At 43.5% G+C, this 135,939-nt stretch overlaps 1 protein-coding gene across 1 annotated transcript; it reads right to left on the minus strand.

Moving 5' to 3' along the window:
* Positions 1 to 41,222: 41,222 nt before the first annotated feature.
* On the minus strand, positions 41,223 to 121,004 carry ldlrad3 (low density lipoprotein receptor class A domain containing 3). The gene is made up of 6 exons (XM_030424798.1): positions 120,614 to 121,004; positions 92,450 to 92,596; positions 80,686 to 80,811; positions 78,464 to 78,595; positions 44,070 to 44,472; positions 41,223 to 43,693 (listed from the first exon to the last, which is right to left on the minus strand). Exons 1-6 carry the CDS (start codon positions 120,666 to 120,668, stop codon positions 43,489 to 43,491), a joined length of 1,068 nt encoding a protein of 355 aa, XP_030280658.1. The 5' UTR covers positions 120,669 to 121,004; the 3' UTR covers positions 41,223 to 43,488.
* Between the last annotated feature and the right edge of the window lie 14,935 nt (positions 121,005 to 135,939).

Genomic DNA, 135,939 nt, shown 5'->3' on the forward strand with positions numbered 1-135,939 from the left:
TTTGTTTAACATTTCGTACTCATGATCTAATTTTTTGTTTGGTTGCTCTTCAGATCTGTAAATTAATGCCTCAGCTGAGCGCACAGGCTGCATGTGGTGGAGAATTCATTAAGCCTACTTGTCCCCCCCCCCCCCGCGAGCGTGTGTGAGCGCACATCACAGAACGACGGCATCCCCGGCAAGAAAGTGCGAGTGTGTGTGTGTGTGTGTGTGTGTGTGTGTACATGTGATGCTACGGTGAAAGGCACCATCTGTTCCATGTGACAGTAATGAAGTGAGGGGCATTGTGGTACAAAGCCTCAGACCCATTCATCACAGCTGTAGGCGGGCCAAGCATATTCCCCCTGTCTTATAGGGATACCTCTACACACACACACACACACACATAAATACACACAGAAACCCCACATATAACGGGGTGAGTGGTGAGTAGGTAGGTGTGTGTACAAACACTTGTAGAGCAGGAATGTGAATCCTACGCGATAACGCTACGAAGCGCTGATGAAATTTCCGTGAAATCCGTGGTGTCATTTTTTGCATGTTATCTGGCATATCTGATGAGCCTCAATTACCTGACATACTGTAGCATTCACTGTACTATCAGTCGGGGTGGTGGGGTCGTAAATCAGCGGATCAAGACAAACTGTTGAAACACGAGATGAGAAATTCCCCACCGGAAAACAAAGAAAGGCCCGTTTTACAAATGAGGGATTTACCGTATACATGTCGTTACACGTGTTTTGTTTGATTTCACGTCCTTTTCTTTTTTTGTCGAGAGCCTTCGTCTGACTCCTCAGGTCACAGTCTTGAATTTACAGCTGGACTTCAAAAGCTCAGTGACTCAACAAGGAGAATGACTCATGTCTGACATTATGAGGTATCCATCACACTACATTTCAAAACCGGACAGATCGATTATCGCTCCCCTAGAAGTGGCCAGTCCTAATGTAGCTGTGCAAGCATACAGACGTGTGACAGCTCAGCACATATAGGTCAATACTTCAGACTTATTTGGCTTTGAAAATGAGCCAAAAACATCATCGAATAAGTGTTTAATGAATAATAAATAATCAGTAAAGCCTAATTAGCCTCTCAGGACCACGCGTGCATGTGAAGTTTGAACTTTTTCACACTTTAATTTGTCACGGAAGGAAAATCCCAGGTGTTAATCATAAAATGACTGATGGCTGAGTTCCATTTAGCTGCTTCTGCTCAAGGGTCCTGTCATGGCATACTGGGACACTATTGTTAATGTTATTACTGACAGGTGAACGCGTCTGCTGACATGTCATTGATCCTCCTGGTAGCAAAGTAGTGTAATCCTTATCATCCTTATCTGATTGTGAACTTCAGCTCGGCTCAGCAAGAATGTAAATGGAGACACCTGTGTGGGCGGGCGGGCGAACGACCCAGTGACATTATAACTTATAAATGATTTGCTGCTCCACCTTGAGGAAAATGAGACTGGAAGTTGCATCTCACAGCAGCGTAACTAGTAGAACTATCTGTGCTTTTTAAACGGTGATCAGTGGCTGCGACTCAGACTTGTTGGCGTTCCAGATTTGGACTCTGCGGGGGGTAAATCTGTCGCCGTGGCTTCTGAATACATCTAAAAAAACACCCATCGTTTTTCCAATTAATGGAGTTTTCTGCGGACCACCTACTGTAACGTCCGCTCAGCACAATATCTCTTTTAATTGGGTTGTGGCTTAAAAATAGAAGGAATGGTGTGGCAGAAATGTTAATACGAGCAATTTGAGGCTGATATGTTACCCCAGTTTTTAAACTGATGATTTGCTGTACTTTGAAATAGTTTTGTAGTTATAGTTTCACTCTTTCCTTACAGAACTGTTATCTCTTACACATTGAAGGCAGAATAAACATGTCAAATGTTTAAGTGAGGTGTGCAGTGCCACACCTTGAATGTCTTTGGGTAGAGATTGTTTAAACATGACCAAAGGTGTCTTCATTTGAGAAACCCGGGAGGCTTGGAGACGTGTCATGAATAGAAATATAATACTTATATCTCATTCCTGTATCTAATAAACATGGCTGTGCCTCTATCAGGCTGCTGGGGTATCAACTTTATTGCTTTACTGTCTATTTAACTCTAAATAGGACCATCATTTACAAAATAAACATCATGCTGTAGTGAAGAAGGCTTGAAACCAGAGATTGAAAGCATCAACTCTTTTAAAAAACTTTCCACAAAGGTGACAAATCAAGTGAGAAGTAGCGTCATTTTCTCATAAGCTTACATACAATTGGACTTCTGTTTGAAACCGGTGGAGTCGCCCCCTGCTGGCTACTGGAGTGCAGTGCCATCAATTATACAGTCAATGATTTGGGCAATTCTGCCTCTTTGTAGATCTTTAAATCTCAGCAGCATCGACCACTGATCAATAACAATTACTGAAAGCCAGACTGCAAGTCACATCTTTGTAGCAGGTGTGAAGAGGCAGAGGGGACACTGATGGTTTATTTTGGACACGTGGAAAATGATAAATACTGGAAAAATGTGTTTCTGTTTTTCTGTCAGGCCTTAAAGAAAAGTCTGTGAGTCTAATCCTTTACTTGCTGTTGTACGTGTCATGAGTGTGTTAACAACAGCAAACATATATGAAACTGAGGCTGTTTTACTAAGTATGGTGGTGGAAAAATATCAAACTCTTTGTATCTGGAAGTCAGACTATACTCCAACATATGAAATATGTATTAAAGATTTGGTGAACATGCTGCATCAAGAGCGTTTATTGTATTCAGAAATGCTTAAAATAAAGTTTAAAACAAGAAACACCTTGCTGTTCATATTTATTGTTCAAAGAAGAGCTTAAAAAAAAAGCTCCAGCTGAATAACTGGACTTTCTATCGTGCTATCAGCAGACATTATGCCTTCAACACTTTCTCCCCCCTCAGCTCCATTCAGAAAACTATCCTGCCTCCGGTTTCTATGCAGGGTCTTTCTATCAGCCCCGCACCAGATCCTGATCTATTAGATAAACCGAGGCAGACCTCATCTCTGTGCAAATGATTAGAATCATTGTTCAAACATTGACATCAGCTGGAAACGCTTTATGCCCGGCTCTGTGTAACCAGACAGGGCTTTCCTGATGCCACCAACACTAATATTGACTCCCACAAGCTAATCCCTCAACGTCTTGCCACGTCTCAAAAACCACAAATGCTGACATCAAACAGCCCATTTATCATCTTTTTCAGGGACTCGCTGGAGGTGTCTCCTCTGCGTAACTTCCCCTCCCTCCTCCTTCCGCTGCCCGCTGATTGTTCCTTCAGTTCAATGCCAGGACGCACTTTCAGTTTTGTTGTTTGGTTTTAGACACCCTCACCACCACAACCACCACAACCACCACCACCACCACCCCTCCATGCTCGGCATCTCCCTAACGGGCATACAATGAGCTTCATTCTCTCCACTTGTTGCCCTCTCCCTGCATGAGTTGCTTGTGTGTCCTCCATCTTTACACTATATCAACACACGCTTTGTACATAACTGCCCTCGCTGACCCCAGACTGAGGCTGCTCCCTTCATCTGCCTCCCACGCACGCACGCTCATTAGCATTTTTTAAAATGACCACACATGATTGTGCGTGTGTTTTTTTTTGGAAAAGTACACTGGGTGTTTGTTTGCTTGTGTGTGTGTGTGTGTGTGTGTCTGGAATTGTGATGTTTCCTGTGCGGACTCTTTCACTCCAAACTCGGCGTGAAGTGTCGGTCAACTTGTTCTGCACAGGTTAACCCCGCCCATCCCTTTGAATCTCCTCCTGTCATCTGCCAAAGCATCCTTCCCCGCCGTCTTCCTTCACTTCACCGTGCACGATAAAAAAGCAGAACATCTTCTTCATTTTGATTATGACACAGTTTAGGAGAACACTGCGCAGCTTTAATGACTTTTACATACCAAAAAAAAAAGATATAAACTCCCTTTTTTCATGCTTGCAACGCTTTGTTGTCACTTGCAGTTTTACAAATTGCCCCTCACATCTTTTAATGGTTCTCCTCTCTTTGCTCTGTTGTGAGCGAGTTTAATTCTCCCCTCTCTCTTCATCGCCCTCCTTCACTCCCCGACCCGCCCTCTCTCCTCCCCGCCTCCTCCTCCTCCTTATTTACTGGGTCGCTGGTGTGCCTCATGCTCTGTATAGGGCCCCACTTTGCATTTCCCTGCCTATCAGAGCGCTTGTGTGTGTGTGTGTGTGTCTGTGTGTGTGTGTGTGTGTGTGTGTGTGTGTGTATGTATAGGAGTCCCCCCCCCTTCTCCCGCGAGCTGAAAGCGTAGAGACAGCGTCCCTCTCCTTCAGCCCCGAGGATAAGTCTACTATCATGCTAATGCCCATGTCCTGAGACTAATAGGTCCTTTTACACTGGAGGTTTTCATTCCCCTTGCCTCACTAAAGGGTTTAGTGCCAAGGCCCTTTCTCTCCTTCCTAAACTTTTAAACAGGATAAATATTTCTGTGATTCCTCCGCCTGGACGATGGGTTCGGAGACCGCTCTTTGTATAATTGGCTCCAATGGCCTTGTTACGCTTTCTGTAAATACACCAGGCGAGATGCAGGAATGCACAATTAAAAAAAAAAAGGGGCTGATCAAGGAAAGAAAAAAAAAAAGATACAGGATCGGGCCGTGCATTAGTATGTGCATCATGCATGTGTATGTGTTTGTGTATGTGTGTGTGTGTGTGTGTGTGTGTGTGAGGATTTGTATGCATATTGTGGCTGTGAGTCTGTTTATGTTGGAATGAAAGCTGCTATTATGATCATCACTGCCACCAATGTGCATACATTTTTAAAATGTCATTATTTTGAGGCAGTGTTTCTTAAAGTGAAACTCTCAGCAAAATGCAACCAAGGCTTTTTTTGTGAATGTACTCGAGTCAAACCTTCGTGTTAAACCATAATTACGATGAAAGAGGCACTTTTAAGATTTACCGTATTTTTGTTTTCGGGTCAAACTCACTTTCAATGGGAGTGCTACGGGCACTTTTACGATAGCATCCAAATCTCTATTTTTAAAACAGTAAGAAGTCTCGACACAACATGAAACTTTGCTCGTAGCATCACCAGGGTCTCTACACATGAACACGAGCATTGAGAACATTGTTTGTGTACACAGAGTTTACTAAAAAGAACGTTTTTGAACAACTCACGTTAGCAGTAGCTTGTTCTGCCAGTGGAGAAGTGTCGATCTCAGAATATGACGTTACCTGGAGGACAGTTAAGGTGGAACTACTGTCTTCCAGCAACACAAACAATGTTCTCAATGCTCGTGTTCATGTGTAGAGACCCTGGTGATGCTACCAGCAAAGTTTCATGTTGTGTTGAGACTTCTTACTGTTTTAAAAATAGAGATTTTGATGCTATCTTAAAAGTGCCCGTAGCACTCCATTGAAAATTTGCTTGCCCCAAAATGAAACAACTGTAAATCTTAAAAGTGCCTCTTTCGTCATAATTATGCTTTTACATGAAGGTTTGACTCATATACATTCACAAACAAAGCCTAGGTTGCCTTTTAGCGAGAGTTTCACCTTAAAGTTTTAACACCATCTATACCTCAGAAAATATTATGCTCTCCAAGTAGCCGCGAGCACTCGTACATCGTACAAAGCCTGGAAGAGGGAGGAAACAGCGAGACTGGCTGTGTTCCACCTACCAGCACCTTTAAAAGCTCATTAATTTGCCGTATGTTTTCGTTAAAAGATGACTGAGCCTCAACCTCTTCACTCTGCACAGACTCTCAGGTGGATCTTTTTGGCAAAACACCTGCTGTTTGATCAAGAGTTATTCAACCTCTCTGAACTTTATCTAAGATTCCAGCCACAGATACAACGTTTCTAATAATGTCACATATGTCAGAAATATAAAGTAATGCACTCCACATCTAGACTTTGCAATTTGACGTTCACCACTCATCCAGTCAAAACCTACCCGAGGGGATTCAGCGACATCACCTTGATAAAATATATATCAAACATCCTCGTGCTGTCTGAATTTACGACCCCTCCCTCCTCCTCCTCCTCCTCCTCCTCGTCCTCCTCCCTGTGAGAGAATTGATTGCCTTTCGGAGAAGCCGAGTGGCATTCCAGAGAAGAAGGATGAGCGTTGGAGCATGCTGAGCGTTTACTGTGTTTTGGGTTTCGCTTATCTCACTGTACAGTCAACAAACAGACGAGGCGTTGGCAGCGGACAATCAAAGTGCAGGCCAACCGCTCCATCCCTGCGTGTGTGAGGCTTCCAAAACACACACACACACACACACACACACACACACACACACACACACTGGAGCTGTAAAGGCGGACCCTGCCGGTATTTATTTTTACACCAAGCACGAAGAAGAAGGAGAAGTCAGACGCCGGTGTGTTGTTGCCAACGATGCCGATCCCAGCCTGGTGACTGAATGAGATTTCGGCAACGACTTCCCGCTTCCAGTTTAATGTTCTGTAGCGTCCTGACTGAGGAGAACAGGGGAACGCTTCTCTTCTTACTTCCTATAATTCATCGAAACCACTGCGGCGTCGGCTTCTCAAAACTCAGTTGCAGTTGGCGCTCGATCAAAAGTATTCACAGTCATCAGCGTGAGTTATGAGTTTTATATGTCACAACTAGATATGGAAAAGGATTGAACCCCAAGGAATGTATTATGATAGTTGTGAGGCATGATTTATGAACTTGGCCCTTGGAAAATAGGTTCACTTGCAGTCGTATAATGTATTAGAAGCTAAGCTGGGACTGAGAGCCATGAAACGCTGGCAGTTTATATTTATAAAAACACGCTGTGCCGGGTTTAGTCTCGCAGCAGTCGCTCAACACGGACAATCGCCGCGCATTCGCGTAGACACGAGCACATACGAGAAGTCAGTTGGCGGTTAAGGGCATTCTGTTGCAGTAATTTGGCTCAGGATGTGACAGGCAGGTCTGCTCACGTCTCGGCACACAAGGTAGAGAATGAAAGTAGCCCGGAGCAAGGACGGATTTGACTTTCTGAGCGTGTGTGTGTGTGTGTCAGTGTCAGCAGAAAGTTGAGGGGAGAACATGAGGCATGAACTCTTATTTTTTACTGTCATAGAAGAAACTTCCAGCACTTCAAAACTTCAGTCTGGTCACATTTGATCTGTGGAGTTAAAAAACAAGGGGTTCTGTCCCGGTGTCCCGATACTGACGTGCCTCTGCGTGACTAACGCGAGCGATGGCTCACAGGAGTCCTCGCGCCGCGCTCCCTCGCACTGTCAGATTCTGTATGTTTACAAGTCCGCCGTACCTTTCTTTTGTGCGGATCTTGTCTGTCCTTGTGGATGAAGACACCTCCCAGGTGTCCTCATCCTTCCATTCTCTGATGGAAGAATGCATGCCCCGCGCTCCTGAAAGACGTGGGGGCGAGCCGATGCATTCTGACAGCTCCGTCAAGCACGAGAAATGGCTGCTGGCTGTCCCTGACGCTGCTGGGTACCCCCACCCTGTTCACTGTGCACTCGAGAAAAAAGTGCGAGATGTACATGCATGTATTCCTGCACGTCAGTGTGTATTTATGTGTTTTGCAAGATTCTTAAAACATCTTTAATGATCGCGTGAAAACAAGACAGTAGGAAAGGTGAGTAACAGACAGTTTCATAGGAAAAGAAAGCAAAAATCATTATTTATTTCGTACTGATACTGACATTAAGCATGCACATATACACATGATTGTACATAAATACACTACAATATGAATATACCGTATATTATGATGTGTTTGCCTTTGTATGTGCCCTTTAATCTGAGGTTCATGAGAAGATGCCAAGTCTGATAAGGAGGTAAGGACCTGCTCTCTCTCCGTCTACCTGTCAAGCATGAGACAAAGTGATGCGCGCACACAACACACACACACACACACACACACACACACACAATTATAGCAACAAGACACTTAGCCTGCAGGTTTCTCTGCTCGTGTGTGTGTGTGTGTGCGAACAGGATACAGAGCAGGATCAGAAAAGAGAAAAACCAGAAGATTTTTTTTTTCCTCACCGTTGACTTTTCCAGTCTTGGTGGAAAAACTGTGTTTTATGAGCAGGTTTTCTTAGTATTTTTAATATTAAATTGGCGACATTGACATTCAAGTCATATCCTCTGAGAAGCAGCACTTGTCCAAAGGTTTCACAGCACAAATTTGCATTACGGAAACACAAAAATTGTAAGATCTGTATTAAAATATCCGAGATATTAACTAAGTAACGGAGAGGAAAACCAGAAGTTCTCTCCTGCGCCAAATTTATATTCATGATTGCTGTCCTGCGAAATGCCAAGTGCCTGGTGTAAGTTCCCCCTGAATTAATGACTGTCGGTGGAGGACGAAGCCAGTGGGAAAGGTGAGATGAGAGAGGAGAAAACTAGAAGGCAGTTACAGGAGATATTAAGTGACCCTTCGGGCAGTTGCTCCTCTATTTTCCCACCAAACATTTCGCAAGGCGAGGTATGCATCAGTGCGGAAATATGACAGATAACAGTATCGCCTTCTTTACATCTCTGACCTTTCAGCTTTCTCTGGGCTGGCTGGCTCAGGGCCACGGATGAACTCTAACTGAAAAATGCAAAACTGATGGTAGACACAACTTCACTTTAACAAACAGTGGATGGTGGATGATCCATCTACAGTGGGTGATTAAAGCCTAATATTGCTTCAATTTCTTAAATAAGCTCAGATTTATACAGTTTTATCATTTCCCTTCTTTTTATAGAGGAAGAAAATGATAAATCTGCAAAACTGTCCGTCTTAAAATGTAGAAAAAACAACTCCTTTGTCTTTTAATGGCAAGACAAATGATAAGTCTATATTCAAAAATATTCAAAAACAATATTTTTGAATATATTTGCATGGTGAGGAACCAAAACAGTGAAGTAAACCTGCGTATAATATAAAGTGATGACAAAAGAATTAATTCTGGCCCAAATCTGATTGTTGAGACGTCTTCTGACTGCAGTTGAAAGTCATTAAAGTGAGTGTGATTGTTAGCGCTGCGTTAGCACTAATCCCTGGTTTACTCAGCGGTGGTGAAGGCAGCCTCTGTGAGCCGTGACATGCTGTGATTGACAGCTCACCTGCAGGGGAGAGGGGCCAGGTATGCACACGGCTCTCCCCTCCATCCCCACATGTGTGAACACCTGATCGCTAGTGACAGGCAGCCGCACAGCCCAAACTTTGTTTCCTGTGCTGTGTCTGTGTGTGTGTGTGTGTAAATGAAGAACAATGACAACAACTACAGCTGCAAAAAATGTGTCTTTTTTAGTTTTTAATATCTCAAACTTTACGTAGGGACACGCCGGACGAGTGAACAAAGAAGCGTCTTCATTGTAGTTTAGCTAATGATTTTTTTTTTTTGTCACGGCGAGAATAGCTGCCGGCCTGCTAATCCAGACACTCAGTTACAAGCCATTAACTCCTATATGCCAATCTCAGAGACAGCGGGAACAAGTCCACACACACACAAACACACACACACACACACACTGTAGAGAGGGCACGTTAACAAAATTATACTCGTGTGTGTATAATTTACTGTTTGCCGCCCCGTGTCGACAGGGTGTTTGTGTTGACAGATGGATATCTCTCAGCCTGTTTATATTAAACACATGTACACACACACACACACACACACACGCATACACACACACACACACACACACACATTGCTGCCACTGTTAACTGCTTTGAGTGTGCGGTTACAGGTCCTGAAGGAACGGGAGACAGACATGAAGATGAGAGACGGGAAAGGAGGAAGGATGATGACAGGTATACAGACAGTTCAAGCCTTCGTTTTGTGTGTGTGTGTGAATGAGACGGCCATGATGAGATGAAAATGGGAGCGGAATATCCGACATGATCCAGCAGGACCATAACGCCTGGTGGAAGCTGAGAACACCAGCTCGTAGCTTTTGTGTTCAATACACGTGTCAAAGTCCAGTTTTGCATCCAAGATGTAACATTTAAACTTTGCCATCTTTCCTAAACCACACCAAGTGGTTTTGTTGTCTGAATCTAAGCAAATCCAGAGTCTGGACAGAGAGCTGAGAGATTCACAGGTGATCAGGAGCTGTTGGGTTCACCTGTGATGTTCTCCCTCAGCTGACAGTCGCTGCAGTCAGTGAGCTGGGGGTTTTTATCAGAGGGTTGCAGTTCATCTGCTCAGTGTGTCGTTTGCCTTCAGGGAGTCAACACCATCAGTTGGCTTTCTGTGTTTTCTGTTTGAGATTTTTCTTTTGGCCACTTTCCAGACATTTAGTTCCCCCCTAATCCAGTGACTTCCACTTCTCCTTTGGTTTTTGAGTCCAAATCCTTTTGTTTGTCCATCATTTTTGATAGAATCAGAATCCCTTTTTAGATAGAAAAGGTGGCACATTTGCTCCAAGGTAAAGGCGTCAATGTGCCGCCTTGTCTTTCTAAAACGGAGGCGTAATATTCCTCCTTTTCCAAAAGCCGCCACCGGGGTAGGCGTAAACATGTGACGTGACGGGAAGCTCGAAGTTGGGCTGTGAACAGTGACAACGAATTTGTCTTCAAAATAAGAGCTTTACATTGCACCCCATTGGAGTTCAGAACTGGGTTCTTAGCGGGGGGCTTTTAATTTGAAAATAGCGACCAAGCGGACAACAAAGACAGCTACAGAGACCGAGGAGACGCTAGCATCTCCTGGATCTCAGCGGCTGTCCAGTTGCTCATCTTGTGACGTCCACGGATGAAGTGATGGACTGAGTGCTGTGATCAGCTGTTTCTATTCATGCTGCCCACAGATGTTAATTGGAAAGATTGGTGTCACATGCACGCCAAATTAGACTTGACATATGCACCACTACACAAGTTGTGGTGTTTTCATGCAAATTTAAGACATTTGACGAGTTTCACCCATACAAGCCAATCATGATTGATCATCCAACTTAAAAAGCCGCTTTTGCTCTGTGTGTATTTTTGTGTCTCTGTTCTGTCCCAATACGTCCATTAACATGTGTTATCTTGGTATTGTTATCTTGCATGCATGTACATATAGTACACCTCTCCGTGCAGGAGAAGTAAACAGACAGGCAATTAGATATGTGGCTGATTTTTGCTGATAAATAACATTCATTCATGGAGTCAGATATCTGAATTGTGGGTTAAGATATCTCAGGTATAACAGTTGAGCGCTTGTGTGAGGGAACTGCGTCGAGGGAGCATACAAAATAACTCAATTATGCTGTAAAGGTGACATCGTGAAGTGTGTGAGAGGCGGCGGTAATGTGTAATTATACAAGAAGATCGCAGAGCTGTGAGAAATGAATGCAAAGTAAAGTCTGTTTGGAGAGAGGCGTCTTCCGGAGCTCCTCCCTGAGGGGAGAAACTGCAGCACAGCTCTTTATTTTAGAGTGTTTTTAAAACCCCAGAGAAGGAGGAAGGTTTGGATAGTTTTGTTTTTTTTGCCTGCCTTGCAACTCTGCAAGGTTGGGTTTCTTTGGAAACAAGTTTTAAAAAAAAAGTTTTCATGCATTAATCTTTGAGATGTTGCCTGGTAAAAACGTACCTTTCTAACCCGAACTGCAATATCACAGAATGATGACAAGACACTGAAACTAAAGAAATATTGTGTGGTGACTCCTGCAAAACCTCATCTGGGACGTACGTAAGATTCATTAAAAGTCTCATTATGATGGAGGGAATTATGGATCATTTTGAAATGCTTAAAAGTACTCATTCTGGCTTCTGGTATATTCATGCACCTTCAAGTCTTATTTATGTCTGTGTCATACGCTTTGTGCTATAATTACTTAGGTGTTAGTGTGACCCTCAGTGAAATGTACTTGTGAATGACTTCCTCAGCCCTCAGGTGTGTCCTACTTTAATACCGTACGCACCTTTCTCTCTCAGCTCAGAGCGTTTGCAGCCTCAGACCTGAACATGTTTGTAATCACTGTGAGAATGTGATCCCAAGATGTGCTCAAGTATTTTCTAAAAATGTCCAAACAAACGCATAAAGTGTACTTAATGCTGCAAATCATTCATATCCGTAAACCACCTCAGATATCTATTCGGCATATATGGCAACATATCGATCAATAAGAATAAGAGGACTTGATCGACGAGTTTAACAGATTATGATGCTACTAATGTAGCAGCAGAGCTAGCAGGTTGGTTGCTAATCATCCAGCTCCGCTATGAGCTAAAATTGAGGTATCATGCATCAATTTTTTTGCAAAAAAAGGAATTAGAATAATGTATCTCGTATGCCAAATTTACGAGAAGCCCCATGTAATTAAGAATTTGTCATAGTCAGTGTTTCAGTAAGTTTTATAAAGTTTATTTCACCTCAACTCTCAAAATTGAGCAGTTTTTAAAGCAAGTCTGGGGAATTCCTCTCCCTCTTCATCTCCCTGCTGTTGTTGGCTGTATGTTGGTGTACACAACTTCTCATTGTTCTTAATAACTACCTGTTTTCAGTTTTCCTGTCCATTCAAATTAAAACAGAAAACATGACTGTGCCATCCACTGTGATGTCATCATGACTGATCTCTCAGCTCCGGCTCCAACTGACTTCCAGCGTTCCTGGTGTCATGTTCTCTGTTTACAGATATTTCACGGGATTCCCCCTCCGCTCTGTCAGGTGTGTTAACCTCCCCCGCCGCTTCTTATCTCCGCTTTCCGTTGCGTCTCTGAGGCCGCCGTCATCTGACCTCAGATAAATCCCTTTTTTTTTTTTTAACTGCAGCATTAATAAGTCACACACCGCAATGGCTGACCTCTGCCCGCACTGTTGTTTACATCTCACTTTTTGTGAACCATTTTTGCAATCCAGTCTGGTTTCCCCCCGCCTGCGTGAGTGGAGACTTTTACACCCGGCCAACTTCAGTTGGTCTGAGGCAGATAAAGAAAAACAGCCACTCCTTAGTAACACAAACTTCACTTCTCAGGTAGGCAAATGAGTTGGCAGGGAGACGAACGCACACACACCTTTTCATTCCCGTAGATGATACTCGGCTGCTCTTTATGGGTGATTGCCCCGAGCCACTTTGATCCGGTCGCTAAGGAGGACGCGTAAGAAGCGAACTGTGACAGACAATCATGCACATAGAAGGGGATGTGTTTAACGCTCTTGAACCCGGGCGTGCCCCTCGGAAGAACATAATTACGCCAGCGCAGGTTATGTAACGGTGATTCATCTTGTTCAGAGGCTCTGTCGTACACAAACTCCTCTCATGCGGCGGTATGCCATTAAGATGACATATCGGGGCGCGGTGTCAACATGAGGCACATTAACACGTCCATTTTCTCTCTCTCCATCTCTCTCACGGGCTCTCTCTCTCGCTCTCCGTGGTCGATGGAGGTGATGTGAAAGTAGACAGATGGGGTTGGCAGCCAGACAACAGGCTGTTGTCCTCTGTGTCTGTTTCTGGGCTCGATGCATCCCGTGTGCCCCCTCTCCTCCACCTCCGTATATAAGCAACTCTCTCTCTCTTTCTGTCCATTCACACCCTGTCCTCACAAACTGATGCTCTACTTTTTATGACTTTTTACCCTGATTTCCATCATCAACACATTTCACCCTCTTTCACCCCGCTCCCCCCCCCCCCCGCCATCTCTATTCTTTTTACCCAGTGCCATTATGGCCCCCACGCTAACAGAGGCCTTCATTAAATGTCAATTATACACCGGAGACCACACAGTGGAAGAACAGGACACAATGATTTCCTGACCCCTAAAGGTCAACATGCTTATGGGCATTGTTGGACCAACAGTCTGTCAGCTCTGAGGTCTTAGCAGAATCTAGCTGCCGTTTGCATTTCTCTCACCAAGAACCGAACAAGACCAAAGTGTCATGTTACATTAATATAAAGTGTTATACGCAATGAACATGTGCAACAGCAGAATAAGGAGAAAGGGGCTGGGTTTGGAAGTGCTCGCGCTAAGAAACAACCCCCACCCCATCACAATGTCAACCATATGTGCACGAGCATGGGAATATTTTGATCACACATCTGTGCACTCCGTGTACTCCCTAGCGTGTTGCCGAGCGTGGGTCTCATACCGCGGCGAGGACCCGGCCAGATGGTGAGTTTTTTGGTAGGGGGAGGGCGCCACATGTTGTGCGTCTCCATTCAGACAAGCTGTGTGTGTCTGAGTGTGTGTGTGTGTGTGTGTGTACATGCCCCCAGCTCTAAATAAACCTGTGGCAGCACCCAGGGTGGAGCCTATAGCGCGGAGAGAGTGGTAGGCAGGAGGCTGACACGGAGGATAAACTGAGATTTTCACCAGGGAACACATACCAACAGTCTGTTTGTTGTTTTGGTTGCATACCGTGGGCTGTCACATATTTCCTACCAAGCTCCATAATCTTTTTTTTAAATATTTTTGTACCATTTAAAAACGCAACCCTGCTTTACTTTGCAACCAAATCGGCAGAATAAATGCCGTCACTGTAGGTTTAAGTGTTAAAAACGTGACTTTTCTTTACGGTTCAACTTTTACACTTCAAAAACAAATTGCTGAGGGTTTGGAAACGACAATGTTTTGGCTTCAGAATTCTGCTTTTATGGCCACAAACCACGCTGGACTTCCACACAAATGCCTCAGTCTTCTGACCCTGTGTGAACCAGACTCCGCTCGCTTGTTATGCGTCCATACAAGTCTTTATATGTGTGTGTGTGCGAGACAGAGGCATGAGGAAATACTGGTGTATATCCACAGAAAACAGACTGTGAGACAATAAATGTGGGGAAGCGATGGTAAGACAGAGAGCCATCTGGCAATTTTTAGCTGGCCGCTATGAAAGGAAAGGGGGGCAAAGAAGGATTTGGTGCACAGCCCCAAATGGGTGCAGGATATTTCTGAAGGAGTATAAAGCGCAGCAAAAAACAGAAATTCACTTAATTTCTGCCAGAGCAGCCTCTATCACAGGAAAAGGTGTACCATTGGGAGGTTTGTGGAGAAACTTCCTGGGGCACATGCAAACCCACCGGCACAGCAGTTTTTATCTTTCCCCCTTCTTTCCAGGGAAGTACTCCCAGATTACTAATGCATCTCCCTGTCAGCAAGGGCCGAAAATAGGTGAGCGCTGACCCATTTAATCAGACTTTGCACTGACCCCTAACTAAGGTGAGAGCAAACGTTTGGTCAGGAGCTACGGGAACGGCGCGGATCATGCGTGCCCTGCGGTTCTTTCATCTGAAAATTAAAAAGCGAGGTGCACATCACAGGTAACGTCAGAATAAGGGGGGGGCTGGCTGACTTTGAGATAATCTAATGTTTCAACACAGAGGTCATGGTATCCCCTTTGCAACACTTTCCCACCCTCACTGTTCGTTTAAAGGTAGGTTCCCCCACCCGGCTCTTGATCACAGATTGTTTGTCCGGCTAACTGGTTTAGTTCTGAGTGAAAGGTGGACAGAAGTGACAGAGGGTTAGATTCTCGTGGGAGACTGATGGTTAAGTTCAGCTGACTCGTTGACCCACGTCCACCCTCTCCATCTTTCTCTCTGTCCTTCGTCGTGCCCCTCTGTGGCCCCCCGTTCGCCACCTCTGGCCCCTCCGGCCCCTGACGTCCACCCCCAGTGTGCTCCTGTCCACCCACCGTGTCCCCCTCAAAGAGCCTCGGGGGTCAAAGCGGCAGCAGTGAAGGTGAAAACGCATCTCGTCCCCAGTCCGTTTGTTCAAGGCTGCCATTATGCTGGGTGTGATCAAGCTACCAAGTTCAGCTCCAAGATAAACCGCCCCCCCCCCCCCCGCTCCTCGCCCAGCATCCCCAGGGAGCTGCACCCCCAGGCGGGAGCGTCTTCTCGCTTTCATTGCACCCCATCTCTGGCAGAGGACCTGCTCCCTGTTTATTCCCTTTTCAATACCCCCTCTTTTGTATCCTCCTCCTTTTTTGGTCTATCCCGCCTGTCGCTTCACTCTTTCTCATAACCCTTACCCATCTTTAAGTTCTTCGTCCTCCACTTTCCCTCCTCTTTCTCCCTACGCGCCTCTTCTTTTTCCATCTTTTCCCCCTCTTTTTTTTTTATCTTTAATCTCCCCTCTCTCTATCTCCTCTCTGATCTTCTTCCCTCCTATCTCTCTTTCAGTGTGGCCTAGACACCCCGTAGTCTGGAAACTGGCCCATCCCGGCCCTGCCCCCGGGGCCCTCCGCACGGCCCCGTGGGTAATGGGCATTGTGTATTCCCACTGATCCCTGACGGGGCCATATTGTGCCTCGGCGGGATGTCAGGAGCACAAAGCCAACCGGCCTGCCACATTGTCTCACATCCCAAATGAAGAAGTTCCTCCTCTGGCTCCCAACACAGCCTTGAAATGTCAGCAGAGAGGGAGGAGGTGTGTGTGGTGGTGGAGTGTGAGGGTGTTTTTTAAGAGAATGGATGTGTGTGTGTGTGTGTGTGTGTGTGTGTATAGGGGGGTTATTGTTGGAGATGAGGGTTGTGTGTTACTCATTAATGCACCAACACTCACACTCATTTGGATCTAAATCCCACAGGCAACTCCAAGAGGCACACACACTCTTGGGTGCTCAGTCTTAAAGGGCTTACATACATGGGAATGAGCACACACACACACACACACACACACACGGTTGATTTATGAATTGGAGCTGTTCTGCGCTATAAATTTCTTGTTTCCTCCGACTATCACGACATGAATTTTCCGAGCCGGAGCAGGTTAAGACAATGCAGCACTATCCTCAAGGTTTTTTTTTTTTCTCTGAACTTGAACACAAGTCACAAGTTCACTGGCAATCTATCCGCTCACTCATGCTGTCACCCTCGGACACGACGGCTATCAAAGGTTTGATTCAGATGCGGCTGATGTGCGGCTAGATAAACAGAGATAAGGAGCTTCGCGGGCAGGTCTTCACCTTCGCGGCTATCACGGAGCAGGAGTGATTGGGAAGAGACGTGCCGTTCAGGCCGCTCCGTCCGCCCGCGTCTGTCTAATACGAGTCAATATTAACCGTCTGGCGATAAACTGCTACTTCAACAGCGCTCCGGCTTCTAATTTCCTGTGTTTTTTTTTTTTTTTTTTTGTATATACGTTTGTCAGTTTGACCTTGAAGTGATTCATGTCTTTACTTCTATCACTCATTGTGGTACAAGAATTTTGTCTATACACAGACTTGATGGAACGTGATGTTCCTTTTGATGCCTAAAGGCCTGGTGATTAAAAGTAGCATTAGCTTGTCTCTTTAACCACATGAAGACAATCTACATGACTCTCAAGCTACAGAGTAGTTTTTGTGCCAAAACATGAGGGAAAAGGGAAAAGGATATCCCCACGTACAGCATGTAGATAGTTTTAAGTAGTATAATAAAAATATAGGACAACCGCTAACTACTGCTAAGTGTAGCTTCTGTTACAGATGGTTGACATACATCTTGGATTGGTATAATGCGACGGGGTGGGCCGGGGCTAGCTGGTTAGCATTCAAACTTAAAGTGATAGTTCAGGTCTTTTAATGAGGGCTTGTATGACATATATAGCCGTTTTATTGCACGCTATATTTTGAACATTTTTGGCGCTTCAGTTTGGAGTTAGACGGCCCTTTTTCTTCTGGCAATACATTCCCTAAATCATACAACATCCGTATTCCTATGCACAAGTGCAGCTGTGCTTGCCATGCACTGTATTAGGCTGCAGATGCTTAGGTTTGACTTTGAGCAAGTCTGATGGCAAGTTAAGGCTCCAAACAGATACAGATTTTTGTAGCTGCTTCCTTGTCGTTGCTATGCGCTGCTGGTCACCTGCTGCAGGTAAGACACAGATTAGGGATAAGTAGCTCATACAACCCCACAGCAAAAGACCTGAACTATCACTAAGTATTTATCTAGCAAGACAGTGCAAAGATGTCTTTGACATAACTGTTATTTCTTCTCCTCTATAGTGCATTGATCGTTTTGACTTATATTTGAATGATGCAAGCTTAAATAGTCAAACCGTGTAAGAGTTATAAACTGCAGTGTTACGTTCATCCTCGACCTTGGGGACAGAAGTTGTACAGTACTTCTTGCTTTCTTTTCCAGAGCTTTCAGTCAAAATTATGTTCAGTATACAAGAGATGGACCTCCAATAGCACACGTCCAGTTTATCAAGAAACGGGGCTGCAGATACCTGGTGCCAAGCACGTAGATTCAACGCTGCTTTCTACAGTAAGTGATGGAGAGAACGGAATCATTATTCCAGGACACTGAACATCATGAACACATGCTGTGTCTCAATTCAGGGTCTGCATCCTTCAGAGGATTTTCAAGGCCAATTAAGTCACAATGTTGCACAAATGCTCCTCCTTTTCGCTCTCTTTGGAGGATGCACCGCTACTATCCTTCGTGGCCTCACATATCCCAAGATTCTTTGCACGCCTGAAAAAAAGAAAGAGAGAGAAAATGGCGACATTACATGGCGTAGATCGTCACTTTCGCGGGCCTGGGCAGCAGAAATCGTGGCGTAAGGGTAAAACATCTGGTGACGCAACCAGGAAATGCTCCAAAGACTAGACCGTCCCATTTAACAACAGCTGACGTGGTTAACAAGGTCTCTCTGAACGACTCGCCTTCGAAGACTGCAAAGGCCGAGTCCTTCGAAGGATACAGACTCTGAACTGAGACACAGCAAGAGTCTGTAGTGTCCTTGCAGCATTTGCAATCTCCATTTTGTTGGGCATGGAAAGCTGGATATTGATTAGCATCCTTAAACAAACGTCATTGAGAATGTTTTTTTTTTTTTATATATATATATAAAGGTGTTACAGGTGGGTAAAGTTAGAGGTGTGTGTGTGTGTATATATAATGAGACAGAATTCTGTATGTTATATAGATTAAAACAGCGCTCAAATCTCCTTTTCTTGCTTCCTGTCTCAGACATTAAGGCCCCCCGCCATCTAAATCACATCCATTATTAGAGGGGCAGAATGTGAATGGAGCTTTATTTGGTTTACCTCTCTAAGTTTAAAAAAAAACAGCAAAGCAGCCTCTTAATCAAATTATCCCTGCCTGTTGACATTGCACTTCGCTCTGCACAGGAATGTTGATCTCACTCAAACATACTTTCACATACTTGCCTCCATCACACTCCAACGGCTAAATTAGTCTCTTAACAAGGATGGCATTTGTGTAACACTCGCATTTATCAGTGTGTACATACGTTTCTTGGTGTGTGTGTGTTGACTGAAGCCTTACAGAAATCCCCCTAGTAGTGGTTGAATGGAGTGAAATTACATGTGTTGTTGTTTGTGTTGCTCTTCCCCAACAAGCTGCTTCCTACGCAGTGTTTCAGGAAGCTTAATGAAGTGGTGTTGTGTGTATTTGCCTGCCAGCTGGAGCAGCCGGGTCAGCAGGACGTCGGAGGGTAGAGCCTGCAGGTTGAGCAAACTGCCCCCCTGTGAATCCAGTGTGTGAGCTGTTGACACTGAGCGCAGTTAGATTGGCCGCGGCCACAATGCGGACATGGCCCGGGCTCAGGGGGCTTGGCTTGGGGTCGATCCCCGCTCTGCCCAGTCGTTCAGGCGCCCTGGAGAGAGAGCCTGTCAGCGCGTCTGAGCTGAAGAGCGCTAATCCTTGTAGCGCCGGCCACGCCAAGGGAACGCTCTCAGACGTCCACGTTGTGAAGTGATGGCAAGCTTTCAGATGTGTGTTCCCTTTTTCTTTTTTTCTTACTTAAATCTTGTATATTTAATGTTACTTCTATATTCTTTCATTTTAAAACATTTCTCTTCTTATTCTTAGAATTAGCGCTCATTGGTTTAAAAGGACAGCCTTTCCTTTACTGTAATATTTGTTCCACATGGTCTTGAACCATTGACTTTTCTATAGCAAGAATGATCCCACCTAACTTTAAACTAAACTAAATACCCGCAAACTCAAAACTTGATCAAATGGATCATTTCCACTAGACATTTAATTCAGAAAAGGCACAAACTGGTGCATAAAATTCACCAGAAAGCATCAACTCATCAAGAGTCAGAAACTCGGACAAGATCTAAAAAGCTCGACATAAAGTTACGATGATAGAAGTCCTATGTACGAACCTTCTGCACCTGTCTCATCTGTTAAATCAGCTCCTGTACTTGCTCGTGAAGTTCACAAACTTGCTGTACAAACTTGCGATGCACTGGGACGCATTTGGATCGTAAGCCAGGACTACCGATTTGTAAATATCGACTTTCGTCTGCAACTGAAGACAAGTCCACGCGCGAGTTTCCACATCACACCTGTGTTTGCTGAATATTGCATCAGGATTGGCTTCCAACTTTCTGTGATTCCAACCCTCAAGCCTCTCAGATTTTTGTTTAATGAGCGTTCGTCAATGAATGTGAAAACTGCCTTATTTCAATTATTCATCACAGCAAAGCTAAAATATAAATGAATCCAATTTTGGAGCGGAGGACTTTGAATTTGAAAATATAACCTGTAGCTCGAGAAATGTTTTTATTAAAGACATTTTGTTTTTTCTTGCTTAACCGTTAGCTTGTTGGCTTTGAGGCGAAACAACGTCCTTTGCAGGAGCCCGGATGCAAACCCTGGCCCACTTTAATAATGTGTGTTGCAAAGTCCAAACTCGGAAAATCATATGCAAGTCATTAGTTATGTGTAGTCTGGTTAGTGTGATATAAATAAGTGGTGTACGTTTCTTGTTAAACATTATTCTGTGATACTTTCTGACCATTTTGTGCCCGTGCTCTTCTCTTGCAGTCCGGACCCATCCACCTCACATTCACACCATCTCTCTGTTTTTACATTTCAGCTATCCCTCCACTCCCTCTCTCCTCCGTCTCCTCCTTTCTCTGACTTATCTATCCATTCTGCAGTAATGAGCGTGCTGTAGCTGCAGGCCTGTCCGTGCTCCGTGTTAATCCTCCCTTTCAGCTCGAGGGCCATTTAGAGCACAAGCACCCAGAGCCGGTTCCAGAATTTAATTAAACATTCTTGGTGTCGCCGCGTTACCTTGCACTCGCTCTCTTTCTCTTTTCAGACATGCACACGCACGCATACGCACACGTTTTTGAAAAAAAAAAGTTGTTTTTTTATGGGATCCCCTTCTCGACAATGTCTATGTATTTGTGAGGGCGTCGGATCACTCCCGTTTTTACCCCCGCTGCCTGAATTGTAGGACTTGTACACATCACGTTTACCTCCGACCTGTCTGCACGCTTGATGAGCTCGATCATCCATCACACTCATTTCACCTGTTTTTGTTTCAACGTAGAAAACATCAACAGACAAATGAAATGACTGCGGAATCGTCGGCAGTCAGTGGTGCAGATCAGGTCATCAGAATTCAGTGTGATTCATGACCTCAGCTGCTCAAATGTTTATTTTAACCGTTCTCTGAGTGACACCTCACAGGTGCAATTGGAGCAGATCCTTTCCTGACTCAGTCCAGACAAGATGAAATATTGCAAAAGGGCCGTGTTATTCGTCTACTTAGCGATTGGAGGGAGGGCTCGTTACAGTTTATTTGACTGTGAGGAATTTGCTCCGAGCGTCCTCTGCGATCGCACACGGCAAGATAAAGTCTGGAGAGCGTAAATCAAATGTTTCGACGTAACTCAACCCTGATGGCTGCATGTGTCGGGCACTAGAGAAACACAGATGCACGCGCACACTTCTGTGCACGTACGTGTCGTCGTGATGTTAAAACACAGGCCATTTTCCCCCAGTGATGGAAACTGCTCTCCGACGAGCGGCAACTTGGCTTCTGTGTACGTGTTGTTTTGTGTGGCGGCTTGGCTCGGACTCCTCTGCCTTTCTGCAAGTCCTGGTGCAAGTCTGGCAGGTTGTCTTGGCTTAATGGCCAAAACTCTCTGAGCTCTAAACCTAATCAGTAGGTAGCAGAAGGCTTTTTCCTTTTCTGTCCACACATACATGTATAAGGAAGTGTGTGTGTGTGTACTGAAACTCTTGGACAGGTGTCAAACGTGCCCGGGTCAGTTACGGCCAGTCAGGAGGGGGGGGGAAGATAAATCATTTCTCTCCAATCAGATGTTGAGGAGTGGCGGCGAATACCCGGCGTTAGTTCCCCTTCACTGTGAGTGAGTGTGTGTTATCTTCCCTGGACTAACAGAGGCCCTCATTCATACTCAGGTCTTTATAACTGGCCAAAGAAAGACTAATTTGGGTGGAGGTTTTTTTTTGGTGGAGGGGGCAGTATGGGGGAGCTGTATTGTTTGCCTAATCCGCAGTGACTGGGAAGTTGTACGCTGTGCAAATAGCGCATATTTGAGCAGCTCTGCTCCGAAGTAAAGCCCCTTCTGCCCCAAACGTTGAGATAAGCATTAGGCTTGGTTTTTTTTTTTTTTTTTTATTCAGAGAGCGATGTCTTAACGGTCAATTTTTTTTTTTTTGGCTCTCTCTCTCTCTCCCTCATGCCGTTTTTTGTTTTCCATCAGAGCTGCACAACACAGAAAATCACATGGTTCTACTGGCATCGGCAGAGATAATTGTGCAATTCTTATCTAACAGCAATTAAGCTTATCGTTGCCTCTATCTGCAGGGAGATAGGGTTTTTTTTTTCTTTTCTTGGATAGCAAACAGTCGAGATACTGTAAAACGATGGAAGGCAGTTGGTGGAGGAATTTGCAGAAAAAAGCCTTCATTGTTTTTGTTACAAACATCTTTTTTTTTTCTCTCCTTGTGTCTTTCTTTCTTCGCTTTGCTTCCCTACTACCTGACACTCTGAGATGAAAGTTTGGAAAAGCACTCCTGATTAATTTAGTGACCCCCAAAATGTCCTGTGTGGTTAGACAGACTCTTGCTGTGTCTCAGTTCAGGGTCTACATCCTTCGAAGGACTCGGCCTTTGCGGTCTTCGAAGGCGAGTCCTTCGAAGAGACCTTGTTAACCGCGTCAGCTGTTGTTAAATGTGACGGTCTAGCCTTTGGAGCATTTCCTGGTTGCGTCACCAGATGTTTTACCCTTACGTCACGATTTCTGCCGCCCAGGCCCGCGAAAGTGACGATCTACGCCACGGGATGTCGCCATTTTCTCTCTTTTGTTGGGGGCGTGCAAAGAATCTTGGGATATGTGAGGCCACGAAGGAAAAACGGAAAAGAAGGCCGCATTTGTGGGCTGCATTTTGAGGAGCCTTCAGATTGGGACAGCCTTCGCGCGGCGTTGTGACGTAATTGGCCGTCCTCCGGCCTGCAGGCGAAGCTGCTCCGATGCGTCAGTGTAAATGTAAATGTTCTGCCACACTGCCTCCTCCACAGCTTCTAACTTTCCCTTCACATGTCCCGAGGCTGACTTCTTCTACTATCTTGGCCCACTATTTGACTTCCAGATCAGTCGATCTATTACATTACCATAGGACTGGTTTTCAAACACTGCAGACGTTCTGGCCTCGGAGCGCCAGAAGTCAAACAGAGTGCACTGAGAGGTTTTGATAAGGAGTGTGGGACCAACAGCTAAATCCACTGTTTCTTCTATAGCGTTTTTTTTTTTTAAAGGCTCAATAAATTCAGACAGCTGCAGCAAGTTAGTGCCTTTTGTGTTACCTTTTGAATTATTACGATGGATCTCTGCATCAGAACTTAAAGAAGGCCGTGTGTAGTCCGGGCCTTTTATTTGTTTTTCCCCTAATCTGCCGTCATCTGCATAGAACTGCATAAAAAACAAAACTACCGCTCACAATGGCAGCGGAGATCAACACCAACAAGGCTAACTTGTCCAACAAAGTGCTGCTTTATTTCAAGCCACCCTTTAAAACACACAAGCTATAATCTATAGTGGGGAGGGGGAGTGTTTGGATTTGAGGTCTGAATCTCTCAAAGCAGTGCTCCCCTTTCTTCCCCTTTTTTGCTGTATTGAGGAATTCCCTTATCTTACCCCACCAGTGGCGTAGCACAGAAAAGAGCAGGCCGCTCCATTGTCAGCCCCTTAGAGTTCCAGTCTTGTTTGATAGTGTTTTCTGCGGGTCACTTGACACCCCCACCCCCCCCACCACCACCACCCTCCTTCTCTTCTCCTACACCCCTTCATGCCCCCTCATTGTTTGCCCCTTCTATTATTCTCCTAACCAGATTCAGGGTGTGGATGAAGGAGGGGGTGGTGGTGGTGGTGGTGGTGGATATTGAGAGGTGGATGAAGGGAGGATAGGGAAGTTTGTCATCGGTTTGAAACAGTGAAAGGAATCAGTCTGCTAGCAGCCAGCCAGGGTGAACCGAAAAGCCACGGAACCATATGGAGCCTCCAGACAATCAAATTACTCCTCTCTCCTCTCTTCTCCACCCCCCCCTCCGCCTTTCTTCCTTTCAGTTTTCTTAAAGAAATTATCGCAGACCTTTTGCATTCGCCACCCCAAGGCAAGGAGGGTAAAAGTGCAAGTTGTGAGCAAATTCCAGCGCTCTCTAATAAGTTAATGAAATAACGAGATCATCCCTCGTCCATCACGCTCTAAAGAATTCAGGGGGGAAATGCCTCGCTCTGAAGGTGACGGGGTCAAATATGCCAGGCCTCTAAAGAAAACGTGTCCTCTTTTCAGAAAAATCTGTGTGCGGCACAAAATAATAAGCCTGTACGTGTTACACAACATACAGGTAAAATTACAAATGAGTGTGGACTCAGTGGTGCTCGCTAGAATAAAATGATGGCATTTCACATTCTGCAAACCGTGCATTCACAAATCTTTATTCTACATATATCAACAATCCCAGGTTGTTGTAAAGAGGTACACAAAAGTCATACTTGAGTAAAAGTAAAAATATCAAGTTAAAAAGTTGCCCATAGGACTAGTTCATGACTAAAAGCCTGTAAATATGTGATAATAAAAATATGTAATTAGTCATTTTCTGGCTGTAAATGTACACAAGTATCAAAAGTACTAGTAAAAGTGCAATTACATATGTTTAAATACTATAATTTACTGGTACCTCAGTACTTGAGCAACTGTACTTAGTTACATTTCATCACTGAAATTCCCACAATATGTGTCACATTACCGCAGGTGTAGGCTGAGCAGACTGTCATGTTGAGAGGTCGAAGGGTTTTTGGTTTCGGTGCAGCGACGTAAGACTGCTGCCAAGCCAGCGACCACTGTTTGAGCTAAGTGCCAAACCGCAGGACATTTCAACAAGATGTTTGTTCAGGAAAGTTTGTGGCAAGTCGGGACGGTTTTCCAGCTGTTGGGACAGTTTTCCAAACCTTACCGAAGTGGTTTCTGTGCCTAAACCCACCGTCCCGACATGAAACTGAACCCAAACAAATGCAAAGATGCAAAATAAAGAAACATTTGTTCTGCTGATTGTGTTGAACCAACGCACTTCTCAATTTAAAGTTCAACACTGTATGATTGGCTCAGTCGGCTGCTGACAGAATTTTAGCTCATGCACCTGTTACAAAATGATTTCACCATCTCCTCTTGGAGTTGCTTCCATTTGCCATGGCAACAAGCAACAAGCCCCCCCCACTCCCAGCCATTTAAATGGCAAGGTGAGTGGGGAATAGCCGGGGGGTGTTCCATGGAGGCGAGGGACGTGCACGTGTTTCGGGGTAGAACTCACGCCAGAGTCAATGCCTGGGTGGCCAATTAGCAAAAAGGGAAATAAAAGACCCTGTGCCATCAACCAATGACGGCTGGGGGAGCGCAGGACGGAGACGTTTTTTGTCTGTCTGTTTTTCCTCCCTCCCTCTGTTCCCTCTTTTACTCTCTAACTCTGTCTGTCAACTTGGTGTCCACGGCAAAACTCAGTCGGAATAACAAATGAGGATTACTAGACTGGAAGCAGTGGGATTTCTAGGGTTGTGTGTGTCCGTGTGCATTTATGTATGTATGTGTGGTCGTGTGTGTGTGTGTGTGTGTGTGTCTCACTTGTTTGTGGAACAAAAATGTCCTAGTGTGTCCCTAGACAGACGTTTGGCTGTGTCCCATTGGCCATAGAGGATTACAAACCCTCTCTTTGCCTCTTCACACTGGCCCACAGTGCTCCACTCCCCCCTGGCTAATGACCCAGTGAGACACATTCACTTCTTCAAACAGACCTCAGATCAGGGCTCATCCTTGATATTTTCCTCTGCGTGTAACATTCGAACACTAGTTGCCGATTACGATGAAATCAGGGGGTTTAAAAAAATCACACTCTTTTCATTTTTTTGTGCCATTTCCTCCATATTGCTTTTATTTTGACAAGGCTAACACTGACGCTGAAGTCCACCGATCTCTGTAAGCAACCGGCCGCTGTAATTCTTCACGAGATCGACAAGTTGGTGGTTCAAGCACAGCTCGCCCCGTTCCTCCCAGGCCTCCTCACTAATGATCCGCGAGTAGATGGAGTGCAAGAGAGACCTGTGGGAGCCTGTCTTCCCCTCTCCTCTGCTTCACCCTCTTCCTTCGCTCTCGGCCCCTGCAGATATTCCACCGGGCTGATCCTCACTGATGCCATGCCAAGCCCTGAGCGTGTAACTCTCCTCCCAGCGATACGGCTCGTTTTTTTTTTTTTCCTTTTTTAACACATTGGGGTTTATAGAAGATGGAACGCTGCCAAATGTGGGAGAAGATAAGTGCTGCAGAAATTAGTTCTGATCAACGAGGGTTCATTTTTATTGTGGAATGTGAGCACGCGGACAGAAGGAAACCTGGGAGAGGCTTCCTGCAACTCGCATGGCTGATATGACTGTGTGGCTGTGTGCTTAGAATGAGCTCCTGTGGGTGTTGCATTGTGGCACAAGGGAAGCAAAACGCTCGGAAAGTGCATCGAAATGTGCTGCTTGCTTTTGCTTATATGTTCTGTCTGTGTGTGTGTGTGTGTGTGTGTGTGTGTGTGTGTGTGTGTGTGTGCGCTCCAGCACAAGCAGCCAGTTTTAATGACTCCAGGCCTCACTGTTGAAATTGAGAATAACTAATGAGTGTGTGCCGGTGGGGTGTGCGTGCGTTTCTCTGTGCAAGCATGCATTTTTCTTTTTTTTTTTGTGTGTGTGTGTGTGTATGTGTGTGTCTGCGCGTACGGGTGCGTGTTGAGGAGCGCGGGCCTGGAGTGGGGTGCCGCTGCTGCATTTGGGTCTTTGTGGCTCTCTGTGAAGCAGGGTCGACCTTGTGGGGCTCTCCTCTGGGGCCCAGACAATGCCAGTGCAGGATTATCCACCCCGGGACAAAGTGTGTGATTACCATGAGAAAACAGCCAGCTCCAGCCCCGCAGCCAAGGACTGCCAGGCCTGCTGGAGAGGTGGGCCGCCACTCATTAGCTGCAGGGAGATGCTGAATGCAGGCGCACACTCACCGCCTTACCCGCACACACAAGGGAACACAATGACACACACGCACATAGTGACACGCATGCTCATACTGATACTCATGTGCATGCAGCCGCAAAATGCAATTTGTAGCTCATGCTCAGACACACAAACACACAGCGAGGTTACCAAAATCTGCAGTTATTAGCTTTGAATATTGACTCAAATCTAAACCTCTTTTTGTTTATTTGTATGATAAATACAAAAGATTTGAGCCAGTCTGGACTGAAAAAACTATTTTTAGACTTTTCACTAAACAGAACCACAGAAAACCTTCCACTGTTCCCTCCTAGTCAGTGTTGATGAAAGCTGGCTGATGAAGTCATACTTGAGTAAAAAACAAACATTTCGTGCTAAAATATTACTTAGGCACGTGTCTTAAAGGAGCCCTATGTCATTTTAGAAAATAAATTCAAACTCAGAGTTTCAATATCAATATATAGGATATTAAGGAGGTAATGATACAAACTAGACGTATTTATTTTTTTCCATAACTGAATAAATAAGCTGTTATCAGAGGAAAAATAAGGTCCCCAGAACACTGTTTGAAGCTAGAAAGGTGGCAGGGTCCGCCACATATAAACAAAGTAAAACATCATGACACTGTTTTGTCCTTTAAAGGTTAGTTTGTTTTATTTAGTTTGTTTTTGCATTAAAACGTCAGTCATTGGGAATCTTCTGATTAAGATTTCTTCCCCAAAACTACATAGTGCGTCTTTAAAGTCTGCTTTTACATACATTTAAGTATTAAAAGTATTTTAAAAGTTAGGAAATTGATGAACTCAGAATTACGAAGTAAAGTAGACTGTTGAATTGAAGTTGTAAGAGCTAGAAAGTTAACAATTTATGATTGTTAGTCTCCTTAGTTGGTCATTTTGAGGCAATTGTGTTTTTTTTCTTCGATTTTTTTAGTAAAGTCACTTTGTCAGATTTTACAGAAAATGGAAATGAGTATTTGAGTAAATGTACTTAGTTACATTCCATCACTGCTCCTAGTAATGTAATTAAAAACTGTGTCACCATATGAACAAAATGATATTTGGTCCTTTGTGTACAAAATCATACTAACCAAAATTTGGTGCTTTTGTGTACAAAATCATACTAACCAAAATGAATTTATGTCAGTCAATGATTAAATATTGTTTCATAAAATTCTGTGTAATTAAGAGATTTAGCATTTCTTGCGATAGTGGAAACATTCTAAATAAGATTGTGATTCCAGCCGTAATATGCTGCAACATATGTTAAAGTATGTATTTGCATAATGAGCATTATCACCCTGAAACAATTAGTGTGTGTGTGTGTGTGTGTGTGTGTGTGTGCGTGTGCTCCACAATGCACAGACAGATTGGTGTCCCGTCCTGCTGCGGCGACCCCGAAACAGAGCCGCAGGTCTATTGAAGAGTTTGCGTCTTAAGCCCCTGATCAGAGGATTTCCCACCTCTTCACTGAAGAGTCCCTCTGTCTACCCTGGATTAAAGGGATGAGCTGATACTCTTCCATCTCCTCATACGTCCCTCTGTCTCCTCTGAGGAGGATGAGAAGGAGAGACGTCTTTTGTTGGACGGGAGGCGGCCCACTCGAGCCGGGCTGGAGAGGGTAGGGTACGCGACGGAGGAAGGTTTTGTGGTGGTGGGGGGAGGAGGAAGAGAGGAGACATGATTATTGATGAAGAAGATGCCTTTTTTTTTTTTTTTTTTTTTTGAAAGACGCCTACCAGGAGGTATCTCAGTCCACAGGCACTAGAAAGACGCGTGGACACACACGCCGGAGAGATTATGAACGTATTGTTTCAGATGGGTGCCGGCTCGCGGTCACAGGAGAGGTCAAGAGTTCGGTCCTCTTGTCACTTTGACCCCTCACAGTTACAGCTTTTTTTGTGTGTGTGAAGCAGCTCTTTTATATTTCTTTTGTCTTTTACAACTCCGTGCTATTTTATGACCTCTTTGTTTCCTCGTTGTCGGGAGGGGTGGAAGGGCCGGACTGAGCTGGTGGGGAAATGCGTTGCCACAGACATATGTGTTCCTGCAAATCACCTCTCTCGCTTTGTTTTGCGAGCGAGTCCAACCTTTCTCCTCCACTTTTAATTTATTCTTTTTTTTTTTCCCCTTCACCTCCACACTTCTCTCCCGTGTTCAATCCATCTCTTCTGCCTCTCCAGGGTGGGAGACAGGTCACAGCTGTAGGGGGACGGCGAGCCTGTCACGTGTTGCTTTGTCTCGGCCTCCACCGAAACATACCGCCACAAGTTACCCCGGCAACCGCCTTTCCTTTTTAACCACCCTACTGTAGTTTGGAGGAAATGGCAGCAGCACACCTCCTCCGGCCAGTATTCTCCAGTGACTCCCCCAAAAGGTCACTTTGACTTTTAATTTCTCTCCTCTGGGTATGATTCATGGCGTGCTCTCTTTATATGGGCCGGTTGATGCTTATATTTGACTTCTCGTGGAGCTAAAATAAATTCTGATCTGATTGGACACTCGGCTATTTATCTACCTGGAGAAGGCTGCCAAAGCGCTATTCGCTGAAGCAGGAGTTAGTGAATGTCACGAGAGAGAAATGAATCCTGGCGCGTGGCTCTATAAATATTTGACTCTCCTTCCTCGAAGGCTCACGGTGAGGAGAGGCTCTGCCTATTCCTGCTCCCCTCACCAGAGGGAACAGGGGTGGCAAGTCGCCTGATTAATTGACTTAAAGAGAACATCGATCATGTTTTTTGGGAGACCTAGAAAAAGTTTGGGCCTCTCCTCTGTATCCTACAGAAACATCTTATTCAGCAGGAAATCTGAGCCTGCTATCAGTGAAACATTACGCTGCTAAAGCCTGCCCCGCTTCTTCACACATTCCTCTGCAGCCTCGTCTTTGAACTGAGCCATGTATGGCTGTAGAAACCCATTCTCTCTAATCACCCAATATCCCCGTGTCTTCTATTTCTAGCAACCAGTTAAAGAGAAATTGGGTCTCCTTATTGGTTTCTGGCTGTGAGTCATGCAAACCTTGTACACTACCCATGTCTGTTACAGAGTTTGGGCCAAAATTGTTTTGTTGGTTAGCATTTCAGCCAAGTCGCCAAAATACAGGTTGAGGCTTCTGCAAATCAGATATGATAGAATTTGTACGTGTCACACACATCAAATCAAAATTCCTACAATAGGCGACATTTTTGCGTTAAATGGCGAGACAGCTGTCAAGCCAGAGACCACTGTTCAGGGTGGCGTTTTCACATTTGTAAGCGTTGAACAAAAGGATTTTCTTTGCAAGATAGGATAGCTAAACCCTTTCTCAGATTAAGGATTATCGACCCAGACAAAATGAACCTCCTAGAGCTTCCGTCCTAAGAACTTACATTTAACATCACTCATTCATTCAAGCTTCTCCCTTTTTTTTAGTTGGACTAAACGTAATCGCTGAAAGCAGACTCTTAGACGAGCTTTCCCAGATAACTTAACAAGGATCTACTGCCAGCGAGAATCATGTTTCCACTCATCTCTTAAAAGTTAAGGTAGATAAGAGAGTACGACTTGGGTTTAAAAAAATAAATTAAGAAAAATGGGGCGACTGTGGCTCAGGAGGTTGAGTGGGCCGTCCAATAACTGGAAGGTCGCTGGTTCGATTTTCCCGGTTCCTCCGGCTGCTTGTCGAAGTGTCCTTGAGCAAGATACTGATTCCAGGATTGCTCCTGATGAGCGCTGAGTGCTGGAAAGTCCTTTTCCCAAAATGTTGTTTTCAGATTTCATGTTTCGGCTCTTTCACAGACATTTGGGGAATCTGTGTACATATTGCTCTTCTTCGCAATCCCAAGAGGATAGCTTTCACTCGAGTGTGAGTGTGTGTGAGTGAGCGTGTGTGTGATGAGATCATCTGTGAGTATCACAGATGGCCTGGGGTCCCTTTTGCTGACATGACTCTCATTTATAACCATCAGGGGTGGATGCTGCAGCCTCGCCTCTCTCTCTCTCCCTCTGTGTGTGACTATATGTGTGTGTATGTGTCTCACAAACTATGGCCTGGTGCACTCTACCTAGCAACGCTCGGCACTGAATGGCATCACACTGCTCCGCGGTCCAACTCTATAGTCAGCGGAATCAATGGACGGCTGATGTTTGAGGATCTGGCTGCCGTCCACAAGGGGGGGACTGTTTGTCTTTGCTGATCTATCGCCACAATCGGCGCAGCATTATGTCATCTCGCCTCCATTCAGATCATCCGGACTGAGCTGGAAAAATTCAGACGTTTCACGATTAATAATAAAAACGTGCATAATAAACAGATTGTACTCGAGAATTTTCCTGTTTGTTTTTTTTTTCTTTCTTTTTGACATTAAATGAGACCAGATTATACATTCTTCTGGGAGCTCCTCCTCCTCTATTCAACAGTTACTATGAATTTCTGAATTCCCCAAGTAAGGGAACTCAACAAGCTGTTACACACAAACCCACCGCCCCCCTCCCCTCGCCGTCCTATCCATCCACACAGCAACCAGTGATCACTGAAGGAAGAAAAAAAAAAAAGGATCAGCTCCTTCTGGTGTGTTTCCCTCGGCCCGTTTAGCATAGGTCCCCACCCCGGGGCCTTCGGGCATGGCTCTGTGCCCTGACACCGGAGTCTGGGGGAATGCACACCCTGCTGAATGCTTTCTAATGGCTCCGAATGGTCTTTAATGAGCTTGAAGACGCAGCGCCTCCGTATGGCGTTGTTCACCTGGGAAAATCACAATCTGTGCACCCTCGAGGACCGGACGCGGGCCTAACGTATATAGACACACACACACACACACACTCACACACGCACACACACATTCAACTGGCTTTTTGCAGCCTCAGCACACTATTGTCCTTATCGTGAATAGAGCTGGAACGTGGTCAGTCACGGTTCCATTAGGATGCTGTGTGTTTGGAGACTGATGTGTGCTCGTGTGTGTTTGTGTGTGTGTGTGTGTGTGTGTTACTGCGTCTAATTTCTCTCCTCGTCTCCTCCAGTCTTGCACTCATTCCCTAACCGCGCCCCTTCTAACATCTCCACATCGTATTTATTCATATTGAATACACTGATATTACCTGGAGTAAAATGCAGGATATATAAGATCCAGCAGCCCCCCGCTCCTCTTCATGCTGGTGCTAGGCACTAATTAACAATAGCTATGCCACATATAACCCCATTCGTTCCCTCTCTCCACCCCTCCAGCCCCCTCTCGTTCCACCAGTCTACTATCTGCCTCACAAGTCTCTGGGGTCTCATAAACTAGCACACTGAATTTGGACAATCCAACATGTGCTTTGTTTCCTCCTGGCCTGGGCTTTCGCCTTATTAATAATTTCCCTGTCTTCCAAAAATTCTCCACATGCACCTTTTTTTTCTTAAAGTTTCCAAGTTTGATTCATTTTCTGTTCTGTTTTATTCCACTACTTTCTTTTATCCCCCTGTGTGTGTGCACCTCTTTCCTTCTTCAGCCTTTTCCTAAGTCCATCTTTTATCCATCACTCTTTTTTTTTGTGTGTCCCATCTCTCTCCCGTCACCTCCATTCGTGCCCACGCAGCTGCAGGACTTTTCTAACATCCATGACGGGCAGTGAGCGGTGCTCTATCAGCAGAGGGTGTGAACGTGACCAAGCGGGGCCTTCCCTCTCTTACTCGGGGCCACAAAGGCAGGACGGCCTGCAACAGAACATCAGCACCAACAAAAAGGCACCCGCTTTTGTTTGCACTTTACGGATGCTGCCCATTCACTTAAACACTCCCCTCCTCAATCTTAGCTCTCTTTTTTTTTTTTCTTCTTGGTTTCTGTCCTGTGCTATAAAAGGGTTTTCTCTCTCTTTCTTCCTGTGCTATCAGAAATAAAGTCTGTGCTCCAGCAGCAGTACAGCTGAGTGCACATATCGCACAAAAGCCAGAGGTGTCTTTGATGTCAACCTATGTAAAGCTCCTACTTTATCCATCTTTCTGAGCCGCCCCCTCCTCACCTGAGTTCTTACTGTTCGGCTTCACAAAGCACCAGTGGTCAGGTCAGCAGAGCACGTTGAGCCTCGGCCTTTAGAGCCCCCTGAGTCAGGAGTTCGGGGGCCCCTACTGCCCCCCAGAGGGAGTGCCCGTGGCCGCAAGGGGAGGCCCGGGTTGACAGCTCAACACACAGGGTCTGCTGGTGACCAGGGGGCCAACGAGGGGGCCGAACTATACTGCTTTAGATAGCAACACACCCCGGTTCCATCCCCCAAGCCTCCGGGCTGTTGTTCCCTCGGAGAAGAGGGTGTGTTTGCAGGAGAGACCAGGCGAGGAGAGGCAGGGCCCGGGACAAAAGACGGTACTCGGGCCGGCACTGTTCTGCATGGTAGCGGCTGTATTCTTCTCGCCTCGCCTTTGCCTTTTCTTTTCTTTGGGTTCGCTGCCTTTGTGGGGACGTGATGGAGGCCGGGGGGCAGATATGATGGATGGAACTGGGTGGAGGGGGGCACGGACGAGCTGGGGGGGCCCGCAGGGACGAAGGAGGATGGAGGGGGCCCAGTGTCGTGCTCCCTGTCTGAGAGGAACGTGCGAGGCATGGGGCGGCCCTGGGTGGGAGGGGGGACTCGGGCCGATTGGGGGGGTACGGTTTTTATTTTGTGTGCGAAGGAGTGTGGATGGAAATGTAGAGGAAAGGGGGGGGGGGGGCAAGCCTTGGTGCAGTATCAGTGGATGAGGACGTAGGAGTGAAGAAGGATGTTGCAGCGGGTGGGGAATTGTGGGAAATGGGGGTATATGCTGCGGAAAAAGAATAGCTCTTTAGCATCGTGGGGGATCCGGCTCCCCTGATGAATCTGCAAGAAAAGTCCACCACAAGCAGATCTGTTCTCAAGTTCACAAATATTGGCTACTATTGCAAAAAAAAAAAAAAAATGCATATAAATGCCAAATATTTGCCCAATATTTGCACCTGAACGTTGAAAATACAAACTATGATTTATCTGAGAGGGGGGAAAAAGGAGTAGGGACTACTTGCCTGTACGCGTGCAGACGTCCTGGGTGCTGCTGTATGTGGAGCTCAGTTCTCTGGGGGTGAAAAGACAGATGAGGGTACAGAGTTGGGATGAGACCACAATATTTCATCACGGACAGTATAAAACCAGGGCTGGATAAATTGTTTTAATATAATCATCATATGACTAGCCGTTGGCCAACCTCATGTTGATACCACACACACGCTACGTGACGCTGTCATCAATTTTGAAGCGTCGTGTTTCTCTGCGGAGCGTCTTCATCTTCAGTCCACCACATCATCAGTGACTGGGATGCTGGTATTCCCAAGGGACAGGCCTCCTCCTATGGCCTGCTTTTAACTGCACCTTGCACTGTGGAATGTCCTCTCAGCAAATCAATGACAGCCCGCCTCTCCTCTCCCACCGTCCACCTTGCAATGTGGAATGTCTTAATCCATAGAGACACTTGAACAAGTGCCCTATAACCGCAGGAACACCTTTCAGCAATCTGCATTGAAAACTAAAAAAAACTGCCCGACGCCGTTCAAATCCAGGATTTCTCGTCGTTTGACGGGTAAATGCAAAAACTTGATTTTAATGTCAAGGTTGCGTCTTTTGAGACTAAAGCAAACGTCACACCACTCTCACTGTAGTCTATCAGATTAACCCGAGGCCTTTGTCGGCACACACAGACCACCTGCTGCGTGACAACTACGACACACTCTCACTTTTCCCCTTTACCGACATACCAAACCTCCTCCTGGTGCATCACAGACAAGGACAACAGAAACCAACAGAAAGGGAAACCAGGACAGACGCCAATCTTCCGCCCATCAGATACCAATCGGGGCCCGGCGACCTGCTGGCATCCTTCTGGAAGCGACTGAGATCAGAATCTGGCAACATGCTGCTTGTCCAGTAGCCGGCCGGCTGGCGGCTGTCACCCAGTGCCCAGAGAGAGACATCCTCTTAGGGGCTGTGACAAAGGTGGCCGGTCCTCAGGGATTACCCATTAGCATGCTAGTCTGTGTGTTTAACACTGGCCTGAATGGAAAGGACAAGAGCCAGCACCCTGGTCTATTCTTAAGCAGGGAAGTGTTACTGTTTCAGCTGCTAATGCCGGACTGCCTTATGCATATATACGCATACATGCATATATATGAGAGGAATGTCTGTTTCCATCGGTATGCTGACTGACAGATGACACTGTTTGAGTCGAAATTTCACGTTTTCAAAAAAAACATTTGTATTCTTTACCAGTGTTACTTTAAAACTGTGTTTTGAAGTGAGTCATACCTCCATGTTTCCTTCATGAACCCTTCCTCGTCTTCCTCCTCAGAATGTGGTCGGCTGGTCTTTTTAAACTTGGTCCTTTTAACAGTTATCAGACTGTGACATCCACTGAATCAGGAGCAGGAACACGTTCGGCTCACATGTGACTCAGAATCTGTGTGAGTGTTGTGATTAGTGACTCTGTGGGATAAAAGAGTGACCTAAGTCACACAGAAATGCAAAATGAATGAAGAATGAATGTGTCATCTCCATTGAAGGAATGTAACTAAATGCATACAAATATACTCCAATATTAATCATCTTAATGCTACTTTATACTTCCACTCTACTACATTTGAAGGGAGATGTTGTTCTGACTTTACTACATTTATTTGATAGCGTTATCACAATCAGATAATTAAATAAACATTCAGATAATTAGTCAGGTGGATAACACCACTCCTGATAACGCCAAGTTAACAATACGTATACAGTTTATACACATATGTTAACATGTATGTGTAATTTACTTTTACTTTTGATATTCAAGCACCGTTATTATCAGAAAATAACTTAAAAATACTTACTTTTTATGTAATATCAGTGTTGGTGACTTTCACTTATACCAAAGTAATTTATTACTTTTCACAACGTTACTTTCTTCCTCTATTCTGTGAGTTCTGCTTAAGTTTGAATACGAGCAATGAAAGGATTTTGAAACCAGGAGGGACTTGAAATGATTGCTGATTTGTTCATTCGGTGAAACCAGCCGATTATCTTAGCGGTGATGTGGAGGTGACCTGCAGTCTTGTGTGTGTGTGTGTGTGTGTGTGTGCCTAATGATGTGTAAAGACGCCTGTATGGAAATGTGTGTTTGTGAATCTTTGTGATTGCCCTCAGTGATTGCGTTTTGGTTTCGTATGCGCGTCGGCGATTGTGTGAAGCGCTCCTGTTTTCATGCTGCTGCTGTGTGTGTGATTATGTGCTCAGACTTGCTGGCTGGTGGCTGATAATAACACAAGAGGCCGTGTGTTTGTGGATCTCTTAGCCGAGGAGATTCCCACCGTGCTCAGCGTGTCTGGGCTCTGTGTGTTTTTGAGGTTGCACGCGTGACTCCGCCAGCTGTTCTATTCTCCCGTTGGCCCCCTCAACCCTACCCGGCCCTTGTCCCTCGCCGACCCCTCCTTCCCTCAGAGGCCTGCTCTTCATCTGATAAGGGCTGCGCTGGCCAAACCCTCAGCAGAGCTCCTCAGAGCCCCTCAGAGCTGCTCCGTGCTAACAATGCACCCTCCTTTCCCCTCCACGCTCACGCCATTTACATGTGAAAACACTGGGTCTTATCTCCAGTTCACTGGAGCTATGGCGCACCAGCCAAGAGAGAGTGAGGGTCCGTATATGTGTGAGCAGAGGGAAGGCCAGCGAGGCGTCAACACCTACGTGGTTTAAATCTATATCTGTACTTGAGTTTTATGTCTCTTCCTATTTCCTGTAGAGAAATATTATCAGAAGCTACACGAGCGGTAACCTCAAGAGTCTCATTCAGCACTAGTTGAAGAATTAAGGTCTTTATCGTCAGCGGGATATTAGCCAGCTTTATTGCACTTGCGCGGCATCCAATAGCTTACGGCTACGGTAATGCCGAATCAAAGACCCCCAAGAGAGGAAAACTAGTCTCTCTGCTCCATCAACTTGGAATATTGCCACGGCGTCTCTTGGCAATAATCCTCATCTACATGAACATTAACGTCACCGCTCTCCTCACCGGCGTCAAGACGGCCGACCCAACCGCCGCCGTTACTCTGCGTCCTTAATGTCACCGTTCGCTCCGCATCATCGCCTGCAGCAGCGCGGATGCCAGAATAAACGGCGGCAATGTAGAATCCTGCAAAGCACAGATATGTTCGAACTTTATATTTCTTCCTGTTGCAACTATGTTTCTGTAGGTTCGATTTTCAGTTATATGTTGTGGTGGCGCTCTTCCTAGGTTCTGGTTAGGATTTGGCAAAAAGAAAACCGTGGTAAGGTTTCTGAAAGAGCATGTTACGGATTTAAAGTAGCTTTTTTAGACACCGCAAACACAGAAGGAGATGTTTGTTCATCACAAGACAGACTTAAAATAATACAAATACAAACATTTCAAATGATGAAATGCTGCCTTTAACTGCATCCTTACCCCCAACCTGCAACTAAACTCCACCACCATCATCTCCACCTCCTAGTATGAAAGTCGGGTTGTAGCATATAATGTGAAAGTGATGACTTGACATGTGTTGTAGGGAAAAATGTGAACATATCATTGGTTTGCAGACACAATAAGGATACAAGGTACACTTATTCAAAAAACAAAACTATGCTTCAGTTCTTTGTGCTACATCTATTTTGGAAAAGGGAGCGGAGGAGGAGGAGGATGGGTTCAGGAGTCTCTCGGCCTCGGGAGTGAAGCTGCTCTGTAGTCTGGTGGTACGGCAGCGGATACTTGTATATCTTTTGCCAGATGGCTGCAGGGTGAACGGACTGTGGATGTGGTTGGTGTTGTCTTAAAGTGTTCCCTTTGCCTCTGTGTGGATGCCTCAGTTCACTGATGTAGCTGATGCTCTGTAGATGGGTACCAGTGATGTTCAAGGCGCTGTAGAAAACTTCCTGTTCTGGGCCGGGCTGTGATGCTTTAAGTCAGGATGCTCTCTGTTGCTCCTCTGACCAGAATCTTGTTCCGGGATTTAGCCTTCAGAAGTTTATTTAAGAAGTAGAGCCTCTTCTGTGCTCTTGTAACCAGGGTGGTGATGTGTGATGGCAAAAGAACCTGAAACTGTTCACCCTTCTCCACCTCAGCTCCACTGACGCAGACAGAGCTGCCCTCCTCGCAGCTCAGTCAGACACTCAGTATCTTTCTGCAAACCACGGATATTTTCGCAAAACTTCTACAGTATGTGTCACATCACACCGACATGACCTGAGTTTAATGGCAGAGTTGTGGGAGATGGCTGTTCACCGTTCAAGACAGCACATCAGCATTTGTTAGTGTGAAACTGCTGCGTGTGTTTAATGAGACATCGGGATATTTTCACACTATTGGAAACACAACTGGATGTTTTTATGTTTTTTTTTTAAATATGTCTGGACACTTTCCAGCAGGGAATATTTTTAATGAGATGTCAGGATGATTTCCAGCCATGTTTGTATTTTGAGCTAATACGTGATCTTTTACTAACCCAGTGCTTACAAACTAACATTTATTTATCCACAATTTTCAATTTGAAGTTTCGACATGTCAAACATAAAGTTTAAACCCATTTGCATGAACGAACACTTGTGATTGGCTCGCCGCTTGACTTAAGACCATTGTAGCTTGGCCTCATCTTGTGTGGGACAGCGTCCTCTGGTCCAGCCACACAACTATTCAGCAGCATATGTAGAAATTCCCTTCTTGCCAATTCCCCAGCTGCCGGGCGGAGACAGAGACAGGACGGACAGCAAAAAGCGAAGCGTGCAGGCTTTTAATTAAAGTCTGTGTAGTTAAGGGCTCGGGCTAAGCAAACAGGGGCCTCCAGCATCCAGAGTTTAAGATGAGGCAGAGGAGAGCGAGGGCGACGAGGGAAAAGCCTCCGAACGTTGGACGAGGGAGGGAGGGAGGGAGGGAGGGGGGTGAGAATGAGAGATGTGCGAGTGTGGGAAGATAAAAGATGAGCAGAGGGGGATAAAGGACAATTAGGAAGCGAGGGGCAGGTAGAGGGATGGATGTGTGCTGTCAGAGATGGTATCACTTGTTATCTGATGTGTCATAATGTCATGCGGATATTGGGGTGGGAGGGCGAGATGGAGATGCAGCCTTTGGGGGGAGACATTACAATGAAAATAGGGGGCGACTGAGATAATATCAATTTATGTATTCACCGAACTATGTGTCATGTAAGATGATGTAGATAGTTGCCATGAATGGATGACGGATGAATATCTGAGCTTGAATTAAAACTCTGTCAAAGTATCTGTTGAGACTTTAATGTTCAGAATCTAAATCTGACACGTTGGATTACAACAAGTTGCAGGACAGAAATGTCGAGCTTCACTTTTGCACAACTCCACCTGAAGACTGTCCACTGTGGGGAGACGGTGACACCTGCTGGTCCAAATGTGGAACTGCTGGACTCCGTTCAGCTGAATGAAACACTCAGGCATGACAGGAAAATGTGGATACTTGTGGGAACTGAAGAGCCTGCATGCTGGACAATAATTACTTTGATTTCAGTGAAATGTTTGATGGAAATATTAAATGTTTTTACTCTTTCAAAGACTGTTCATCTCTGCACATGGACACAGGTGTAGAAGAAATGACTTTAAAGGTGCTGTTTGTAAGAAAAGTTAATTGTTGAGTCTCAATCCTAACTCTGAGGCTTTGGGATTGGAGGACGGATCAGCCGCCATCCCAAACCAGTTTTGAAGGGTTTGGGGGAAACCCAGAGAGACGTAATTTAAGGAAATGATTTTTTCCAGAAAAAAAATTGATTTTTGAGTCTCAAAACTAGTTTTTCTTTCTTCTTTGTAATTCCTGACATGTCAAAAACTGACGCTTTGGGATAGCAACTGACCTGAGACTCTAAAATCAACTTTTCTTAAAATTAGCACTGTTTTAAATAAGACAAAAATAAAAAGTTGCAGTTTTTATACAATTTAATTCTTTCTGTATAATTTTTCAAACTGCAAATGTACATTTTTCTATAAAGTGATTTTCATTTTATACTTTTCGCACTTCTGCTGATTATACACTATTATGTACAAGTTTTTTTTCAAACTTGATTTGGAGATGCAAATATCAGTCTCCCATGACAATAAAGACTATTTGGATTGCAACTGAATAGATTTTTTTTTACTCAAATGCTTTTATTTGACAGATGAGTAGTGACGTTGCAGGAGATCTCACATAAAAACAAACAAATACAATTAAAGTTTCCAAGTGATTGCAAGACTTTTTGGTTTCTCCTCTTACATAATTTCATCTATCAAACAGTTTAAGACCCATAAAATGAGTCTGTAACACTGTTTAGAAACAATGAAATGCTTATAAACCAATTAACAAGCCATCGTTTATTGCAAAGCTGCAACTGATGTGAATAATACTTTGTAAATCCTTTAATAACGCTGGTTCATCTATAAACGCTATTTAATGGTCATTATAAACCTTTACAATCGCTCAATGAATGGTTCATAAATCACTTCATTGTGTGAAAACAGTGAGAGAACAGTTTGTCAACATTTGGAAGGAGAAGACAGAACAAAGCTACTTTTATTAAAGGATCATTACGTAACTTTGTCAACGTTAAAATATCAGCTTCAGGTGCACGGTGTCTCTGTCTCAGCCACTTCGACTCCTATCTCTTGTTTCTGCACAGTTTCTACACGTTTCTACATAATGCTGCTTTAAATACTTGTTGAAGGCCAACAGAGTCTAAATTCCTCAATCAAAATGTTGATATCGAGCAGCTGAGATAAGCTTTTCCTTGACCAGCTGCATCAGAACCCACAATCACGCCACAGATAATAATATTATCAGTCACACGGGTCATTTTTTTTTTTTTTTCTTCCGATGTTTAAAGTACATTTTGCTGATAACCCTTCTGCCCTCTCCAACTCACAGTTTAGACTCCAACGGCCACTCAATCTTTATTATTCAGGGACCCGTGATCTAATCTGTCAGCCGGCGACGGCTCCAGATTTTATAACATACAGATTTTGACAGTTGCTCAGACAATGTGATGTTATATCTCCCAAGAAGTCTCGTACACACACAATCTGAGTCAGAATTTTTATATTACTTTCAATGTACAGAATACAAGAGATAAAAAGATCATGATGGGCAAACGTCACAAGCATGTCAATAAGTGACCTCATGAGATCAAATCAGATAAGAAGGAGGAAATGTAACACGATCTTAAAACACGACCAAGATATAAACAGAACAGACGAGACTGGTAGAAATTTAGTCCTGAGAAATATTTTCCAGTTTTTTTTTTTTACAGCAAATAAACATGAATTCTGTTTTTACTCAATAAACCTTTTTCGCACATTCTAATAGAATAACGGCACAAACGCTTGTGAAGAATGATTCCTTTGGAGGGTAACCGCCTCGGGTTAAGGTTAATAATGATTATCTTTGGTTTGATTGTTTTTCTTATCACGGCAGGCTCTGGAGAGAAGAAAGGCAAAATGCAAAGCACGACAACGTTTACACATTCATCTCTTCCTGTTTTTTAAACTCTACCTTTTTTTTTTTTTTTTTTTTAAATAGATCTCTTTACTTTCCCCTTCTGCTATGTACAGTTCACAACACAATAGTACATTTATAAACACAGATCCTTCAGATACGGGTATCATCAGTCATTGCTGTACACTACTGAGGATGATCTTTCAAGACAACCAGAGTTATATACATTTAAAAAAAAAATCTCAAGCTGAATTTTAACAATGTAATATGTTTTTTTTTTTTGTCATGTGAGCTGACTGTAATATATCAGACCAAACACATCACATGCAAAAGGCACTTATCACCGACCCGGCACAGAATAAGGCCTTGTATTTTTCTTTTTTGTCTCTACATAACATCATTATTATTGGTCTTCAGACAGAAAAAGTTATCTTTGCTGACAGCGGTGGTTCTTTCGCTCAGAGGAATGATCTGTGAAACTCACTTACATAATTTCCGCTCAGCATTATTTAAAAAAAAAGAAAGAAAAAAAAATCTCAATGGTCCTTTTCACATTATTTTTAGCTTGAATTTAAGCAAACGACAACAAGAAATACTGTGAACATGATTGTGAAACAGGTGCGAGGCCGCCACTGATCTTTTTAGGAATACAACCCTGATTACAAACAAGTTGGGACAGTGTGCTAAATGTATACGAAATCATTTATACAATCGCGTGACTCTCAAGGAGTTGAACCTCATCACGTCCTTGCTTCACTTTTCAGACCCAATCATGATACGATCGCCTGTAACGAAGCTGTTCACCTTGTGTTCCTGTCCCAACCAGTTTGAATCATGTCGCTGGCATCAAATTCAGAATAAACATGTATTTACAAAACGTCGATGAGGTAAAACACTAAATAAATTGTCTCCATGATGTTTTAATTGATGATTTAAATTGAAGGTTTTAAAAAGGATCAGCAAATTATCGCATTATGTTCGATTGAACACTTTGAGGGACTGGGGTTGTTTCCTTTTGAGATGTTTCTCATCAGCTCCATGAAAACACTTTGTTAATGAGTTCGATGCAGCAGTAAAGAAGTTGTTTTTACTGCCATCAGTTCAGTGAAGCTGTATAATCAGGTCACTGTTGAAAGGTTTGGGTACCTCTGACTGAGCTGCTCTTGATTTGTGTTTCTGTTTACCGTCTGAAAGTGTCTCAGCTTCAGTACGAATAAGGCGTCATTGCTAAAATGATCCGAGAACAGTAAGTCGTCAAATGTAGCAGTAACTCTACAGTACAGATTTTTTTATCTAGCATTCAGGTACTTTACAATTTAACACAATAATACTAATATAATTTCAAACTCCACTATGGAAGATACGGTAGATGTTTAGATGTTTGTGTACAGTGAGGAGTCGTCCCAGTGCTGCCGATGTGTGTTACACCGTTCACTCGTGATTATACGACAATTTCAGGTGTTATCATCTTATATATGTCAATGATTATGTTAATGATTGGCAGTTTAACAGACAGCTTGATAGGTAACAGACAGTTTTTTCTTCAAGGGGGAGCACAATTCAACTGAGCTGAAGTGATGAATGAATGTGTGACTGATAAAGGTGTAGTGCAGCCGCAACTCCAGCAGGGGGCGCCAGCACACAAGATCAGTCCGGCAGGACGAGTTCGTCTCGGTCCAGTGCTTCAGTCAGCCGGTGTGTGGGCAGCCGGTTCAGGGCCCGGTTTGTTCCAACAGTCTGTGAGTCCCTGTTGATTCTCCTCAGCGGGTCTCAGCTGTGGACCGTTCTGGCCTCCTGTGGTGCCTTCAGTCCCTCCAGTCTAACTACGGTCTCTAAGTTCTACAAGAGAGTGACTACAGCTGCTCCGACTCCTCTCTGGAACTCGAGCTCGGCCGAGTGCCCGAGGCCACAGTTCTGGGTGTGGAGGGTGCGGAGGGATGTGCTGTGGGGTAGCTCAAAGGGTCTTGTGGGCCCTCGTACTGAGGCAGCTCGCCTTCTGATGGAAGCTCCCCATCAGAGAGGTATGGGGGAGGCGGGAGATCAAACCAGGGAGGCCGACTAAGGGAAAAATAGAAGATAGAGGAAGAATGTGATGTCAGAGCCATGAGCTACTACATACGGACTGTACAATGAGTGTTTTTTTTGACTGGGACCAGCAGCTGGTGAAGCAGGAAGTATAAACCTTCTGACAAAATAACTTGCATCCCTTAAAACAGATTTGGTCCGTGTAAAAAGCTGAATATATGAGAAAAATGTGCCAACAATTAAATCAAATTACAGTCTCATTATGTTGTATTAAGATAATACACTAAATTAGATTATGCTTTGCTACTCAGACATCTTTCCGCGCCACTATTTCTGTTTTTTGCTTAAGTCAGGCTTTCAGCGTGAAGCTTTATGAACACAGAGATTATAAACTTCTTATTTCTTTCACCTGACATCCAGAACAGCTTGTGAGTAGGATGGAGGTGAGTCCATGGAGAGTCCGGAGGGATACAGGGTTCCAGACAGCAGCTGCAGTGCCTGAGGAGTCGAGCGGTACTGTCCCGCTGCGGTTGGGGAGCCCGGGGAGAGGCCCGCACCTCCGGGATGGACGTGGCCCCGGTCCAAGATGACCAGACGGGACAGCAGCAGCGGCTGGTGGTGGTGGTGGTGATGCGAGCTCCCTCTTACGCCTCTGGGCAGCAGGACGCTCCGCTTCCTCTGGTGGTGCAGCACCAAAGCGAGCAACGCCACCACCAGGACGAAGATGACGGCGCTGCCGATGACGGCGTAGGTGATGCTGGGGTAGTAGCGCAGGCGATAGTCCAATGTCACAAAGTCCTGTCCTGGAGCTTCTGAGGGGCAGAAGAAGGAGATGAAGAGCACATTAAGGATGGCGCAGAAGGTTGGGGGGAAAAAAAGAAAAGAGAATAGTATGGAGGGGAAGATGAAGAGGGGAAACAATTAAAGCGAGCAAGAGATTGAGGAAATGGGAGGATGAGTTGTGGAGCTGCAGAGCCAGGGGAATGGAGGAGGGAGTTAAGGAGAGACGCGTGAATGTCAAGCAGTAAATTGTTTTCAGGTTCACGCTGGAATGTGTTCTGTGCGATTCAGATGAGAGGGAGAGAGATAATAAGCGTAACAGCAGTCAGACTCTCCCCGTGAGCATCCAGAGACAAGGAGAACAATTTGAGCGTAGTAGAGGCTAGCTGTGAGAATCTAGTTCAAGAGTGGGGGACCTCACTTTTCATCACGAAGAAAGGGAAAGAACAGAGAGCCTAAATAATCCTCTGCGAGTACAAAACAGCTTAAAGCGGTTATGGATGAAACACGACTCGAGTAGTTCTCCACTAAAGACGATAGAAGGCAGAGGAACACCAGGGGCCGTCACAGATTACCATGTTTGTCGCAGGGAACGGGGGGCGTCTGCAAACTAGGAGTCCAGGGAACTTAAAGTTGACGACGAGAGGATGACGATGGCCAGCAGTAAGGAGCGAGGAGCAGGGAGCTCGCCGCGTGTGACCAGTGCAGCTTATTATTCCAGATGGGATGAGGTGAATATCGCTTAAACATTTCTGCTGACTGATATTACAGTGTGAGAATTTCAATCAGGCACTGGGGGTGAGGCTCATGTAAATAGTGTTCCTGCTGCTCACCGGCAGACAGGACTTTTGTATTATGGAGAGAGGGAGGGAGTGGAAGGAATCCTATTTATTACGGCGCTGCAGTCAGGCTTGTGCTAATGAGGAATGAGCTACATAAAAGTATTTTACAGTTGCTGTTTCAGTTCAAATTACACTAATGCCTCAGGGGGCTGTAAACATCAAACCTCGGTGCGCCTCCTAAAAAAAGTTCAATACACCCTTTTGGAGCACTTCCAATGTTCTGTATTCGAGGTTTCTGTGCATTGCAGACTGTGTATCATAAGCTTTAAAGGACTCATACCTCTGTCCGCTAGCCATCATGCGGACAGTTGGGGATATTGCCCGGAGAGCTTGCCAGGAAATGACCATTACGAGAGTTCTCGAGGTTGAATCAATAGTCCGAAAACGCCATCTATAAGGATTAGATCCCCTGAAACTGCAAAGCAGCCAAACCTTTTTGGAGCTTTTTGAAGTATTCAGGGCTTACATAGACTTACAGGCTCTTGGGAGATATTGTATTTAGCACAGGGTAAAGATCCCCCCCCAACTTACAATGTAGTGCTACAGGGCCTCAGAGAATTAAATAAAGGTGCAGAGCTCCACAAAAAGTCAACTAGTGCGACCCTCTTATACAGAGTTTAAGGTCAGAACCACAAAGAGAGTGAAAGGAAACTCCACTTTCTGATTGCAAACAGATTAAGTGGCTTAATGTGACTTATAACTTTTTTATATGTGCTGGAATTCAAATCATGCTTTTCATAGAGGTCAAAATGTGAACCTAAAGGAATAGTTCCACATTTTCCTGTATGTAACATCTGTTAACTACCGCTGCAGATTAAATCCTACATGACTCGACGTGGCAGAAATGTTCATGTTTGAGGAAATAAAGTCACATCAGGTGTTTACCTGGAACCTTTAACAACTCAAATCCAATCAGTTCACTGGACACTTCTCCAAATCTGAAGAAATCCCCTCATGTCGTTTCTGGAGTCGAGGAGGAAACTGCACTTTGCCAAGAAAACGTTTGCAGTGTTACGTGCCAATGTGTGCGTTCATTCATTTGTACAGATTAAATAAAGGAGATATGATGTGTTAATTGACGAGCTATAAAGGCGCTCATGATCAGATGATGTTACGTATGTTACTAAGTGTCTCCCTCCGTCTCCGGTCCATATGCTCGGCTGAGCTCACCGGTTGTGGGCTTCTTTTAACAGACAGATATGTGGGTGGTATCAGTCTTCTTATCTTACTCCTGGCAAGAATATGATTAAATGAATATATCGTCCCAAGTGTCAAACAATCCTTTAAGGAAATGTTGCTGGGGGTTCGAGATACTATCAAAACTCAGTATTTGTCAGAGCACCTGTGTGGACATAACACGAAGCTATCATCAGAGGAGGAGTTTTTCAGCTTGTTTTCCCTTTCTTCAAGACACCATGCTGCATGTTTCCTCCCTCCACCTGACCTTGAGGGCTTGTGGGAGTCTTCAGCTGTGTGTGTGTGTGTGGGGGCGTGGGTGTTTGCACACACACTGTTGAATTCAAAACAACTACTACTCTGGCATACAGCCTGTATTTCTGTACCAGTGTGTTGCCAGGGGCCTCATGCCTTAATTAAATCTAATCTAATTCAGATGCTCCACCCGCCCGCTGCCCCAACCAGGCACCAGCCAATAAAACAAGCCCCCCCTCGACCCCTCCCTTGTGATTTTAAAATTGGCTAGTCCTTCACGCTACCAATTAACTATGAACTGGACTCTCAGCAGAGAAAGGCCAAAACAAAGAAGAATTATTTCCATAATTACCTAGTAAGAAAAAGCACAAATAAAGAGATCCCACCGCTGCCACCCCCAACGCTGCCTATCAGGTTTCAGCGCGGTCTTCTGGGAGCAGAGAGAAACGCACACAAAAGGAACTCATAATGCTGTGACATTAACAATGGGAGCCTATTCGGTACATTAGCGATAGAGGCCTCAAAGGCTGTTTCAAATAGCACGGGAGATGAAAAGACAGGGAGAAGACGAGAAAGAGACTGAAGCTCATTTTCTGTAAGAGCAGAGAGGTCCTGTGTGTGTCTGCCCCCTCTCTTGTGTGTGTGTGTGTGTGTGTGTGTGTGGTTGTAATTTGCGTTCACATTTTGAGCTGTCACTTGCAGTTACGGCACAAAGGAAGGTGCCATCATGACATGCAAAGATGGGTGAGGGGGGGCTTCAACAATAATGATGTAATTGTGACTCAAATGTCCTAATCGACACATGCACACATTACGTCCTTTTGATAGCAGCGGTTGCTTTTGGCTTTTATCCGCAACACTTACGTTTTTAGTTTCTACCGGTAAATTGAATCTCTATGAAGAATGGATTCAAACATCAAAGTCCAGGATAGAAATGTTGTTTTGTTGAGGCACATCAAAGTAGGAAGCCCCGAACCCAAGACGCTGATGCAATCAACTTATTCCAAATGATACGAATCAACACGTTGCCTCCTTTTTTTAAATAAAAACCAGCAACCATCTGACTCATGTATGATATATACTGTATATATTTATATAAGACAGGTCATTCAAAACAGTGCAATTCAGAATGTTTTGCTTGTTTTTTTTTCTGTGTACCAAATCCGTTTGATGGAACTGTCATCATCAAAGTTGAAGATCAAAGTTCAGACCAGAGGCTTTCCCCTTCTCGTCAAACTCGACATGAAAGGCTCGAGCACATCCGTGCTGTCGACCAATGGCAAAGCTGCTCGGACACCGCTGGCTTCAGAAGAGGGGACGTCTAAAAAGTGAAGGAAGCTTTTGGCTCGTTCAATTTTCATACGGGTCTCGCGCGACGTGACAAAAATATAAATTCTTAAGAACCGCTGCGTGGCTTGGTGTCAGTCATGCTACATGTTGAAGGACTACTTCGGTGGTTTCCCGACCCGGTGTCGGCCTGTATGTGCTCCGACTGGTGGTTCTGTTGCTGGACGGTAACTTGTTGGCAAGCAAGCATAAACACTCAACAGCTAGCTTGTAGTAATGGATAAGTAGTTGAAATCGTTAGCTAAAAGTAGGCTAATTTAATTGGTCGAAATAGTTCACTTAAAGTAACGGATTAAGGGCTTGAATAGTCGGCTCAAGTCTGAAAAAGTAAAAAGTGATGAGCACATGGTTGATAAAGCCCGAATAAGAGAAATGTCAGCTAAATAATAAAAGTTTAAATTGTGAAGCGATGGATATATGGTTGAAGTATTCTGTCATACAAATGCAAACTTGGCCCAGCTGACCTAAACATTGACTATTCAACTGAAAAGAAATATTGTATTAAATTAAACCTTTTCAGTGGGTTTTCTGCCACAATTGAATTAGAAAGGAATGGACTGTTCTTTGACGGTTTGACCCTCGCTTTAACACTTTGGACCTAAAGTTTTTCAAGGATTTTATTACATTTTCTTTTTTTTTTACATCAGTGAACTTCAAGGCTCCTTTGAAGGGAAATTTAGTCCTTTTAGTAAGGTTGAACCACAGTAGATAAAAGATGAATCTGACCCACACATTCATCTATTGTTCACGTTTAATATCAGGTGACTTTTTAAATTCTGTGAAACCCGTCCACTGGTGTCGGCACCTCTGACAGTGCTTCTACGCTGTGTTTTATAAAAACTCATGAACCTTCCACATGTGCAGGCTCTGGCAGGGGAGGGGGTGGTAAGGTGCAGCCTTTCAACTCAGCCACTTTAATTACATCAGAGTGCCTTTCCTCCACATCACTCCCCTCCCACCCCGTCCTCCCCTCTTGCCTCCTCGCCACCACCCCTGTGCCTTTTGTTTCCCCCCTCTTGTCTCTCCTCTAATGCCTCCCACCTCCCTCCTCCTCCTCATCTCTGAGCTGCCCTCTCGTTGTTAATTTACTGTCGTGGAGATGACGTGTACCATGCCTTTTATGATATACAACAACTGCACTCAACCTGGATTATGCACTTAATAAAATGCTTATCAAAAGACAAAAAAAACCCATCAAAACCCTCTGTGTCTCCCCACTCTCTCTTCTTTCCTTCCAAACTCTCCCGCATTGTTTCCTCTTTCACTGCCATTTCTCTCTCCAATAGTCCACCACTCTATTTTTTTGCATTTCATTATCTGCTGCCTGCATCAATCTTATTACCCCTGCATGAGAGGAGAGAATTATAGGGACACAGAGAGGTCAGAGACAGCAGTGGACGGAGGAGAGGAGATGAAATAGGACCATAGGCAGGAGTAGATGAAGATAGAGGGAGGAGACGCGAGCAGGGAGTCTTCTGAAGTGTCATGTGCACACATCTCATCTCCTCCACCACAGACGTAGAAAACTGAACTCCACACATGCTGCTCCAAACAAGCTGTATTGAGAGTCACAAAAAACAACCTTCTGGAATGAAATCGTTCTGCCTGGATCCTATTTTGTGCCTTTTGCGGTCTTCTACATCTTTCAGCCATCCTTTCCAACCCTGGAGAACAACGCTTATTTTATTCGACCTTTTCCCATTTCTCTTATATTTCTGTGTAAAGAAGCGACCCAGTATCACCACAAAGCATGTGTAATATACACTTTCCCGTTTTGCAGAGCACATATTCTCATTCCACGGTCAAGGTAGCAACCATTAATAATAGAACGTCCAGTTGGACTTTCAAAATAAAGCTTCCTCAGGACATTTAAGGTGATTGCCGCAATTTGATTATGATTACGCACCAAAACTACTTAGTTATGTTTCGTAAAGAAATCATGGTTTGGTTAAAATGACTACTTCTTTCAAAGGTCATGTTTGTAGGATTTAGTGGCATCTTGTGGTGAGTTTGCAGAGTGCAACCAACTAAAGACCCCTCGCTTCTCTTCTCTTTCCTATGGTGGCTTCTACATACAGCCCTCTCTACGGCAAGTGTTTGGTATGTACTCCCTGGAAGAGGACGTGCTCACTTAGTCGACATAAAAGTTTGTTGGCGATGTAATTACAATTCTTAGTTTCAGGTTATCATACCTTAAATCCTCCTAAATACTACACACCGGACCATTAAAACAATCAGAGTTGACTTCAGGTTTCAAGCAAGATATGAACCCCAGTCTGCTGTTTTACAGCCATGGACCAATCCATCATCTGCAGGGGTTTTATATTATATGATATTACACACTTTGGTGTTACAAGTTACAGGACTGGCAGAATATACTATGTTGGAGGTCATTTAGAAACAGCGTGGCAATAAAATGCTGTTTGCTCAGCAATAGGCATAGAAATGTCTATTCAACTGCAAAAAACCTCACTACACACATCTTCATCTTAAAATCACAGTGAATTGAAAGTGTCTGTCTTCATCCTGCAAGCAGGGTGTCATCAAAAGTACTTCAGCATTTCAAGAGTAGAGAAAAAAGGGATTTTAATATAAAATGTAGTGTCAAAAATGTATTTTTGACACATAGTTTGCATGTCACAAGATATAAAAGAGTTATTAAACGGGATTATTGCATTGAATCTTTAAAAATATTCTCATTAAAACATTTATTGGCTGAAATAAAATAAGAATATAAAAGCATTTAGCTGTGGATGAAGGTCCTCAGTCATGCAGGTCATGGAAAATGTAAGTGTTATTTCGTGGGCAACTGGATATAGCTTTTAGAAAAGCATCAAGAGTTGCCACAGAACTTGATGAGAGACAATGTTGGTGCGCACAAACATGGCCAAAAAAAGAACATTGCACACAGCTACTGAAGCAAAGTGAGGGCTGATGTTAGTGCACAATAGGCTATTGAGAGCGCGGTGATTAAAACAAGCTCTAAAGCACTCTTTTGTCTGTCTTTAATCAAACTACGCTACAGATAAACAGCAGACACGCTGTTGGGTTGCTGAGATACAAGCGTTAAAAAAAAAAAAAAAAAAAAAGGCACCCATTCCTTTATCCTGATTGGCTACCTTCCACTGAATATGCTAAATAACAACTGCCAGGATACGCTCATCTGAAGATGAATGAGCGAGATAAAATGAAAAGAAATCGGGCTAATAAAAGACTCCACATATCTTAATTGCCACACTTAAAACGCCTCTGAATAAAGGGAATGGCGATGTCTCCCCCCCTTCTGGCTCATTCCTGAGGGAAAAGATGGGGCCTGCACAGATGTGCCGTACTTTCCCTACTCACTGAAGACACATTCCACATTCACAAAGTGCCATCTTTAAAAAGAGTCCAAAGTGGAGGGGAAAAAAAAGCAATCATCCATTCGCTCCGGCATTCCAGGGTTTGCCGCTGCGTGTCTAGTACGGCTGTCTTCAGCTGATACTGTAGAGGCTGGTCACAGCGGTGCTATCCTTGACTGCAGAGTCACTTTGTCTGATGCTAATTACAGGTGTGGGGCTCCTTGCTCATTTGGCATCCCTGATGCCACAGTTATGCCCACGTTGACAGAGTGATAGAACGAGATGCTGGGCCAGTGACAGGCTATGCAGGAGAGGAGAGGAGAGGACCAGACCACGAGGGGGCAGGCGGTTCTCATGTTTACTTGGCAACACGCACACACACATTTACTCAGGCACAGTCACACTTCATCCGTTGTATTGGGCGGGCATCCAGAGCAGAGGGAGGGGTGTGAATTGGGTTGAGGGGTGGGTTAGGGAGCAGAGGCTGTGGGGAAGGGGACTGTGCCATCTGGCTTCACACACACCAGCAAAAAGATGCAATTAACATACAGCCCACAAATACCGAGCACATGCCGGCGAGGCATATACGTTACATGCGTGAAGACACTTGAAATGTGACTTAATCAAGTAACCTTACAGTAAGTTCATCCGAAAAAACAAAGATCAAACGCATCCACGCACCCACGCACTCGAACGCAGACTGCTTTCAGATGCTCATGTGAGGAAAAAAACGGCAATACAAACAAAATCCCACAAATCCTTTCATCCTGGGCCAGAACGAGCTAACTAAACCCATGCCACATGGTGGAGAAACGTGAAAAAAAATTAGGAGGGGGGAAAACTACAAACAGCAACTTGTGGGTTATTTGGTGCACTTTCTTCTCGTCAGACAGCACAACCCAACAGCGGCGTGGAAGCCAGAGGGTGAAAAACAAACTCTTAAAAGTGACTCCGTGGTTATGGTCACAATAAACTTTGCTAAAAAGGATCATAAAAACTGAAAGTCTCCCACTTTTACCGTCTTTCTGACCCAGTTTACACCTGCCGTTAAACTTGAGTCTGCATCTGGAATATAAAAAAAATCACTCTGCTGCATTTGCTCTCAGTCTTTATGTGGGCTGCACTCTCCCTGCATTGTGATTTGGCCACATTTTGCTTAAATTCACACTATGCAAAGCAGGGGAGGAAGTGGAAAGGCAGAAGGGTTATCTATTCTTAACAAAGAAACATGTAGGTGAGGCAGGGTTATTGTTCAGAACGCACTTTTTCTTTCTCTCAGGGAAGCGAATGAAAAAGACAAGTTGGTCTTTACAGCTACTGTGTTTTGCAGCAACTGTGAATGTTTGACTTTGCAGATAAGAATTGTCCTTTTTTTTTGGTGCGTTTTCTTGCCTCGTAGTGAAGCCGAGCCTGTACTGATTTCATTTCTACCTCGTGAGTGGACTCTGTCTGATGCGATCCTATCACTCTGCCAGCCAGATGAGCTCCAGAGGTGGTCCGGCTGATCCGGTCATGTGCTGATAGGGTTTGTGCGCCATAGCACCTTCCATTAACATACAATCTTCTATATCTAGATTAAGACACCCAGATACGGATCAAACTTAAACTCCCGCACATAAATGGAGTCCATGCCTCACCTTCATTCCGGCACACGTGTTTTCACGACTGCACCTCAGATGTACGGCGTTTGTTTGTGTGCAAGTGGCTTACCGGTGAGACATTTCTACTCGGGCAACGCTGATAAATGGATTTTGATAGGGGCCTCCTTGCTATGAAACCATGAAACGCAAACATTGATCATATTTTATCTCACAGCGACCTGCAAACACTTTTCATTAGCGCTGCAGCTTGACACAGTGTTTTTGCAGCAAATTAAATACTTTATCGCTCTGACCTGTCAAAGCCTTTTGAGCAACTGCCTTCATGCAATAGCTTCAGGCTGCCTGCAGACTAAAAAAATCTAATATGGAACATTTCTGAATTGAAACGTCAAAAAATAGCCAGACTTTTGTTATAGACTTTTTTGAGATGTGTGCTTATATTTCTCCAACAATGTTCAAAGACAGAGAAATCAATAATTTTTACTCAAGGTAGCAGTGTGATTCACTAGTCGCCTGTCGCCTATAACTTATAGGAGTGAATCAGAGTTAGGAAGGACGGAAATGAACATAACTTAAAATAAGGTGAATAAAACCTTTTAAAGGTGCAATATGTAAGAATTGTAATTGTAAAATGATCAACAGAATGTGAATTAATAACAGTTCTGATGTTCAAAGAAGTCTACGTACTGTGTTGAGATATCTACTGAAGCTAGCCCTGGGACTGAACACTTCTTTCTCCTTGTTTGGCTAACTGCACGCCAAACTGAGCTAACAGGCTAACAGTAGCCACAGTCGCGGATGTATTAAAATAGTACAGTTAGCAGTTACTCTGATAACACGCAGCCCTTATTTGTTGGGGGAATGAATTCAAGGTGGCCAATTCTTACATATTACCTTCAAAACATTACCTTGTCTGTGAACCTAACTTCTACCGGCAGTAGTGGAATTTTAAAAAATACAGACCACAACACTGATGATCCGATCTCGTGTGACGGAAAATACATACTGTGCATATAACTCTTCGATAAAAAACACGAATAGTGGGGTGTTGTACTATTCAATCTCCCGTTTTCCAGAAGTCAGGGGTTTCACCCCTTCCTCTAATGTGTGATCATCTTTGTTGTTCTCTGTGATGCGATACTGTTTTTTTTTTTTTTTTTAAAGACCTTGGTGCCAACAAACTTTCCCCTGGTGGGAGATGAAAGATTGATTGATTGAAAGCTCCTTTGCCAAGCCACGCTGGGAAGCAAAGCATGTTAACAGTTCTGTGACAGAACTGTTCCAGATCCCTTCAGCATCCCCGTATTAATATTCATGTCCCATGCTGTCACCCTGTTCCTGTTGCTGTGCCCTGTCATGTACTATATGTCTGTTCTCGTTAGCATGCAGAGAGAAAGGGGGAATTAATGGGCGGGCTGCGCACGTCTGTGTGTGCACGCGTGGTACTCTTTATGCCTGCCTATGTTTTTTTTTTCTCATACAGAACTTCTGCATATCTTAATAGTTTCATGGAGGAGAGCATAAAAGTGCCAGCGTTGTTTGTGTTTGCCCTTGTTTTTGTCCGCTTCTAATTCTGTCCGTCTGTCTGTCTGTCTGTCTGTCTATCTCCCTGTGTGTGTGTGTGTGTGTGTGTGTGTGTGTGTGTGAGAGGCGCTTTGGGGAAGGGAGGTTTTCATGCTTCATCGCACCTCTATTTGCCTGTCCTGTAATAACTTGTCTGCTCCATTGCTTGCGACTATCAGACCCCCCCCATAACACTCAGTCACAGCTTACTGTGGGCCGGCTAGAAGAGCGGAGGGGAGGTGGGTTAGAGTTAATGGATGACTACGGCATCCAGAGAACATCCACTAAAGAGGCGGAGGTGGAGGAAGAGGAGGGGAGGGGTTGCTGCGAAGAGCAGGACAGGGAGGTGGAAAAAACAACTGACTGATGATATATTTCAGGGGCAGCTAATACATGAAGGTTAAATGTTGACTGTGAAATAATAAAGAGCAAAGACGAGGTTAAAAACGTAGCAGAGCTGAGAAATGACATGAGTACTACTGCAATAAGTATCTCTAATAGCAAGTTATTAGGCGTATTTAAAAACAAATTAGGGGTGGAAATCACAATGCAGCCCCGGATTCAATTCGATTCTGATTCATTATATACATGATTTATTTTTTTCTCACTGTGTGACTACTTGCTAGATTAAATCAGTGTTTATAACGATCCACAAACAGATTCATTTACTCCCATTATCCCCTGCTCATGCTCCGCCATTCTCACCAGAACTCAAAAAATAGCCTAGCTCGGAATATAAACACGACGGCTGTTTTACTTTGGTTAAGTTAGCCTGGACAGGTCTTAGAGGATTGTTACGGTCAAGAATTTCCAGAAGTGGGTTTTAAATATTTGATTACTTTCGGCATGATAAACAACGTAACAAGAGGAACTGTGATTCATCTGTGAATCTATTTTTTCGCCTCTAAAATGATGTTTGCGAGAGTTTTGGATTAAGAGCAGAGGACTTTGAAACCATCACGGTTCGCAGCATCTTCCGACCATCCAACCTGACCGGCCGGACTGCCCCAGGTAGGAGGGGAACCAGGATTTAGAGCCATGCTAATCCGTCTTGGTTTTTAGGTTGCTCCTTAAAGATTCATTTCTGCATCATCTACTTGGATGCTGTGTCCACAACTTTAAAAAGGCTGGGTTCCTGTCTTTACTAGAATCTAACATAAATTTCATCTGTGGCTGGGAAATATACTAGTGGTGTGATATTAGACCACATATCCTATCAGATGTTGGAGAGAGTTGGCTTTTTTTCCTAATTTCAGTAAAGTGATGTAACCTTTCAGACTGTTCTACTTGTTCTCATACTTGCCTTTTCCCCCCTGGTCATAATATCCAAAGCACTGATGATTATTGTAATATTTCACGAGAACACCAAAAGCCATCCCAGCATTACTGTCATAAAATGGATATTGAGGTATTTCATAAAAAAACTACCCTGATATTTGATTGTAACCCAGTCCTAGATTTTATGAAGCGCTTATTAGGAGATTTTAGATCTATTAACATTAAAGCAATAGTTGACATTTTGGGAAATATCCTTAATTGCTTTCTTACACAGTTAAATAAGAAGACTGATACCACTGTCATAAGTTTCTCGGCTGGGTACAGTGACTTCAACCTGTTTTGTCATCAGTGTTGTCAGGAAGCCAGCTTAAAATCACTGAAGTCACTGAAATAGACCAGCACATTATCCCATGAAAAGCCGAACATCAAACATTACTGTATGTTATTGTTATTCTAGCAGGGGAAGCTGGCTGTTTTATTTATTTTGAGCTGAGCTCACCAGCTGCTGTCTTTAGCTTTTATATTCAGTCTGCAAATATCAGAGTGCTATCGATTTTCTTATCTAACTCTTAGCAAGAAAGTGAATAGGCTTATTTCTCAGAATACCAAACTCTTCCTATAATGCATTCATTCATTAATTTATTATGACGATAAAATAGTCATGATAGTATTTTATTTTACCACTAAATAAGATAAAGCAAAACGCCATCAGCTAAAACAAAGGCAAGGTCTCACTACTGGCTCTACAGCACAAAGGACTGAATGTTGCTGCTGCTGAGGGAGCTCGGGCGGGTAGTGAGGAGTGGGACAGAAGAGTAGGGGGGAAAGAATCTGAGGTATGTTCATGAACGAGAGGCTGTTGGTGAGAAGATGGGCTATGAATATCACTTTTGCCTGTGTATCACACAGATTCAGACTCAGTAGGAGCAACAAAAACAAAGATGCGTCACTCATAGTTCTATTCATAACATGTTGCGTGCGTCGACTGATGCAGTGAAGTGCCTTTTTTTTTTTTTAGAAACCCTTCAGTGGCTGTGAAGGGTAGGCTATTTTGTTCCTGGATGAAAAGGAAGAACGGGGAGGGAGGGGGGGATTGTTGGGAGGCTTTGACTACGAGCTCACCCCTCCGATTCTGACGGGTACGGTCGCCATGGCAACTGTTCTTTGAGGCCATAAGGTGAGTTAGGAAGTGGGCGGAGGCTAGCCAGAGAGTGGACACAAACAGGACTCAGGCATGCGCACAAACAGACGATGCCCCAAAGCCAAGATGTGATGAAGATGAGTGATAAGGCTGTTGAGATTAGAAGTCCTCTTAAACGCCTGAGCGTTTCCAGGGATGGGATCCGCAGGCTTCAACCAGCCTCCTCCGGAGCGACATGAGACTATTATAAAGAACTAGCCTGCAGCTAGACCGACAAAACAGCAGGCAGGATGAAACGCAGGAGTCACAGAGGAGACGCACACTCATCTGACAGCCTCAGTGACAGGGAGCTGATGTGGGACGTCTGACTGTTAAGGGCAAATTGGTTTTAGTGATTTATAAAACTTTCATTCAACACAGAAGAAGAGAAGCGCCAGTTGGGTTTGAATGTTGAATAGGAGCTCAGGCGGCAGACATTCACAGGGAATTAGGATGGTCATTAAGCTCAAATGTGAAAACACAGAATGTGAATAATAACAATGGATAGATATTTTCTCCCCCTCTGAAATATATTCCCACCACGAGGATGATTTATCATAATAAAGTGCACCATACTGTGTTCAAAGTGGATGGAAAAGAGTTACGTAAGCACGGTAGAGAATTTAAACACCCATTCCTCGAGGCCAGAGGAGAGCTACACAAATATAATGTGAGATGAACCTTAAAAACAGCTGAAATCTGAGTAATTTCTTTCTTTCATAGCTGGTCTCTTATAAAGGTGGGTTTATTAATAGTCCCAAGGTCATCTGAAAGGTTCAATAGTGCGAGAAGCAGCCTGACCAAAATGCATGATGAAAGACTGTGTTTGATGTGGGGGAGGATAAGACGGATGCTGATCAGCAAATGGTGCTGCCACATGGTGATCTTGAGGAAAACGACTAATTTAGGGGCCCACAGTGACGGAGAAAGACTATTCAAAACGAAGCCCCATTACTGAGAGCCTGGCAGCAGCGGGGTGCAACAGGAAGAGTGCTTTTAATAACTGAGTGGTACACGCAGACTGAGCTGTACTGCCAGCATCCCAGGGTGTTATCTTTAGATCCTTTGTTCTGCTCACCACTAATTTCGGTTTCACTGTCACCCAAAACCTTTGTTTCACAGCTCTTCAAAGCACTGAGCGGTCTGTATGTCATGGGGAGCTTGAACTGAGAAGATATTTTAACTTGAAAAACATGCTCCTGTCCTAAAACAACCACTAAGTATGCACCTTTTTTTTTCGCAGATGGGGAAAGCATCTCCAAAAGTACAGAAGCTAAAGCACTTTACGAGTGCTTTTGAATGTTTTAAGTCATTGACTGCAAAGTGTGCATGACACAGCGGTTTCAGATGATCCTGTTTTTCTTTTAGGAGGTTTCATGCCAATGCTGCATCAGAGTCAACCTGTGGAGACAAGTTTGTGTATTCTGAAATTCATCCGTGCACTTTTTTTGGGACGTTGCTTGCTGTTGTTGCAAGCAGCATAGGGAAAGTTTTGAAAGTAAATCCGCTTCTTTGGCATTCAGGGGAAAGTCCAACATTTAAAACATAGAGGAATGTTTCAGGAGACATGTTTCTGGTCCTCCTTTTTTCCACCGTATGAGTTCTGGTTCTTGAACAGTTTGCATTCAGGAATCTTGAAACCTTGGTGCTATCTCGTAAACCGGCCCGCATTTCCAGTTCTGAGTGGAACCCTTGTAATCAAAGATGCGTAATCAACCGCTACCGTTACAGCAGTAACAAGACGGCAGATGACATTTCATACCTGAGAGCTTTTGTTCTCTTATTACAGATATGTGCGTTCATCAGGTCGTGTCCTCACTTGACTTCTTTATTGGTACCTTCTCCATGATCTCTTTCCAACCAGTAGACTGACATGCCCACGGCCAGGGCGGATAATCAGTCTACCCCTAATTTATACAGCGATTTTCCAGTCTGTTGATCGCTTAAAGTGCTTCACACACATCATACTCGCCCATTCAAACACACATTCACACACTGATGATTACAGAGGCTGCCATGCACGGTGGCAAACAAATTTGGGGTTCAGTAACTAGCCAAAGGATTCCCTGACATGCAACCAGGGGATCGAACTACCAACTTTTGGATTAGTCAATAATACACTCTACCTCCTGAGCCAAGGACTTCCTGAATGGTGATTGGGGTCATCACCATTTCTAATTCAGGTCAACAAAAACCTGCTAGTTTTGGTCTCAGCAGGGAACCAAATATTGGGTGTCAAACCTATTTATATTCAGCAAAATTCTCTGCATGATTAAAAAAGTAGGTCTAGGTCCAGTAACTACAATATAATCTGTTCCATGGTCGTGGAAATGGTTTGAGGGAAAAACCCTGCACGTAGCATATAGAGGCAGCATGAAAAGTTTAACGCCAATATTGTAATTTCTTCCAATAAAACATTTGCATTTCAGCAGCTGACGCTCAAATCTGGAATGTCACAGCGTCCTTGACTGCACTAAGGAAGAGTGTTGTTTTGCTTGGGAATCAGTCGAAAATTGTGCTATGCTTTCAAGAATGGTGTGCAGTAAAGGGGTTAATAATTGTTAAAACATTGCCATAGTCCTTTTTATAAAAACACGCTGTAAATGAACATACAAGCGTTGACACTGTTGTCACAATATCCTTGTGTAATGCCTGTAGTTTGACTGCTGGTGCTTATCCACGTCTCCGCAGAGAGCTTTCCCCACATCTTGCACATACTGCAGCGATCAGATTAGTGCATGGTTATTGCTGCTTGTTTAAAACAGAGTGTGCGAGCTGCCTGTGTAGATGTCAGCTGTATTGATCACATAAGTGGCAGTTAAGCCATCAGTCATTGTCGGGCTGCCGTTCTCAGGTTCACCTGCAGAGTGTGTCCCCGCAGTGCCCTGCTGACTGGCAGGTCTGCAGATGAGATTAAAGCTGGTTCAAGAGGTTGCTGTGGCGCAGCTTATTGTATCAGTGCTGACATTATGACACACAAAAGATGCAGCCCTTATCAACACACTGCTGGATTGTGTGAAGAGAAACTATTCCATTTGAACATCATGTTCCACCTTTTTTCTGTTTGTGTAGAAAGTTGTCGTTCTTTGAACTGGGAGTTAAAAATCCAATTATTTCGATATCGTTCAGAGTAAATTAATCTAACAACATTACATGTGTCAAAAGAGCAGAACACTCGGTGTTCCCTTTATGAATACACAAGATAATGTGCTTTGCTAAATTATATTAAATCCAAACACAAACAGCGACGACGGGGAGCAGTGAAGACAATCTGTCCAATGGAATTTATATGTTGGAGTAAAAGTAAAAGCTGCAGCAATCTCAGGTTTAAGTCTGACATGAACTGTTCAGTACAAGAACACACACACACACACACACACACTCTCAAACAGACGAGCACAGACGCAGTTCATTCCTGTTGGTAAGGTTATCTGCTGAGAAGTCTGGCAACAGGAGAGCGTGTCTCAGTGAGCGTTCCAGTCGAAAGCATTTGATTTAGTTCTCAGGGCAGAGATCATAGTCACACAGACGGGATTAATTAAGGTGTGTAGACACATTTTCTTAATAACAACATAAAAAATGAACAGCGGTAGAATAACTCAAGGTAAATTCTTCAGGGTAGAAACCTTGTGCATCAAGTATCTTAGACACAATTTAATCATCTTATTTTATTCTGTTATTTCAAAGGATATACATCTCAGTCGTCTACACTGCATATGTGATGCCTTAATATAATAACTAGCAGTTTTAGGTCGAACAAGCTTAATAGTAACAAATATGGAGACGCCGGTCCCGTTTAGCCAGGTGCTGCAGTGTTTTTTTAAACGTTTCTGGGCTGAAGAAGGAGACAGCAGAGACTACAGTTCACGATAGAAGAATATATTCATGAGTTTATGAACATCACAAAACAATGCAGGTCATTCCAGTCTCTACTTGAGCGAGCTGAACAAACACAGGGCCTTCCACCGGGTCAGGGTGTCAAGTGTCATTTTTAAAGGTCCACCACCAACTTGTTTTAACCATCTTGTTAACTTGTTTTTCTTGTCAATGCTAACAAACCTGGGACATGGCACATAAAAGTTTAACAGGAAACAGGAAAGCTGACCAAAGTTCATCTGGGTACCAAGGTTGCTCAACTGTTATTGGACCACAGTGTGAAAATGGGCGGGACTTAGGAAAGGGCCAATTAAATCACTGAAGAGTTTTCTGTACATTAAACCTGTCGACAACAGATGCTCAGATCGACTGTCGCTTTCATATGTTGCGAGGTCATCTGCAGGTACAAAGTGAAGGAACAAGTTAACAACACACACCGTGTCGATCCATAAGTATGCAGAAGAGCCAGTCAATGTCGTTCAAGACGAGCACTGACAGCATGCTCAAGGCTTATCTGTTAAAGGTACAGTGAACAGCAGCCCACTTTATCCTGGCAGGCCACGCTAGGATAAGTCTGAGCTCAGAGAGGAGCGGGGCGCAGGGATGTCAGGCCAGGATCTGGTTTCAGATCAAGTGGGATAAACCCTGCACACATACACATTTAAACTATGTACACACAACCACACGCACTGTATTGGATATACATACAAGCAAGCATGGAAAAAGTTGTCTTCAAAGTGCATTTAAGTCGTTTGCAGCCATGCAGACAGACGTATACACATGCATAAAATATCAGTGCCCGCAGACAATGACAGTCCTCCCACGGCTTCAGGCCTGCCCTTCCCTTTTCCCAGTTAGGAAACAGAGCAAGACCCCTGATGCCCATTCCACCATCTAATCCCCTCTCCTTTAACAATAGGCCCGGTCAGGCTGGAGGAAGTGTGAGGAGCCCCTGCGTCTTTTATCAAAGTCAAACAACAGAACAACACAGCTCACTGCTGAAGGTCTATGGCTCGTGCTCATATCTCTGCGCTCAGCTAAAGCCGAATCAATGGCTTCTGTCTGAGTGATAAGAAATGGAGCATGATGGTCAGCTGTGCAGCCTGTTCGTATTTCTTGTGTGACAGTTAGGGTTGAGGAAGCATGGGCAGATTGGGGATCAGTGCCTAAGGAGGGGCTGGTGCCTGGAGGTCAGAGATAAGACTTGTCCCACAATGCTCTCTGAGATAAGTGTTTTGAAGTCGTGACCGTTTTATGTGTGAGAAAGGAAGACGGGGCCAATCAGTGAAGAAACTGGTCTTGCATGCTGCGCGGTCTGAACGCACAATACACAGCCGTTCTGACGAAAAAATGAAGAAGGGGATGGAAAAGAGAATCCCAGCAGGGAATCCTGGTGTGCCTCACCAGAAGGATCTCTAAGTATGTCACCATCTCTGTGTGGTCTGTGGCATACTCCCTGGATATCGTTGTATTTCAATCTTTCTCCCGTTCTCTGATCTACTTTTTTCTCTGCCTGCGCATCCATTTGTATCTTCTTGCACACTGAGTGAAGCACATGTCTGGAAATAGCTGAGTCGGGTCTTCTTGAAGACCAAAAAAAGACTGAACGGCGTAAGATCGAAGAGCATTTGATAAATTGCGAACATGTGACGAGCAACAGTCTCCTCCCCTGGTGAGCTGTGGCAACAACAGCTTCATTAAGCAGGGAGTAAAAGAAACGTCTTTTTTCGCTGACGGGCAAAGCTTTAACACAACATAGCCAATTAGGATCAATGCTTCTAAAATCAATTATGCATGCGCTTTACTGTACAGGACATGTGATATATGTGCAGGACCCCTGAGGCTTATTGGCTGAAGTGAAGCAGCAGGGCTCAGTGTGTGTTTAACTTTTGTAAGTGGAGAGGCAGATTTCCTCCCTGCTATAGCCTGCTGTAAGGCTCACTTGCTCAGTATCTTCCCTTCCAATCCCATTACCCAACTGCAATTGTGGTCCGTTATCGACAGCATTTGATCACTAAAAGCTCAATGAATGTTTGTTTTGTCTTCTCCTCCCTGTTTGTTTCTCAGCTCGTATCAAACAGTTCAATTTCTTTTTGCCGGTTGATCATTTCTACGCCTCTCATTCTCAGCAGGCGACTCTTTTGATGGTTAAAGACAGCCGCGTTAATGGCTTCCTCCGAATCAGTGACAGCCAGCCGCAGTATACGTTAACATGCACATCCGCGGTATCGTTTCCAGTGTAACTCATCCTCGCCCGTGCACACGCAAGCACGCACACACGTTTGTTTCTTCTCTGTCAATAAGGCTTTTGAAAAAATTTACATTTATTCATTAGCCCATCCATCAGCACCATGCTCAGGCACGCACATGCTCCGTAGCACAGAAACACAATCTCTCGCCCACGCAACCACAGATGAGACAGGCCACACATCAAGCTGTGGCGCACAGTGCGAGTGAGTTAACTTTATGCCCATCTAATTAATAATGCAGCCTCCAGTTATGCATGATCCGCAGCCTGGAGGTATCATCCGATACTGTGTTAGCGAGTGTGCTCATCTTGCATACTCTGGAGGGTTTGTACGTTGAGGCAGGACTCTCACAGATGCAATTACAGGCACAAGAGCGTGTCCCAATTCCATATACGTGTTTAAACTCCACAGTATATTAATACCTGTCTTCACAGTAATGTGCCTTTGCAGAAATTGAACTTTTGATGTAGATCTGTCTGTTTTTTGACAGATCAGGTGATCGCTAACAGGCATCAACGAGCCAAAGTGTTTTTCCAAATATTCAATACTTTGTTTAATGTTATTCACAACCGCCCCGCAGCTGTTTCATTGATATCCCTTTTCCCCAGCAATAATTAGCTCCTCTGTTTCCTTTGTGCAGGTACAATTCACTTCAATATGGGATCATTTTAAAGATGAAACAAAGGAGCACACACCATATTTAAAACTTGGTGAGAATCAGTGTGAAAGTGGGCCACGGCTGAGTTTGTTAGGCCCAGGTGTACACTGTCAGAATAGGGTTAACTGTTTAAGTTGTTAAACTGGTGAGCCTCAATATTTTGATCTTAGGTACATCTCATGTTGGCATGTGAACATACCATAAAAAATAGCATGACAAGAAAGAAAGATGAGGATAAAAAGATGCTTCTTTGCTTGTCTTGAACTGAAGAGATTTTGATCTGCTTGTAATTCTGGATAAGAAGTCAGGGTATCGCCAGTTATCAGTTGTACCATCAATTCTCCAGGAAAATGGATGTCTGTACCAAATGTAAAGGCAATCCATCTGCAGTATTTCACTCTGGGCCTCAGTGTTTCACACACCAAGCAACCCCAAAGAAAAAAAACAGTCTAGTACATTAGAAATTCTCTCTAAACGCTTGATTTCCAACATACAGTATGCAAAATAAGCCCCTATTTTTCAGAAGTCGTGTAATGATTTAAGTTATTCTTGGAGAGAAAATGAAACAAGTCAAAGAAATACACAGTCCCGTGGTCTTGATGGTATTTGAATACAATCACAGCTTAAAGGCTTCCCAGTAGACTGGCAGAGCTGAAAAGACGCTGCTTTGAGAAACTAGGCTAGCAACTACAAAACATCACTCGAAAGCCGTTCCCCTTTGAATACTGTACAGCTAGTTTGTTTAAACATCCGCATCTATTGTGCGTTGTCTACAAGGGATTAACCACCTATAGTGCAGCATATAGAAAGCAAAGGACCGTAAGGAGCACTCTGTAAAGAACCATGGAGCTACAATGCCTGTGTGTGTGTGGCTTCTCTTATTTAAACATTTAAAAGAAAGTCATTTTTCCAAATGCAATAATCCTGCAGTTTTGAGCAAAATAAGAACAGTCCTCCGCTCTCAGTCTGCATACACTCTCATCTGAGATCCTTGTTGGCTGCGAGGCTGGTGTCGGAACCCACACATTTGGATGACAGCTATGTGAGAATTTCTCATGAAGGGCAGAATTCTCTCTCTATTTTGGTATTCCCTAGCAGACCTTCTATAACCACTTCAATTCTTTTTGTACAGTCTTTTTACTGCCTGAAACAGAGCACTACTGCAGCCTAGCTACTGTTACTTAACAAAAAAAATAAAAACAACCAAAGTCTGGAGATTAAAATGGCTCAATTCCCAATAATGTCAGCGTCACAACACTTGAAATGCCATCCACAAATGCCTCCCCGTAAAACACAATCACACTCCAACGCAGAAACCACATCGCACTTTTAAAAAAAAGGCTATTATAGAAAGCCAAAAACTGGTTACACCCGCTCAAATCAAGTGAGCAAACACATTCCCTGGTGATTCCAAAGTAGATTTATGTTTACGTGCGAATGAAAACGTGTAAAAAAAAGAAACGGAGAGGAGAAAGAGAGGTGAAGAGAATGATGCAGATAAAAACAGATCATTTTTTTTTAACTTAAACACTTAATCAGTATTGAAAATGTATTTAAAAGTAGTGTATTCGTACTGCACACTCAGCTCCTCCTGCAACGCCCACTATCGACACCTTGATATCCTGCAACATTTATGAAGTGCTTCCTGATTCTGATTCTGCGGGTGCAGCAGCGGCTCCGCTCCACTGACAGTTAAAATAAAAACATCAGAGAGGCGGTTAGTTCAGATGTAGCCTACCAGAGGTCTGAGAGAGGTCACAGTTAATCTGCACATCAGCCAAGGAACTTCAATACATCTAATTGACTGGGCATCAAACTGCAGGCTCAGCTAATTAAAAAACGTAAACGTGATTCAAAGTACCACGTGGCCTTGCATCGAGATCTGAGCTCACCTCGGGAGCCTGCAATGTATTTTTCAGATGAGAAAGGAATGTGATGACATCCTGATCACTGACAGGAAACACTGTTAACTTTAGCTTGATAGAATATGTATATGTTCAGCTTTATGTATAAAACGTACCTTTAGAAGATGGTAACAACTACAATGATGCCAATATATACTGTCTGTTCCCTTATTTTGTCTGTATTGCTCCTGTTCACCGAACAGCCTTTTAAAACATGTTTTTATTAACACGGGTAGCTTCTGTCATATGTCATACGCAACAGATGTGAATATTTAACAGATGCAGTGTGGACAGAGAGCGTCTGATCCTTGCTTGCTGTTCGGCTATGGCGTAAATTACATTGCCCAAGGTAAGACTCTTTCTAGGAATGGGACAATAATTGATGCACACATTCATACTTTCGCCTTCATTCTCTGTTGCAACATATATATATACTGTAATTTCAAGTGCCAAGAAGCTCATAATCATATACCACAGACCCGCGAGCGTAACAGTCCCGTCAACGCACTCGTCCGTGATTTATGCACATTCTCTCCAGCAAACAAAAAAGCTGCTCAAGAGAAAGGCCAAAGCTGAACCACGCCACCAAAAAACAAAAAACAAACCGTTATTCGTTGTTCACTGTATCTCCTGCTCTCTCTTGCTCCTTTTTCTCTCCATATCTCCTAGCCCTCAATCTCCGGGATGGTTTCAACACACCTCTGGCATGGGGCTGTCCATAAGACACTATCAAAAGACAACAACTAAATAAAGAGTAAGAATTGCGAGGTAGAGACAGAGAGACAGAAAAAAGGATGAGGAGGGTGTTAGAGGGGATGATAAAAATACAACAACAACAAAAAAAAAACCACCACTGCAGGAGCAGAGTGGTCTTATCATCTCAAGTGCTGCATTTAAGCCTTGCCCATCTGAACAAAGCGACCGCAGACTGCCAGGGGAAGTGAAAGCAGAGAGAAGAGGCGAGAGGCGAGGGCCCATGACATGAGGAGACAAGACAGTGGGGGACCGGGGAGGTGAGACGGCAACTGAGAAGCCAAAACTGCCAAAACTGAGAAAAGTTGATGGGAGGTTAGTGGTACATGAGCAGAATGAGCCAGGGAGGCAGAGAAGAGCGAGAACAATACGAATAAAAAAAAGAAAGAAGAGAAGACAGCGGTTGAGAAATGCGGTGAGGAATCCAGTAATTACCACGAGTGAGACCACAGTTGCATGCAGGGACTAATCTAGGCCCCCCATTCAATCGTTCAGCTTCAAGTCTGACCCCTTCCAAAACCCTCGCCCTGTGGTTTTTCAGTCCTTCCTGTCATTGTTCACACGCCTGTTCCTCATTTTCTTTTTCATCCCTACTGTTTCTCTCTCTCTTTTTTTTGTTGGTCTACCCTGCTTTGTTTCATTCCCACCTCACCACTCTGGCTCCACTTCAATCCACTCATCCTCATCACTCGCTTTGTTGTTTCCTGTCGTCCCCCCCCCCCCCCCTCACATCCTTCTCTCTTCAGTTCCTACCTTTGCTTCCTGCACCTGTCTCTCAGGTTTCTGCCTGTTTATTCCCTCCTCTGCTGATGCCTTTCTTTTGCTCACTTTTTCATCTTTTCCGCCACTCGGTTCCTCTCTTTACCTCTTTTTGTGGGTTTTCTCTCTCTACCGGCACCCGTGACCCCATCACCAGCTACTGTTTCCATCTCCCTGTTTCCCACCGCCTCTTTGTCCTCCCCCTTGATTCCCTGTCTCTCTACACAATGAATCCAGAGGGTTTTTATCTTTTTTTTTCCCCCCTCAATGGCTTTGCCACTCTCCCTAATCCCTCATCTCCATCAGCTTCTCTCTCGCCCTCCATCACTCTCTCCCTTGTGCTTTCCTTCCCTCTTCCGCTCCATCGTCCTCACATTCACATTTTGCTCTTTTGTCATCCCATATCCTGCGCCCCACACCACCCTCCCATCTCCTCGACCATCCTCTCACATTTCTATCTCTTACACTCTCTGACACGCAATCCCTCTTCGCTCTCTCCGGGGCACTCTTCTTTTTCCTTCATTCCACTGAAGCCTTCCTTCTTTTCGCATTTCCACGACAGATGCACTCGCAGCCGACACATATGTGGACGGTCAAATCTCCCAAACACTCACCTTTATCTTGCACTCTATCTCACCAGCAACTTTAGCTCCACCATATCACGGGTGGATGCGCACTTACAGTATTGGCAGAAAACACATTTGCGGAAAATAACCCGGCCCATTATAGATAGAGCTGACTGACGCCTAATGCATCACTTGAGGGTGTCTATTTGTTTACTTCTAATAGCTGCACGCCATTTCGGTCCATTGCCTCTTGAGTAGATGCATGCGGGGATAATACTTCCTTGGAGTAATAATTAAACCGGATTAGTTACTGTCAGGTAACCGATACATGAATGCACATCATGGAGAACTCAAGAATAAAGGGAATAAAGGATGTGTTTCGTGATCCAAATCCTAAGCAACCTGATGGCAAATCAGTACGATTTTGCAGCCTAGAGGAGCCTCTTCTGATAAGATGCAATAGAGCACCTCATGCCAGCCTTGATTACTCCCATTTTCTTTATTTATATCTCAGCTTCTGTTTTTTGCTGTAATACACCGGTCTGGTACACTATAATTTACTCCAGCAGACTAGCGCTGCACTGCCACTTAGTGACTCTGCTGCTTATGGATGAGTGCACTGGACATGCCTTAAAAAAAAGATAATATAGTCAAAAGAATCGTGTCTCTGTGGGGGGTAAATTAAGCTGAGCTCTGGGCCCAAAACCGTCTAAAAGGACTGTATCAAATGTTCTCCAACATTCATCAAAGCTATCCCGGAGAATGAAATCACGCTCAGTGCACCTCGTCGCTCCGGATTCCTACTGTTTCTCCATTTTTAACTCGGTGCAATTTAAAAATGCAAAAACAGCATTTTCCCCGTTCTCTTGGGCGAGAGATATAAAAGAAATGTTGCTTGTACTAATGGAAACATTTCAAAGAGAAACCAAAAACAAGGAATAATTAAACTTGCCTTTTAAGTTCTTTTTACTGCATGCTGATCCATTAAAGACCTGATTAATAATCTCTAAACTTTTGCAAAGAAGCAGTCAAAGTATCTGCCACCACTTAACAGCTATTGAAGAATTTAGCAGAGTGACTAATGAGCTGTCAATATCTACTGTTGGTGCAGCCTCAACGCCTCTCGGTCTTTCTAGAGGTGTTTTAGAAAAGATAAAGGTCTTGTGAGCCTCAATTGCAGTTCGAACAATTCAGACTAGACAGGCGTAATTTTGCTAGTGTATAGTGAAAAGAGAGGAGGTACTGTAAATGACTGAAGCGATTTGGATGCAGGGATGGAAAGAAAAGCCTTAGAGAGAGGGAGTCTGATTCAAGAACACTACATCTTACCTCCTTTATGCTGTCAGCCAACCGGTAAGTGTGTACTGAGGGGGCCGGAGAGGGGCACGTCTTTCTAGCCAAGTGTCGATGGAGCAGGGAAATGCAGCAGTCGAGGCCAGGCTTAACGCACTCTAATGCAAATGTGATGCTCGTAGAAGCAGAAATCAGTGAGCTAATGAGCTGGTTTTCTCACATTTGGGGATTTTAAGCGTTGCTTAAATAATCTAATGCTTCAAAAATTTAGATTATTCACCTTCAGTGTTTTTGGCTGCCGTGTGGCCATCGTGGTCCGAGCCTGCCAAAGCCGGAGATTGACACTTGAGCCGTGTTATCGCTGAACTGCCTCTAAGTCATCCATCCAAAAAGCTATTAAAATGGGAGTGCAGCAAAGATGGCAGCAAGGATTGATGGAAAACAATCATTTGTGCACCCACACGTATACACGCAAAAACAAAAGCAGCACCAGCACTCGAACTACAACTCTACCAACGAGCAACAGTGGAGCTATTGTTCAGAGTGAAATTCCTCCACTAGTCTGTGGGTGCAGGTCGTCACTTGACCACCGTCACCATGGCGACTGAATGAGGATAGGTTTAAGAGGGAAAGGTTGTTAATTTACAGGGGCCTGAACAGCAACGGCTGACTGGAAATGATTCAAGGACGGGGATGATTCATGCAGACTCTGGTCCCTGGGGTGACCCCCCCCCCCCTGTGGCCCCGGCCAGTGGCAACGGGGCCCTTAAACAACAGGAGCTCTGAAAAAGACTGACACTTAGCCTTGGTGAGCGGGAGAGAGAGAGGGAGAAGTGGGGATACATTCTCACACAATAGTTAACCACGCCGCACACAACAGAGAGGTGGATGAATGTAATCTATTACCATTATTAGACCAATTTTAATGAGAGGGATCGCGAGGAATGGAGTTGGAGCTGATCAATGGGAAAGCACCCTTCCCCAACAAAGACAAATGTCGGATGTGAGCAGGTTTTAGTGTTTTTTTTTTTTTGTCCAGTGTGAAAGAGGTATAAGTTATTCCTTTCCAAGTACACGCGGATAACAACAGCGTACATGTTAATTGCTTCTGCCAGACCCAATTTCAAAAAACACTCTTCCTATACTGTAAAACAATTTCATCTCAAATTTGAATGATGGAAATAGGAAGCTGTACCGCCCCCTCAGTTCAACTTTGCCAGCAGCAGTGAAAAACATCTTGGCAGCTTCTCTGCCTTCCTCTCCCGCAGACCAACAGCCAAGAGCACCTCAACACCGTATTTTGAGCGTGCTGTGGGCTTTAAGGATAAGAAAAATACAATAAAAAACACAGGCACCGAAACTTTCCCAGAGTTCAAATCCACGGGCGGTGACATGTGCAACCTTCCCCATTTGTGCCTGTCAAGTGTGCGTTGGCTCTGATGAACTGGCATCATTACATTCCACTCCCACTCCTCAGTCTGCTGCCATTATATTCCCCTGCGCCATTTCATGCTCCCTCCTACACCTTTCTCTCTGTGCCAGCGCTCTGAGTGCTACTGACGAAGAGCATGAATGGACCAACATCTCAGCGTCACACACGTCTCCGCTTCAAAAATTGCACGCGGATTAACTTGTCATTTTAATCTATAGCGGCCATATTATTCCGGCCCCAAAGTCTGGCAGCAATCAATGGGGGAGGACGTGGCTGTGTGAGAAGCTATTAGCAAGCTAAAAGGATACCAATACTGAATATGGACCGAAGGACTTTTAATCACTCTGACATTCTTTGTTCTTTATGTATCTGACTGACATTATAAATTAATGTCTAGTTTACTGGCGACTCTAATGGAGAGGCAGGAGTTACTGCTAGATGTCACTGTATATACAACCCCGTCTGAATTACTGGTGTTTATTGGCGCTGTAAATGGCAGGGCTGTGATGGCTGGTTGTTGAACACATAGTGCTTATGCAAAACAGCAGATGCAGTGCTAGTGGATCTATCGAGTAGTTCTTACACAGCCTTAGGAGGATATAACAAATAGAAAGCTGCAGATTACTCCCGGTGGGAGGGGAGCATCCCTGGAGTTTAAAATGAGGGATTTGACTTCTCAGAGAGCGGCGCTCCATACACAAACCAGGAGGTTAAAATTGCTTTTTGTGCTGTCGGCGGGTCTGTGGATATGTGGCGGTGGTGGCCAAAATAAAGCTTATGAGCGTGTCAGTTTCACACATTATTGCTTGCCATGATCATATTAATTGTGGTTGTGCAGACACCATTGCCGGCCAGATGCCCTTGACGAGCTCTGTGAAACAAGTGATTCTCGCTGAAAGGCTTATCAAAAGAAGCTGGCGAGTTTAATTATACACAGTCATGTTCTCCAAACAGTCTTGCTGCCACTTAATTCTGCTAAATCTAGGACTGTGTTTAGTTCCTGGCTTAATTTTCCTCAAACCACTCGAGGTCAAGAGTGATGTCGGCTGACTCTGTTTTAACAGCGTACTCATGTAGCAGACTAATGTTAATCGTCAGCTTGCTGCCCAACATCTCACTCTGACTGACAGCTCTCTGAGGACCTGCAGGCCAATGATGACTCTGATGAGGTCACTGGTGAAAAACATTTTAAAAGCCAATTCTACTTCCTGAATCACACAGTAAAGTTGGCATTGGCATTCATTACTTTGCTGAGTCTCCACAGGAGTCCGGACATAAAAAAAAAACATGCATAATATACATTATATTGAGGCGGTGTGTAAACAAAGGCCCACCCTCGGGCGTGATTCCTTTATTGTAAGAGTGATTTAAGATACCCTAGAGCAGAAAGACTACAAATTATTCGGTTTACAATGCATTGTAATTTAAATCACATGTAAATGGCTTGGTCCAGCAAACTGTGTAAATGTATTCCGAGATGTGCGCCGAATGTCAACAGTAGAGAAACCTTTTTGGTCTGCTGTATTGATGCTGCCCCTTTTGTTAAAAGAAAGCCTAATAAGATGCGCTGATGCTTTCAAAGTGTTTGTGCACATCAGGCGGTGAAGTCTTCCTGTGTTTAAGAATTCATTTGCCTTTTATTTGTCCAATTATTGCGCTGGTATTAAAATAAATAGCTGTGAGGAGAGGCGGCAGTGAAAGCATAAATCTTCCTGGTGGCATGCGGGAAAGCTACAGAACATCGCCAAATTTAATAGTCGCAGCTTCTCAAAGTTTTCACAAAGAACATAACGAAACTTGGACATGTGTGTGTGTGTGTTTGTGTGTGTGTGTTTATGTGGTGTTCACTGAGAGAACAAAAAATGCGCGCGCACACACACACACACACACACACACAAGCACAACAAACCTTTGATGCCCGCGGCCACACAGAGCATACCTTATCTTCAAAAACACACAGAGGCATTGAGAGCTTTTGAAGCCCTCTTCCTCTGGCCCTCTGTTCCTACCTTCACATCACTTCCACTCGGTCTGCTACTTTTTACTCCTTCGGAACAACTTCAGATGCAGCTTCTTTGAGATGGAGCAGACGTGAGAATTAATCATTCTCACACAGTCCCCCAACTGTCTGATACTCCTTTTTCTTGTGTTACTTGTGTTAATTAATGCGTAATGAGAGACGCTGATGTGTGCATTTTAAGTCGGTTACTTTTCTTGAACGACTCTGAGGGGATTCTCAGCCACAGTTTTTTAAAGAAGCGTTAACTTCTGTGCTCGTCAATTTTTGAATTTACGCGACCTTCAGAAAGTTTCATCTCGAGGCTGCAGACTTATTATTCGCAATTAAACATGCAGAACAGTCACGGCGGAATGGAGCGTGACTCTTTGTGTGTGTGTGTGTGTGTTAGTGTGCTCAGGCACTCGTGCACATGCTTCCTTGGATATGCAGAGTGGCTCTCTTGTTCTCAGCGAGGGCTCCGCCAGCATCTGGCCGTGTCCTGTGAGCCCCGCGGCGGTGTTTCAACAACAATTCGTTGCAGGGGCAAACATGTGCTCCATCACTGCACACTCTCTCCGTCCTGCTATAAGCACCCAGGAAGACCAGGGAGCGTACAGAGAAGCTCTGCTATGCTAGCTTTCATGTCATTTTTGTATCCGGTGCTCGGGCCTCGGGGCTCGACTTGAGATAGATGCTGCTCTCATCCTCTGGGGCTTATCGCTACCCCTCACTCACTTCCAAAAGCCTGCCTTTCTCTCTACCAAATCACCTGTCTCTCTTTGCTTACCTCCATCTTCCTGCCCATTGCTATTCATTGCTCCTCTCTGGTTCACAATATTATGTTTACACGGAGTGCTTTCCATTTCTTTATCTCTAATATACGTTACAGGCTCCCCTTTCCTACTCCTCCTATCTCACTGTGCAATGATCGCACCAATGCGTTTATAGAAGATTGCGTATTGTTACATTGCCACTTTGCCAACTCTCCCCTACTTCAGAAATCAATTACCCATCAAATAAAACGATAAACATTAAAGTTCTGTGCTGCTCTGTCCGTATCTAACTCTGCCAAATTGTTTAAAATCACTCTGATCAGAAATAAAAACACTGGAGGCATAAAAAGAGCCGGGAGGACGGTGCCGCTTCTGTGGTTCTAATTATCAGACACCTCCAGGGCAGGATGAGCAAATGCTACTCCATAAATGCGCTGCTGATGCGTCTGCTGACAGGCTGACCTCTCACTAGACTATTCAAATCAAGGCATGAAATGTGCAGGAACTGGAGCAAGTAATTATGGGTAAGGAGTAAGAGGAGTTGAACAGAGGAAGAGGTACAGGAGGGAAAGTGAGGAAGGAGATGCTGGGCTCAGGTGGCTTAGAGCGGATATTGTATGCCTTATCTGTCACCTGCAGGTCTGTGCTTATTATAGAGGGAGGCAAAGTCAGAGCAGAATGTAAGGTGAGAATGTGTGTGTGTGTGTGTGTGTGTGCATACAGGAAAGAAATAAAGAGTCAAACTGCAGCAACGGCTTCACTCCAGAGAGGGTGATGATAACAAATAAATAACTAAAACAGAAAACAAAGGGAAAAAAAAAATTAGTTGTGAAGGTCAGAACAACACGGAGCTCACGGCTTCTCGACACGTGTACTGTACGCAGCTACATTGGTTTCCGGCAGCAAAATAAGCGGGCGGAACATTTGGGTCATTTGCGCTCCATACATACAAATACTACTCTAAAATCAGTGCTGACAGGGAGTCTTTCGGGATATAACAACACTTCCCAGCACTGTCAGGTTACAAGTAGGTGTGCTGGTACATTTCTGTGAGAGCTGAATAGAAAACTTGCAAACTGCTCTGCTTGAAAGCTGTAAATTCAGGGTTTTTTTTTCTTTCTTTTTAACGAGAAAAAGATAAAACTTGGTGCTGAAAACACTCTCTCAGCCTTAGCAGGCCTTTAAATAAACACCGAAGCGAGGCACAACACTTTCTTTAAGTGTGAAATAGAGCACAATTACTGTGCTCAGGACTGGCAATATTATGTATCATAAAACCTTAGATCTTCACTCAGCCCATGAGCTTTATAAAACAATTTATGATTAAAGTAGGAGTGGTAATAAACCGAGAATGTTTTCTACGAAGTAATCACCAGTGAACGCTTACTGTTTGAAACATAAGCAAACATTTTTCCCATCCACCCTATCGTTGGTTTTCAGCTAACGATGAGTTGTTCGATTGTTTCACCTTCCAGTATTTGTTGTGAACAATGCGGTCTCAGATCTAATGCCTCGGACGCCATAACGAGACTCAGCTGCATTCTGCCAGCCGACAGCGGGGTTGGTATTGTTCACTAGTCAACAAGGAAATGGAGTGCATTGGGCACGGACATCGATCAATATTTCTGCATCACTGTACAAGTCCATTCAAGAAAATCTTTGGCTTTGCATTGAGTCGTGGAGTCTAAGAAAGGACGGGCATGAGATGATGGACGGACTCCCTTTCTTTGTGCCCTTTCTTCTGTTTCTTTCGAAAACACACACACACACACATACACACACACGCACACACACATACACATATACGCACACATAAAGAAAACTAATGATGCAAAATAAAATTATAGATTTACTATTTGAAAGGTATTTAAATAATACATCTACATAGCTTGTAGAAAGGTACAGAATAAAAGTATAAATGTGAATTAATATAATATTAAAAGTCTCTGTCCAGTCAAAAACGATTGTTTTGTTTGTTTGGTTCCAGCTTCTAACAAGGTTTGTCGTAAGAATGTACCTGGCATACTGTACTGCCCTGACATTAGCTAGCTAGCATTAGCAACATTAACTTCTGGCAGATGATTCAAACAGTAGTTGGTGAATGGAATGGAAGGGGGAGATTCAGTGTCACATTAAGTGACTGACTGTTATCAATAACACTCTTAAGTTTAGTAAGGATAAAAAAAATTGAGCACCTCACCTGCTAGGTTAGAGCTAAACACATAATCCTGCAGCTAATGATGGGAGCAGCAAAGGGGCCAGACATCTGGCCTCCGTCTCATATCTGTTGAGTGTTGCAGGTGCACAGTACCAATCAGGCACCCATAAGAAAATGGCAGTGGGTAAATATGTTTATAAGCATAAGCACAAGCTCAATTATCCTGGGAAAATGAGTTTACATTTGCGATATGCATGAATGTTTGTTGCTCTGCATCTGGCGATGAGCGGTCTTTCTCAAAACGTCACTGCTTTGGTGCATAAAATGAATGGATATCAGAATCCTGCAGTATGTAACTATCCTTGTTCTGATTAATTTAAGTAAAGGGTAGGGTTTAAAAAAAAAAGCTAAGTCAGAGAGTCAATATTTACAATATTAATGAAGTAATAACACAAATGGAAATAGTTTTTTGATGCATTTCCATATAAACAAGCTGTCCTCCAGGGGACTAAGCATGAAACACAGTTTGAAGCTAGAAAGGTAGCTACTAGAAGGGTCTGGCAAATATAAACACAGTAAAACAGTATGAAATTGTGTTGCCCTTTGAGAACAGTTTGTTTATTCTGATACAGATTCTTATCTTCTCTAAAAAAAATTCTCTCCCACAACTACATTGTGAACTTTAACATAAAGTTTAAACATGACAAATAACTTTAGTCCTTGTTTTTATTCGAAAAATGCTAATGAACAAAATAATTTGTATAGGGGAAAGGCAAAAATTAACTTAGGGCAAGTAGATTTGTGAACCACTTCCCCAACAGGACAATTGAAAATGAAAAAACATAGGTTTGGGTTGAACCCTGGTTGGTATACTGAATCATAATAAGCAGACTAATTATCTGCAGGAACCATTTGGCATGAGGCATTTTTCACAGTCGACGAGAAACTGAACAGTTTCGTTTAACTTGAGAGAATAAATGGTGTCGAAAAGTTTCACCAGACTCTGCTGTGTTTATATTCTACTGCCTCTTTATCAGCCATTTTTTGCTTCTTGAGTTTAAATCAAGTTTCTGCTGACTCAGCCTATCTCAGTACTGGCAGTAATATTACTGTCTTATGGGATGTAAGTGCTGACATAACATCGACTTTTTGTTATGTACTCCGCACAGCCTGGTTTCTGCTTTGTTATTCTGACAGACGTTTTCTTTTTTTTGTGTACTCAAGTTCATCAATGTGACAGAAGTACCTAGACAGAAGAGTTAGGATACACAGGAGAAACACTGACGCCGGTCCAAATTTGATTGCCCGGGGTTATATGCACACTACAGTTGGTCTGCTGGCAGGAATCACGTCATCCTGCCAGTGAAAGTACAGCTTAAGTGTTGACAGGAGCTGAGAGTTGTGCCATAGTGGCAGCAGCTGCGTAGGAGAAGTGCCAGTGGAATAAGACATTCTATACGAGATGACATCAGAATCACTCTGTCAGGGATGATTCTGCTGCTGCTTGTGTTACGATGCAAAGTCAGCACAATGCCATCAATATCATCGCATTTCACAACATTATACCGACGATGCCATGGTGTGTTATTAAGAGTCAGACAGGCAGAGTGAGAGGAATGTTAAAGCTAAAGTTCAGTGTCTGTGCTATGAGGCGCAGACTGCAGGACACATTTCCCGAGTGATGCTGTCAGAACTATCAGGAGACGAGACATGTTGACTGAAAAAAATGTCCACCTCCTCTAAAATCATTCAGTCCTGTTCAATAGAAAAGCTAAGTACTTTATCTACAAGCTTCCACCTGTGCGGAAATCTGCTACAAAAGCTCGCTGCCAGTTTTTTCCAGCAATTATAACCTGATTAATTTCAACAAACTCCAGGTTGTCACAACAAGCGTGTGGCAGTGTTTCCGACCCAGTGTGCTGTTGCTGCGAATAAACTCTGAATAAAGCGATTAAAGTGTTAGAGACAGAGATGACTGTTTCAAGACTTCCCTTCTTAAATGTAAGAAACATTACTCATCCATAATTGGTGTCTGCAGCTTTTTCTGACAGACTGGATCGCGGCGCGTAAAAGCTTTTAGTCTGCCGTGTGCAGAGTATCTCAAAGTATCACCGAAATTCTCCATAAAAGATTTCCACCGACATGATCATTCACAAGATTTGTGTAATCATGGTGCAGGCTAAAGGTACTGCTAATTGTTACATCTGCATCAAGTTATTGTTAGCACGTCATTTTTCACAACATTACAGCAGTCAGACCTTTTATTCTGCAGATTATGAACTATTCCGTGTCATCAGTTTAAGCTTAAATCATGTATGTATCCTGAAGCAAACCTCTTACCGTCTGGTTCGTATCTCAGACTCAGTTTCCGAGTTTGTATAACAAACGCCTTTTAAAAAGTGCTGCTCTTAATGAGATGATGAACACAGACATCAATTCACATATTGTGCATATGGTCCCTCCATCTGGAGTTTGTGATGAGGTAGACAGCCTCGACTTCACATCCTGAAATCTGCGTACAAAACACCTATTTCTGTAAAGTGAGTGTTAACATCCATGTCACACTGTCTGTGTCTGTCTTTACATTGTCACTTCATGACTCTATAGATCACTGGTGTAGTAGCACTATAGTATATATTTGTATACACAAGCTCTGTATTATATTTTTCAATATCTTCCTAATTTGCTATCTAAAGGGTAACTCCATCAATTTTACACATTAAAGTGTTCACAGGTTTGAAGAGTTGTTCTGCTTATGAGGAAAACAGAGTATAAAGCTGCTTGAAAGTTGATAAATTGCCTGTAGTGATGTCATAAGGTGGCTAAGTTGCATTGTGGGTAATGTAGGATCCTGATTTTGTAAAGAAAGAAGAACGCATGAAATAAAAAACGCAGTATCGATGAGTCTGACATTGTTTTAGGAGTGCAACGCTAGATCAGTGGACTGCTTTACCAAATCTGGCACTACATTACCCACAATGCAGCTTAGCCACCAGAGCCACAAAAGGCTTTACACTTACCCGCTGTAGTCAGGCAGAGCTCCTCGTCACTGTTGTCCTGACAGTTGTCCTGGCCGTTGCACAAGAAGCTGCGGTCTACACAGTGGCCATTTCGACACTTGAAGCGAGCCTCCGAGCACACCAGTGGGTTACCTGTTGAGGACGAGTCGGGCCAGAGGTCAAGGGTCAGCTGTTAGTTCAACCAAGGTTACAGTGAGAGGTTTCCTTTCAATGTCACCTGACAAACAGGCGCAACTGGGTCAGCGCCTCAAAAATTTACAAGCAAATCAAATGGTGAGCCAATTCCATCTACAGGGTTAGGGTAAGCATACCACTTTGATATGATTAAATATAAAAGAAAGACATCTGTATTACATTTTCATGGGGATTTTCCATGAAAACAGCCTTTAGTATTATTTGATCTGTGGAGTCTGATTAAAATCAAACTGAATTAAAAAAAAAAGGATCTTCTAAAAATCCTGCCCAGAACTTAAACTTCCTAAAAGCACATGCTCTAGTTTTGCCTTTGTTCTAGCTCCTCTAAAGATGAGGCAGAATTATCTTGTGAGAAGATCCAGACAATTACACAGTGGTGACGCATTTTGTGCTGGGAGCGTGGTGAAAAGCTCCATTTAAATGGCTAGATTAGATTTGTGAGCGTGGGGCCCTGCAGGCTAGGAGCACTGCCTCTGACAACGGTGAGTGATTGGCTTGATGCACTGGGAAAAGCAGGGATGGGGTCATGTGAGGAGAGCCTATATGCCCGATAATGGAGACTGCACCTGGATGCCCCCCTTGTCCTTCAATTGAATACAGCATGGGTATTATTAACCAGTAAAAGGCTAAACTAGACCAGAGAGTGTAGAGTCATTAGTTACAAGCATGCACACAAATACAAACAACTTAAACTTATTTGAAAAGGTAATAGAAATCTCTATGTTTGCCATTCATACCTTGTCACCACTATTATTATCTGCTCCAAATGCAGGATTTGATAGTGAGCGGAGGGGGCAGCAACAGTGCAGAAATTGAATTCGTTATAAAATGAGATTTCTCTTTCATTTTCCTCCCAAAGAAGGGACATAAAGAACACCTGCTCCATACAAGAAGAGAAATACTGTTCTGACATTTAAAAACTAAAGCAAAGCAAAAGTTACAAGGCTGAACAATAAATTTGAGTGCCTGTCTCTGACCTCACTTGCCCTCGATGTACGTAAACAAATCTAATAAAAGCAAGATGACCGTGTGTGCTGCACCTCTGGATAAACACCAGTGTGTCCAGCTTTGTAAGCAAGGTATTCTCATAGGAAATAAAAACTAAAGATAGGAGAAGTGGGGAAGAAGACAAAGAGATACAAAAGTGTGATGAAAACACAAAGGCTTTCTTAGTTGAATTTTTGTAGTCTAACTACCTTTGCTGCTTTATTACTGTTGTTTCTTACTTTATCAACTTTATGTTAAGTATTTGTGTTCATTAACAAAATATATTTCAGCTCACAGGTGCAGTAGGTGATTCTAGAAAAGGGCAGTTGATGTCATGGTTTGGATTTTTTTTATTTTGCAGACTATAGATGCTCATTTGTCATTTCCAGTTCCTGTCTTTGTCTTTTTCTCATCCATTTTCACTTTCGTTATTCCTGTTTTGTTACCAACCTTTTGTTAAGTGGATGCCAGCATTACTGAATAAAACTAGCTTTTTTTTTCTTTTTTGTTTTTACCTGCCTGCTTTTGTGTGTGCATTAATAAGTCTTTTTTTTCACAATATTCTTATTCTCAGGTCTTCAAATAACTTAAAGCGTCAGTTTATGCCGACCTGGGAATCTGGACTCAACAATCAATTATCTTTCTCCAGAATTACTTACTACACTTTTAAAGGGGTAATCCCACAGTTCAGTGTTTCACTTCCATAATGGCACTCAACAGAGACTTTCGCAAACAAAAGAACTGTTAGGTTTCTTACAGATATTTGCGGTTTCTTTCCTCTTGTCTGGTTGATGCCTTTCAAACCTTCACATCACCAGTTTGTAATTAAGGCTTTCTACTACACATGTATAGTGTCCAAACTGCTGGGTAGTTCATTATGAAAAAACTGCCTTTTAGATGTAAACTTGCAGGACTTTTCTTTTTTTTTCTTTTTTCTTTTCTTACTCAGACTTGTTTTGTATTCAATTAGAGTACATACTCAGCACTCCGGCCACCACAGTCTATATGACCAGTACAAGAGCTATAGAATTGAGACTTACTGCAATTTTCCTCGTCGCTCCCGTCAGGACAGTCGCTGAAGCCGTTGCAGCGGAAGCGTCCGATGATGCAATGGACGCCATTGGCGCAGGCGAAGAATGAGGGGGCACATTTGGACTTGACCTTGGCTGAGGACAGATGGAGGGTTCGGGGGAGGTGGTAGAAAGAAGTCTATTGGTGAGGCGGAGTGGATGCAGCAAATTTCAATGCATTACATCATGTTTTATGACAGAATTAGCCTTGGCTGTGATGCACAAGGGAAGGGAGGGACCCGCCAACAAGGCCGGATCCTGTTTCTTGAAGTTTTTATGGTAATAACACAATGGGCACGATTCTATGTCCTTAAGTTAAAACAGCGAGCCATTCAACAATTAACCATTGTACAAGATTTAAAGAGGCAAAAAAGCTGCTTTGTTATAGAGGCAAATTAATTACAGAGCTCAACTCCTTCTGCATTGCTTATCTTCACGTTCTTTGAAGTATGACAAGAAAAGGGTAAGATCCCGCGCGCAAAGTACTGATAGGAGAGGAAAACAAGTTAATGACAAAGACAAAGAGAGCAAATCGAGCGGGGGAGGGTTCATATGGATTCTGCCATTGATCAGCTTAAGCAGGCCATGGGACTTATCTCCCAGGACAGGCCTGAGACTGAGTGACGAGCCCGCAGAACATCAATGCCTGGCATCCTCCGTTTAGCAGTAAAACCTCCCAGTTTAGCTCCAACACATTGATCTTCCACTGCAGTAGGAGAAAAACAAGATAGCAGGTGGACGCATGCAAAGACATGAGAAAATGAAAGGACCCCTTTAGCTTTAGCTCGATCACTGTGAAGGTAGAATTTTAAAGCCTGATGGCATTAAAGGTAGACCCACAAATGGCACTGCAGTATAATGATCTGCTCTTTAAAGTTTATAATAATGAGCACATCTGTGTTGTTTCTCTTCTCTGGCCCTCGTTAAACTCCTCTTTATTTTTCCCTTCTGTTAATTAGCAATATGAAAAACCTTAACCTTGCAAATGTGTCTTTGTGTGAGACCTCCTCCTGTTGTAATTGTACCTATTGGTGACACAGAAAGGCAAAAGCTACCAATTGCAGAGACGATACAAGTTAAACAATACTAGAAGTTCATGCCAATGAAGGAACAGCAATATAAACATAAAAAGGGATGGAACAACCCACACACTCAAACACACAGGGAGGAGAACAGTGAGTGGGCACACTAGACATCTGAAAGCGAGCCACCAAACAGTCTCTCTGTTTTTTCTCTCTCTACTGAATACAAAGGGTGGAATTGGCCTGCTCATAGGTTGGCATTGTGCCGTCTCAAATGCCAGGGGCCGCATTTTTCCCTCTACGATATATTGTGGTAGGCTGATTTATGAGCTCTTTCAAGCTGCGGCGATTATGTGTAGCGAGGGGGGAGGGCTCGGCATAACAACCACGAGGGTTTGCAGTGCTCGTCTCCAGGATGAAATGTAATCCGCTGAACGCGGGAGGAAGCTGGGATAGCGCCCGATCTCTGTGTCTGCAGTCCGCGAAGCCTTTGTTTACCTGGACAACTCTAACCACCCAAAGCTCATTCTGAATGGTATATCACATTCATCAGAGGCCAGGCACAAAAAACAGACATGGCTTTGAGCTGTAGCAACACATAAAAGAAGAGATGCAAAAACATGCTGCTACTGAGAGGGGGGAACAGAAACTCATCTGGCCACAAACAAAGGCATTATTCTAGCCTTTATTCTCTATTTGTATTTATTCTGCGTGTCCAGGATGTCTCTTCTATTTCTAGTTGCTTTTGTTTTGTAACCAGCTCTCTTGTATATGGATCATTACGGCTTTTTGGATAGAAGGACAGCTCTGAGGTTCATCATTCGCTTCCTCCCTCGCCTGAATCCTCATTAGCACTTCCACTGCCGGCAGGACTCATCTGACCCAGTGTTTGTGTTCCAAATTAGCTCAAAAGTCACATGAAGGGCAAGCACATGAAGGGAAATTCGTGGGTGGGAGAGACAGCGCTGGTTGGGAGGGATAGAGCTAATGTGCTTAGCTGTATTTTGGTGGGGGTGCATGGCCCTTTATAGCCTGAGCTGAGCAGTTTTCAGAGCAAGGAAGATGAAAAATTAATTAGGAGGAGGAAACTGAGGGCGGACGAGATGGTAAAAAAACACAAACTTACAAATTTCCCTTTGATAATCTTGTGAAGGTGAGCTCTTTTATCCCACATCTGGGACTTTAGGTTCAAAAACAGCTGTTGATTTTTTGGAAATGCCGAATAATTTCCTTTGCCTTACTCTGCAACCTATAACCATCCATTTCATCCAGTTTCCATCCCTCCTGTCATCACTTTTAAAAAAAAAAATCGGAACAGCTTTAGGTCCGTGCCAAATTTTTCTTTCTCTTGCCTAAGCCTTTCTCAGAGTTGTTTACGAAAAAGCGGGCAGGGTGTTGGACGGCTTTCAGAATGGTTCCAGTGTTCAGCTGAGCAGCACAAATGAAAACGAATGAGGTTAGCAGTCGAGCTGACTCCTTGAGGTAAGACTATCACTAGCAGAAAAACGTGGCTGGATCACACTAATACGCACAGCTGGAGGACACAGAAGCACACACACACAAACATGCCCCATCTCTCTCTGTTTTACCGTCTCTTATGAACTGTCTCTTATCAAGGCACACACACACCACACTCAGGTGTCGAATTTTATTGTCATTTACGATTTTTGGCTTCAAATGGTTATGAAAACAAAAAAAATCATTATTGTGCCGCATTCTGTTTGGCAATGATGTTCTCATCTTGTGTTGTATTCCCAGCACACTCCTTTCCTTGACAGCACGGTGCGGCATGTTTAGTTCAGCTCCCTGCGGTCGAGCTAGCCGTTGTTTGCAAAAAACAAAAAAAATACAGCTCAAGTGCCCTCTTGGAAGCTCCTGTGGTAAATAAAACTTGATGAAGTGCCCTCTGAGGTGCCCTTCCAGTGGACAAAACATGGTGAAGTGCCCTCTCCCTCCAGTAGATGCCCTCTCTTCGTTATAAATATATCACGAACGTCGGTGCATTGGTGCCGTTTTCCGCTCAGCCCCATTAAACATCCTGAGTCCACCACTGGCTTGGAGTTTGATGTGCATCCGTCCTCAGTACCAGTGCTGAGGTGACAAAAACTATGAGAGAATTGCATTACAGCAATCCTTTCTCACATTTTAACACATCACATGATAAACAAGATGCTTATGAATCAGTTTCTCTGTGAGTTACATTTAAGGTGCAAGGCAACTCAATATTAAAGAGACTTTGTTGATTCTTGATTATGATTTCGGCATTTTGGAGAGCAGCCCTACCGAGGTGCCTATTTTGAAATCTGTCTGTAAGACATAAGAACATTTTGAAGGGACGACGTTGCACCGTGCTTTCTCCACACAGCCATACCATACTATTGGATTTTACAACAAAACACATACAAAAAAACAAAACAAATATTTCTATCTGAAAGAAAAACAAGTTTCAAATCTAGGCCAGGGAGTGCCGCACCGAGGCATATTTCAGTTATAAGTATAAATCATTTTAAAGTCTAACATGAAGTTGAAACTGAATTCTGCTGTTTGCCTCTTCCCGTCATGTTTATCCCCCCCGTGGCATCAGCATTCACGCCAGACTGCCTCAGACAGCAGAACTCCTGTTGGAGATGTAGTGAGCTTCCCCAACATGCACCTCCATGGCCCCTCACAACACTTCTTCCCCTTTCCTTCCTCTACTTTCCTCTCCAGAGAGCAGAATAACCTGTTTGGCGCAGGTAGGGTTGGTTTTGACGGGCTTGTATGATTGGCAGAGAGAGGAGACACGCTGAAGGAAGAGACTAATGAGAAAGAACACAGCGGAGAGTGAGAGGGAGAGAATAGAGGCCGAGAAAGAGTGAAGACAGCTGAATACTTCAAAGGTTCCTCTGACCTTGCCGAGCATTTCTGAGGGGAGGGAATCAATAGGTAATGAAGGCTGGGAGTAAGCAAGAAGGCCAAGGTTAGTTTGAGTCTAAAAGGCTTGGGGATCAAAATAATCACTCTCTACATTTCACCGTCCGGGCCCTGCGTGCTTGTTGTACAGCACAATAACCTCCTGTGTGCAGGAAGAGGCACTGCAACGTTATAGAGCTGCCTTCATCTCAGTGACCGAGCGCTTATGGGCCGCCGGCGTCCTGCAAAGCCATCAAACTTTATGCTTAATGGTGAAGCAAGCGCGGCTCGTGTACCCCACGTGCAGAATAATAACACTTCAGCAACTTCCGTCAAAAGAAGAAGGGAGCGAGGGGAATATAGTGAAAAAGCAGGGAGAGATCTGTGTGATAATAACCCTGCTGCAATATTCATCATAGACAGCAGCATGCCGCCAAAAATTGGTTGAAGTGTCCAAAATTTAACTGTAAAATGACACGACAGCATATTTCCTTCCTTTGAAGAACGTTTTGCCTAATTTGCGACCATTGATTGGACAAGGATAGCACTCAGTCTGAAAGATCAAACTAGAGGGGAATAAAAGACAGTATGTGAGATCCTAATCAATATTTCATAACTGTTTTTTGGTATTAATTACACCAGTCAACCCTCATCTGCTGTCCCTACTCATCCTGCTCTTAACGCTCCACGTTCTCTTCATTTTCCCTCCATCTTCGTTTTTGCTCTCCAGACAGTTTTATTTGTTTCTCTGAGCTGGGTTAAAACCACCCACACAAGCCAAGCCACGCTTTCAGTCTCCAGTCCCCCCAAAACTTTTCCAATCCCGCGTGCTTTTTCTTTCAAAAACATGTCCTCCGAAATGTACGCACCCACACAAACACACAAAAAACCAGACACACTCTCGGAGCAAAAGGACACCTAGTATGCGCGATGAAGCGGAGCATGAAGAGAAAGGCAACAGCAAAGCGAAAACAGATCTGTCAGCAGTATGTGGCGCTTTGTGTTAAGAGTCAGAGCATTGGTCACCGCTCTTATCACATGAGCACACACTCCTAATCTTCGTGACCCCTTTCCCCACCCACAGTGGGGGTTTTTGGTAAAGAATAAGCAGTGTGTGGAGCCTTGATATCTAAATCACAACCCATCTGCCTCAGGAGTCTATTTTAGCTATCTCCACCCCTGCTGCCGAGGAGAACTTTGTTGTTGGTAAGCATTTAGCGGTGCTTTTGAACTCGATATCTCAAAGGCATTTTGCGGAGGTCAGTGCACAACAAAAAAAAAAAAAAAAAAAAAAAGCACCACTGAAGTTGCTCCAGGCTCTGGCAGTGTTGGCTTCGCGGAAAGCAATAACGTGATAATATTTGAGTAATCCAATGAACTGAGTTTATTTTGCACCTAATTGTTGTGAAGAGCTAACAGGATCAATAAGCAGCGCATCAGGTAATGAAAACTCCAAACAGTTTTACCCCGCAGTGTTATGAAGTATTAACAGACTTTTAAGTGAATTGGCAAAATATCAGCTCTTGTGGAAGCCTCCAGTTTTCTGTTTCCTGTGTGTATTTTCCACTGGTTTAGCCAGGAAACAGAGCCGATACTGGCATGCACAGTGTGTATTTCACAAAATGTATTTAAAATGAGACAGAGGATCTCAGTGCATGTAGAAAGTTTCCTTAATAGTACAGATCACAAATGGCGAGCAGTTCAAACAAGGCAATGTGTAACTTATGTAACGAAGAGTCATCGAGTCAGCGAACTGACTCCGAAATATCACTTGTGCTGCAATATTCATCTGAAGTCGGCTAAGCCCCCCCGGAGTGTGTTCAACTTGCTTGTGAATTTAAGATCTAATTTGAATAAGAAGATTGTTTTACTTTTTCCATTAAAATGTACCACAGCCTTAAAGGAGAAAATGAATCAGTATTTCATAAAAGAAGCGATTGTTAAAAGAGTCAGAAAAAAACAAAACAGAATTTGGATTGAAGAAATTCATTTTGGGACCTCACCAATCTTATTTAACCGTATTTGGCTCAAGGAGGGGCTCAACCAGGAACATCTTAGTTTGCACTAAGTAAGTAATGCACTTAAACAGCATTATGTTACTTTTCTACCTTAAACAACGGCTTCAAAATCATGCTGATGGGTGAACGGTGTCTCTGTCTCAGCCACTCCGCTCCCCCCATCACTTGTTTCTGCACTATGTAACTTCAGTGACAGGGAAGGATCACAGTGTTACCACATGTTTACTTCAAGATACAAGTTTTCAACACATAACATTGTTATAAAGTGATGAGTTTTGTTTGTAGTTAGCACCTACATTATGTCTCATTGTTACAGACCTGGGGTTTGTATTGACGACAGTGGTGTAGCACTCAGAAACTGCAGGGGGCGCCAAATCACACAAAATCCCTAATTCTACATAATGTTGCTTTAAGTGCAATTTTTGAGCTACTTGTTCTTTACATTATTTTCCAATTTTCTGCTGCTTTATACTTTCACTACATGACATTTAGGACACAAATGTACTTTGACCTCGCTGCATTGATTTGATAACTTTAGGTTCTAGTTACTTTGCAGATTGCATGCTGGGCTGATTTATCACATTATTAAATTAATTTATTTTAGCAGCAACCTGATTATTGAACCAGCAGTTGGTCGACCCATAGTATACATTATATACATACATTTACTTGTAATTTTTCTATCTTGTAACATTTATTGCCAGAAAACTACTTTTGCTAGTTAAGAACATTTAATATCAAGTACTATTTGTATAATTGACTTTCACTTTTATGTAGTCAGTATGGCTTTTCCAGTTCCTACTTTCTTCTGTATGAAAAATAGAACATAAAAGACAGGCAATGTCATTTAGATAATGAACAAGTAGCAGGACAGGCACATTAGCCTTGATTCAAATCAAGTTGACATGCTAACTTCATTTTGAGCAGAATATGAGGAGATGAGTGGTCCTTCCGTACGGCTGAGCTTTAATCCTGAGGAGCCACTGGCCCTGCTGATGGCTCTTCCAGTTAAAGTAGAAAAGTTGATCTTGTACAGAAGTTTCAAAGTGTGGGACTCTGGACACATGGATTCATCCACACAGAGAGGCCAGGGCCTCAGCCTGCAGGATCACCAGTTCAGAACAATCATTTCTTTGAAATGTGATTCTGTCTTTTTCTATTTCTCCCAACTGCACTTCTCCCCTCCCCTTCTTTGATTCCCCACGTCTTGTTTTATACATCATGTCCACTCACCCTTTCGGCCCCACTATGTATCCCTCCTCTCTCGCCTGCTCATGCTCTGCCCCAGACAAGGGCAAAGAGGCTAATCCTGGCTCTGAGGCCCAGTAAGCTCAGTCGGCTCTCCTCCTTCTCTCCTCTGTCACTATCCATTTTGTCTAACACCCTCCCAGTCGTTATGGACACCAGAGAGCAGGCTGGTGCTTTTGACCTCTTGGTGTGTGGACGTAGTCAGCAGCCAGTCTCCAAAATCATCACCTTAAGACCCCCTCAGATGTGCCAGGACATATAGATATGAGAGTGTCCACACAGAGAAGATGCTCAATATCAGAGATGCTGTAAAAACTACTGATCCATATGAAATTCAGTTAAATTCATGCGGAGCAAAGCAGAGGGTACACTCCATAAGAAATTGGACTTCATAAAAACAATCTGTAGGGGGGTCCTGGTCTAGCTCAGCAGGACAGTAATACAATAAGCTCCGTCTTTAATGCAATAAGACTCAAGCTGGAGATATTGCCTCTCTTCTCTCAGCCCACACTCTTATTTAAGAGCAGGCAAAAAAGTATTTACATGACTCAAGTTGACCCGTGTGCTAGAGGGGACCGGAAGAACAAACAAGGGATGCGCAGTGGGGCTGTGGGGAAAGGGAGAAGCCTGTCTTCTCTAAGTGAATCATCATTCCCTGACCATTCGAGAGAAAATTCCCGGCATATGAAGCGTAGCAGGCTGGGACACATCTATGTTAAGTAAATAGATAAGAGACAGAGGCAGGTGTTTGCAGACCGAGTTTGCGTGATTCACTTCTTATCTTCCTAACCCACAGATGGAAATGGAACGAAATAGTCACGCCAACAAAAAAGTTAGAAAGAAGTTGATTTCTGATGCAAAAACAACTGCTGGTAAAATGAAACTATGCGAGGAAATGTCTTCATAAGTTCATGTGTGGGTGGTTCTGTCTTACAAAACACGTACTCATTGAACTGATGCACCCCGGTATATGCAATGAGTGTTGTTATTGCTGCTTTTGCAATATTGGAGTTGTATAAATTTCATACAGTTCTGAAGGAATATTGATCTTTACATGCACATCCAAGTAATTTGCTAGTCCAAATTGATCTGTTCTCCTTTGCGTCTCCCTGTTAGCTACTGTACATCTTTCTCAAAAACAAAACTCTCATTAATGAGACACCAGGGAGATCAGATTGACCTTCACCTCAGGCTCTGCATAACTATTCATGTATCAGAGACACCCACATCAGCACAGTGTGCTGGCTTAACAGGCTTACAGGGGATCTACTCTGTATCCAAAGCTGTCTTCTAATGCAAATGTACATAGTAAAAAAAATAGTTGTTAATTGTTCACATACATATTATAAACATATAGTTATTTTGTATATATGCATGCATGCAAGGCTCGCGTTGTCTGTGCCTAACGGCGGCAGAGGGAGAAGCATGGGGGTTGCTAAAAGCGCTAATGCTTTGATGACCTAGTCTCATCCCAGGCCTATTAAAATTGACTAATTAAGGGGGAAAAGTGGTCAAAAGTGTTAAACAAAAGCTTCCACATTGATGGACAATTAAAAAACATGTACTTGGATAACTCCTGACAGGAGCCATCTGCTCGAACATCGGAGGAATTTCAATGTCCTCCTGCTCTGCCTCCATAGTAATGTGCAGAGATGCAAACAGGTTAGGGGGGAAAAGTAAGAACACTGCATGGGTAGAGAAAGCCGGATGCAACTCTTCAATTTAAATGCACCAATCTGGCCTAAACTTAGAGAGTTGTGTGATTTAAAAAGTGACTGTTATTCATGCATTGTATCAATAGATTAAACACAACAGGTAAGTAGAAATTGCACATAAGGCCTCGTACCTAAAGCCTGTGCAAGACAAAAGAAGATAACAAAAATGATGTTATAAAATCCCCTAATAGTAGTTTATTATCACTATCACAGTCTTCCATATCATTTTGGGAGGTGTTAATGAACAGCAAGCAGAAAGAAAGCAGTGCATCCCTCCTCATCATTATTCTTTCATTCTGAGCACAAGAAGCAACACAAAACCTTTCACACTGTATCACCTATACAATATCGTCGGATCGCGATACACTTTTAAAATGTCCTATAAAGAAGTTAATACATGCTAGGATTAAGCATCAAATCACACTATTTATGACCAAATACCTCAATATTTACAAAGTGACAATAATGTATGGAGGACTACTGGCACTTTCACAAAACATAAGCACAATGAGATTTCTGACAAATAATCATCAGTAATGATGTAATAACTAAGAGGGTAAAGGCAATGTAATAAGATGTTTTGTTGACTGACACAAACTAGCTACACATCGTGTCATAACATTATAAAATCCATATTTTTAATCATAATTGCCAACGAACAACAGTTTCTCCTCAGATCCACACGAGAAGAAGAGGTGAACTGTGTTGAAATAGCACATTCTGGCGAAAGGTGAAGAATTTGCATCTTTGAATGTGACCATGATTTCATCACAAACAGTGTGTGATATCCTACATGGATACAAAACTGTAACAACAAAAAATATGGTCTAATTAACAGCAACAGTTCCCTTATTAAAAATTGTTTTTTTTTTACATCTTTTCTGAGGATTCTGCATGAAACACACTTTTCATGTAGTTCAATGACAGAGGAAGAAGACTCCAAGTCAACAAACTGTCTTTGAAGATAGAAACCATCCCCTCTGTTAAATAAATATATATATATTTAACTGTGTGTGTGTGTGTGTGTGTGTGTGTGTGTGTGTGTGTGTGTGTGTGTGTGTGTGTGATATCTTAGAGGGGGGGAACTAATTATGATTCTACTTTCAGATTCAGTGCCGAAGTCTCAAAGTTTCCAGTCATTGTGTTCTCCTCAGACAATAGACATCTAGACAGAACTCCTGCTGTAGCCACCATAATGAGGGCTCCTCTTTACCTCCTCTCCTGCCTAACTCCCTCGTTTACGCTTCCCTCCCTCCCTCCCTCCCTCCCTCCCGCTGTCTGTCTGTCGGTCCCTGCAGAGCCCCTAATGGAGCCAGAGGTTTGTCTGGGGATTTTTGTGAAGCCGTCGTTGGGAGATATCGACTGACAAGTAGCCATCTATTTGAGGATAATAAGGCCCACTTATGCCAGTGCAGATAATGTAGACGCTGACAACAAACACAAATAGACCTCTGACGACCCGAGAGGCAGGCTGAGTGTGATGCCATACGATTACTTGCTTTTATCTTTAGCAGTATAGCATGTACTGTCAACACCAGACGAAATATTTGTATATGCTTGATTGAGGATGAAACAAACTGACACGTGAATTGCGTAATGCGATCAAACAGGAACAGTTAATGCAACTAATTCTGATGCAATTAGTCTGAATGCATCTTACTTTCTTCAACTTAGAAGGTTGACAGTTTAAGGCCATTGAGTGATGAGAATCTGGGGCACAGAAGACATTAATCTATGTCATTCAGACCTATTTTTAAGTTACAGGGATGTCAATAGTAAGACTAAGGGAAATAGTTGAGGACACTGCTTGAAATTGTCCTACTTACACTTAGCTTTAAACGACAGAGGTGTTACAAACTGTAGAGAGTGATGGCTGCGAAGCTTTTGGCTGTGTGTGTGTCTGTGTACGCCATGGGACACAACTTTGTCAAGAGTAGTTTGCTTGTTCCCTGAGCTGCCAGGAAGAGAGAACAGTGAGGGGAGTAAGTGACTTCTGAAGGAGGAGGAAAGAGAGAAAACGAGAGGGGTGACAGAATGGAGGACAAACTGTGTACGATTTCTTTTTGGGCAGACAATTAGCTGCGCAAAGGAAAAAATAAATCCATCTCCATCTCTAGAGGAGGGTTATGCTCTTTCTAATTGAAAACAAGCCCCAGTGAAGCAAATTACAAGCCACAAGCCAAAAATAATCAGATGAGATAGAGATGCAGAAGAGTGAAAACAGGAATGCGAGACTGTTAAAGAGATGAATATATCTAGCGATGGGGGTTTCCATTTGGCGTGGCAGGGCCTCAAAGTCAATCTTCATCAGCGATCCCATCTACGCATGGAGCTCCGGCTGAGGCGGGAGGGGGAGGAGGAGGGGCTGCAGACCAGAAAGATCAAAGCCCGCTAAAAGTGAGGATCAAAACTGAACTATTACTGTAGCCTTACAGTAGAATTATGCATGCGCTGCTATTCCGATGCGCAGTAGTAATCGGCCTTTGCTTTGATGGTATTAAGTGTTGCCCCGGTGCTAAACGGGGGCCGAGGGTTTGACAGGAGGAGGAGGAGGAGGAGGAAGAGGGGTGCGCGCTGTGGGGGCGCAGGAGAGCTGAGGATTGAGGAGGGAGGTTCGTTTAAGTTGGCAGAGAATTAGATTTAAATGGCTGTTAGCGCTCTATGGATAGGGACCGGAGATGAATCAACAATGCTGGATAGCGAGAAGAGTTCAGGAGTTGAGAAGACATGATGGGACTCTAAATAGGCTATCAGGCTTTATTGCTTTACGGCACAGCTGAGGGCTGAAGGGGGGAAAAAAAAAAAAAGGATGTGATAATGGAGTCTGAACTGGACTTACGACAGCCTTTCTCGTCGCTCTTGTCAAAGCAGTCGGGCATTCCGTCACACTGCCACCCGCCTGGGACGCACTTCCCATCTCCGCACATGAAGTTTCCAGGGATGTTGCACTCTGTGGTGAAGTTGTTCCCCGGGAGCAGCTGGCTCTCTGTTTGATGAACAGATAAAAGGAAACAGGGAGGGCGGGACAAGAAAAAGAAACAGTCTATTACAATCTCACTCCATAAAGAAAGTAAACAGAGGGACACTGCATTTCAGCGATATTCATCAGCACAGTCAAAAGAGCCTTATTATCTCCATTTTTCCAGAGATAGAAAAATATTAAAAGCTCCATTTAAGAAACCGAGGAATTCATTCAGTGGCATCAGTATTGTGGGCGTGAGACCTAGTCCAGAGCAGATAAGGACCTAAACAACAAAGGACGCTCGCAAACAAAGCACCTATTTATGTCTTGGATTCAGACCAGGAATAAACTCACTCAGTAGAAAGCTAAGTGAGCCCCTGAACTTGATCGGGCCATTTCCAGTTGGCGCAGTGCAGCTGCGGCATAATAGGCTGGAATGTGAAACATGGCCCTTTGGCTGAGGTTTGACACTATGCGGTGAGCAGTTTAGCTCGTAAACAAAACTATAGGGCAGTAATGAGGAGTTCAGGACCGACCGGGAACACTTTCATGCCGCACTGCTTGAGCTGGTTTCAGCTGGTGGGCCACTCCATCACACTTGAGTGGGACGCAGGAGGTGTGTGGACCTTTAAGTCTGACATTTTCAATTATGATTTCTAATTCTTTTTTATTTATTTATCTAATTACTCATTAACAAGTACTTCTACAAACCCATTTTTTTTTTACAGAAGAGGGAGATCGTGTTGGAGCTGATATTTTCCACGAGAGCCAAAATGAATCCGTGTTGTACATCAGTATCCTTTTGTGCCATAAATCAATAAACACGTTTTCTGCGATGCCTGATCTGGTGGCTAATTAGACCTACCCGTCGTTAGGGGGAATGGTTGGAAAAAAAGGGCATTCTTGACTTATCAATATTGATATTAATTATCCTACAAATCGATCATAAGATATGACCATTTAATAAACATGTCATATTTCAAGAAATCACTGTGCATAGTTCACACCGGGTTTGTTTTCTCTATTTAATCATTACAGGCACGTGTTCCCGATGAGACATTATTCATTACTGAGGGGATCGGAGGTACTCCAACACAAACGGAAAGATTTGACCTTTGCATGCTTGTGAATTCATAACCAGAGCTCGCAGGTTCAACACAGTTAGTTGATATTCACTTAGTAGATGTAGCCAGATCCAGGAGTACAGCAGTGGAGTAACTGACACATAGAATCCATCTGATTTTACATCATCCTTCTCCCGCTGCTCTTCCTGCAGCAGGTTGTGGAAACATGCATAGCTCTACTCTTAAATAAGACAGCACGACCCTTCTGATCCTCCGTGGGCATGATGCAAAGCCGTCTTTTGTCTCCCGCAATATATAGAAAGGGAAGTGGCGGTTAAAGGGAAAAGGCTTTTGTAACCAATGAGGACTGGAACGACTTTCATTTTTCATTTCCTCCCATTTAGGGAGGCGACTACTGATGAACACATGCAATGGAAAGTGTCACGTATTTCCGATGACTACCTTCGGCCAACAAATAGTGGACTTAATGTGCTTGCAGTTCGAGTCTCGCCTGTGCAACATTCAAGATCGCTTAATTTGTCTGCAGGGAAATGACATACATACTTTGACATACTGCCACATAAAATACAATCATAGAATAAAAAAGCACAGACAGTTGCAGGCACAGGCATGATAAATTCAAGTACAAGCATCGCTCTCAGTACATCCACTAGTATGCATTACCCGATAAGTGCGGACAAGTTCAATGCATTCATTAAATAGAACAACACCAATCCAAATGGTGCTGCAGGGACAATTTCTTGTGGACAGCACTTTCCCATGCTGAGCCTCGAAGATGTATTAACAGCCGTCCAAGTGTGTTTAAAAACTGCTGAATGTCAATTCTTTTGTTATCTATCGGAGAAAGCGGCGTCATCTTAACATGTCTCCCCCAGCTCAACCCCTCAAATCCTTGTTTGTGTGGCCCATGCACAGAAATGGAGAGAGAAGAAGAACAACAACGACACAGTAATGTTTGAAGGCGTAAATGAAAAATGCAAACTTCTTGACAAGCCGTCACAGCTCAATAGGCGTGACATACACTAATTTGGCTATTTTAAATGAAAGCATGCTGACAAATTTCAAGAAAAAGAGGCCAGGAAGATGTGAACATTTAAAAAACATACAATCGCAAATTAACATGTTATTACCAGTTTTTAGATTAACGTAACAGGTCATCTTTGGCATCCTGATCCCGATGAGGACGACTTTAATGTCACTTATATAAGGTATACAAATCCTACAGCTACACTTGTTTACCAGCACTGTCCGACTGGTTTTTCATAATTTAATCATACAGCCACCGGGCCACATCTGGCCTGGAAGCAAACTCAGAGTGGTCAAGCACACATGAATCTGACAGAATATGTTAACTACGTACTTATAGAGAGAGTACGTTCCCATGAATGTCACACACACACCACACACACACACACACACACACGTGCCTGCAGTATGAGATGCACATATAAGTCACAATATCCACATATACAACCTCTGACCACAACTAGAAGATGTTACAACTTGTTATAACAAAGGATTAAATCAATACAATTCTGAATTATTAACATCAGTGAAATATGGCTGTCAAGTGACCCATCTCGTTTCCCTCCCTTCTCTATATTGTTGTACATGCGCAGTACTGATCGGGCAGGATGCACAGATTTGGAATCTTTTTACAAATCAAGGTTTTCTCAATGTGACAGTTCCAACCACGCCAAGTAGCTTTCCCATCCTGCTATCGACAGCTGCAAGTAAGCAAGTGCTCTCCTGAAAATCTATCTCTGTCAACCCTTAAACATTAAACTGACTATAAAAAAACATTTTGAATAAGCTGTTGAAAAATGTCTGGTCCATCAACATTTTAAAATCTGACTCAACTGGGTTGGTAATTGAATGGCCCTGGTGTGTGCTTTTGATACCTGGTCGGCAGCCTTTTCTAAGGGTTTTAACAGACCACCAAATTTGCACACGGTTAAGTGTGATCCCAGCCACTCAATCAATGTCAACAGCAGAAAACTGAATACCACGTAAAGGTCCATTCAGACCCACGCAGTACAAGTGTGGGAGGGAGGCAGCAAAAATGTCATGAAAGAGCCAGCGGTCCTGGAGGCAACAGGTTAATTGTAGAGTTGCCTTGAGGACAAAAGAGAGAGAGAACAGAATAGCCTGTGTGTGTGTATGTGTGTGTGCGTGTGTGTGTGCGTGTTTGAGAGACAGCATCGAATAATGGAGGAAGGAGGTTGACCGACAGCTCATCTTTCCCCATGAGTCTCTAACACTGCCAGTGGCAAACCTTTGCATCACTCCTTGTGAGCTGGCTCTTTTGGGCAGGCCTGACACGTCTCTCTCGTCACTCTATCGATACAGTAATAAGCCCGAATACTTAAAGCGGTGTGCTGTCGAGGTAACGAACAGACCCACCTCATTACCACAGTAAGTGTGGCTACACAGCTCATTGCAGACCGCTCTATGAGCTTGTTAACAGAATAATTCGTCACCACAGTTTGCTGTGGGCGCCGCAAAACTCCTACAAGGTCACCTGGAGAATTTTAATGGACATGACAGTGTCTCCTCACTCAGTCACCCCATATGCTTTTAACTATTACGTTGTGGATCGCCCGGGGGGGCATTGTGCACAGCTGCACAACACTGCTGTGGTCGCACAGTGGATGTGTGAGGGAGAGCTAGGGGGAGATAACGCTGGACGCATTGGTATCTTGCTGGGGGAAGTGTAGACCAATTACTCACGGTAAATATTGACCGTACTATCCTTGCCTCTCTGCACACCCATCCTCTGCCTTCAACCCTCCACCATGCCTGTGTCACCTAAGGTCCTATTTAGACTGTTAAATCATGAAGGGGTAGAAGCTTTCAGACGTTAGCTGGATACTTTTTTAATAAGCATTTACATTTTCTGTTTACGCCTCTTCCAAAAAGTTGCGCTGGTTCACTCCGGGTGAGATTCCCTCCTTCCACCCCCATTTTAGCTTATCTGCTGTTGCTGGCACTGTAGTGCACCTCTCCTACCTCAATTATAATTCAAAAACAAAAACAAACTCTCAGCATAAACACAACTCTAATTTCCCAGTGGTTCTCAATAATACTGAAATTAAATTTGGAATACCGTTTTCCAATATTTTGGAACGACAATATCAGTCCGCATGAAATCTTTGCTTCTTGGACTCATAAGCGGCAATATGAGCATGGCTGCTGCGCTCTGTCAGGATGATATATGGAAGAGTTATGCAGATGCAATTAAAGAATCCTATTGAGATATGTTGTAGACATAAAAATACTTAGCGTTGATCAAAAGGTTTTCGTTTCCAAAGGGTTAGGGTTAAAATCAAATCAGAATTCTTAAGATTATATCTTCCCCTTGTCCCTCATAGAAATACAGATCTATTACATGTAAATGTGGCCAATTTCTCCCACTTCACTGAAAAGCCCACCCTAAGTGTTTCAATATTTCACAGCACATTTTTGTAAGATCTATAATGGACCATTTTTAAAGTGAGCACAGAGAAACTCTCCTCCTTCAGCAACTGAATGGAAAACTGCCTCCTTGTATCGAACAATGCACATATATCATTCTGCACAGCGAAGGTCAAACATCTGAGAAGAGTAACAATGAGCAGAACACATTTCTTTGAAGCACCCTGTGCAGGTTTAACCACATGACCCACAGTGCCATGGCAAAACGTTTCATACTAGTGGCTTTCATGTGTGAAAGTGACAACACGCAGTTTTCGGCTTCGGATTTCTAAAAGCTGTTCGGCTGCTTGGCAGTTGTTGGCTGTAATGCACAAAGAAACAAATAAAGAAACCTACTGTGCCTACAGAGGCAGAGGAAGAAGACAACTGCAGGCTAGCATACATAGATATAAAGAGAGCAAGATTTAAAATACACAAAACATGGATTTGCAAAAGTTTTCCAAGAAAGACAAGACGTCCAACGTGTTTGTCAGGTGAGCACCACTGAAAGTTAAGACAAACTGTTTACGAGAAAAACCTCCTTTAATCAAAGCAGTCATTTCTGGGTGAAAGCAGGGGGAAAAAAATCGAACTCAATGAAAACATGACATTAAAATGTTGCTGATGGGTCTGCTCCTCCTGAGTGTAATATTTTTTTTTACATCTTTTAATGGCTGATTACTGTTTTGCATAACTGGAATTGGAAAGGGAGAACACGTACCCACAATCTCTTAAAAGGCTTGTCAATTATTCAATGCCTTCGACCACCCATTTGAAAGAGCAAAAGCAAAGTCAAATGCATAAATGGCAAGGCTCCAAATGTCTTTCCAAGATGTTCCATGAGTACATTTCATATATAATGATTCTGAAAGTGGCAGCCTGGAGACGTCTGTATACGCTGAACGACACTGTGGAAATGCCGAGACACCCTACGATCCAGCTGTCTCCCAGGTCTTATGAAGATTTTCATACCAAAAGTAGGCATGGCGCCACGACACTGGACAGATAATTTGGTGATAAAATCTACATTAGTCTCGACAGGCCTATTGAAAGTTTAATAAAGCTGTGTAGCTGGCATTTTAGACTGTTCTAGGTTCTTCTGAAATTTGGGTTGTGCTATTGTAGGTAACTGTTGCTGCAACTGGATGAAAGCTTTTATGATTACAGGAACACTTACTTATTCGCTTAATCTGTTGTATTTTAACTCATGGCAAGAGGAAGATCTTAAGCGTGTATATGTCCGTTTGAATAAACTGCCTTTAGTTTTATTTTACATTTCTATGATTACTTCATGTGTTTTGCTTTTGGAGCCAAAGATGATTTTCCACATGAGTTGACAATAAAGATTTCTATTAAACTCAACAGTGAGAAAAAAAAAAAAAAAATGTACTGTGTGGCGGGGGAGGCAAACCAAAGCAAGATTAGAAGCCTACATACACAACGGTATGTAGGCAAAACACGTAAAGACTGTCATCTCACTGAGGGAAAAATAAGAGAGAAAGAAGAGGAGATGACGGGGAACAAATGGGAGGGGAGGGAAGATCAGGACACAGCTGGAAAGGGAGTAACATGGAACAAGCATGGAGGAGAAAGGTAGAGGGGTAATAAAAAAGAAACAGAGACGTGGACAGTAACATCATTTTCTGCCCTCAGATTCTTTGTAATAGCCGCCCTAAGCAGGTTCTATCCCCTGAGCTCTGCGCATGAAAGGTCAGTGATATAAATCCCTACCCAAGATGACTATCGGCGTGTCTGTTACTGCTTTAACCCTGTCTTCCTCAGCAAGCTTTGATTTCTGACCTGCATTGATTGGCCCTGACTGTGCGGTTCGGCCTTGCATTGAAGCGGCACTGAAAAATGCATTAGGCCGCCATTGTAAACTTTGTATGCAGTCCAGCAGAAGTGAAACGACTGCTAAGGTCTATGGTAGAAGTATGACAATAAAATGTTATTGTCGAGTTGTTGAGCTCTCTGGAGGAAAAGAAATCGAGCGTCCCATTCAACATATGCTTCTTGTCTTCAACAATCCACCACGCTGAGCAAAACAGTCTCCGGTGAATTGTGTGAAATCCTGTTGGAAGACGAATCAAAAGCAAGTCAAGATACGCTGCTGCCTGATAATGTCAATAAAACATGGGCGTCAAGGTTTGCTTGTGTTGGAGGAGAAGGGAGGAGTGAATTTGATAAGGAAGGCCGAACACTGAATAAAAAAACACTAGCTTGCGACCTCGAGGATGGAAGCTTATTTTTCAGTTACACACAAATCTTAAAGGTAAAGGTATACAAACGGGCTCTGAGGCACAGCACAGAAGGGGTAGAGGTGATTTGGCTGTCTTTTCATTGTGTGTGTGTGTGTGTGTGTGTGTGTGTGTGTGTGGAGAGAGAGAGTGCACGAAAGAAAGAGCTTCACGGAGAGGAGAAAAGATTCTCCATCGTGTTCCCGCAACTCACTGAAGCGTTCAATATGAATAAGCACTAGTGTAAAGAATCTGGTGTGCATCAATTAAAGACCCCCCACGGATAGACAGACGGACAAACAGAGAGACAGACAGCATAGGCACAGAGCAACAGTGCAAGCAGACAGTAACGGGGAGGGATAAAGAAAGGGGCAGTCGTGCATGGAAAAAACTGTCAAGTCTGAATAATTTGATACCTGCTACATTTAGGACTGTTCCTCTTCCACCAGCTGTTTTTTTGCCTTTTTCAGCCACATGGAAACTGTGAATCTAACTGTTGTGTCCATGACAACAACGCTAAGTGAGCAACTGGGCAGAAGACAAATAGCTCTAATTTCAAACGTAGCTCCAAAGTGAGACGAAGAATGCGGCTCTGAGAGGGCGGGAGTGCATTAATAGAAACATTACACATCAACAACCGGATGCTTTGCTCACTCATATGAATCAATAACCAATAACATCCTCGACACAGCGTAAGCACCTGATGAATAAAATACAAAAGATTATGAATGCAATGCGGCTTCAGAAAATTGCTAAATCAAAAAGTCATTAAGCAGATCGCAGTCCTGGAAAGCAAATAACACTTAACATTAACATAATCAAGCACAAGAACAACAAGCCTTTTGTGGACGCAGGTTGCTTAAGATACAATAAATACACTGCATGAAATTTATTTTCCATAAAGTTGCAAATTCGTGGGCATTTTAAAAGAAAAAGGGAATGTGAAAGAGCGGAATAAAAGCGATGCATTAGGGGGAGATTATTCAGAAGTTGTCATGCTGTTTTTTGATAAAGAATACAGGGTATGTGTTATAAATAAACCACAGCCCGAAGAAGAAGAAGGTGTACGGACCACCGCTGTGGGGATTTAATGATTCATATTGTGATTAATGATTTAGTACGGAAACATAATCAAAGAATAATGGATGCTGAGTTAGTGGTGGATGTGACAGTCAGTGCAAGAGCATGGACACCATTGTTGATTCTCTCTCTTCTCTTTCTTCTCTGGTGGCTTTTTGACCTCAACATACAACGGTTGTAGACAATCTTTGATTTCTCAAAAATACGCAATGAACACCGCAGTAGCTAATCATGGGCTGCATAACTGAGTAAAAGGAGCTCAAATGCTCTGCTATCTATCAAAATCATACCTTTCAAAGGAGCTTTATTGGCATGGGAGGCAGACTTTACCAAGCCAAGTGTGATATAAAACAGATAAATCAAAAAAAAAATTACTACGTGCAATGGAATCTTTGCACAATAGTGCATCAGTATAACTCAAGTATTATGTCTTTCTGTGTATGTTGACTTTGTGGTGTGACATGGTACACGCAATATGTAGGCCATATCTCTTGTTGTTGCATATGCCACATTTCAAAATAACACTTCCCCACAAGGGAAAAACAGTCAAGGCACTGATGTGAGTCAGTCTTTCTGCAAGAGGCCAGATGACATCTTTCACTCCTCCGTATTCTTCAAAACAATCCAAGCCGTGAACAAAACACAAATGTATATTTTTGCACATTTGCATTATACTTTCAGTCTTTCTAAATCAATGGCACAGTCAGGGACACAGCAGTGCTGGTAGCTGCAGCTGCAAGAGTCCAGCAAGCCACAAACACGAGTAATCCCACAACTAGACAGGCTTAAAACAAATCCCAGATTTACCTAGTTGTATAAACTCACATATTTGGAGGTGAAAACAAGAGCACATTCACCTGAAGTGTCTTATGTAATCATGTACCACTTTGTGAAACTACGGTGGGAAAGTGGGTCAAAGTTCAGCCTGTGAGTAGTTTAAGAACACTTCCAAAAAAAAACTCCTCAATCTTTGCTTCCACATGGAGTGTTTATTTATAATTCTTGAAAGGATTATGAGATCTCAGCCATAAAGTTGGATGTGAAGAGTGGAACTGATGGCCAGAGCTGTGACAAAACAATTGACCACTGGTCAACCTTCCAAACTTACTGTAATGAGACAAAATCATCTTTGCCTCTGGGACACTAGATAGCTTTATTTGCACTGACAGCTGTGAGCTAACAGTTTATGTAATCCCCATTTTCATTATCCAAAAAGTGAGAAAATTAGAGTGTGATACAGTGAAAAGGCAGCATGGTCCGTCATTACTAATTACATCTGAAGCAGCGGGCTGGCTTTTGGTACATTAATAGAAACTTGTTGATCTCTCATCATCTCATCGACACATCAAGAGATAAGCTGCTGAAGTTAAACTGTGCTGTTAATCTGTAGTGCACTCTTCTACTGATGACTTAGTTTAAGATTTATAAACGATGGTTTCATACACAGGTCACACAGTCATAACAAACACCACCATCGTATTTCAATAATTTCTTGAGTGGAGAAAAATCTCCCATCTCAATCTCTCACAATCAGTTTTAATACTAAACTCTGTTATCTATTCTCTATAATCAATTTGATACACTTTGTGCAGTAACATTAACTCTGAATACACAGACTTGGGCGTAACCATTTTGATAGGCTTCATTAATAACCCATGCTGATGCAGTAAGAGTGCAACAGTGCTGACAGGTTCCATATGCACTGTAGTCCTTGTCATTGCTTACCCTGCTGTTGGCCTGAAGAGGGCTGAAGACAGACCTGAGCCACGTCCACATGGTGGTGCAGCATATTCTTACCTTCCAATGAACGTAACAAGATGTAAAGGCACGGATAATGCTTCGAATGGCCATCAAGTCGACCCTATGTTGGTTTATGAGAACCTGGCCTGTCACTTGATTTGTTACCTCAGTAAACAGCTTCCTATTACTAGTTTCAAGTCTTCTTCAAGACAGCATGGTGTTTTATTTCGTAAATTATGATCCAATTATGCTATACTTTACGGCGTAGCTACCTTGTGATTGAGAGGTCGCTACCAAAGCTTTTCTTCAGGTTCTCAGTCAGATCAAATCAAGATCATAGAAATGCATATTCCTCCCAGGTCCACTCTAGTTTAAATATGGTCACTTCTGGCACCAAAAACCCAAAATGGCCACTATAGGTGTGCACCAGTCTTTGTGAGTGCGGCCACATGCTTGTTAGCAGAGTCCCATCAGCAAAATTCTGGATACTTCTTAAAGCATTCCTCTGAAATGGAAATGTCTGTTACATTTATACATCACATTTCTGTCAGTGTGTGACGCGCACATACACACACATATAGATATAGACAGAGCGGGGGAGTCATGCTGAGCAAGAAAGTTAAACAAAAGCAGTATGTGGTTGCTGTAGGGAGCAAAATAATCTTTAAGGATCCTCCTCCATCAGTTATGTCAGCAGTGTGGCAATATTGCACTTTTTCCATTTCAAACGACACTTAAAATATTCCTATCACAACACAGCACAGTCACACATATCTGCCTTCAGCTAGCGACAAGAACGTTTCAGGACAGGTGCCCCCATTCTGAGGAAGCTGACACTAATAAAAAAAAATAACATTTCTCAACCCACGCGACTTGCCAAATCAATCATAATGTGCAACACACATTAAGTATAATCGGACCAGCGACACTTTATTGGTGGGTGCGACGCGGCGCGCCACTGCGCCTGGAGGCATCTCCATATTTGCATATTCATACATTCTTGGAATTTTTGATGAGGGCGAAGGAGTAGATGTAGTTTTAATCTTTTCCAGTACTTCATTGAACATACTTTTGTGGGAAAAATCACATTCAATAAAATATTATTCAATGCAGGGTGTTCTACATGTATTAGAATGACTCTGGAGGGGATCTTCGTGCAGTCCAAGTTTACAAAAAGCAAAAATGAGAAAGCCTGAATTTTAAAACAGCAACAGCAGAGAGGGCTTAACACTTGACCAAAATTAAACCTCTTGGGACCACATCAAGACAACCAGGCTGATTGCAGCCGGCTGACTTCAACACCCTGGCAAAAAGAAATCCAAGGACATCACAAAAAACAACCATTGTCAAGACCTAATCCCTCTTACACTGACTTCCTGAGGAGAGAGTGGTTCATTCTCAACAGGATTGGCCACAGCGCTGGTCAGCACTCTCAGGTGGGGGCATCAGCCCAGTCCCCATGCATCTGGAGAGGAACAAACAACGGACCACAAGCTTGTCCTCACAATAGCCTAAAGCAGGATTAGTCACCATCCGTAGAGCAGATAACGAGGCAATTGTTGTTGGCAAAGGGACTCAGCATTTGCTTTTCAATGGAATAAGGACACTGGCTCTCGAGGCAGAAAGTCAAAAGTAAATTCCTCCAGGAAGGAAGACAGACTGTGAGCCAAGTGTTACATCTGATGTTCAAAGCGAACCCCTGCAAAAAGTCTTGTTGTTTGTATTATGTTCAATATTCTATTCTAAAAAAGGCAGAAGATGATCCAAGAAATGTTGTATGACCTCGAAACATATTGACACTAACTAGCCTTAAGTAACATAATTTTTTTATGAATTTAACAATAATGCCTCACATTTACAGTGTGCTGACTGAACATTTACATTCTTCCCCGTGTGATGCCTCTCTGAAATAAAAGATACAGTGGCAACCTCCCAACACAATCATTATCTTGGAGTGTTCGTTATACAGAAGTTATTTTTGTGTGGCTGCGGTGAATCGGCTCTTTTGGACTCGCATCAAACACAGTGCTGTTTTCAGTCAACATGCCTGTGTGAGGGAAAGTTTTCTAACCTCTTTTAGCTTATGGCATAATCACATACACTGAGGAAAAACTGTGATTTCAGAGAGCGGCCTCCATTTCCTCAAGACCCCCTTGAAACTAATCCAAACACACACACACAGACACAGACACACAGACACACAGACACACACACACACACACACACACACACACACACACACACTAAGACGCTCCATGCAAAAGCAAAAAATTAAGCAGGCTGCACCACACAGGTTTTGCCTGACAGGGTGGATGAGGCTTTTGGGGGTTTGCAATGCCTGCCAAGTCTTCCTTTGTCTGCACAGAAATACAAACAATGTAAGTTCAAGCACAATATACTTTAAAGAGCGATGCAGTGGCTGTGCTTTCGTCTCGCTTTGGCTTCTATTTCATTTTTGCCTACAGCTACACAGTCAGTGCTTAGGTCTTTACTTCCCTGATGAGACGGTGACCTCTTGCCCTCCCAGCATTAACTGTTTTCCAGCATTTGCACATGTCAGAAGAAAAAGCCTTGATAAGGATATGAATTCAAAATAAATTGTCTGGTAACAGCAAGTTTATTTCGGGTATCATTAAAAAAATCGAACATTTTTCCACTAGGATGTGGCCACCCAGCAAATATCAGGCATCTAGAAGGGATGGGCACAGACAAACCCTCTTAAAAGCCTCAGTCTTGTTTAAGAGGTTGCATTATTGATAGTGCATCTGTGGGCTGAAATAGAACCAGAGCGAGACAGAGAGAGAGAGAAGACCAGCCTGAAGAGATAGACTAATGTGAGAGAGGAAAAACGCGAGTTAAACAGAATCTTGTTTATCAATGTGAGAATACAGGCAACATCTAATAATAATGCAAAATGATGACAATAATCTATACACTACCCATTGTCTTAAAAAGTACAGTATACAACTGTAGCTGATGTCCACAGACGAGCTGTAAAGTTATGCTAATGTTGAGTACACACAGGTTGTAATGCTAGTTTCTTGTCAAGGCTGTCTCTGTTTAGCCAAATCGTAGTCTTTGTTTAGACAGTTTAGCATTAGCTACTGCCCTCGTGTTAATTTAACAACAAAATACTAAATATTTTTATGTCTGACCGCACCCCACAACTGTTTAGCGACGTTGGGGCTCCACATAATTGCCCTTCCAGCAGAATTTCAGCCAATGAATCCCAGTGTTTCCCACACATACACTTTACTTGGTCCATTACCAGATGTTGAAGTACATTTGGCGACCCATTTCAGCATGTTTGTAACTACTGGACACTTTACCCTCACTCTACCTCTCCTGTGTGCTGACATTTGCACATGCTCTGCAGAGAAACTGAGAGAGAGAGATGTTCTCTGGTATCACATCTCTCCTGTAAACAAACTGATTATGATGCACCCTCTCCTGTTATTGCAGGGCTATTTATGCCATTGTTTCCAGCGAGCTTGTAAGTGCACCTGGTTGTTGCCGTGTCATTCGGTACCAGATTGGTACCGATAGTATTGCTGGGCTACATAATTAACGACAAGCCTCCTCCACACTTGGCTAACCTGTTGTGAAAATGGAAATGCAGAACGTGAAGTGTTGTTTTTGGGGGACATTTTATGATAACTGTTGACAAAGAAAGTCAACATAGCAGAAACATACTGGTAGAGAGAGACAGAAAGGTAAGCCAGCATGTGTGCATCATGGTGGACAATTAAAACAACACTACACAGGCAAGCTTTCAAAGCACTTCTGAAAAAGATGATTTTTGAGTCTCATTCACAGGTCGTCCAATACTGACAATTTGTGTCCCCAAGATTGGAACCTCCTTTTGAACTGCTGATAATGGATTTTTTCAGTCCTAATTAAGCATGCATACATCCACTCTGCGGTAAAGGTTGTGACTTGTGTATTGTACAAGAAAGTCAGTAAAAAATAAATGAGCATTTCTCTCCTCTGAATGGACCTACAGAAAGTACTGGTTGTATAAATCACGTTTTTATTATATGACTAACAGCTGTCTGTTCAAGTAATTACTCCCTGCAACTGAATCCCTGGAGCTATTTCTATGTTCTTATGTATGGACAGATAAAGGTTAATGGAAACATAAAGATGCAGCATTTGCAAGCATACGTGCACACAAACCTTTTCTGCAACATGAGCACAACACTGATTGTCTCATTAGCCTCTGCCTTATTATTATGTTTTCATTTAGCAGCCTCTCCTTTATCAAATAGGCCTTGCAGTGACTGCTTTCTACTGCCTTTGGATCTTTGGAACGGTGACTGGCCAAATTAGCCTGGCTCGGCTAAACACGGCTCTACTAATCATGCACTGGTCTTCTAGTGATCTGGGATCACAGATCACACTGAGCCAATAATCCCATCGCATCAGTTTATTTTGGCTTTTTATGAGCCCATCTGTAGCTAAATTACAACGAAGATCAGCACATTACAATGCAAGCTCTATACTGGGGACATAAAATCCTGCATGGTGATGTTAAGGCACAAAAAAAACACAACCCTTCAGAAAAGTTGTTTTGTTGCAGTTTTCTTTTAACAACTTGGCTTGGATTTCAGGGAAGCAATTGTCCATCTAATCCTCTAAGAGATGACAGTGGCATTTTCAACAGCATCGCAGCCTATTAACATCACCTTGGGATTACCTTCACAGAGAGGTGGAGCTGATGGAGGTGGGATGGAGGGGGGGGACTAAAATGAGATTTAGATGTTGGCACTGTGGGCAAGCTGCTCACATACAGAGACAAAGACAAAAATGTCTGAACAGAGAGATGTACGCACAGAGCTAGCCAGACTAATATCTTTTTATGGGCTTGAATTTCTCATCAATCCAGAGGAGGAAGCTTCTCCTGTCAAACAAACACATCTATCCCATTAATTCAGATTCCTCACATTGGCCCATCACGGGCGCAAAACTAAATGTCAACACTCCCCTGCGTCTCTTTCATCATGCAGCCGACTGTCACAGAGCACACCGGTAAACAGCGCACAACCTTCATCCGCTGCGACGCCGCGGGACCCCTTGCTGTGAAAATTGGCATTTCCGCAGTGCCAGTCGGAGAGTGAGAAATGATGCAGACAGAGTGAAGCTGCCTGAGTTGACCTTATGTTACACCTGCGAGACTCGTGTTTGTAAGCTCTGAAGGTGAAAGGGGGGAAGCATCTGCAAATAAAGGAATCAAATTATCAAAGAAAGACACTGCTTACATAAGGTTCCCAAAATCTATTAAGCAGTTGAGCTTTCTATGCTTAACGAGCCGGAAAATGACATGCAGAAACCAAAATGTCATAGGTGTGTGAGCTGAGAGTACATTTCATTTCGTAAAAAACAAACGCTTAATGGATGGAAATTGAACTATTAATTCCTCTTAGCACACGCGGGCTCATTATGCAACGTGGAGAAGATGTACTGTAGCGGAGGGTACGATGAGAGGAGAGAGAGAGGGGAGAAAGAGAAGTGGCACCCTTTTTGCTCAGAAAGTGCTGGGGGGAAGAGAGAGAGAGAGAGAGAGCGCGAGAGAGAGAGAGATAAAATGATGGGAGCAGGGAGCGCTCGACATAAAAAAGGTGCGGGCCTCCTTTGTCTGTCTTCTCGTCTGTGTATTAGCAAGTAATGAGCTCCTAATTGTGTAGCCAGGCCATGGAGTCACTGCAGGGGTTGAAGAATCAGTGGGAATGAACTATATCTGCCAAAAACACCGGGGCAGAGAGAGAGAGAGATAGTGGAACAGACAGAGAGAGCACAAGGTGAGCGCGAGAAGACATAAAGGCATGTGAGAGAGAGCGACCACATTAAGGAAGAAGGGTGAAGAGGGGGAGTGACGGGGGCATTACAACGGGAATGTTTATTTCGACAGAATGCAGATGAGGGAAGAGAGTGCCAGTGGCCTGTGCTCTCTATCTCTATGTCTGTCTCCTCTATCTTTCTCTATAATATAATATCTATTTAACCCAATGCTAATGAGTCAATGGGCTAATAAGTGAAGTGAAGGGCCTTGGATTAAAAGGTAGAGGGTGTATGAATAGTTCTCATAGTGGCAGCTGATGTTGTAACTTAAAGGTCATTCCAATAAGGTTTCAGTCTTATGTGCTATGTGTAAAAGGCCAACTTAGACACAGCAGCAAGGTGACAGGAAAGACATGAACGATGACGAGAGAGGTCACGGGAGTACAAGGTGATTACAGTTAAGGCGATGGGCTCACTCTTTCATCGACTTGTCTCGTGTTCCTCCAGTGTGATACACAGTGGAATCGTGAGAGATGTTAATTTGGGTGTTTGACTGCAGGTGCACGTAGGGTATTTGTCTAAATCTATCTAAACACGATCACAACGGCCCCCCTGCTGTGCCTCCCAGGTTGCCACTTTATTCATCTTCTCCAGGTGAATTCGATTCATCTGGCTGCACCTTCTCTTCTGAGAGATCACTCAGTCCCTTAATTTTGTTATACTCCCTCGCACACAGAGCCACGGACCTTTACGTTGTCATGGTAATGGCTAAAGAGGACTCTTAATGCATTGGGGAAAAAGCTTCATATGTTCGTGTTATGAAACCCAGTCATGTCCCTCTCACAGCTTTACAAGTGAGTGCTCCTGCCTCATGCAGAGTCACGCTCAGTGCTGCAGCTCCTTGACACCTCTATAGCTTCTTTTCCCCCTGGGTCAATATCACCATTGTCTCTTCTCAATCTTCCACTTGCAATTGTTCCTGATGGCCTCTGCTCCCTTTGAAATGCAAAGACCAGGCTGACCAGGTGACTGGACGTGCATCAGTCTGCACCAACGATTAGTGCCATCAGCCTCATTTCTCTTCATTGCACCAGCACCATCAGTGGTAATGGATCGGGGGGCGGAGGCTGCGGGTGGAGGCAGAGGCGGAGGTGGCCAGTCTGACAGAGACACACTGCTCAAAGTGCTCTGCACGGCACCAGTAAAGACACCAAACCAAATGAAAACAAATGGCCACCAATGGAAGCAGCTCCCACTCTTTGGGCTCGGCTTGTCCCTTTAATTTCCCGGTGGTTGTATTTGCTTTCATGCGAGTTTCTGGTCATTTAATTGGGTTTGGTTGAAGACTACAGATCAGAGCCCACCTGACAAGGTACACTGCATAGCACGTATGGTCTTAGCTTGCTGTATGTATAAATGTCTGCTCTTCAGTGAATGTGCCTTCCCACTGCGATGCTGACATTTCAGTCTCAGCACAAGTGTGCACACTTTTGTGTATCAGTATTTATGTGTCTTTGTTGAAACTTGTTTGCGTCTGTTGATTTATGAGTGTCTAAGTGTGTGTGCGTGTAAGTGCAGTGAAGACTGTGTGACTGGCTGCAGAGGTCAGTCAAGGAGGAATCTATCATAATCCATCATAATCAGCTGCTGTGCTGCTCCTTCAGGACAGATGAGCTCCTGACCCATAGCGGACACGGTGGAGAGGAGATTCGCATGAGGGTGAAATGTGATGTTTACCAGCTTGACTGGTTGCCGTACAAGACATTTTCAACCCTGTCGAGGGCTGCGTAGATGCAAGCAGGTCAAGGCATCTACAAAAGCATGTGGTTATTGAGGGTGCATGGCATTTTTGCGCACATCTTTTCCAGTGAGCGCATTTAGCATTTTGGAAATGTCACTTGGGAAATTCAGCTGCATCAGAAAGATTACCTGTCTGAAGTTGGACTGACAGGGTGATGGACGTGCCATTGTCTGAGTATAAAGACTGAAACTGACTTGCTATTTAGTTTTGGTATCGCTAATTAACACCCACAGGAAAAAAAGATAAATAACTTTATTCAACATCATCATTAATTCCAAGAAAGCTAGTTATTCTTTAATTAGATGAAGAAGATATTAAGTAATCCAATTTTCAAAGGTATGAGGAATGAACTGTTCATGAACAACTATATATAAAACTATGTGCAGAATCAATAATATATACGTATCCATCAAAAAATGCGTAAATACAAATACATGTAATGTATGTAACACACAGCTTTTGATCATTGGCACGGTGCACTGTCAGGACATCAAAGGGCCTTCCAACATCATTACATGAGTCTCCGGAGTGCACTAACTTTTGAAGTGCACTAATATAAAGCTTCATCCAAGTCTTTGGAAATCCCACCAATCCTTCATTAAGTATCTGGAGTCATTAGGCATGGGACGGCCAGGCTGACATATCGTCCTGGGCATAAAAGAAATTAGTCAAATCTTAGGTCTGCAGCTTCTCATTAGAGCGGGCTGCACAGAGACGGACTCAATTACCATCTCTGACACACTGGACCTGGGCAAGACTAATGGTTCTGGAACCAATAATGACCTGAACTCCATGCCCCTGCCAACTCCACAACGAACCCGCCCCAACTTTCACTCCCCCTCCCACATCTGCTTTCTCCAGTTCAAAATATCAGAGGGTAAAAAATGGCTTTCTGCTTCTCAATCCTGAGAAGCCTGTCTTTTCATCTTTGGTATTCATTGAACAAGTGAAAAGAATTTATTTTGTGGCCTAGTGCTGGTGGCTGCTGCCAAGTTGTGGTTGACAGGCAGGTAGCATTAAGGTAATTAACATGGGCTTTGCATTTGATTTTGGCTGGCGAGACTGCCTCTGCAAACAGCAGGCGGGATCAGGTGATTAGCTCCTGTAAAGATGAGCGACTCGCCTCCCCTGGTCCCTGTCCAAGAGAGGATTACCCTTTTTACATACTGTGTGTATACACTGTGCCTTACACATGAACAAGTACACACACACACACACACACACACATAAATACCTAATTTCTAGCACAGAAGAGAGAAAAAAAGCATGGGGAATAATGGTGTGCATGCTTGGGGCGAGGGGGCAAACAGCTCATGGGGTTAGGCCATGTTGGTGACACTACAGAGGTGGAGTCATGTGTCCAACACACATTTACTTTGAGCTTCTGCATCACTTCTCCTCTCTTCCCACAATCAGACGGATAAATTATCTCCGCCTGCCTTGACCCTTTTTATCAGCCATTTAGCACACGGACTAATTCTGTGGATTCGGCTCCATTTAACGAGTAGGTTTTCAGGAATGTAATAATGGGAAATTCAATATCAATATCAAGGGGTCTTGAGTCGAGGCTCTGAAATTAATTGTGACAAATAGGCAATTATTTCAAGTTGGCTGAATTGAGATTGATCTTATTTGTTCATTTACGAGCTCGCCTGGAGGAGTAGCCTTCAGTAGCTTTTCAGTCCCTTGATTGGGATTTCACCTGAGAGGTTGCTAAATCAAACGGGTGTCCGTGTGAGTGAGCACGCTATAATTGGTGAAAGAATTCCACTGGCAATGTCAAGTTAATGTCAATCTGGTGCAAAGAGAAAGGGCGGGTCACGTCTCTCATGTCTCTACCTTGAGGGTGAATATTAGATGAAGTGAGGCTTTAGTCGTCTTGTTACTCTCACTCCATCGCACCTGGCCAAAGGCTTGTGCTCTCAGAATGAGGTTACAGAAATGCAAAAAAATCTGCATGGAACAAATATTGGATGGGACCTCGAAAAAAAAATACAGATTACTGACAATATGACATACAGCTGTTCTATGCTGAGATTGGGACAGAGAGTTCATTGCATTCTGCATATCACTGGAATTTCACACTCTGCAGCACCTCAATTAGAATAGTGTGAGTTTTATTTCAGCAAATGGCTTGTTTCATGAGCCGCCACTTCTCTGCATGAAAGTCTCGGTCTTAAGAGTTTACCCCTGACCTTTTGAGCAATCCTGAGTCATCGTGTTGTGTGACGGAAGGAGAAAAGAATTTCACTTAAAGGTCTCTGTGATTCTCAAGATGAATCTGATCCTACAGAAAAATACAGAAAACATTTTTCACCCACGATGCTATGGAGACAATTTGCATATTTAGCACACAGGACACTGAATGCTTATGTAATCACATTTGGCACGCAAAAGGGAGAAATAAAGGAAACGAATGTCTGTGTGATTGCAATCAAAAAACCGCGTCTATTCCAAATAACCGTTTTACTCGTGATTAGAGGTTTGGAGAATTGCATCTAATTACAGCATATAAAGCTGGTGGATGGAGTTGGGGCAACTCACTGGAATGATGAAACTGCCGGAGCAGTCTCCCAATTACAAAGCAATTATCCATGAGGTGAAAGGTGTGTCAACACTAATGTTTAGTGCAGCATAAGCATCACCACAGCTGACGATAAAGCACAGGGCCGTAATGAAAATATGAGCTTGGAAAATACTTAATTTTTGGGGCCAATGCCCATACTGATATTAGGTAGTAAAAAATTCCAACATCAATATATTAGCGTATGCACAAATTTGAAATGATCCACTTGTGACAAAGAAAGGCAGGATATTAATTAACAAAACACTGATACAACATAATGTCATAACATAGGATTAGTGCACATATACACCAGTACATCTCTGATTGGCCAGTAGCAGCGAATATTACAGATATTGACCTCATCATTGCTGAGTGATTCTCTAAGTTGTGTGGAATGTATTGAGTCCATTTTCAGGGCCATAGTCATCTCAGCATCTAAAGGGACAAGTCAAAGTCACACGAAGATCCAAGTTTATAAAACCACACCACGCGTGCTTCTACCAGGGTCGACAAACAAACAGCAGATCAACTGCCCTGATGTTATCTGTGTTTTTCTCCGAGTTCGCGCTGACCTTTAAGGTAGTGTTTGTTTGGTTTGACAGAGGGATGCTGGAATTTCAGTCCAAAATAGCCCGTCAGTGTCCACACTGGACTGCCACGGTGGCAGTGAGACACAGTACAGCAAACGACTGCTGATCACGGGGGACAGCGGGGGAGCCAGCTGTCAGCCTGCCAGGGTCCATTCCCTGTGTGACAGCAGGCAAAGCAACACAGGGGACACATGCAGGGGGTCACTCTCCTCTCAGAGGGGGCACCATGGATGAACATAAAAGTAGGGAGATCAAGGTGACTGGAAAATGTGCTGCGTAGGCTCGAATAAAAAAAAATCCATAACTCTGTAGCTGTGTCCAAATGCAACAATCACATCCTCCAGAGTCTGCAGACTGAATTCATCAAGACAGGTCAACAGCTTCAAGGTCAAACACTTCTAAAGTCTCAAAACTTTGGACGAGACTAAAGAATAGACTGACAGCAGTCCAGCCTGCTGCTGACAGCTCGGCCCCAGTGAGATAACACAGCTGCAGACGGCTTTTATTTAAATATTCAACGTCAATCGAAAATTGTCAGCTGGCAAGACTCTGTGTGGTAACAGTCCACTGTGGGAGTCTGAAACTTGCATTACAATTTTGAATAGGACTCCTGCAACTATAAAACATTACAGCATAACGAGCAATTAAGTGTTAAATTGCCCAATTTTTTTTACAGGCAGGTGCTGAGAATGTACAAAAAAATTTAACTGCACTCACACTGCACAAACAGAGGCTTTTGTCAGGACAGGTTTTTTTTGCACTTTTCAGAAATAATTCAGCAGTATACAATCACGTTCTTCACGGACTGTCTTTCTGTCAGTTCAGCCTGACTTGGGACACATCATTTAAGCCTGTTAAGCCTTTAAAGTATTTCAAAAGTATATAAAATTTATTGTTAGTGTTGCACATAACATAGTGAGGACAACACGTCAAACACGGCCGAGCTGTCAGGTTGCTGACACATCCCACAAACATTCACTTATGGGCTGATCAATCACACAGTTTACTGCTTGCTTCCATGGCTGCTGCAGTTTATATTCGCAGATGATACGGATCAGTGCAACACCTGCACCTGAATCGGCACCTTATCTCAGTAGTAAAATAACTTAATTTGCAATAAATACACAATAAATGTCAGATGTGATTGGTTACCACATTTCGATTCTCCACCTCTCGAATGTCACAGTTCACTGAAATGAATTTTTCCTTTCCGCTCTGCTTGATAATTTCCCTGCTGTTCCTAATGAGAGGTTTGCTGCTTTACAAAAGCAGTGAATGGGATGCTTCAGCTCCATCTATCTCACCGTGTATAGGGAGTCTTTACCCTCAGAGATTATAGTAGTGTAAAACAATCAGGGAGGGCTGTTTGAAATGATAAGGGGGACAGAAGGGTGTGATTTCTGGAAAAAGAGTGGCTTTCATTTTTTAAGTTCATCCAACTTTTCTCCAGTAATACAGAAAACAAAGTGGGGTTGAGAGTTCGTCCTTTTGCTAACGTACAATCCACAGTAAGTCTTGTGAATTGGCTGCCCTGTCTCTGCAGTGAAGCTCAATGTAGAAAATGAAAGAACAATGTACATAATGTGTGTATATGAACATCTAAGGGCTGCAACTAACAATTACTTTCCTTGTTGATTAATCTGTAAATCATGTTCTTGATTCACTGATGGGTTATTTGGTCTATAAGATATCATAAAATATCTAGATTCAAGAATAAGATGACTTAACTGGTCAACCCTACCGATTGATTATTCAAATAATTGGCAACTAATACAACAACTGACGACTAAACAATTTATAGTGGCAGTTCTTCATGTGTTGCACACTACAGCAGTCTAAAAAATGGCTCACTAACATTCACTGCTTAGACTTTACTTGAAGACAAACTTCATCTCAATTTACCCTTTGGGCCCGATACTGCAGACAGTTAAAATCAATGTCTAGCACAAATTGTCCTCCGTTCTCATGATACACTCCACTGGGAATAACTATGGATATTAAACACAGCACTAGGCAAGATTATTGAGCAAACACATTTTTGGGTGAGGGCAAGACTTCATAAAACAATATCGAATAGCTAGGATACTGAAAACATATCTCTTATTTAAATCAGTAGGTTCACACAGGGCGGAGGTGTGAGCCCGACACGCAAGGACGTCCTCGATCAATATAGGCAACCACTAGGCATTAACAAAGATTCTGCATCAATGCATGGCAAATTAGTTACCATCAATCCAAAATCAATATGTAATAAGCTGTCCTCTAACTTTTTCCAGTACATGTTATTCCTCTGTGTCTCCATCGATCCATACATTCCATGGGTCATGAAACTTTTAACATCATGACTTATAGATCAGAAATGCTCAGAGAGAATGGACAATGGACCGTCCTCCCTTGCAGAGAAAAACACAGCGTGATTTCCACCTGATGGTCAAAGATCCAATAACTAACAAATGTGCTTTACTGGTCAAAAGCATGAAGTTACATTTGATTGATCAATTATAAAACTGAATCAAAACAATGAGTGGTTACAGTAGTAAGAGCTGCACCGTTACAAAGATCTGAAACTTGACTCCGGTCATGTGGCTTTGTTTAACAACCCTGGGAAGTAATGCCAAACTGGTCCTCCTTAATCCCTGGCCTTCTTTCCGCGACTACGGCTGGAGGCATATCAACCATGTCAGCCACCCTCTTTCTCTTTCTCTCCCTCTTTCCTATTCCAAAGACATGCAGAGATAAGCACGAGCACATAGCGGTTTGGGCCAACTGGCAAGTCTCTGGGAAGCCGCAGTGCAGAAACACAAAGGACAATAAGCAGGAGACAATGTGGTTCTGTTTCCTCGTTCAGTGGGAGAAATGACCCGAATAGTCCGCCTTTGGTTATGGATGAATATGTCTGACCACCTGGCCTGTGTGTGTGTGTGTGTGGCCTGGTAACATGGATCAAACTGGGCCATTTAAGCGATAGGACAGCAAAATACGGTCTTTTTGAAAAATACGGTCAGATATTAGATTTGGTTGTTTTTTGCAGATAGTGCTGTACACTTTTGTTGGGTGAGTGGGAGAACTAACCTCTTATGTGTTCCACTCTGTGAGCCTAACAACTACATGTTAAGCATCAACGTCTCTTACAAAATTCCTCACTGAGGTAAAACATGGGCTTTCAGAGCTCTGAGAGGTTCATTCTAAGATTGGGCATTTTGAGCAAAAATGTGGGTAGGGATAAGGGTTAGCGACATATGTTAAACAACGTAGTCAGTTGTAATGGCTACCTTGCTGGCACTAGGGTTGGGCGATGTCCGCCGAATTGGCAAATGACGATGTCCACAGTGAAAGATCTTGATGGATAGTGCTCTGACGACAACGACCAACTGATCTAATCGAGCAGGGAAAACTGTCTCCCGTTACCACAACATACATCCAGGCTAAAAAGCATCTTTGTCTATGCACCACATGTCCATAGCGTAGCTCCATTCTGCCTTCAAGCTCTCCATTAACAAAGCAAACTACACTTTCTATGATAAACAAATTCAACATAGCATAGAGTGTATTGCACATTCATGTAGTTTATTTTGTCAAAATACTTCCCCCCCAAAAATGAAAAACATCACTCTTCGGCCTGCTGCTCGCCACTCTGCCTGTAATGTAGGATCCAGTGAAGTCTGACTGAAAATGTTGAACATTATCTAGCTCAGATATATCATTCTTGCTACATGGATCAGTGCAGATACTCACAGATGGCAGTTACATCACTACATCACCATGCAAAAGATGTAAACTCCTGTAAAATACAGTCTAGGGTTGATTATTACATTTACATGTATTAGTATTTTTAGAGACTACAAATGTGCAAGTGTTTTAAGGTTTTGAATACATGAAAACATGCTCAAACTCGTTTGTTTCATTGGTGGATATAAATCAAAGGGAAATGGTCTGTGTGTTCATTAAAACACAAAGTGACAGACAAGGACATGCAATGATAATTTCTGTGCTGTATCTGATTTCAGTGTTTTTAACTTGAGGGATAGCTGGGAGCAAGGATTTGGAATATGTTTACTATATAAAATGTGTCTATGTAGTATTTGATCCCCACACACAATCTGTAAAAGACCTCCATTACAGGATATTTAATTCAGGCAGCTCTGGCTGCTAGAGCAATGTAATCAAAGATTTATGAAGTTGGCATATATACCACAATGCTGATCTTTAACAAGCAATAATCATCCTTGGGTACAAGGGGGAAGCAACTGATGCAAACGAATTAATCTTTCCAACAATGTACCTCAATTTATTTTTATCAATATCCCACCCCAGTGCATGGCCGAACAGAACAGCTGAAAAGCTCCAATATATTGGACACATCACAGTTTCATAGTTTGTAACTGCACTGCGACATTCCATTGTCTGTGGGTCGGGTGGCTAAATCTCATATTACATAACACTGATTTATCTCATCTAGCTCCATCTAGCATCTTGGGTGCACGGTAAGGAATCCAGTCCACTGTAATGTCTGTAAAGTGTTTTGACTGAAAAGGAGCACAAGATTACTAGATCTGATATCTCATTATCACAATGGGACAGATGCTGTACCTACACTGGAACACTGGTTTTGGGTGAAAACATATGAAGGATCAAGGGCTACGAATAATGAACCAAATACACTGATACAAAGTTCTTTAAAAAAAGTTAAAAACAAGGAGAAAAATTGAGTATGGACTGTGGCTGTTTTCTTAATCTCCAGTTAGACCTGCTGACACATGATCCTAGATACTGTATGGCTTGTTAAGTGTGTCAAACAGGAGCTACAACATATTCATCTTGTTATCACAGTTATAATCTTGAGTAGAGACTTAATTTAGCTGATCTGCAAGGCACACTTTATATTCCATTAAGAGGTTTCATAATCCAAATTGTGAAGTTATTTTTAAACACTGTTCTGGAAATGTATTCAGTCGAATGGATCTGTTGTTGAGTGTTGGTATGAAAGCAAAAATAAAAAGAATGGTTACTGTGCCTTGAGTTCACAAGACACCTTTGTAGCACATGTTGACCATTCAGAAACGGAGACGAGTGTTCAGAGAATTAACCGCACTCACGCATAATCGACGTAGATCTGCATCATTCACAGCTGCAATTATGTGAAGTTAGAAAGAGGTTTTGATTCTTCAGTGCACATTTGGAAAATAAACCCTCAAGCTTGTGCATAAATTCCATAGTATGGAAATTCTACTGAATTCATACATATTCTACTTGCTTTATTATTTTTAGCACAGACCCCTTAGGGGGGGGAAATTCTTCCAATTAAATTTTCCATAGCCATATCTTCAAATGTCAATATTGCGATTATCATTTTAATGGCCTAGGTGACGCCCAGCCAAAACTGTAATAGATTTACGTAAATGCATTAGACCTTTACTAATATCTTGGCTTTATTTCAGATTAAATTAGATGCAATATAGTGACGCCCTAATTTAGACATAATATTACTGGCTCAATTGTCAGCTATATTTTAACCCATAACATTGCCCTGTCAGAGGACAATAACACCTAGTATTAATATCTAAGCTCTATTATTACTTACACGCTGGCCAAGGCACCAATACAGCGCGCACACACACACTCTCACACACACAAATACACAGTCTAGCTGACATTATTATTGCCCGGGTAAGGCTGTGAGCTAATAAAAGTCTGAAACACAATTTGTTTATTCAAAGCTGACAACACATAAGCAGCAGTGAAGAAAACAAACTACAGTAATATTCTGGGGGGATATTTCTGACATCAATCATGTGTGCAAGCTCCTTCGCTCAAATAGAGCAAACTAGGATGGGGTTTGGCAGCAGTTTGGCACACCAAATCTCTCTTCCACACCTAATATAAGTTATTTACGCTTTACTGTCACTGTCACTGACAAAAGCACACTCATGGGCACATACAGAAGTTGAAAAACTGCTGTAATATTCCCTGCTCTCAATAACAAAGTGTTGTATTTAAGAGTTGACATACATTTCAGAGGTCTTATGTATGTTTACGCAGACAACAAATCCCTTCAGAGGCATGTCCTAAAACTGAAGCCATAATAACAAATCTCTGAAGGGAAAGCACAGGTGTTACAAGTGTCCCACCAAAGCAGCTAAAAGGGATTAAGCCATCATTAATGTTTTTGTTTACACCTGTGCTTTTCCTACTTTGACATGTCAAAACGTCCTCCAGGGTACCATGAGCTTCTTGGGAGATCTTTTTGTAGCTACACCCACTCAATGCACCTGCAATACCAGCTCAGCACATTTCAATGCACTCAGCGTACTGTAACGTTTAGTACAAATGATGTTGACAGAAAAGTTACATATTCGATTATATAAAAAGGAGGCAGCATATCACCAGAGTAACTGCTAGCTGTAGCTGCCTTTAGCTCGTAAGCTAGGTTAACCATGCAGCTAAAGTGAAATGAGTCATTTCACAGGGGTTGTAACGTGCAAAAAAAAAAAAAATGTATCTACCGTTTTACAGACGCTTTATTAGCAATGTAAGCTTAGGGGAAATAGTATTTTTGAATGTGTTGATGTGACTAGACTGGCTACAAAGCTTGACACTCTTCCTGAGGGCTTGGTACAAAGCTAGGGGCTAGCTAACTTCAGTGGATATCTGCAACTGAACACATGTCAAAGCTGTTATATTTTCCTATTCTGTTGATAGGTTCAGATACATTTAGCAGGTTTAAAATTCAAATAAAACCATATTGTACCTTTAAAGTCTTGCTATCAAATAAAACAAATGTTTTGCATGTAGATGGATTCCCTATCAATTGCAGTAGTTTTTCTTCTAGCTTGAATGTTTATCATACCTTAAACACCTTGAACTTCATTTATCACTTGCAGACTATCGTTTATGCGTGCTGGGCTTTAAACCCATCATTTGATGTTGCATGTGCAGATATCATCATAATATCACACACCTGTTTCACATTAGTCAGTGTGAATATTCACTTCGGGCCAGTTTTTTTCAGCACACTGTAATAACCAGTGGATAGATGTCCCTGATTGGAATACCAGCTGAAAACTGCAGCTGCATGTAAAGGCACCAAATGGCTGTCTCTATGTATAAACTCCTCCAGCCGTTACAAGTGTCCTCCACCCGGGCCCCCCCAGCTGCCATGGCGGGGCAGGACGAGCAGATTGACTTGTCAACACCGTCCTGTCAACAACCTCTCGGTCATAACTTAACCTGGAGGAGACCATAACCCCATCTCAGTAAAACACACAGTAGATGGGTGGGGTATGGCACGGAGGGTGTCTTTTTGACTGTTGCGAAAATATTCTCACTCAGAAGTGAAGCAGGAACATTCACACACACACTGTGCAATGCATCCGACATGCTTGAAAAAACTCGAGAAAACTGCTGCCCCGGCTGCTGCTGCTGCTTCAACTCCCAATTCCACCCAGCCCTCAAAAAAAGAAGAAAAATACCCGTCCAGTCGATGGAAATGAAAAGTCTTCTCATATAGGTTTCTGAAATAAGTTAGAAGGGATGAAAACCCCACATGTAAAGTGAGAGGTTATGGCTGAAACGTCCCCACAGAGTGAACGCTTCAGAGGATTTTACATGCCTCCCCTCCTCCTCCTCCTCCTCCTTCCTCTAGCTAACCCACCGTCCACTGGAGCGTATCGGGAACACAACATTAGTTTCCGTGTGCTTTTTAGAAACTTACCAACAGTTCTTGAGCCTGAACCCGAACCAAGCAGAAGGTACCAGATCCACATCATACGGTCTCCGTTTCCCCCCTCCCCTCCACTCGGCCTGCCCTGACTGTCCTGCCCCGCCGCGGGGCCAAAAAACTGGGGGCAAAGAAGAAAAACTTCTCCGGTGCAGCTAATCCTTACTGCTGGTACTTCTTCTTCTTCTAAAGTTTTGCCTCCGACATAATCACGAGTACACTTGGCGTGAGACAGAAAGAGGTAGCTTCGCGTTGGCAGTCCGGTTAGGGGAGTAACAGGCTGGAGCTGGAAGGGGCTTCGGGGTGGCGGCAGGCAGGCTGGGGAGTCGGTCGCTCGTGTGTTGGTGCTGAGAGAGGCGGAGTCGGAGGCAGAGAGCCGGAGAGCAGAGGTCGGCCAGTCCGGGACAGCGGTTTCCAAACTGCGGGCGAGGGACCGCTAACGGTCCAACTGCTAGCTAAACCAGGAGCTGCGCGTGCTAGAACCGTTACTCCTGTACCGGGAAAGTAAGCTAGCAGCCGTTAACTCACAACGTTTACTCACTTACTTACTGACTTATTTACTTACTTACTTATTAGGCACTAACGGGCTAAACAGAATTTAAATGAGGGGACAGACATTTTGGACGGAACTCCGGGATAAGTTACAAAACGAGGGTCCAAACTGAGGCTACAGCAGGTATGAGGGCTTGGGATTGGAACACTTCCACATTCACTTTCCCACAACTAGTCTACTTTTTTAAAGACCCCTTAATATATAAATAAATGAGCGATGGACCAAAAGAGGCAACGGCAGCACATAATGCATAATATCCCATCGTAAAAGATGGCTCATTGAGTATAACTACCTACTAACTATATTTTACATTTACTGCACCTCATGTGTAGTAATGTTATCAATGTTTCACACCTGTCAAGACTAGAAAGAGGGGGAGGCCAGAACAGATAGATGTGCTCAGTGGTCAAGTAGAGTTTATTTATATCGCACATTGCATACGACAGGTTTAGACTCAATGTGCCTAAAAATACAGTTAAAAAGTCAAGTTAACGCCATACGTGACAAATACAATACATTAAGAAACATAGAAGAGAGGAAAATCTATAAAAACAGAGAAGAAAAAAACCATAGAATAAAGCAGAAGTAGTGAAATAGCCTAATAGACAGGAGATGATATATCAATACAAGCAGAAGTGCAAAAGAATGAATCAGCAGCCTGCGCCAGGACTTTGTTCCCCTCAGTTCAGCCTTTCAGGAAGTTTCTGTACATGGTCTTCAATTATAAGCCTTAATCTGAAATTTCTGCTTTTGGGGCTGTGTGGTGCTATTCATGCATATAAATGGCTGACCCACTGATACAAAACCATTTCAAAAGCAAAGGAACAGAACATTGTAAAGACAACCCTGAGCAGGGTCTGCCTGCAAGAGCTGAGAGTCTGAAGCAGCCTACTTAAAGGTCCAGTTTGTAAAATAGTTGGTTATTGTGTCTCATTCACAACTCATCAAATACCAACACTTTGGGCTGGAATACCCGGAGCAACAGTGTTTGACAGGTTGGGAATGAGACTCCACAATCATCTTACAGGTGGGACCTTTAAAAAGAGTGTTGCCTGCAGCAAAACTCCCACATTTTTAAACTATTTTAGTCTGATCACCTGAGCCTCACCCTATTATCTCATTCACCTCTCTACCTGCTCCCTCCATTCACCTAACACGTGCTCTCTCTCCATTTAACCAACCAGATTTAGCCAATCATGTCTCTGCTGTCAAACTTGAACTTTCAGCTGTCATTAAAGGCATTCATGCGACCCTCCCCCACCCCAATCTTCTTCCTGCTCGTCATCCAGTGGCAAGGTACTACTCATGAAAATCAACTCCCCCATCTTCAGATCTCCAGGATCCTTCTTCCTCCATCAGCACCACCAGTGTCTAGACTCCATCAGAGTGGGTTTCCCATTCTATGCACAGCTACATCACCTCCCCAAATATTACTAACCCCCCCAGACTTCCTCACTGTCTTTTGAACACTCAAATAAGACAAGTCTCTCCTGATTTAAATCATTTTACAGACAGTTATTTAGCCATACCCGTTTCTGTGTCTGTTTCACACCAGTAATTTCATTTTATCACCCTTTCATTTAAATTAGATTTCCCCTTTTGTGTTTTAGCTGTATGATAAACCAGAATAGAGCTTGCCAGCTGTGTGCCAAACTTGACCTGTAAACGGTTCATCAGAATCTGCCCAGGGACTGCTTGTTTGCTGAGGTGTTTTTTCAAAGGGATGTAAATATTTACTGAGAGAAAAAAATAGGTTTGGAGGCAACAGATGGCACTTGGGGAAAAATACTTAGAGCAATTTTTCTAACAGATGGTTTGTCCTGATGAAAGTTAAAAGAGGCAAAGACTTGTCAAAAATCAAAGAAAGGAAATTCCTGGTGTGGAAAAAGAGGTTTTCTTCTGTTCAGTTGTGATTGTTGATGTTCCTGTTCAAACTCAGCTCGAGGAACTTTCAAAGAGAGAGGACTTAAATATTTAACAACCCTCACACAGCACTGTCCAGGCACTGATGCACAGAATGCTTGCATACAGAGAGATACAAGACAGAAAGTAAGGGATAAGTACCCTCATGCTTCATATTGGTGTTTTCATGCCAATTTAAGTTGAACTGAATCAGAGAGAGACAGAGAGAGCGATGTAAGGAACGCGAGGCTTCACCTGTCAAACCTCTCTCCTCTTTATCATAGAGCTGCAGCTGTGAGCAGACACACAACCTCGCTTCAAACAAACCCCCTCCTCTTTGAGAGCTTGCTAACCTGGAGGCATGAGATTGGGGCGAGTCCCAATATCAGACTCCTCCAGCTCACTTTATATCCATCCACACACTGCCTTATCAAGCCACAGCTTCGTGCAGACTCAAATTCCAGGGGAGGGTCTTGGCATGTCAGTTGGATCTGTTAAAAAAATTGGTCTGAGATTCTGACTCGATAAACTTCTGCAGGGGCCTGCTGTCCTCATATTCCCCTATTGTTGCCTGCAGGGCCGTATGTATTTCAATCTGTTATGATGAGTCCCGATGTTTGCGTAACCACTCTTGAAACGTCTACAGTTGGCAGATATGAATATTTCAGTGATCGCCACAGCTAACAAAAGCAGACACAAGTCCCCTCAGCCGCGATCCTGAATACAATCCACACTAATAAAGCTAAATGCTTGTTGAGGAGGAAGACGATTTGTCAGTCAATGTTTAATGGATTCCATTCTGCTCCCCTGGAGTTATCATTAACGTTAATGCTGAGCTGTTTCACAAATTATACAGCCTGATCCATGAACCAGAACGGTATAATCTGTTTTGGGGGCCTCTGCACTGGAGGGCTGCAAGCTAAAAGCAGAAATGTGCTCAACTACAGTACCGATTGACACACAGCGTTTCAGCCATGCCCATCAATTAGTTTGGGCTATCTATAAACAGCTCAGACCTAATTAGCCGCTGGCCAACAAATGGACTCATTAGGGGAAATTAAACTCTAATATGAAGGTTGTTATTGACTTAATCGCAGGAGAAACCCAATTAGTGGCCAAATTTGGAAAATGGCTCTGAAGGTAGTGAGACGATCTGATTGGCGGAGGAGAGGGAGCATGGCAACCTGGGATGACTTTGCCTGTGGGGGAGTGGTGGCACCGAGACAAAAACTGAGAGCGCGGGAGAGATTCGAGCCAGAGATGTAGCGGGAGGTGAAGGGATATACGACTCAAGCAACACAAAGAGAGCGTCTGTGTGAGCTTGTGTGGGTGTGCGAGGCGAGAGAACGCAACACTTTCAGAGCAGAGGGGACGGAGGATGAGTTATGAAGCCCACGGGAATAAAAGTACAAGGAGGGGGATGAGGAAAGCGAGAGGCGAAGAAAGGTGAAATAAAGAGGAAAGGGAAAAAAATCAGGGAGATACTGTAATAGAAAGATGGACTTATTGTATTTGCATAAAATCTTCCTCCTTACTCAAGGTATTACAGTGTATTACAAAGTATTACACACAAGTTGTCGGGTATTACTTAAAAGTACGTAGCTTGCCAACAAGAGAAGCCACTGTCAGCGAGAGCTATGCTAATATATCACCTAATCTAATGAGTGTGAAGTGAGGGATGAGAGGGAGAATAATGCAACTCATGAGAGTTTGAGGATGATATGTCCTTGTCATGTCAGACTGCCCCCGAGGTGGCTGTTAAATGCCAAGGCCCCTACAAGGACCGGGGATTGCAGCTTCACTCTCTACTGTGACTCTCTTGACATTCATCTTATATTTGATAACCAGCTATGCGAAGGACAATCTTTGTTTGTGAGTCGGAAAGCAATGGAGAGAGGAAAAAAAGAGAGAGGACACATTAAGGGACATTGCGTTAATGATTACTGCGAATATTTTTGCTCGCCCATTAAGAAGTCGACCTTAGCGGCGAGTGTTTGGAGCAACACACACACATCTCTAGAAAGAACAGCGCACACTCAAATGCAATTCATCGTATGAGTAACACCTGCGCAGAAATGTATTCCTGGTATTTTTCCCCAACACTCATGAGTCTCCTTCATGCTCCTCCAAGTGCATTAATTGAATAATCATTCAATTTTGTGATCAATGCCGTGTTCCACTGGCATTAGTTAGCAAAGCTGATGTCTGGCCCGGTGCTGCTGTGGCTGCAGAGACATTAGATAGGCATCAACAATTGAATCAGAGGGAGATAGAAAGGGTAGTGTGTGAGTGTGTGCGTGTGTGTGTGTGCGACTGTCAATCTATAAGGCCCAAGCTGAGAATCAAGTGAGGAACAGATATTGATTGGGGATTTCAGAGGCAGGGGCCAATAACAATTTGAGTGGGGAACGCCCGGAGCATCAACAATTACTTTCTTAATTGAGCTCGACAAAATGATGCACAGATTGGAATGGGTTACACAGCAGATTGCAAAAAAGAAACAAGGGTGATAATGACTGACAAATATAGCATTAGCATAACATAACAAAAAAAAGTACTGATCATTTTCAGGGCTATTCGTGTGACTGTAAATAACTGGGGGGCTACCCTGCTATGTATGTTAATGGAAAATGTTAATTAAAACCCACGCTGTAAAAGGTAATAAAGGACCCTGAATAGAAAAGTTAATAAGAACAATAATAACTGATCGATTTAATGTAATGATTTCCTCTTTAACAGTTAAACATACGCAGAAAACAAGACCGCACACAGTCATTTCACTGGAAGCCAGCCAGCAGCTGTTTCTGACGGATAATGATCCAAATGAGCTCCAACATAAAGCTGGAAGAGGCCAGATTTACTCTCTGTGGTTCTCTCAGGGCCACAGTAGTCTATTATCACATCTGGTCTCCAAACAACAGGCAGTGGCATTTTTAAATAGCAGCCTTTAACAAGGTCAAGTGCCGCCGAGCGTTTGCGTAGCCGTCTCTCGCTTATACATGATTAGTAGACGCTGGTTAACTGTGAGCACTCATCGAGGTATCATACCTCTCTTTAGGCAAAAAATCTAAACTAAACTGTTGCACATATGGTCTTGGATGTCTCTCTAAATGACTAAATTATTGTCAATTTGACTTTAAACAATGGATGATTAGAGGGAGCAGAGTCGCCAGGGGCAGTGTGTCTGACTGGGACGTCCTCTGAGGGGCTCTATGTGGTGCTGCAATGGTGCTTTAAGCTAAATGCAGCAGAGCGCAACTGAGGCTGATGGGAATTCATTAGTTTTGTGGGCATTAGGTCATAAACCACAGTATTGGACAAATTTCAATTCTGACCTGATAAAAACTCAGGGGAACGACCAAAGCTATTACATATCATCATGTGGGCAGCATGCTTAAATGTCCAAAGCCAAACCTTAGGGCAAGCTAACTATTGAGACATTTTGTTTTGAACTCAAACTGCCAGCTTGCTGGTGATGCAAGATGAAAAGTCAGGGGACTACCGGAGAGTCCATGTAGTAGATGTGAGGATATTTCACTGGATAAATGAAAGCGTTGACCTGCTGATGGCTGCAAAGTCAGGGGATCTCCAAAATCATTAGCTGCATTTACATGGACCCACCAGAGACTGATCTGATCTGTCCTAATCAGAATGAAATTTCAATCAGATCTACAGGGGTGGTGTGAACCTTTGATATCACGATCAGTAGGACAATATTAACCATGTAGATGATAATTCCAGTCATTTCTCTCTAGATGGAATACATATTTTCTTTCTGTGTATTGTTGCCCCACGTTTGGGTAACATCATAGATGATGTTGCTTCCTTTCGGCACAAAAACACGTCGGGAGCAAACAAGACTGCTCTGTGGCTGATACAGCTCCTTTGTTGAAGGTCTTAAGGGAGTTAAAGATTGATGAATGCCTCAATGCTGGAAAGGCTTCAAAACAACGAGTGGTTCAAACAAGTGTTTGAAAAGATGGAACAGTGCCGGAATCCACCGAAACACTGGACCAAATCAAGAACCGCTGAAGGCAGCCTACTAACGCAATGAAGCTAAAAGTCATAACAGCAAGAGTGGTTCCAACCCGGACAGACTTATGGATGATCTAACAGGAGAGTCATGATTGTTCGAATATGACTCGCTACGGTGTGGATGTGGGGTTTGAGGATAACTCGTCTGAGGCTCCTGTTTGTATCCATCCAATCCATCCAATATGAGTACAAATATTTTAGTCTGGAATAAAGTGGTAGAGCAGCTGTCCAACATTGCCGACCTTACAATGACTAAAAACAATTGCATTGTTGGTTTGTTTAAAGAACAATAACTTATACTTACTGATAAGTGGCCTATTGGGCGAATGTTAATAAGGATTGTTGACTGTTTTTAGAAGCAAAGGTAGAAGCAGTATGTAGGTGTAGCATTGCAACAGCTCTGAGAGGGGGGATCAGCTGGGAATACAAAGCGTCTGACTTTGATTCCACAGAAGAGAGATTTGCATCCCCTCTCCAACAGTCAGCACTGGTTTTCTCTAACGTCAACAAAGTAGTTTTAGATGTTTAAACCTCGCCCAAACTTTAACCTTAATGGTGGCAAATCAGAAACACTCACTAGCGATGGACATGTTGTTTTAGAAGGAAGAGAAAAACAATGTTTGCCTGCCAGTTTGTTGTCTGATCTGGTGTTTTGGAAGGCAATGAAAGATGGACTAATTAGCCGTTTATGTATGCAGACTTCTGGTCGGGCTCACAAACACCAGAATTAAATTGTTAAGCATTAAAAATTGAATTAAGTTGCTGGTGTCTTGCTTCCTCGCTGAATAATGTCTCTAGAATTCAGTCTCTATCAGAAGGGTAGTTCACACTGAAGTCTATAACTCTTACTATCAAAGACAACATTAAAATGGACTTGAGGATTAAACAGAATCAAAGAATTGAGTCCACTCAATTGTGCATAAGTCTGGGAACATGCGGCCAGCTGCGCTGACAAAATCTAATAGAATATTGAGGAGCAGAAGGAGCCGTAATATCACAGAGAGAGCGAGAGAGGCGAAGAAAACGGGAGGACAGACGGGAGCATCAGGGCTAGAAGGTCATGTGATGGAATGAGGCTGCGATGAAAAGAGGCACCAGTGCTCCCAGCAGGCTTGGCCTGTTTTATAGCAATCATTTTGGCTTGGCCCGCTGCTCAAACCCGCAGGCTGCCTTCGTTTAGAGGACCACAAACTGTCTCAGGTGTTTTTTCATGGGCCAAAGTGGGCCACTAGTTCCCTGCCTTCCTGCCATACCCTGGCCCTTATTCTGCATTTTTCATCACACTGCTCAGCTCTCCAGGCTATATTTGTGTTAGATAAAAAGACCCAGATTTGAAGAAGGGTACCGCTGAGAGTGACCTTGAGAATATTACAGCAGCGCTGACTGTCTGCGAAAAGCTCGAATGAACAAATATGCATAGCGCCAGTGAGCGAGTGACGTGTGTGAGCTATTGAAGTGTGGATTAGAACAGAAGGAGCAGTGGACAGCTATCGAGAACAAAAGAAAGGTTGGAGCAAGCCGCGAAGAAAGAATTGGTCCATATATAAGATTCAGCAGTCAAGTGCATGAATATAGATGGGTGTGTGAAAAGTGGGTTAGCAGGAAAGGGAGCGTGAAATATCTTAACTAAACTGAAAGTTATGGGTATTAGGAGAGGCTTCGTCAAGGGGCGTGATAGAGTGGATCATGTGGAGAGTTCAAAAGTGTTTGAGAGGCTACACGCAGGGCCGAGGATGGCAAGAGGGAGCAGCACTGGAGCAGCCTGAAGGTTTCGAGACGGGCCAGGAGTGAATGAAATTGTTTGAGCCTGGGTGCAGCTGGAGCATGGAGATTGACCATGAGAGGAGGAAGTTGGGTTTGAAGGGGCAAGAGTCAGCACAGTGAGGGGTCGCCAGTCGGGCGGGACCAGTAAGATCTGCAAGACTCGGGGATAATAAGCAACAGCGCCATGGGGGCTCTCACACACGCCTGGCTGCTCTGGGCTATGATTGGAGCAGCGGGGAGGGTGGAGGGAAGGGGAAATGAGAGGAACAGCGTGAGGGTGGTCGGGGGAGCTTGCCGAGAGTCGGGCCTTTGATCACATTGTGAAGAATTACCAGCTCGATTCCCACTTCTGCTGGGCGCCGGACCCAAAGCACCACGGGAAATGTTCACATTCGGATATCAATCCTCATCTCTTCATTTATCGACAGAAATACACACACAAAACCCACAAACAAAAATAAATGACTTTGCACTGTTGCCTCGAGGAGCTATAGGCTTTGACACACAACGACATAAGGTGACGCCAGTCTGCACACACACATCTCTATGGTTGTCAGCGCTGACACACTGAGACTGATAAAGAGGCCAGCTGCCAGAAGCATCTAAACAATAGCAGAGGGAAACTGGAACATAGTTGAAATGTAGGACATCTTTTGAAGTGCGAAGACAACGTGTCTCCGACTGGACGACATGGAGGCAGCCGGATTCAAAACAGCGGAGGACTGCGGCGAAGCAACGTGATTCACCTATAAATGAGTCCCACGTGGCCACAAAAACACACTCCAACCCCATGAGAATTTATGCGCGGTGATGGAAAGTTTTCTAAGCAGCATTTTTGGTTTGCATTTCCCTTCCCTCTCAAGCACGCCTGAAGCTCGCCCTGCCAGCTGATGCAGAGGTTTGTGCGTGTGGGCCGATGGGGGTTTCCCGCCCGCTGTTAGGGGGGAGGAAATGTGAGCGTGGAATGAGCATAGCTTTGATCGTTTCTAATCCCCAAAGGAGCGAGGCCACCTCAGCACGGCGGCAGGGGAAGGCCAAATCCAGCATGCAGGGAGAAGGGGGAGTGTCGGTTGCATGTTTGCGCACTATGTGGTGCAGATACAATAGCTCTACTACAACCACTTGTGAAGTGAATATTTATGTGTTTGTTGTGCTTGTGACGGGGATTTTTGAAGAAGGTGGAGCTCGATCCATCTTCCATAACATCTGATGAGGCAACAAACTGCCTCCCACTGCTCAAGCGCCTGTAAGACCCAGCATGTCCTATAAATGTCAGTTGGGAGCAGGAGGTGCTGGCCTCCATCTTTGTTTCCCTGTGGATAATTTAATTGAGAAAGTCTCATTAAATACCACTGCTGGTGGCGCCTTGGCTCAGACGCATGCTGAGTCTGACCTTTCATCATGAGAGCGATTAACATGATTGGATGCTCCTTTGATCAGACGGCCATTTTATTATAATTATCCTAATGGCGACTCATTCATCACGGTTAAAGTCAAAACCTTGTTCACAAAGTTGTGGCCTCTGGCGCAGTGAGGTGGGCAAAGGTTTAATTGAGCGTTCTGATTGGCTATGGCGATGCGGCCACATGAGACTCAAAGCACAGCCCGTTCACCAACATACATTTTGGAAACGTATGTTTCCGCAGACCATAGATGTATTGAAACTCTACTTTTTCTTTATGTTCAGTTTTCAATGCTGCACTTACAGTGTGTTTAAGCACAAAAAACGCTTGGTACATGTTTTACAGATACAAGTAATAAAGGAAACCCCCTGATGGAGCCTAGACACTAGTGATGGTTATGATGACGTGAAGATGAATGGACGCCCCATAGTCCCCATTTAATTTATGCTCAGCTTCATTTCACAACCCGTCGTTTATGCACACCTGAGCGTAAGGAAGGCTTAGATATAATGAGCGAAGATTGATGATTTAATATTCTTTTAGCTCTAATAAGAAGTGTTGTGTTTTTCCATCCTCTCTGAACCCATATGAAACATGTGCTGCAAGTTGCGATCATGGTGTGTTCTTCCGAAACAGTGCATGGTTCTACCCAGGTATCAGTTTGACATCATTAGCACTCCTGCACTGCTGGAATGTATAGATTTGCTTAATTTGTCAAGCAAATGAAAGCAGTTCATTTTGTATTACTGGCTCTTTTTATTGGCCATTATATCCCAGATACTGATTAACAGCCGATAATATAAAGTTCCCGTTATTCCCGTTGTCAGCACAAATATGGCTGGAAATTGTCCCCACGTCTCGTTAAAGATACCCGGTTTCGTCTCCACTAACACAGCTGGGAAATCTTGGAACGCTGTCTTGAACAGTGGTTACTTGCTTGGCAGCCCTCTAGCTGCCATGCCACCACCGTCGCCTCCACCTGCTGACACAAAGGTCGGCTAGTATACATGTAATCTGAAGTTGATATGTCATGTACTGTAGAAATGTTGATATGATGCGTATGAACAATACAAATTTAACTCATCCACGGTTTGCAGAGACGTACACTGCCATCATTTTGTTCTGGGAACAGGGCTGCACACAACCACAGAAGACAGAGAGTAGATGTTAAGTATGAGATAGGGAGAAAAGTTTTGTTGCAGCCACTCATTATTCCACTCAGTCATGCACAGAGCTCCCATGAGGAAAGGATTCTGTACACAGAGTGTATAAGACTCAAGTGCAGTGTGAATAAACAAATGCTGGCTATCAGAAACTCGCCGGTTATTTTCCTCTGAGATATCAGTGAGTGTGTTTGCACGCACATTGTTGTCATCTTTTTTTGCCCACTATCTGCCATGAAGTCCCACAGTAAGAGCTTTGATTACATACCTTTTTTCAGAGACTGACCCAGTGATCGTGGAGTCTTCTCAAGGGATATAGTGTTTGTGCACACGAGGGAGTAAGCTCAGAAGAGTCAGAAAGAGTGAAAAAAAAAAAAGCTGTCTGTGTAACTATTTATATGATATTGTGCGGGCACAGTCACGGATAGCGCGTTTGGTATTCCACCCACAGGTAGAGATCGCAAGGCCACTCTGAAACAGTCCGAGCTACCTTGGGACAGCTCCAGCAGCTCTCACTTCACAGTCCTCCTGTATACATCCGAGACCCCGCTGGGGCACTCGGAGGGGTGGTTAGAATTGGAGCACATTCATCTCAATCCCTTGCCTGCCAACACTAATGGATGTTAGCCTGTTTTGGAGAGACAATGAAATCTAAGAAAGAAAGGATTTCAGGCTCCTGTGGCGCATGTGGACACGAGAGACAAACCCAAACACGTTTAATCCCTTTGTGTGTATTATACATGTTTCGAATTCAACAACAGACTCTTCATAGCCTTGTAAGCGGGGCACTGGTCCCCTCCATTGTTTCACGGTAGCCCTGATGTGTCAGTTTGCCGCAATCACGGTGGAGAATACAATTACTTTTCATTCTGCTCCATCTGCACATTGTCTGGCCTTTGTCCCACGTCCTGCTTCCTCCACTACAAAGAAGAGAAGGTGCGTCACAAACTCTGAGGGATGATTGAACACAGACTCCAATGCTGCAGACTGAAATGCAGCAGCCTATAGTTGAAAAGGTACATTTAAAGGATTCTAACACGTGTACTTATGCTTTGAGCTTTATCTACAAAACATCAAATATATTCTGTCTGCAATTGAATTCTCATCCAGGCTCAGAATCTTACCTCACACCTTGTTTACGGTCTTTATTTCGCTGCTTTTTATGCCTTTCAAACCGTACCTCAGTTCACACACTATTTATCATGTTTCTCTACGCCTGTAATGCAGTTCTGTCTTTTTTCCCCCGCAGAAAAATATCACCCCTTGAGACCACACCTTTAGGAGAAACTAAATCACAAACAAAACAGACTGAAATATCTATTCTGCCAATTTGCTGCGCCAGTTTCAGAGGAATCCATCAAAAAAGCAAGACTCCCCAGGTGGAGGAAAAAAAGGAGCATTTTCCTTTGCTCGCTGTTGATTTCTCCTCCTGTGGCTTTTTACTTTTGTAAAATTTACTGTATAGATGTCTTTTGGGTGTTTGTGGGGCTACAGCACTAGCCATCCAGAAATACTGTGCAACAATGTATCGTATCGATCGTAGTCTCTTAGCAGCAGAGTCGTAAGCAATGTCTGGATTTCAAAGTGGAGGAAGTGTTTGTAACGCTGCAGAGATCGAAAGTTCAGTCTCCCCTCCTCCCAGCCCTTGCCGAACAGAGGTCATTAGCACATCTGCCCAACCTAGAAGTGTTGCTTGCATACGTGCAGGTGCCTCGGAGTAGTGTAGCGTAGCGTAGCAGCACCAAAGAGGTGAGAGACGCATCAACAGAAAACGAGCGACTGCAGAGGTGTTAGAGTAGGTGGCACGAACAGAGAGCAGGATGAAGGCTTGAGTTTTTAGTTCAAGGACTCTCTGCGAGGGAGAGATTTATTTTATTTTTTCGGAAAAATACAAAAGGATGCATGTTTAGTCAGCGTCTTATCATCGCTGCCTCCAATTGGGATCTTGTTTTTAAGCTGCTTGTCATCTTGATTAAACAGTCACCACAGGGAGTCTGCTGAAGAAACACTTTCTGTAGGCGGGAAGTACAAGGACAGACGGTGATACAACATGACAGTGAAGAAATAAACGGATTAAACCATGATGTCGACTATACAAATTCGTAATATTGACATTGCAGTGTCTATATTTTCCAAATCTCAATGCTTCTCACACGAACCCTTCGTAGAAATCCTGAAATGTATTTCTGATATACGATTGTAACAACAATAAATGTGGTGCACTGCTGTCTCGAACATACTGACGACATACAACTCACTGAAGTGTTAGAGTGCATAACAATGAGCGGAATCTCATTTCATAACAAACGGCTGGATTTCAGAGATCACAATCACATTTGCATTGGAAATCAATCAGGCTAACTTCTAAGAGCAAAGTAGCTCATTTGTGCAAATGTAAGTACATGAATTATGCCCGGCGTTCTAGGCTGCCAATACTTAGCCCGCGAGCATAAACGCTCTAGTGGGCTAAGTACAAGTCTGAAGAACTTCTACTGTGGAGTGGTGCATATCAGTCGGTTAACTTACTACTGCTTTGGGTATGATGTAATGACAGTAAGAATAGTGGGCGTGCTCCACTGGTTGCAAAAAAAAAGTCTGGTTGTATGTAAGCTTATGAGAAAATGACCATACTTCTCACTTGATGTATTATCTCAGTAAACAGTTTCCTAATGAGGTGATGGCCTCAATTGCTAGTTTAAAGTACTTACCAATAGAGCATGATGATCATTGTGTAAATCATGGTCCTTTAAGTGTCACCACCATGACGTGTCCTCAGTCAGGACAGCAGCATAGCAAAGAATATCCTTCTAAGCTCCATTTTCTCATCCAATTTGGTCACTTCTGGCACCAAAAGATCAAGATGGCGACAGCTAAGATGCCAAATTCAAATCTTCAGAAATCAAGTGGGTGATTTCATGGTGGGTTTACACCAACCTATCCTCATACTAAAGCGACTGAATAGTTTCATTGTCAGCGTCTTCCGAATGGACACGCTATCACAATCCCAAAAATAACATGGCTGTTGCAGCGTGCAAGCGAAATACGTACCAGAGCTCCCTGTATGCTCACAATTTACAATTCACAATTTTTTTTACAACTGCTTGCTTAGAGTTTGGCGAGAACAATACTTGGCTAGGTTTAGGCACGACAAAGATTGTAGACTTGTAGATTTCGAAATAAACATCATGGGTTGGGTTTCAGTCCAATTCCAATACCCAAGCTGGTAAAGGGCGCAGCCTAACAACAAATATCGCAATGACCTGATTGACTTTTCAACTTATGTTGTTTACCTGAGGGGAAGGGCATGTATACCCTTAGTATGAACAGGGATTAGCCAGTTTTCATAGAATAAGGGTTACAATGTGTAACCTACACAGGGCAGGGGATGATGCTTGACACCAACCTAAGTGAAGCAAACGCCATGTTTCTGACTACTTGATCTCACACTACACAAAAAGTGGGTCAGAACACCTCTACTTATAATACCTGACTGCGAGAAATGAATGTTCTCCCTGTATGTCACACTGGGCCACAGTTCGGTGGATTCATCCTGATTGGCCGAGTAGGTGTGTGTGAATTTCAGTGTCCACTAGAGTGTGGCTAAAAAATGTGCAGCAGGTTGTGAAATAGAACAATGTCCCTCTGATTGAGAATGGTTAGGGTAGGGAATGACAACACAATAGCTTCTTACACTGATTTCCAAAATGTATTTGTATTTGGTCCTTTAGCCCCTCTACGACTGCCAAAACACACCACTCTTGGCAGCAACCCGTGCAACCTTGAAGCTGAAAAAAGTCAAGCAACACCTGTTATGTTTTTACTTCATTAATCACTGAGGAAATGTGTCCTCTGCATTTGACCCATTTAGCAACTGTGTTAAAGCCCTGAGGAAGAAAACCAAGGTCTAAGGTGAGCGCGCTAGTCGAGGGTGATGTTGGGTGAATACCCAATACCTAAACTTTGGGGAGGAAGGAAAACTCCATTCTGAGCCACCTCAGGTGAACCACAGAGTCACCTTGTCCAGATTTCATGTTGCATTTAATGGATTGAATTCCTTTGCCCTCATTGGTTGTGATTTTTCTAGATGATGCTGATGATGACGATCCTGCCTCTTTAAGACCCCAATGCCCAACAACTCAGTCTACGCACTGTGTCCCCGATCAGATGTTGTTGTATTTTAAGATTCAAGTTAGCTTTACTTCCACTGTGAATATAGGCACAAATTATGCAAATGTTTGACGTCCAAAAGCCGCAGAACCAAAGGCGCGACTACTGAAGAGGCGTTTGAGGCACTTGAGGAGCAGTGTTTTCTGTGGGAGAGAGGAGCTGCAGTTTATTAACTTTTACATGCACAAGAACCTCAAGAGCACACTGAAGGAAAGATAAAAAAGAAAAGAACAAAAGCACAACAGGTCTCCTTTAAGATTTAATCTTTAGGATTGCCTCCCTTTTTTGTTCACCTCGCATGCGAGTGAAGTTGTGCCGCAACCCAAACTCGAC

Source organism: Sparus aurata, chromosome 8 (assembly GCF_900880675.1).
Source record: "Sparus aurata chromosome 8, fSpaAur1.1, whole genome shotgun sequence".
NCBI lineage: Eukaryota > Metazoa > Chordata > Actinopteri > Spariformes > Sparidae > Sparus > Sparus aurata.

Coding starts and splice junctions, on each gene's coding strand:
- ldlrad3 (XM_030424798.1), bottom strand. CDS start 120,668: ATGATGTGGATCTGGTACCTTCTGCTTGGTTCGGGTTCAGGCTCAAGA. Junction 92,597..120,613: donor TTCAGGCTCAAGAACTGTTG/GTAAGTTTCTAA, acceptor TTCATCAAACAG/AGAGCCAGCTGCTCCCGGGG. Junction 43,694..44,069: donor CAAGCTGTTCTGGATGTCAG/GTGAAAGAAATA, acceptor TTTTTCCCTTAG/TCGGCCTCCCTGGTTTGATC.